Here is a 120,241-nt window from a genome sequence, read left to right as displayed (position 1 = left end):
AAACATGTTCTAAAATCATTAAAATAGTGCCATTTATTCATACAAAAGCTTCCAGGAGAATATTTTAAATTACACCTAGGATGTGTGTGTTGCAGGGTGCCTGTTTGAAGGTATACATCCTGTTCCTGTTCAGACTAAAGACCTTAAGATCCATTCATTCCACTTGAAATACTATCACTAAACATAATCTGTTCTTTCAGTGTAGTGATATCATTTCTAATTAATTGAGGAAGCATTCAAGTCAGTTAACAGCATTAAGATATTCTGCACATTCTGTTCAGTCTACATGCTGATACAGTAACACTGTTTCCATTAGTAATATAATAGAGCAAAGATGAGTGGAAGAGCTTAATTAAAATGCATTCATTTAAACATGCTAGCCAACTGTAAAATGTAATAGAATATACAAGCCAGCTAACAGACTGCTTAAAGTTCTCATGAGCTCCTAATTGCAACTAGAAAGGAAAGCTACATCATGTATCAGTCATCATGGAACAGATTACGTATTGGCATGGGTAGTTTGATCTTGACCATTATTGCTTCTTTGTTTTAATTAAGTAAAAATTCCACCCACTGTAGGGGCTATGAAGGACCTATCCTAATTTCCATATTCAGTGCTTATGGAACTTTTGCAGCTTCTGTCTGACCTTTTTCTAAAATGTGCAGCAGAAATTGTTTATAGATTACTCCGAGACCGTGTGGAGAGCAACCGATCAATTCCACACTCCTTCTGAAACATAACCCTCCATCAGATGTGGACAGCACCACAAGATATGAATGGAGTCACTTACAATTTGTTTGTCAGCCAAGACCTAGCTCCACCAAGCCATAAATATCACTGTCTGTAGTTAATATCACAGCCATTTTATTGGGTTTGCAGCTCCAGTGGCTCTGGACACTGTTTTCAAAACTAAATCAAATGGCAATGAGATCAACCTATTTGGAGAATATATGTGCTTTACAAACATAGGCGTGATAGAGGCTGTGGCCCAGACTGAGTTTAACCACCTGCATCATCTTAGGCAACTCTGATAGCTTTGAAATACTGCATTACTGCATACTGCTTAGCACAGCATTAACAATGTTCATTTTTTTAGGTTCATTAATTTACATTTCTTGAGTGCAAAACATATGATGCCATACGTTTCAGGAAAAATATATGTATAGCTCAAAGCTAAGGAGAAATGCCATTGAAGTTGGGTTAAATCTGCGCCCACTAGTCACCTGATTACAGATTCAGATTTTAAAAAGGAGGGGGAGGATAATAATACACAGAAATCACATGAAGTGCTTATTTTCTTCAGTGTACCCAGTAATAATGCATTTGATCACAAAAGAGGTTAAGCGTTTTGTTTCACATTTCATTCTGTATGGATTCAATAACATCTTTAAATCTTCAGGGGGAAAAAAATCTTGAAATGTAGAAGAAATACTCAGTTGAGATTATAATAAATAATTAGAACAGTCTTTAGAACAGGCAGACTTTATGATGGACCTTGGCCAGAACACAGTGGGTTTATGATATTTTAAGAAACAAAAGAACAAAATAATTGGTCAGAATTGTGGATGTCTGCAATACATTGGACTGGCAGTATGTTGTGATATAAAATATGATTATTAAAAACAGATTTTTCCACAATTTGTCCCCCTTTTATTCTTCGTCTCAGACACAGGGATCTTCAAGGTAAATCTGTGTTGTCTTTCAGGGAGCATATTTATAATTGGTGCAATCTCACTGTAATAATGCTAATCATAGTGACGATGGGTAATTGTTTATATTCAGGCCTACTCATGTGTCACCTGTATCACAAACCTCTCCTATTGTTGGGAGGGATGAAGAATATGGAGATCATGTGCTTCTCAGCTCAGATCACAACGTTGTACTCTATGTTGTTTGGATCCTTGCCAAACGTGAATATAAATGATCCTCTGCAGGCATGAAGAATAAGATCACACAAATGCAGTGCACCGCGGAGGAAAGGATCTGTGCGCTTTTCCCCCAGGGTCATGTGGCAGATTAAAGCGCACTGAATTCAGCTGATGTGGGAATGGGCTGCCGGCGAGCATGGGGTCTGACACGGTGGGCCGGGACCTGACAGCCATGCCCCAGGCGCCGGTGGCCCGGAGGAAACTAAGCCCCCTTTTCCAACATGTAAATCTCAGGGTAATCCGCTAAAGAGGACTGTGACAGAACAGGTCTCCGTGTGCATGCGGAGGTCTGCGCGATGGCTCAAGAGAAGGATTAATCCTATTCTCACCACTTTGATTTCTCGTTTTGGGTGCCCCGTTACCTTGGCATGGATCCCAGAGCGCCCTGACTCTCTCTCCAGGGCGTCAGAATTCAGGCAGATGCCACGTCACGGACAGCCAATCAGGGAGCTTAAAAGATTTTTTCCCACGAGCAACTGGGGCATTGTGATCGGCTTTTAATCATTCCACCTAATTGGACCTCTGTGATTTGGAGACCTCCAGCTGCATAGCACATTGCCACATAATGTTCTAAAAAAAAGTAATCCCTGTGTCAAAAAGTGTCATCAGCAAATTTTTCATCCTCATTAGACATGTAGCTAAGCCTTCATTCTACGTGAAGCATCTAAGATGTGTGGGATTTCTCCCCATGTGTGAGTAAGATGTGGAACTCAGCAAGTGCTTTAGGAAATAACAACACTGTTTATTTGTCTGTCAAAATAAAATCTACAGTCTTGTTTGATATCATAGACTGACCATAGCAGGCATTCAGCCGATGACAACTACTTCTACCCCACAAAGATGGATCACTGTAAAAATATTCCATGCTGAACAGATGTTAAAGGAACCATGACAACCAGGGACCTTATGAAAAAGCAATGCAGTAAATTTATATATGAAATATCTTTTTCATGTTTGTCTAATTGCATATATTCTAAACCAGTTTACTTCTTACAACTGTAACATGACATGATTTGAATATTTTAGTGAAATGTAGTCGGATTAGTTTTATTGAAATGATTAGAATATACAGCATGTGTACAGTAGCGCACATAAAAGTGAAAATTTCAGATATATTATTCAGTATGTTCAGTACATTTGATGAAATTCATTATATTCATGAACGTCTTATATTTTAACCCTTTGTTGAGTGAGTCACGGAGCTGTGTCCAACAGTGAATACTCTTCCAGGCTCTTTCTGCTTGTATTCACTCCTCTCTGCTACATCCACAACAGAGGAACATGTTCTGCAAGCACATACGGCCTCTTCAGAATGGGAATTTCAACATTTTGTGGTTTTGGAAAACAAAGCTGTTCCGGAGTGTGGCTACATTGTGAATGATATAAGAGATGTTTTTTTCATACATTTTATGATTGTACTGTGAGCACTTCTTTGAAATCATAACATCGGTCATTTTGGAAAAAGAGGAGACCACTGGGGGAAAAAAAAAAAAATTTAATTCGAGCTGCCGCAGAACGGTTCTTCATGATCCGTTGCTGCCGCAAGGATTGTGGTGAACTGCGCCCTCTAGAGTTTGGCGGAGGCATACCTGCCTATCATACTGAGAAGAACTTGGACTGGTTAAATTGATTGTTACTGGTTAACTTCTCAAGAGAAAGTTCACACGCTGAAGCCGAAAACAGTGAAACGGTCTCAGTATTTGTCAGGCTTTCTGTCAGTGCTTGTAAATGTGTCTCTCGATAACACTGCCCCCTCTGAGTGATTATGGCTTGATATCTTTTGAGCAGTGCTGGTTTTCTCTTCTGTAAATGGTCAGGCTGAAGTGATTTCCCTGACCCACTGTACAGCAATTCCTCCACCTTCCACATCCAAAACACCAATGCCGGTTTGATGAATCTGCCCAAGTGGGCTGATTCAGCCCTGAGATAGAAATTTAATACATTTTTATTTATTTTATTGTTCAGCAGACACATTTACCAGCCATCTTGCATAGCTCATGTTTTTTGACATGGAGTTATCACCTTGCAGGTGGACATTTACAAAAGCAGTTCAGGTTAGGTACCTTTGTCCACCTGCAAGACCAGTGACCTGCTTGGGATTCAAACCCACCTCTTTCTGGTTTATAAGTCAAGTCTCCCAGCCGCTACGTCCTGATGAACAGCATAGAGAGGGAGAATGACAAGGGACACATCTCCAACATGCCTTCATACATTTTGAGACACATTTTCATTGCATTTATTCATCAACAGAGGAAGGGGACAAGTTTCGATTCCTTTCAACTATACTGTGATACACCAGAGCCAGTACATACATTTTAGACATGCATTCATTTTGAACCATGCAGAGAATCTCGTGCATCTTCAAACAATCTGATCCAGTATATTTAACAATTTGATACAGAAATAAAAAATACAAAGATACAAAGTTGAAATTCAGGTTCGGGTTACAGTCAAAATGTTATTCAAGTTCCTTTGATTTTTCTGCTTTTTCTTCACAGCAGAACAATTCGCCTCTGCATTGCTGAAATGTTTTTTTTCTCCTTTCTGTGCCAAAACACACAGCCTCTGCCCTTATGTTTTCAATGCACAGTGTTACCATCGTCTTATTCTTCAAAACAGGCCCCACGGTAATCAATCCATTCGCTTGCAGGAAAACAAATAAATAAAACAGACTACTTAAAAATACCAAGGAATGTTTGCTGGTTATACAGAAACTGACAGTGTTTCATCCGTTTCATCTGTTCCACTGTTTCCAGCATCGTGCTACTGCCCCTTTAAGTCATTTCACAGTATGGACTCAGTCAAGCTTTCGTTTCAAGCTGTAATGTGATCACAATTGATCAGAAATTCATAGCAGGAAGGATCAGTTCAATCAATTAAAATGGTGATGACCCTGGACTTAAAACCATGATATATGCAGTGGTTCTTTCAGTTCCAGAATTCTGGTAATTTTGGAACTTCCTCTGTTCTTTATCTAAAACTGTGGCCTGGATTTAATCCCACCAAAATAGAGTTGGTCTCAAACTTTGATACTTTTAAATTGCTACTTTACTTAGTTAAGGGGACTAAATAGCTCCCCCCCATGTGTACAGTAGGACTGTGCATAGTTGAAGAAACTTTGCATCAAAAGAAAATGCTGAAATAAAGCCTTCTGACTCACTAAAATACACTACCTTTTGTCCTTATTTCTCATTTATTATGTTGTTTTTTTTGTCAATATCTCCCCAGCTCCCTAAAGCAATTCACAGTTGAAAAGAAACGCTCTCATCACCTCCTTTCAGAAAAGAACCAAACTGTCGCTTTGAACTACACTGCGGTTCACAAGGGAGACATCCCATCAATAAATCCCCCCAACCAGCCCCCCCTCCCCCCTCCCTGTCATGGAAGAATTTTTTTTATTTCAATGGCAACAAAATTAGCGCTGAAGCAATTCCCCCTCGGCCGCTGCCAGCGCATGGCATTTGGGAGCGCAGCACCGCTGTCAGGCGGCATCACGCTGTAAGGGCCGGGCCGTGGAGGGCTGCGTTCCGTGACAGCGCAATGTGTTTAACAGAGCGCAGGCTCGCCGTGTTCCTCAGCGGGCCGGGGGGAACAGGGCCTGAGGTCTCGCGTGTTTAAAGGCCCCGCTCTCGGGGGAGCTGCCATGCCTACTCTTTGAAGGAGTTCAGGTTTTTTTTTTTTTTGGGGGTCCAGCTGGAGTAAACCATTCTGAGATGTCATCAGAGTCGGTCCATAAACGCTGGGTAGCGGCCAGCGGAGGTTGATATAAAACATGGCGGCAGCGTCGTGCAGCAGGACGTGATGGATGAAGCAAAGCAGCGATAACGATACGCGGGACGTGGCGTCTGCCCCCCCCTTCAGACGGAGGGATGAATAAGATGTGATGATGAAGAAACGCAGCAGCCCGCGCTTTTGTTCTCCGCTGCCGCTCTGTGGAAGACGCCCTCGTGTGAAGCCGCGCCATCTCTGGCGCTGCTGCTCTAAAGTGATGGGAGTTGGAAGTTGGGGCGCCGTCCCAAAAAACTCTCCCCCAACATCGTGGGATGCGGCATCGTTTGCGTGTATGTGTGTGTGAGCATTGTTCGGAGCGCTGATGTTCTGATGAGGGAAGCAATTTTTGACTAGGCTCTGTTCCAGCTCCAACGGCAATAAATCAAATGTTTCTTTGTGCGTGCGCTGGTTTCATTTTATTGTTTTTTACCATCGTTGATAGTCCCGTTATAAACGGGTCAGGGCGGCCCACGTTGCCTGGTGAGCCGCGCTGGATCCCACCGGCGGAGGCGGCCCCCCGGGGGGCCTCGGGGAGGCTCGCTCCGCCAGGTGTCAGTGATCTCGCCCTGCACCTCCCAATCCCGAGCCGTTGCTCACTTTCTCATGTCCTCTGTCCTCCTCTGTGGTGTAGCTGTCCTCCTCCTCTTCTTCGTTGTCACTCCTCTCATCACCGGTCAGCTACCATCATCAGCAGGAAGCGGGAAGCAGGGACAGGAGGTGGGACAAGAAGAATGGAGTGTGAGAAAACAAGTAATCCATTATCAGCCTGATCAAGCATTCAGTTACACCAGCGGTTCTCAATCTATGGCCCAATCAGGATAGAGGGGTGTGGTCTGCCCTATTTGGCATGCTGCAGAGCACAATGAATGACTGACTGACAAAACAGGGATGGTAAGAAGAGGTGAAAATATAAAGCATTTTGTACTATTATGAGAGAAACAGCCCTGCGTGAAGCAGCAACAACAACCTTTCTCATCCCATTTCACAAAATAGGGTGGAAAGTATTTGATAGCTGGGCGGTGCGAGGTGTGGGTGGCGTGTTCTGGGCTGCACGCACGGCCTGCACTGGCAAAAGGGCTGAGGAGGAACCACTAATTTAGATGATGACTGGCTGCCGCAGGGGTGGGGACGGCCGACAATCAGGCGGATGACAAAGTAATTGGAGTCCCCGCCGCGGCGCTCTGTGCGTCTTTGTGGCCCCGCGTCATCCCCGGGCGCCCGTGACAGCGCCCTGGGATGAATGGGTTCCTTTTGAGAAGCCCACTCTTCTCGCTGTGCCCCGAGGTGAAAGGGTACCGAGCCCCTCAGTGACACGGCATTCCATCACTGACGCGCACAAAAGGCCGCATGCCTCTCCCTCTGTCGAGCAAAAAAAAAAAAACACGCTCACTGAGGGGGAAAGAGCTGAAGCCCTCGCGCTGTTCGTTCCCGGGTGGACTGCCAGATTCTCACAGCACCGCGTCTGGAATTCGAGCTCCACTGTGTGGCACCTTTGTCTACAGCGTGCATGCCTGTGCTTTAGGCTAACCGCATCGAGGGGGTGTTTATGTAAATCTTCAGCCAGGGAACAAACCTGCTTTTCCCCCGGGACGTGAACTCCGCACGCCACGCACCGAATCACAGAAAATTAGGCTCATCAGAGCAACAGCCTGTTGATGGTCTTATGGAGTGTGGCAATTGCGTCTGGCGCACTCACAATTGCATTTGTCAGGGAACAAGTACCTCGCCAGTCCCATCATAGCTAATTAGATAATGTTCTAACGGCTCATCAGTTTACATGGACCGCGGTCCGCAGCAAACAATGGAACAATGTAAACGAAGGGTGGGGGCGGCGGCGGGGGTGCGATGAGGCCCGCTGGCAGCGAACAGTGAAATCAGATCCAGGTGGGGAGGGGGGGGGGGGGGGTGCCAGTGACGAGACATCGCAGACCACGGCAGTCTGACTCGCCATTAGCCAAGAAGAGAAGCAGGACACGCTGGAGCGGTCCTCCCATCTCATACCATGACTTGTCCTTAAAAGCATCTGGCAGATGGACGAATAACAGTTACTTTTTGCTATGCTATTTAAACAGCACATCCACAAACAGCACATATGAGCGAGCGCATGCCAGCGCAGTGTACAGCACGCAATGGTACGTAAGCTCTCATAGATCTTTAAAATACCAGCCTTCACCGTGAAAACATACACTAACTGAGGGTCATACAAGAGTTAAGTGGCTGCAGTTTCCACACTTTCCACAGTGTTTTTGTTGTGCAAATAGATGCAGTCAACCATTTGTTTTATGCTGAATGATGAGCTAAAACATGATGGAGCACCACTCATACTAATAATAATTTTGTCAGCCAGAAACTACCATATTACTTCAAATAAGCTCCTCCATTGAATGAACACTGTTTGCAATAAACAACTGGCTGAGCCATGCCAAGGATTTAAACTTCACTTCTCATGTGACCTTTTTTTCAAGAGGAAAGACAGGGAAATCTCATATGTCTCTATTCTTTTGTTAATGTTTTTTATTCATTCTTGGAATTCAACTTTGTTTTTTTTTCCCTGCCAAATATATCGGGGTTACTGGAGGCAGGCAGCTGACGCACGTGCAAGTCATCTGAACTGAGAACCATTAGTACCAGCAGTGACCCTTGAAATACATGTCTGACCAGGAGACCTGCAGCCTCGCAACTGCTGAAGTCCATGTCAGAGACCTATGTAAAATATCAAGGCCACTTAAATCAGAGAACATGTCTAACAGTCCCAAATAAAAATGAAAGTTTCATAGCCTTAAATATTTGATGATTAACCTGATTTTTTTTCTGTTCCTTCAAAACTGCTCTACTTGTATTCTACAATATTATATTATTAATAAGATACACAATGTACCTTTTCAGGAAACGTGTGACTCGACATTGTTAGAGGCAAAACCCACACGCTGAATAATAATAACCTGAGAAGGAATGTGAAAAGCGAGGTATGCAGGTAAATGTTTCACTCTCCACCTTGCCTACAGGTAGGTTTTTCTTGACTGGAAGCGCATTCTAGGAAGTTGTTTGAGAGCAGTACTTATACTTACTTAAAACTAAGAGTTAAGCATTTTCTCTCCTGCTAAAGGGACAAAGAAGTAACAGAGTGACCATGTGACAATGGAGCTGCTTTTCAGGTTCCTCACCAGCCTCTCCTAAAGTATAATCCTCATTTGCATTGTAAGTGACAACACGACATGGGGAGATATTGCAAAAGAACATACCAGTGTTCACAGGGCTGTGACTACTTTGTCTCCCAGGACTTCACCATTGCATATTCTACTCTATTGTCATACCCTCCATCCCCCTGACCACCCCCATTATTATGATTAATGTTGCACAGAATACAAAGACTTATTAATACACAGAGCTGGAAAAAGCCAAAAAGGGGCAAAAAGGTTTCTTTTTTTTCTTTCTTTGCAGCCATGGACAGGTCATCTTTGCCAGCCATATCTGGACACACTCGCTTACATACAGATTTACTTACATTCCCAAAGAGGAACTTCTTCAACATGCGCAGTATGAGGTATGCCCAGAATGTGTGCAGAAGAAGAAGGACCACCAGCATTACATTGAAGAAGTAATACCCGAAGAAAGGGGGGTAGCTCAGTACTGGGTAGACCCACGTGCAGTGGATGATCCTAAAACAGCAGAGGTCCAGACAGACTGTTAGCAATGTCTCACAGCTGAACACATCTATTAGAAGATAACCCACAAACGACAATCAAGCTACAGAATACCACAAATGCATTTTTCATGTTCCTTCCAAATGTGAAGTGCCAGCCTGCAGTTGCTACCAATGTTCTACAATGTGGCTAAGATATCAGAAGCACTTTCACGTTACAATCACGGTTACATATGTTCCCATTTATAAGCATTAAGCAGTAAGCATACCTTGTATGAACCAAATGCTTGAGATAAAAACGTCACACATGCAGCTATAATGTGGGCTTCAGAGTGATTTAATGGGAAAACTATAGCAGCACTTGAAAGCACGCATTACACAGTGTTTGTAATATATAGGGTGTTTAACAGGAGTTTTGGAACAGTGAGTGCAAATCATTTTGAACCTCACATGCTTATCCTTGAAAGCCAGGCTACATTATTAATACTTGTGTAATTAAACATAAGCCCACATGCACGTGCGCGCACACACACACACACCTACACACTATGCGCACACACATATGCATATTCTGATAGAAGTCTTACCAAAAAGGGAAGATGATTAATCTAGTAATCATAAACACAACAGCAAATGCGATGAAGAGTATATTGCAGGTTTTCTCCCACTTGGCATAGTTGAATACCTTTGCAGACTGGGAGACAGGAGAGACAGAAGAAATGAAGATTGTAGCCACCATACAGAAATTTGAGATACATATATCCTGTAAACCCACACACAGACACATGAAGACACAGACACATACAGAATATTACCATGTGCGCATAATATTTGTTAATTGTGTGTTAATTGTTTTTGGGGTGTTAATTGATCTCATTTGAATTTACCTCAAGCAAAACATCCGAGGCATCGTGAACTATCATCACCAAAGTTCCAACACGAATATAATTGGCACACCATGAGAAGGACAAAAGAGTCAAGGTTGCAAAATGGTGGATAATTTGCTCTTTAAAGTCCTGGCAAGACGAAAAAATACAAAAGATGCAACACAAATCAGATGCCAAGCACTTCAAGGACCGAACTGGAGTTATTTGTGGTTATTAGTATACAATTTCAGGGACAAAGAAGTGGCATTCCATGTATTTTCAATCTCAAATGTTCCCAAGACTCTGACATGTAAAAAACAAACCAACATCAATACAAATGTCTGAAAACCTCATTACACTGTTAAGAAACCTACATGGAAAATACAGTATTTAAAATAAATATGGCCTTGTAAGAAGCATGCAAAACCTTTGATACTTTGATTTCAGTTAAAGCTTATAACTCAGAAAACAGATTTCTCATGTAAGGAATGAATAAAGGTCCAGTTGGCATATGCAGAGGAAAAACATATGATACTTGCCTTTCTTTTGATGTCAAAAGCAACACTCAGCAGCAGTGAACCATAAAAGCTCATCTCTATGACGTAATACCAATACTGGGATTCAAGCATTGACTGCAAAAAAAAATAATACCAGAAATAACAATGACCTTGTTATCATCGTAATTTGAAATGACGAATACAGAATACCATGTCCTTTGTGGATATGTGGATATGTAAACTGTCATTTTAAGGGCAGCACAGAATACATAATGATTTAGGTGTTGTTGTTGTTGTTTTTTTTTGCAATGTTTTTATTTTTTGCTGATAAAATAACACCTAATCCTACAACGGCTATGCCAATTTGGTTGACATCACAATTCTACTGATTGGGGCTTGGCACTGAATGAAGAAAACAGCAGGATTCATTCCAGAAAGTAATTCCTCTCCTTGTAAAATAATGTTGTATTTCTAAATAAGGATTGGAACACGGTTTATTTTGGAACTGAAGTGAGGATTATGGCCAGATTTATACATACGGCCGGTGTTGTAAATTTGAGTATCGCATGGAACCTTTATCAAACTTGAGTCAAGGCCATTAAAAAGGATATGTGATATATTCATAGCCATATTGGTACTAGCATTACAAGGGCCACATAAAAACAGAAATATGAACTAATATCTAGGGATCTAAAACCTTTACTGTTGGAGATCTGAGGTTTGGAAAGGAGAACAGTTCATGTTTTGTGTTCTGAGATTTGAAACTCTCTCTCATAAACAAAGATAGTTTACACACCTGTTTTGGAAAACCAGACCATACTTCTCGAGTGTCATAAAACCATGGTTTCTGGAGAACAGAGAGAACCATTTATAATCACAAACTAGGTCATTGAAATATGAAAGATGAATAAAAAAAAAGCTATTAAAGTCATAGCATTCAGTTTAGATGACATATATACATAAGCCTTATTTCGCAGGTGACATACCACCAACCCTCCTTCACCTGTGCCTGTATTGATATTCTCATAGCTCGCTACATCGGTCTGCCTCTAGGGGGCGAAACATGGAGAAGCATGATCTGCTTCAGGTTGGGGTTTCCCCCTGATTCCCATTCAATCGACCCAGATAATGCAGCCAGCTCAGGCTGTCTCTCCACCTGTCAGAGGGGGAGTGTTGTGCTTGCCCCAGCCACAGCTGTGTCAACTGCAGGCCAATTAGGGGAAATGAACAAAAAACCTTCCCTAGGCAGGACCACAGTGGTCAAGGACAGCTACTTAGTGAGCATCTTAAGAGAAGCCCCCATTGGGAAACAGGACCACTCTCCTAATGTGGAATTAGATTTGACAATGAGAGTTTCCTCTGTTGCTGTTGGGTCCCAGTGCAGAGTGGCTCTCAGAGCTCATTCAGGGAAGCTGATCCAGCAGCTCCAACAGTAGTGTAGCTGAGGACTTGCCAGTGCTTGTTGGGGTTGGGGGGGGGGGGGGGGGGGGGTATAAACTCCTCTCAAGTTCAGACCTCTCCTCTGTGGGACTCCAGTTGTGGAACATGAGACATCCTAACAGGAATCACTGAACATTTAAACAGTAAGTTGGGGCGGTGAATTTTGAGAAGTATAGACAAGAGTAAATAAGAGCTGTGTTTAAAAATTAGGACACAACGCTGGTCCTCACATGTGTTGTAGGTTTGAACTGAAATCAAACAACTTACATCAAATTCTCAAAATGTCTCTTTACTTCTTTGGCTCGACTTTGTACCGGTACACAGTATGCTCTGCATTTTGGCTGAATATCAAACTCCTAGGTGCACCTCGCCAGGTCCTCACACAAGCACTGACAGACAACGACCTCTGGACAACCCCTCAACCCTCATTACTCCCTTTCTCATAAATCAGTTGGGAGGAAGGATATAATGCTCATTTATACAGCTCTGCTGTTGTTGTATTTATGCGGATCACACACCAGTGCGACCATGTATGTTTAAAGGTGACCCAGGTTCAATTACCATTTAACTTGTTGTATCTTGCAGAATCTGGGAACTAATTTTACATTTCTTAGAATATAAAAAGTGAGAAAATACTTGAGAATGATTCACAGGAAAAGCGTTGTAACTGGACATACCAAGCACACATAAGATCAGTGGCAGAGTTGTAATTTCTTTGTATGTCCAACCAAACACTTACCCTGGGTTTAATTTTCTCAAAGAACAGCCCTTGGCAGCATGCAAGTAAAAGTGAAGGCAAAAGAGGTGAGTGACCTCTCCGACAACAACACCTTGAAGCACACTGCTCCACTGTGTCCATCTGTCTGGCCACTCTAAAAAGTCTGCAGCATTTCTGTCAGACCCCAGTCACACTGCTGGAACTCTCGGGCCAGAGACATAAATCAAAACTTAAGTCTTTAAATGCCGTCTCCTCCGGTGACACCGTAATGGCTGCGAAAGTGGGGGGCGTTATGAATACAGAAGTGGATCATTCATCACTGGCGTTTTCGCACTGTCACACTCAGGTGCTCACGACGCTGGGAGTCCAGCTGGTCAGAGATAGAGACGTGATTAATGGACGCCTGGCTCTACAGCGGGGATGGTCATCTCCCTTGCGCTGCAGGAAAACAAGCGCTTCGCCAGAGAGCGGGGAGAGAGTGTCTGGACCTGACCTCTGAGGCGAGTTTGGATGCTTAAGAGCTATCATGAGGTAAGCAGGAACAAGACACAGTGAACACCTACCAACAAGGTCCATCATTCAAAACACACAGACCGCACCCAGAAGAACCGTTTAAAGTTCATGCGGTTCATTCTGCGAAAATTAAATCCATGACATTCCAAAAAAGTTTTAGAAATGTCTCATTACTGTCAGATTTCCCTGTGGAAGTGCGCTGCGTACATCCACAGCAATGAATCTGCACAGCATTGCACAACAAGACTTCAAGGTCTTAACAGCCAAGGCATACTTACGTCATAAAGAGCAATGAGTCCTCCAATGAATGCAGAGATATAGAAGACAAACCTCCAGCTGCAGAGAAGAAAACAGAGGACCTTTCAGACTGTCTTACGTTTCTGACCTAAGCTTACAGGTGCCACGATGAATAACTGAAACAGGTAAATGGACAATTACAATTACTCCTTAAAAGAGAATCTCTGTACTGTACCTAATTAAATTCCATCTATCGGCAGTAAATCAGTGAAGATGTTATCATACCACGCCTCTCTGAATTTCCTTAGAACTCCGGGCCGTTCCTGGTTGCGTCTCCTCCGAAACCACCGCTCCACCTGCCTCCGGGTCCAGCTGCATTTCTTTGACAGGCCATCTATCTCTGACTGTGAGACAACTGTCAGGTCAGTACTGGAAGCAAAACCTGTGGTCTAGTCAATTGCAGGATCCACTAAACACACCTGCTACTGATCTGAACTCTCATTTTTACATGACCTGACATAGGTAGCACACAAAAGGGCAAATGGGGCCGTTTCATTTTTTTTCATCTAAAATATATAAATACGTAAAATATACTATTGACTTATTCTGCTGCGCATGTAGGGACTGCAATACTGCTGCACAACCAACTTACTACGAAAGACCAAAATCCAAATATCACAGATTGTTTTTTTAAATTTTCATTTTAATATTTCATTGCAGTAAACAGAGAAGGTAAATAAAACTGTAAATAGTGTGGTGTTGATTTACTGTTTGAATATTTATAAAACAGACTGTCAACAGGCGTTTCAAAGGTCGGCGGGGACATGGAGAGTCCCATAAGGATGTCAAAGAGACTCCAGCTAAGCTTCTGAGTGTTTTGAATGAAATCAGGGGTATCGGTGGTGTCTCATGGTGTTAAAATGAGAAGCCTTGATTATCCCATCAAAGGGATCCAGGGCCCATTAACGATGATATTCACAGCAGGGGGGCAAACGCAGAGACACATCTCCTTTTAACTTGTGCACTTAATGTGGAGAAGTGCTAATGGGCGGCAGGCCCGCATTACAGAGACGTGTGCCGGGATCGCGTAGCCCCCACGGCTATCGTTCTTAACCATATAGGGATTTGGAGACCGCATCATTAGCCTCCAGCACAGATTTAGCTTGGCTCAGTGGTGGACATCAATGCTCTAGCTTGGGGTGGGTTTTGTGCAGGACAGCAAAAACTACATTTCTATACACAACACTGCTGGATGACAGCAGCTTAGTAAATTTGTGGTGGTGTGGTGCATCTAGGGAAGGGGGACATACCTGTGCTGGGTTTCTGGACCGGGAGCAGAAATATTCCTCCAGCACGGGGTTGTGAGCGGCTCTCTGCTGCACCTTCTCTCGAATTCCGAAGGAGGCTGCCACAGGTGTGGCGATCAATCTGGAGGAAACAAAAGCATGAATCTGAAGCCAGGCTGCATTCCTATAAATCAGGAAAGAAATGCAATCTTCCTGTTGGAACAATAGAACTAGTTTTGTGTTGTACAAAGGAGTGATCAGTGGGTAGAGTCCAGCAGGGGAAGACTGAAATACCTTTGCTGAAAAAAAATCAGCAAGGCAACTACGCTTTAGAAGTGGGGACACGTATGCTTGGTGACTAATGATTTTTCAATTAACCCTATCTGATTGTAGTTACATGCTAGTAAAGAAAAATATCTTTGTATCAACAACTAAGTCAATGACACAGACCAGCTATTAAACATTCTGGCCTGAATTTTAACTCAGGATAAATTATTCACATAATTGTCAGTTAGCCAATATAAATAAGTTCCAATCTTACAAACAAAAAAGGAGCGATAAACTATCAAGTAATTAGATATTTGAGAGGAAATTGCTTGATATATGGCTAACATTTACGATAAAAGCATGTTTCAAAACAACACATACACAATTACCTAATAACAAGCTAATGTCATTTAAAGTGTCTATTAAGAACTCTGTGTCTTATATGCTACAGCTTACATTGAATGTTGTATTAAAATTAATACTACATAATAGCTCTGTTGTAAATTTGATGTAAATGCATGTATGTAACTTACCTTTCAAACAAGTATCTCATTATAAGAAATGCCATGGAGAGAGGAACTGTTACATATAGATCTGACACTTTGGCATAGACTCGTCCCTCCTTGTCCTCAAGGTCTGACCATGTCAGATTCACAGGCAGCCATATACGATCCCACCAAAACCACTCGCTGATTGTCTGCAACATCCTGACACTGGAGAGAAACACAGGAGAACATCATCACCACACCAGGCTTCATATATTAAAATTTACCACAGGCTTGGCATACGGCAAAGCCGTTACAGGTGTATCCCTGGGCACACATTTCGAGTCTCTTATTTCCAAAACAAATATTTGAACAACAGTTAATTAAAAAAAAAAAGTCCTCACCCCTTTCTCAAGCTTTCCCTATGCCTTTTGTCCGAATGTCACTAAAAGCAAATGGAGTTGGTGGTTTTCACCAATGAAAGCCAAGCCTGGAGCCTAGCAACAGACACTTGAATGGGAGGCTGGATAATGAACAATGTTAACTGCCTTTTTTTCCCTCAGATGAGGAGATCAGGTTGAAAATTTTCACACTCGTGGAAAAAAAGCTGCAAAGACTGGTTTATCCACAGATGTGGGCAAAACACCGTTGCTGCAACTCACAACACCACACATATGGGGACCATGCTGACCTGACCCGTATAGACTGATCCTGAGTGCGTGTTCAAACACAACAAAACTCAATCCCTCTACCTCTGGGGGAGGGGGAGGCAAGTTAATCCCTACAACATGGCAACAAACTGAGCATTCAACAAATCATTATTTTAAGAGCCAGCCACTACAAAACCTGGGCACAGATATCTCTGCTGGAGTACATTAAAAAGCCATAGGAATATATAGGGACAATTGCTACTGAGACCTTATCTGGGACTTGACCTGTATCTTTGGATGTGCCCAAACCCTGAATGTTCGGTTTCTGTGAGGAAGAGAGTAGGACATGTAGTACCTACTGTTCCAATGTATATATACATTGTATGGCGCTCCAAGTTTCAGCCCTCTGACTCAGGTCTGGAAGGAACTGAAAATGTTCAATATCAGTTCCATGACGCACACAAACAATGTGTGGCATACACTATTATTTTACATGAACCTGTATACTGTCTCATTATAAGCCTAGTTCCTTAGCCACCACAACAGACCACAATAAATGTATGGTTCAGGAGTGCACCCATCTAACAGGCAGGTACAGCAACGCATGATACCAGTTCATGCTTGAGCACATTCGGTGGGGAAGACAATGAGGAACAAGGATTCCACAACAGACACAACTTGAGAAGCGGTTGTGAAATAAACGTTATGTCATCTGTCACACAATACTCGTGTTTCTGTCAGACAAGATAATCACCGACAGTAACCAGTAACAACCTGACAAAGGTCATGGTTGTGGTATAAACGTGAGACAGTGAGTTTAATGGTTTTTGGGGAAAGCAAAAAACTTCCCTGCTTTTCTTGTATCATTTCACGCATCCTGGATATAAATCCATATAAAATCACAGTGCAGGGGAATACTCTGAGCTGTCAGGAAAAAAAACTCGAAGGGACTATTTGACACGTATTAAGATCCGTTCAACGGCTACTTTCCCAATGATGGCCACATGGAGGATGTCTTTTCTCATCAGTGCTGCCAGAGTTCTGTTCAGCGGGGAGAAAAAAAAAACTTCAGCTCAGCACATTTCCAGCTGTTACATCCTCGCCAGCAGGCTGCATCAGGACATCCAGCAGTGACAATTAAAAAATAATTTAAAAATGAAAGTCCCACAAAAGAAACCACTTACACAATCAAATCACAACAGGAGCCTTCAAAGTTCCTTTGTTATACTTCTAGTGCAGGCATGTGCAATTTGTTGGGAGTTTGGATAAATATCCCCATAAATATCTATTAAAGCTGGAAAAAATTAACCTGAGCTTCCTGGAACATCCATACTCCAGTGTAAAGAAGCCCTCCACTCCATATCAAGTCACTGCAATAAATGATCAAACACTCTGTACTGTATATTTACAGGGCTGGACCTCTTCTGGGAGTCACTCCTTTTCCTCTTAATAATTCACCTGCCCCTCCCACGCAGGCCAGCGATTTAGCTTAGTGATATATTTCTGCCACCCTTCACAAGCAATGCAAACATTCCCAGGATGTTGGAGGACTCCTCATGAAAGATCATAATCTTAAAGCTGCCTGATAGGCTTGGCTGAAGAACACAGTTGATGTTACCCTTCCACAAGACAAATAAATGACATTCTGTACTGGCAATACTGCCGCAAGGGATTTCTGAGAAGTGACACATTTGTCTGGTCTCTTGCTGAATGGTCACACAGTCTGTGCCTGAAATGTTAAGTTAAGCAATGCTAAAACTTCTAGAACTGCTAGAACACCTAAGCTCAATTAAGGTAATCAAGGCAAAAAACAAAGCTACCAAACTCTGAGAACCACCGATTTACAATTTGCATCAGTCCATTTTACAAAAGAGAGTCAGTGTTTACTTAGCAGGTATTACATAGTGTATTAGTATCCATGAGGATCTGGCCCTGAAACACAAGCATGCCTCAAAAACTTGGAAACAAAAGCAGATTGAGCACTCAGCCATTAAAGTCTGATTAGCTCTTATTTGGTTAGATTTTCATAGAACATTGGTATGGAATTTTGAAAAAAAAAAACAGATTCAGCATCTATGGCCAGAAAGTTAATTAAACTTGCATAAATAGCTGACTTGAGTAGAGTAACTATTTTAGTATTATTTTCCTAAGCAGACAATCAGCTTTGCAAATCTGAATGTAGGCCACCAAAAACAGTGAAAGTCATCTGCATCAAGAAAGGTGTTTTTCTCTAGAGAAGTATAAACAGTATGAAGCTCAGAGTGTACGCATAGCCACGTCCAAACAACAATGATTAACTCACCTTCAGTTTTCTTCTTCTTTAAAAAAAACAACACAATTTTATGATTCTACTAATAAACAAGAAAATATATTAAAGAGCATGACACTTTCTTCCCACAGAAAGCGAGTTACAGTTCTGACACTGAGGTAGGAGTGCGTTTCCTTGTCCTCTGAATGAATTCGTGACAGGCGACACCATGGGAAAGCAGGTAAGGTAGAAAGAGAGAGGCTTTTCAAACCAGTACGTGAATACTCTCATTTCTACTCAAAGGACCTCCTATCCACCAAGCACTTCCCTCCTCAAATCCCATGCCCCGGGAGACAGAAAACTGGTTTACCTGACCGCCTTCACCTGCAGGGGGGAAGAGAGGCAGAGGAATAGCTGTTCCCAGTTAGGGCCGCTGCTTAGACGAACACTGCGGAAAGCCCTGGAACAGGAGGGCACGACAGCACAACACCCACCCCGGCAGGCACCCTTTGTTTGAAATTCTTCAGGGTCACGCCCAGCTAGGTTGTAATTTACGTTTGTTTTTTTTTTTTTCTTTCCTCAAAGCCAGCCCAAGTGACGTTAGCTGGCTAACGTCACATAATGCCTCACCTGCAGAGAAACATGCCTGTGGGTGTTCACTTTGTCTGAGGTTTGCATTGTCCTCTTGACAGAGAAATGAGGTAATTATATAGGGATTCATTCAAATGGTAGTTCCTCCAACAAAATTACAAAGAGAAATAGGAGGCGCACATAGAGAGGAATATTGAGGTTAAAAGGTAGGTAAACGGCTACACCGAAAAACAAAAAAAACTAAGACAATCCACAATTTATATGCATATTCCTCATTTTATTCTTAAGAAGTGTTTAGCAAATTACTGTATCTCCATTCTTCTAAAACACAGTGACTTCAGATGTGTGTTGTCACTCTTGTATATGAGTTTACAGAGGGTGTGCTTCTGAATCAAACATGATAGAAGCTGTGATCTCAGCCTGGATAGCTTTTAAGGTCAGAGCTTACACCTCTGCTGAGGCTTGAATCAAACTGATGTGTAAGTACGCCCCCTGGACAGCAAACCAGTCAACTGCAGGCCAAACAGGATTCCAAAGCCAGTGGACTTTCAAAGACATGGGACAAAAATAAAAATGATACCATTTATTTGAACAGCTATGACGACTTCTTTTGACTTGTCACACTTAACATGTCATTAAAGCTAAAAAAAATACTTAACTGGGTAAGTTGTGATTGTCTTATTTCTGTCAAACCAACATCCAACAACCAATAACTGACTTCTTACAGCATGCACTGAAATTTATCACTGATTTTAAGCAATCCGAGACTAATAGAGAACATGTTCTATACATGTTCAATTTTTCATTAAAACACAGTACCACTCAACTCCAGTCCTGGTGGGCTGTATTCCTGAAATCTGTTCAGCTACCTTTAAATCACTGACATTCTCAGAGCTTTGGAGAGAATCTACAATGAGACAGTTATTACTGGACTCAGGTGGTAAAGTGCCTGACTTGAACAAAATCCTGCAGAAACCGTAGCCCCGCAGAGCCAGGAAGGAGCCGTCCTGATCTATGGTCAAAAACAAAAGAACAAAAAATACAATTTGATACGGCACCAGATTTTCTTACAACTGTATACACAAAACAGACATGAACTTTGTGACCTGCCCTCTCGCTCCACTCCTTGTGTCTCAGCACATGATAGAGATTAAGATCCTTTCTGTACTTTTGAAGGTAGAGCCATGCTAAGGGAACTCCACCCGCTCAGTGACACGCACACAGTCTCAGTACATTACTTCCAGACTTCTTGGAAAACCAGTGCCGACTGGAGCTTCTTCAACACTGCGATCCACATCCCGGTCTGCTCTTCGCCTCGATTTGCATCAGCAGTTTCAGGAGCGAGGCCGGCCTATAGGGAAAGAGATTCCTCTGCTGCAGCCTGGCTACAACTTTTCTCAGCTCTGTGAGACACATGACTGTTCTCGCACACACATCAGGGGGAGTCGGTTGGTGATCTTTGGCTGGCTTCACTGCATGGTCTGCTCGAGACAAAGACCGCCCTCCCGCCCGGTCAAACCCCTGCCTTTCGTTTCGTGCTCTGCTCAAAGGGCATTCTGACGCACTTTGCTCCTCAGATTCTGAATCGTCTGAGCTCCCATAATCCACCAAGCGGGGGACAGAGGATTGGGCGATCCCGCTGTCAGGGGACTGGCGGCACCGGGGACCGGTCTGATTGGCAGGGGGTTCTGATCCGGCTTTCGGAATCATCGTGGATGGATGTTCAAACACTGAGCTCCCCTTTATCGGTTCCCCTGAGTCGAATCCCTGGACATACTGACAAACACGGCAGAAGTCTTCCCAGTTTTCCCTCAGGAGCTTCAGATAACCCACAAAGTACTCAAGGAAGCAGGTCTCTGAGGAGATCAGGAAGTCTAGGAGCACGGAGTGGTCGAACACGACGCTTTGGAGCAGGAAGATGAAGTGGCAGTGAGGGTTGCAGCCAGTGCCACAAGGGTCCCATGCTGAAGCAGCATTCACTCTGCAGGCAAACACAAGCATAGGGCTCACTGAGAGCCCCTCTCCCCCAAACCCCTTAAAAGTGACCCCCAGGGGTGTTCTTTGCAAAGCAGTATCCCTTATTATTATTATATATTGCAATGCAATTAATTTGACCTTTTCTAGAAAAAGACATTAAGTATTTCAAAATAAAACCAAAGGAAAGCATACACTAAGTAAAAAGAGTATACATTAAGTAAAGAATTTTATAATGGCTCTATACATCCTATCAAACATTTTCTCTCCACATGACATTGCTTTACCACCAAATTGCCGTGTGCAACTATGACACAAAATAACACATGTGAAAAGTCATCCGCATCCCATCACCTAGGAAACTATCACACATTACTGCATTTTTTCTTTTGCTTTCAGTGCAGTGGAAATAATGCTTTGCTCGATGGACCAGATAAAAAACAATGTTCTTACCTCCTCTGATACAGGTACAACAGCATTAATGTCTTGGCTGCCTCCATCATATCATCGTCCTGCTCTCCGAACACCAGTGACACCCAGACACAAGGGTGACAGAGCCGATGGCTTTGGGTCAGATGCTGGTTCAGAAACAGCATCAGTGGCCTCAAATAGCTCTGAATGTCCAGAGTACCTAGAGACACAGAGGGAATGCAGGATCCGTAAAAAAACATACATGTGTAAGCAATTGAACCTGAAAATAAAATAGAACTTTTAATAAAACTGAATAAATGCGGGTTATGACAAAAAAGTTTTTCTCTAAGCAAACATCGCCCCCTCCTGTTAGAGAAATGCACATCAAAGCCTGCCTTGGTAATCTGGCTGTGGCACGATCCATGTTTGGAATTCACTTACAACAGAATTCTTGGTATGACTCAGCAACAACAAAAAAAAATCACAACATGTTCTCAGCAGATAAATCAATCTCATTGACGTATTACCTTTATCACCTTCCTGAGTGACATGCTGGACTTTGTATTCCAAGGACTTGAGTAAAACCAGGCTGACTGCCCTAAGCATCACAAAATCAGGTCCCTCGCGACTACCAGGACTTGCCACACAAGTACCCCCAAACAAGCTGGGCTGGGTACTGACGGAGATGCGCTGAACCCAGCCTGAGCGCGCAGACTCTAACACACTGTCCGCCAGAATCCACATGTCTGCAATCAGGTGACTGTCGCCCTGTGTTGAAGACCGCAGCTCTCCTATACACAGGTCCTCTCCAGCTTTTTGCAGCAGGGCTCTTTTCAGCAGCAACAGAACTTTCTTTTTCACAGAAAAGTGAGTAGGGGAGTCAGCTAGCTGTAGCAGCACAGACGCCTGCAGGTGCAAGAGCCTCTGACTCATGGTGCAGGTCTGTAGCGCGACCCTCGTAGCAGTGAGCATTTCAAGTAGATCAGTAAAAGTTGTCTGAACAACCTCTATATGATAAGTGTCACTTGGATATGTAGCAGTAGCAGAACCTACTCCCCTTCGTGACAGAAGTCCCGTGTACAAATCAGGCAACACGGGGTCAAATGCTACAAGCAGCTTCTCCAGCAATTCTGAAGAAAAACAGAACAGAGAGTAGAAGAGTAAAGCAATAAATCAATCACTGCTTATGGAGTGTGTACTCAGAATCATGCAGGTCCATCTATTTTGATGGGAATATACAGTATAACTGGAATACATCAATGTATTGTGATGTATACAGGTATGCATTTCATGCAAGTGTATGTGTTTGTTCTGTTTGTCAAACACTTTATGTACCTCTCTTATGGTCATATGTTCCTTTCAGCACTCCTTTCAACACAGCAGTCAGGGACCACAAACACCCATCCAGCTTGCTACAAGGGCATCCCCTCCGAAATGTGTTTAAGCACATTTGTTGCCATACACTGTTAAATGAATTCTATTCAAGGGAAAATCATATGTTAGCATATAGCATGGAGCATAGGCATTTGTTGAGACTATATAAAAATGAATGACACCATAGTGTGTATATTATGATAGTTGCAATGTTCACAGGGCTGTACATACCCATACGCAGTAATGTTGTTTTACTGCTTTTCAGTTAATAAATCAGACTTTATATACTGGATGACCACAGATCAGTCCAGGGTAAAAAAGTGAAATGAAGCTTCAAAGACAGTAGGAAATAAATAAAACATATGTACTGAGGAACAGAGAGACCGTTTTTTACAAATAGAGGATGGGATACAGTGGCACAGAGACAGAGACAAATAGTGTGACACAGGAGGTTGGCAGTGAGTACTTGTTCTTTTCCCCCAAATGTCAAGCAGTGAGTGTTGTAACTAGAGAACAGTTCATGCTGGGAGAAGCATGCTTTAAAACGAGTAGTCACAATGAGCAATGGACACATTAAGACCAAGCGGCCACAACGTACAATAATCGTAAGAGTTTGTAATCCTAGTGTTTTTTTTTTCTGCAGTACCCAAGTTTAAAGAACTATATGCGCTCTCCTATGGCTACACAATACTTACAGACTCCTGGAGCTGAAAAAGCACTATCGATGACACACACTTTGCAGCTAGGTGAGACAATATCTTGTCCTGGATGCAAAAAAGGGAAACCTATGAAAATAGAAATATATATGGATTTTTTTCATAATGGAAAGAGAACCTTATATGGCTGGCATAAAACAATGCAGTATTTGTGGAGCCACTCGTTCACAGGTGTCGTTTAAATTAAATTGAGATTGATTTCCTTATTTCATGAACTGGCAGACCACGTGTGAGCGACATTTTATATATATTCTTGCAAGGTATTTCGCTCTCTGCATCGAAGTGTCTAAATCTATCTATTCGGTGCAAGACAGTTACCATTTATTAATGAACATACAACTCACAAGTCTTTGCATGAGATCCATGTCTTCCAAAAAAATCCTCAAAACATCCTTGTAATTTAGCTTGCCATCCACTGTTCTGCCGCGAGGGGTCGGTTCGAAGCTCATTCTTTCTAGCAGACTAAGCGTAAAACACGTAATTTCCATTTGCTTTACTTCCTTCTCATGTCCGTCTATTATGATGAAGGGTGTTACCAGAGTCTGGGGATCGCAGCTTTCACCCGCGTGGCTGCTGTCTTTAGCGTTTTGGAAACCCGCAGAGTTTTCAGGCATTTGTTCACAAATAACTGAGCTAAGTATACTTGCCAATTCATGGCTTTCCAGATCCAGGGGTGTTCCACCCAGCAAATCGCTATGTACACCCTGTAGAAGCAAAAACACGCGATCCATCTGGGATTCCAGACAAATGCTCAGTGGATGGAACTGATCTTACAAGCCTTCTGTTTCGTGGTGTCCTCTCTTCATGTAGATAAAGTGGCATGGAATGGCTCTAAGTTCCCACCGGCGATCTAGTTGCTAGATCCTTATCCATCGGCACCATTAAACCAGCAGGTTTGCAAAACACTTCATCCAGCAAGAGACACAACAAAATATTTACAGCTCGTTAGCTGTCCAACAAAAGTTCAACAAAATAATAAACTTTATCGAAAGCTTTCTAGAACGCAAACAATATAGCTAAACTTTACACATTGCAACACATTAGTAATCTGAGGAGAGAGAGAACTGTATGCAGACCTGTCATTCGCATCACACAACGTGACTGATACAACCGATCTCTAAGTTTTGCCTCCTTTCTCCAAAGCATGCCTGTGAGGCTGGCTTCCTGTTTTGGTAGCGTTGCATTATGGGAATTGTAGTGTAAACAATGCCACTTCGGCACCTTCCAGGATTGTCAAAACGGAATAAATGAGCAGTGAGCACAACGTTGGGAAATTCGACAGTCTGTTGTCGGCAAGGAAGATTGTAGCCGGCACTTAATAGGCATGGAATGGCAGTAGTAAAAGGCCAAAGAGATACCAGGAAAAGCCGCAAGTGAGTTGTATTAACAGTCGCAATTCCGCCACCTAGTTTTCAGCAGGATGTAGAACTGGAGACGGTATGTCAAATTTGCTGTTTTTTGAATGCTGATTGGCCAGGATATGTGCCTTCCCAATAAACCCTCGGAATTGGGGGGTGGCTTTGTAAAGTATACATAATTGAATCCATTTTAATGCTGTTAGCTAGTTTTGATCAATATATAACGATATTATTTAATGATATTTTGTTCTACGGAAGTGATGTTTGCAAACATGGGTGCCATTGCTTTTATTTGACTGTTTGAAAACTCTGAAATGCGTTGCAGTCATTAGCTAGTTAGCTAGCTAGCTTGCTTTGGAGCAGGCTAGCTACCGTTACTGATCTGACTGAAACGACAGCTAGCTAACCATAGCTTGAATACAGCCTCTGTGGCGATTTCTTTTGTAACATTTTAAGCTGTGTTCGTTGTTGGGACATATTTTCGACTACAAGGATAATTTGGTGGAATATGTGGAGAATCTAAACAATGTGGACAGTTTAAACGGAAGTCTGTTAAGAAGTGGCACCGGGGGTACGTCCAGAAGGTAACACTCCATTGTTCTTAGTTAGCTATCGGCTAGATAGGTAGCGTTAGTAGTTAGCTGGCTAGCTTACAAGGTAGCTACATAAAAGACCCTCTCAGTCTAAACTTGGACGATTTTCTTGAGCGTGGCTGATAGCTACATTTGCACTTGCTGTTAGTTGGTTATTTGTGCAGCTGGCTCATTTTGTGTGCATTGTAGCTACCTGGAAAACTAGCCTAGCTGTCACTGCTAGCTAGCTAGTTGGTTAGCTGGGTATCGATGATATGGCAAGCTAGCAAACAGGAAAAAAATGTCAAGTGCAATGGCAATGTTTTGCAGCGGGGCATGGGTGGTTACGACCAGCAGGACAATAACACCCAAATGCTATTTTTATTGTATACTTGGTTATCTTGCTAAGTTAGCTTCTGTTTGTTAGTTTGCAAGCAAGTTCGCTAACGTTGGATTCATTTATGTAGTTATAACACACAAGATCACGAAACAAGAACAATTATGTTATTAGTACTTTGGACAACAGTGTAATACGTAGATGATCCGTTTCTTAAATGGGTACGTATATTTAAATAGTTTGCTCTGCGTTGCGGTTCTGGCGATTAAAAAAAAACAATGTGTCTGGCTCTGCAAATACCGCAAAACAATGGGCCAGACAGGTAATATTAAATTAAATTTGAGATTAAGTTCATTCAGTGGTAGCTAGCTGTTTTGCAGGTAGGGTGGAAAAGAGCATCGTAGCCTTTTGTTATTTCGGATATTCCATTGCATGCATGATTAAGTGTTAACATGTTATAATGTCTATGTTAACAACAAGGTATATGCTTGTAAATTATTTAAAGAGCACAGTATTTTCCAACAATATTGCCATTATTAATAATTATATTGTTATTTAACAAATCCACTCAAACACAAGAAAAGTGTTTGAGTGGACATAAGAAATATTTATCGTATGTCTTTGTAAGAGCCATCTATTCTGTTTGAGCTTGATATGTCCAAACAAACACTCTTCAAACAAACCTGCGTTTCTGTTTGTAAAGGTTCCTCTAGACTTCAGTTTTGCGCTTTCGTTTACCCGACAGGTGTAGCCGCATGGTGCTCTGCATGACGAATTACAGGGAGGATCACTGGCCTGCAACAGTTTCACATTCTCTATTTGTTTTACAGGTATATACATCAGTTTATGGCAGTAATGCACATATCTGCTTGGAGAACTGTTACGTGTGTGTTAACAGCCGTGGCACGTGTCAAAAATGCCGAATTAAGGTAATTATTTGGATCACTTTTGGTCACTGAATTCACTCAATTTATTTTGACATAGCGTTTTTATTCTTTAGATTAATCCATGCTAAGGGTAAATTGTTGGTAGCACAATTTTCTTAGCAATTCTTATAAAAATAAAATCTTTTTGAAGTTGTGACCTGGCAAAGATCAGCTAAAAGTGAAACTCTGACTTGTCTCTGCCATTATGTGTAGCATCTCATTTGTATCTAAATAGCTTTTGCTTCACAAAAAAGTTTCTAGAGTCCCTAACTCACATCTGAAGGTTGGCAGCCTGTGATCAGCTGACAGGTTTTATCCAACTTGAGCCCCACCCTCTGCCCTCTGGGTCAGGGAGTAGAACTGTGAATGCAGCTATTGCTAAACATACCTTGAGGGGTACTTTTTAAAATTCAACGTGACATTAATGGTTTCAGGACTATTTTAACTGTTAATTTAGAAAATAAAGGACATTCATTTCTGAAAGACGTTTCCAGACAACCCCTAGGTAAATTATCTTTTAGCAGTATCTGAGATGGACATGCTGCCAACTTCCTACACTTAGTATGAAATGATGTGCATTGAATATTTATGAGATGTTATGTTTTGACAATGTTTAGCTAATCACATGACTGCACATGCAAGCGAGCTTTTTAAATAGCCTAAATTTAATGACATCCATATCATTGGCAGGCTGCTTTTTCAGGAAAAAAATAATGTTTCATAAATGCCTGAAGATCTGGCAGACTTCAACCCAAATTGTGTTCCATTTTCATTAAAAGAGAAGGATTCAGTTCATGTGTTGTTGATTCTTTCCACCAGGTAAAAAGCATAAGGATGTCAGTTTAAGCTTTGCGTACGTTACGGCGACAGTAGCATGCTGTAATGTCTCTGTGCCTGCTCGATCACCAGCGGCAGGCTAACCTGTGGTATCGTGTGGCTGTTTGTCGATCAGAGGACAGGTCCGGGTGAATGATGTCTAACGCCATGTGACAGGATGCTGCACCATCACTGTCGAAGGAACCCTGAGCTGCAGGAGGAGCTGCAGATCCAGGCCGCCGTGGCCGCGGGGGATGTCCACACCGTGCGCAAGATGCTGGAGCGCGGCTACTCCCCCAACATCCGGGACGCCAACGGCTGGACCCTGCTGCATTTCTCTGCTGCCAGAGGGAAGGAGAGATGCGTTCGCGTCTTTCTGGAGCACGGAGGTGGGGCACGGCCTTGGGGCGGGGGAGGGGGAGAGGTAGATAAGCGACTTTGGTAATCGTCAACAGTGCTGCAATATTCCTCCCTGTGACGAATTTCACTTTGGAGGTAATTCATGCTATCCCTTCTGTTGTTGTTATAATGACCTAGCATATTAAAATGGAAGGGAATTAAAAGTCTCAGAATTGTGCTCATTTTACGGCCCTGTAGGTCTACAAATGACATGGATAAGGCTAACAGTGAGTATTGTCAGTCGGATGTACATTTAAGCTGTTGCCAAAAGATGGCAGCAGATCTCCAGTGGAGAAGGTCTCAATTGACGCACTTGTCCCATGAGTGCAAAGCTAATCAATATGATAAGAGTGTTTAACTTTGATCTGATACTGCAGTTTAAATCACATGGATGTGTAAACTCATGCTTTATCTACAATACAAATGCATACACGTCTACATAACACCTTTGGTTCCTGTACCCCTTTGGTTTAGAACCTAATTCTAGAAACCAGAGGGCGCTATGCATCAAGGCTGTTTCACCCTCAGTGCAGGTGGTCAGAGGGAGCCCATTTCATGTTTCCATTCCTAATTGGAACAAGGGCACAAGTTTGGTTTTATGAATCCAATACAAGGTGTTCACAAGTCCTTTAACATTTTCTGTTGGTAAGCATTTAACTGTGGAGGTCTATTGTGAGAAGAATTAGGGTGGTGCAGATATTTTGCATACGCGGCAGTTGTCATCAGTTCTAATTTAACTCATTTTTTGATTCACATTGCATTTCCATAATAGAAGCTAAGTACTGAAATAAGTGACAGACACTCGTGCAGAAAAGTAGCTATACTTCTTGTCATATTGATAACTGCATTAATAAATAAGGTTCAGCTTTGACAATCTATCTCCTGAACAGGTGGCCTTTCAGGTTCAAAAAGTACAGTTTTGGCTGGGAAGTTTAAAGCATGTTTCAACATTTCAAGATGTTTGCCCTCAGTTCAAATTTGTAATTTGTGTAGATGGACAACAGAGAATGGGATGAATCTTGGTTTTATTATTATTAATGTTCCTCACATTCTTCATGAGTAATATCTGGCCTCAAATAATTTGGAAGACAGATTTTACGCTTGAGAGCTTGTGGAGGAGTGTGGTAAGCTGAAGTGCTTTTGGACAGGGGAAGCGGAGTTGGGGAGTTGTATATTTGGAACATGTGAAGCTCAGTGCAGCAACTTATGAGTCAGCTCTGGAACGCTGATAAAAAACTGAGCATCATAGTACACATGGTCCTCCTTTTCACGCAAGCAGTGATTCTTGGCATTCCCATTCTTATGGAGTAAATCATCCCAAATCTTTGAGCTTAATTTAACCTGAGAATGTTTCTTTAATGACAGGTCTTTCTTTTTTTATTGCATTTTGAGCTGTAGCCTTTCATTCTCTCTCCCAAAAGACACAAAAAAGTCTAATTGCTCTGAAATGCCGAGAGGTAATTAAAATAGCTGGGTTTAACCTGTGGCCTCTGTTTCACACTCTGGCATTTGACTGATCCTAATTGTTTTAATGCATTTACCTCGTCGTCCTGATGGGTTTTGATCCTTATTGTGTTTTCCCCCCCACACACTTATCGCCTTCCCCTTTGCCCCTCACGCAGCTGACCCCACGGTGAAGGACTTAATAGGGGGCTTCACCGCCCTGCATTACGCGGCCATGCACGGCCGGGCGCGCATCGCCCGCCTCATGCTGGAGTCGGAGTACCGCGGCGACATCATCAACGCCAAGAGCAACGACGGCTGGACGCCGCTGCACGTGGCGGCGCACTACGGCAGGGACTCGTTCGTGCGGCTGCTGCTGGAGTTCAAGGCGGAGGTGGACCCGCTGAGCGACAAGGGCACCACGCCGCTGCAGCTGGCCATCATCCGCGAGCGCTCGTGCTGCGTGCGCATCCTGCTGGACCACAGCGCCAACATCGACATCCAGAACGGCTTCCTGCTGCGCTACGCCGTCATCAAGGGCAACCACGCCTACTGCCGCATGTTCCTGCAGCGGGGCGCCGACACCAACCTGGGCCGGCTGGAGGACGGGCAGACGCCGCTGCACCTGTCGGCGCTGCGGGACGACGTGCTGTGCGCGCAGATGCTCTACACGTACGGGGCGGACGCCAACACCAGGAACTACGAGGGGCAGACGCCCGTCGCCGTGTCGGTCAGCATGTCCGGGACCAGCCGGCCCTGCCTGGACTTCTTACAGGAGGTTACAAGTAGGTCTTCCTTCTCTCTGCTTAAGAAATATCTTCCTGCACAGGATATCAGTCACAGTGCTGATAGATGTGATGTGTGGGTTTGGTACACTAGAGAAGTAACAGATCTCTTCATCATGTAGGTTCACGTCCTCCTGGTAATATAGTATTCCCCCCTAAGAAGTAGTCATCCTGTAGGTATTTTGGAGGAAACCTTTTAGAATCCCAGGAAAAAAAAAATCGTTAACATTTTCTTTGAAGTGTATGATTATAAAACATTATGTAGCTTAATGAATCCATTCATAATGTTTTCATATTCACATCATAAATCATTCGCAGTGAAAGCGGTCTTTGGCGTGTCCGGCGTATTGCGATGTAATGAGCGTTAACTAATTTTGGAAGTAAAAACTAAAAAGATGGCAGTCCCCTGCAATGTGAGAATTCCACAAAGGGTGACTCACGAGGTGACACCATGAGAGGGTAAGATGAGGAGGAGGGGGATGTGACTGCAGAGAGCCGAGCCACGGCGGGCAGGTCGTGGGTACGGGATAGTAATGATCAGCAATCGCTCACACAACAATGGAAGCTGCGAGAACAGAGACCCCCATCACCTGAAGCGGTGCTGATGTAGTAAGCACAATGCCCACATTCCTCCCCTTTCACCGCGCTTTGATATCTAGATATCAAAGGCATCGCTCTTACACTGCAGTGTAAGATCAACCCTTTCAGATCCGGATTATCTGTAGGGTCGGGTTTCCTCTACGTTATTGATTACATTTATTTTTTTTTTTTAAAAAAAAGCACACACGATCCCGCCCCCCCTGTACGTTTTTAGTCGCGGGATTTGTTTTACGGAAGCCGATGGGTACACCTGCTTCCGAGGGAAGGCGCGCGGGGCGCTTTGTTTGATCGGCGGTGCCGCGCGGAAAACGGAGAAACAAATGAAGCCGTTGGAGTGACAGAAGACAGAGGCGCGCAGATGGCCGCAGCTATGCGTCTGTTGTGGTTTCTCCAGCTGGAGTCATTTGGGAAAGGAGTCTGACTCCCCCTGTTCAGCACTGGCGAGCACAAAGCCGCGCCAGGTCCCTGAAGCAGAAGTGGCTTCGCTTCCCTCCCCAACGGCTCCGGTGAGGAGGGTCTGGCTGGCCTTCACGTCTGAGATTTTTTTTTTTTTTTGGAAAGTTGTAGATTTTCATGCGCTGATATCCAGAGGCCTTGAGGGACTGGGATTCCCCTGCATGCGTTTGTCTTCCTGTAGGTTCACTTAAGGTAGCTTAACTGGAGGAAATTGGAGACTGTAAATGTAAAATCCCGACAGAATGCTAGGACACCAATTAATATGAAATAACTGTACATCCTTACCCAAGGAGACATCCTTACCCAGAAGGTCAGAACTCTCCATGTATTCTGCTTGTCTGTTGAAATCCCCATACTCAAAGGGTGACATTCAGAATAAATGCTGTTTTTCCTTTTCTTTTTAGACTGAGGATAAGTTGCATATCCCAGTTTTACTTCACAAGACACACTAGTGTGAAAGGCATGTTTATAAATAAGACTGGAATAGACCATCTGCTGTCTACTTCCTGCTGACCAGATGTGTCTAACCAAACACGTCCTCTACGTTTCATTTTCAAATCATTCTGATTTGTTTGGGGGAACATTACAGATAATCTTAAGCCCTTGCAGAGGTATAAGTTGATTGATGCCCTGGCAATAATGTGTCGTTGGAGTACCTCAAAAGTTTCTATTCTGAAGCAAAAGGTCAAGGACGAGATTTCATCCCACATTGACTGGGAGATAAGCAGGAATGACTAAACTGAGACACCCACATATGAGAAATAGTGTTGAAAATGGATGAGGCAACCAGGGACTTTGTAGGAACTCTTTCAGGTTGCAGTTCCCGTAAGTTAGTTTGTAATTTTGTGGAAAACCCGCTCAGCTAATGATATCACATCCAGGATAAACCACCCATCTTTATCAACCCTGTTCAAAATGCCACGGGCAGTATACCCAAGGGTCATGTCTTTTGAGTGATAATACTTTTCATGGTCAAAATGTAATATTCATTGTTTGTCTTTCAGGACAACCCAGGACGTTGCAGGACTTGTGCCGAATAAAAATTCGACAGTGCATAGGCCTTCAAAATCTCAAATTCCTGGAGGAACTGCCTATTGCCAAGGTCATGAAAGACTATCTAAAACACAAGTTCGACAGTGTCTGATCCTGATTCCGGTCTGAGCCTGGTCAGAAGCCACTGAGCTGCTGCTCTGATGACAGACTATGCAAATGCTGTTTTCCTTTCTATGCGAGACCTCAGAGCACAGGTATACAGTTTTTTATATATCCTTGAGAAGTCTTAGTTCATTTTTAACTCAGTTTAGCACAGGATTACTTAATTGAAATGCATTTATGCCACAGCTTCTTATGTGTCGACGTGAAAATTTGGTGAGTAACCATTACGGTGTGAGCAAAGTTACAGGGCAGTGGGGGGTGATGGATTATGAAAATAATAAATGGCCATTTGAAAAGTGACAAAATGATTTGTGAGTGTTGTTGGATGAGGTGAACTGTTGAAAACAAAGTTGTTAGTTTGGGGTCTGTCTGCAAGGTAAAGCTGTTTATGACAGATCGATCTTAAATGGAAAGAAGTCAAACAAAATGGTTCATGTGACAGTTGTTGGCTGTTGTAGTTGGCTGAAATGCTGTTCTTTCAGAGAGTAGTTAATACTCTGTATGTTTAGAAAACCTTACCTCTGGCCCTCTCAGTCCATGAAAAATTCTAGTCAGGTAGTTGCTCAGAACTTAAACTGAGGCCCAGTTTCACCCCTGAATAGAAGCTGTAGTTTAGGATTTCAACAATGTATATTAATTATCGACTTCAGATAATCAGAAATTTTCTCTGAATAAATCTGGAAGCGCCGAGTTATTATATGAAGCAGAAGAAATGTATGTCTGTGTATGCTGTCCCAGGTGCTCTTTTTCACACCGAACCTCTAAAGGCCCGGCACCTATGATGGCACGAAACGCACAGCATTTGACACGGTCACACAGGGGGACAGAGCAGCACTCACGGTGCGTCAGTCAGGCTGGCTAAAGCTTTAGCGCACTAGCATACCCCAGGGAAGCTGGAGGCACCCTTACCCTGCGATGGAAGGGCACTGTGTCAGCAGTGCAACAGAGACACAAAGCTGTAGAAATAGCAAAGCTCAGTCCCACTCGCTAACCGCACATTACAGACCAGAGTCTGGGATTTGGTATAGAACCTGTCAGGACAGTATAGCTCCTCTGAGAACCAGGCTGGTTACTTCCATGTATAGGTGGGACAGCATTTGGATTCACTTCCTGCTCGGATCACAGAAATGTATTTAAATTAATGAGGAAAACCTCAAACAAGATTTGATACTAGGTGATAATATTCTTTAATACAAATCTATGAATATGAAGGAAAAACAAGTCGTTTTTTTATTCTTATTTCAATAAAGCAACCCTTTGCTTATTGCCTTTCATTAGTTCATTTCAAAAGTGCGATGTAAGCAGTCTTAATCTTTACAAGATAATAGTTTATCTGCACAGAGCAAAAACACTAAGCTTTGGAGGTGTTGGTGTATCAGAAAATAAAACAAAGTTTTACAGAAATGTTTTGCAGTTCATTTACAGTGTATAGGAAAAATAGTAATCAAAACAAAATAAATGTAAATATTTGTGTCATATGTACAGCAGATATTTTTTTAAAGTAATTTAAAAGGTATGATATCTCGTATTATCAAAGTGTTTGGAATATGTTTAAAGGTCTTGTGCTTCGGTTTGATGTAGCTTGTGTGGTGTCTTTTCTCTATGCTGGCGTCTTTGAAGTGGCAGAAGCTGTTGCGTTATAATGGGAATCAAATGAACATTTTTATTTCAATCTTAGGGAGGCCCAAATAGGTGCAGTTGGTGTTGGATTAGCTAGATTTTCTGTTAAGGATTAATATTGTGTGCTGCATCTCAAAATGACAAGGAAATCGCATGTATGTTCAGGACAAAATTGTGTTCCATATGCACACTTCATTTAGACCAAACTGTGAATCTCAAAAAATATTTTTCCATCAAAAAACCCAGCTTATCTCAGTTTTTCTTGTTCGGGTTTTGCCCTAGACTGTTCATGTGTGTAGTCGTTTTTGCCTATCAGAAATGTTTCAAATTTAAATATTACAGCCTTGAATATTTGTGCAAAGGCCCAACTGTGAACTCTGACCTCAGTCCCCCATTGCTAATTTCTCATAGCGGCACACTCGCTTGAAAGGTCTTATTCTGTACTTTCTGCACAAAAGGCTGAAAAGTGTTTATTTTTATTATTATTAATTATAGCCTACTGGAAAATAACTGATTGTATTTGAGCTCTGTAATTTCATCAGTAAAATGACATTTTCTAAAAAAAAATTATGTGTTTACTGTAATTCATAGTACTTATTCTTAACATTTTGCCATACAGGGATTTTTTCTTGGCATAATATAGTTATCGGCCAACATCAGGTTAAATATGGTAGCTGAGTTGCGTGTTCTACTGAAGTTTCACAAGCACCACCAAACTAAACTTGGGCAAAGACCTAGCAAGGCTGTACGATGTTCTAACTGCAGTAGTTCTCATAGTTGGCACACATCTCAGGCTTCTCCACCCAGCTGCAGTTGACTTTGTCCTCAACTTTGAGTAACAAATTTGAGCAAGAGTTAAGTTTGTGATTTATTTTTTGTTACTTTTTTATTGCTATGTACCTTTTTGGTTAATGTCAGGCAACCGATGGACAAAATGAAAAAAAAACTAAGGCTTGCTTACATTTGTCACACAAAGTTAGCATGTTGGGTTTATGTTCAAAAGAGGCTTAATAGAGGAAGTCCAAATCTTAGTGCAATGTGTATTTTCTTAAAATGATTTTAGTTGAACAGTCAAATGATGAATATTGTCTAGATTTTGAATGTCTTTTAGACTTTTTTTGGCTAACAGCTACTCTTAAAATTTATAATATAATATTTAATTAAATTAGCGCTTGATGTTGGGTTGCGGCTTAATCACTACAAATACTGTTTTCCCACAAACACCAGCTGCCTTTATGATTACTGTCAGTAATTTTGGAAATGCAGACAGTTTCTCCATAACCTCTTATTGAGATGACAGACAACACTGCTTTCGGCTATTGAACAGCATTGCAGAATGTCATTACAGGTTATCATTTTGATAGAATCCGTTTCAGTTTAGTTGTGTCCCAGGGGGAGGGTTACTGTTCTGCCTTGGTAACGCTGAAATCCCAGCAACCATTGAAAATACTTCAGTTTTCCATGTCAGACATTGTTCTGTGTTGCCTATGTGTTTCGGGAGACATTTAGTGGCTGTCAAGTTTTTTAGGACATTAAAAGATTCGTGTTTCAAAACGCAACTTGATACATGGATTTTTTTTTTTGGTTTGTTTGGTCATGTTCATAAAGAGGTCACAGGTATACTAACATAGAGAGGAATCAGATATCTTGTAGTTCCAAAGTCTTCCAAACCATCAATGACAATGTTGAGCTGAAAAAAGGGGTTGGCAATATGCTGATTGGAGATTTGTAAAGTGTAAAAATGTGTGAATAAAAACCAGACATGTAATACAATGATGTTCTTGTTTTCATTCCACAGTCCCCTCTGACATATTACGACTGATTGTTGATAATCATGTTTGCAATTTCTTAAACATAATATGAGCAACGTTTGCACATGATGCTTCAGTCTTTGTAATGGATTTTTCAGGGTCTCGAACATTTCTGATGAGTACATGATTTTTTTAAATTGAAGTGTAAGATATTGTGTGACTTTTTTATTAGTATATTAGCATTATTTGTGTACCATAGAACAATTTCTGTAGAAATCTACAATAGAAAATTATTCATATTAAGTTTGAATAATACTACTGGCATACTACTTATAACTTAATACACTTAATACAGTTACTACTATGCTAAGTATAATGTAATGTATTATTTCCTATTCGTTGGGATGTATAGTCATTCTAGCAAGTGAGTGTATGTGGATTTCAGCTTTAATACGAAACATCAGAACCTTTCAGAAGGTGGAACCTGACATGCAATTGTATTCCTTTTAAAAAGCATCTTTGCTGTGTTGCTTTGACTACTCCTTATTACTGCTTCTATATCTCAAATTGAGTACTCCTCTCTTATGACATCAAAACAAATACATGTGTAATATCACTGCACCAGTTTTGACACCTGTGTGTGTGTTCAATAACCACATGACAAAAATGCAACAATTAAAGAAAGCGGTTGTTTTTTTTGTTTTCCTTTTCGTTTTTTAGATTTCCTCCATTGTTTGCATTTGAATCCTGCATCCGCTCTTCCTGCTGTTATTCCAAGATGGGGAGAGATGTCTCTGTGATAGCGATCATGGCAACAGCCTGTTTTTCATGTGCTGTGATCCCGCGGTTGACTTTGTGCCAGGTGCTTCAGTTTCAAGGTTGTCTCATGAATGAAGCGGTGAGGGAGCGGTATGACAAGAGCACTCTCTTTATTTTTGGCAATGAACGAAACGTCCCATCAAAAAAAACGCGTCGCCGTGAGATCTTAACAGCGGCATATATATTTCTAAGTAGGGACACCCACAATTACACCGCTTGGCAGTTTGTCAGCATATCTCATGAGACATGTATCCTTTACTTCACAATGGGTGTTTTTCCCCATCCTCTGCCCTGTTCACAGAAACGCCGTCCCCCAGACCCTTGAGTTTCTGCTTTCGTCTCCGCGCACGCACCTGAACATGACCAGCACTGGCCCAGGGTGACTTAATAGCGTCAGAGGAGCGTTCGTGTATTACCTTACAAAATATAAGGTGCTCCCATTGTGCGAGATCTCAGGTAACGTTACCTGATAAAACAATGGCATTTCTCTGCGGCCGCGTAGCCCGGCCAGACACATGGAACAATGCCACTGTTGTCGCTGGCTTATTTGGTTGGGGAGGAAATCATTGCCCGTTGCTAAAAATACCACTCGCGTCAGGCGCTCCCATTCAGATGCGGCGGGTCCGCCATTCATTCACCTGCAGTGGTGCGTGGGGGGGGGAGAGTGCCCCCTGAATTGGAATTGTGACAAGGCGGAACGTGAGGAAAGTGTTCCGGAAGTGGAACTATGAAAAGTGTCCCTGGCTTCTAATGCACTGAACGTGTCCATTATGACAAAGGTGGAATCAATCTGAGGGTTGCCCCGTAGCAATGAGGTTACTTCAGCCTGTTGCCGCTGGCATTGTCAAAATGCAATTTGTATTGACAGCGCGATTTTCAGGTCTGGGGCCTTCGTAATCATAATCATCACCTGTTGAATACATGGGCGATCACCATAATTTTATGGTAAATGAATGATGGGATGTCAGAATAGTATGGTCATTCCACTTGTGTTGACATGCAGTGCCATTAATATGACCCTCTGTCATCAAGCCACTATTACCCACATTTTAGTTGAGTACCATACAATAATTTGGCATTTAAATTAATAAACCAGCAGTCCTCAATTTGAAAATGGGCATTGTTGTTTTTTTTTTTTTCTTTCAATGAAACAAGCAACTCAATGTTTCAGGTCAAATTTGACAGCAGTGCTGCTACAGCCCTATGTTCTGCACACAGCCACAAACATGTTTGAAGTGGGTATTGCATTAAAAAACAAGATCCTTGGATGGCAGGAAATTAAGACACGTGTGGCTTGGAGCGAATCAGTTGGAATTTCACACTAGTTCCCATGTGACCTGTCATGAAAATAAGAAATTGCTTAATTATGTATTACATTTTTGTTTGCTAAGCAAGAGGCCCTTTTTTAGGGGAGCTCAAACATTCTGTAACCCATCCAGACAGCTGTATTTCTTGCTGGAGCCAATCCGGCAAAGACGTTTTACTGAAAGGTACAGCACAACAGTGGTACCTCCCTAGGGATTCGAACAAAACAATGCGCTGGTGTAGAAATAAGTGCTTTTGCCCTCACCTCACTTTGCTGCTCCTCCTCCTGACCAAGCTCGCTATGAGTCTAGCATCAGATCTTCTGCGTCAGACAAGCAGCATCACATCTTTAAAATCGCAACTTTTGCATCAAATAAACAACTTGCCACACGCTTGGAAAAGCTGAATTAGCTCAATCCAAGTTGGAACGCTGTTCTTCTTGCATTGGACTCCCATTTGTGTGCTTTGCCTTTTGTTTTTCAGTCGCGTAATGGGGAATTTATTTTATAGGGGTATGTTTTCATTATATTGGTTTCTTTTTTTTCATCCACAAATTTTATGCAATTACAAGCTTTTGGAGAAATACAATATGCGATTCAGAAAAGTCATCCCCACTTAAATGCTGGGAAGGACCCAAATCTCTTAAGGGGAAAAAGAAAATCCAAGCTATTTATTTTGCAAATGTTTAATGATGAAAAAACACCCTTGGTTTTCAATGTCTGGTTTGGCATAATGTGGACTTGTGGGAGCTGACTGACCTGCAGCACAGTTATTGATTCTTAACGATCAGATTGTGTGTTAGAATGGATCTGCAACTGCATAAACCACTATTTCTCTCTTGTTGTTGTTATTATTATTGTGGTTGTTGTACGTAAATCAGTCACGTTAACAGCAGAAATTGGAATGTAATATTAGAAAGTAGGTCATTAGGAATCAATTTAATGATTTTCACTAATGATAACAGCAATAACTAATTATCATTGTAATCACCATGTGCATAATATTTTACAGTTTAATTTCTCCATCACCATGGTAATCATATTTACAGATCATATTAATATGCATGGGAGGGAAAATGTAATCAGATCACAAACGGCTCTTGATTGTTTTAGTAGAATAAATGCTGCACTTAGCACAGATGTTGGTGTCTTTGTCCACCACAGAAAAGGTTTTTCCTTTTTTGGTTTCTCCCTGACAATGAAGCTGAAATGAAGACATTCTCGGCATGCAGGAGAAAGGGAGGGAGGACGGTTGGGACTGCAGCCACAAGTGTGCTCTTACCTTACTTCACTCTGTTGATGAAGTGTGGGAGTATCATTTCAAAATATGCTCACAGATGATTTCGAGCAAAATCATCGTGACACATTGTAAATGTAATCGTTTTTTTATGTCTTTGAGTTCCAAGAAACAGCAGGGGCATTCCGTGGGGCCAGATGGAATAGTTTCCCGTTCTGTCTCTCGGGGGACTCTTTCGTCAGACCTTTATCTTGTTGCTCAATTCGCAAGACGAGAGAGTGTCGTGGGACATCTTTGTGACAAACCGCTGCGCCGTGATGAGTTACAGAAGACTCCGTTATTAAAATACGTGGGCCCCCGCCATTACCCAAACTGTTTTATCAAATATTAATTTTCTGGTGAAAGCACCTTGTTTTTCTGCCAGATGTACAGAGCGCTGAGGCATAACAAAGTGAAGGGCCGACTGTGGAATTCCCTCCTGCTGGGCAACTCAAATAAAGCCCTACCACCGGCATTAGAGCAGCTTTCCGCTACTGTATATTGTATGGCATTGTGTGCCACGCTGGTGTAATGCAGACGTCTATTGGCAGGAGAGCACAGGTGCACTGTGGAAATCAGGGGGCCGAAACGCTTCTCATTAACCGGGAAGAAAGGAACGCTCGACTGGGGAAGACAGATGTGCAATTATTCCCGAGCCCAAAGTGGTAAGATGTTAACGACGTGGTAAAATGGAAAGGTCAGACACTGCCCAAAATAATTGACTATAAACAGATCAAATCAATTAAGCAAATACCAGGGTAATTTCAACAAAGGGAATACTTTTCTTTTTTTCAGGGGTGGGGGGGGGATCCTTTTCTGTTGCTGTTGTGGACCTCTCTGGATTTGTATTGCTGCTTGTTCAGAAACCATGTTCATGGGAAACACCCTTGGCTACACTGGATTATAATCATTTGTATGATCCCCAAATATTGACTGAAATTGAATGTGATCAGGATAAGAATGGATGAACAAAGATTTATTCTTTTTTGTTTATACATAAGTATCTCTGCAAGAAGATTTAAAGTGTGTTTAGTTGTATGAATACCTTTCTTTCATCCTCTTCCATGTCTTTCCCTTCCACTTAAGAACCATATGTTGTGATTTATCTGTACATATATGGGTTGTGTGTTGTGATAATGTGTGAGCGGAAGCAACTTTTGGAAAGCATCCCTGAAAGAATCTTTGTGGGGCAGGTGGATAGCACCTGATGCGGCAACAGTATATCCTGCCTGATCAGTTCGGACACTGTAAAAAAACCCATCTCTGTTAGATAATAGTGACTTTGTCCGTGCAGTCTTGCAGTGCCCAGAGAGATCAAAGGAATGCTTATTTTATGTATGCTGCCTGTCTGCCATATGCCTGACTGGTGATAAAACCGGTCCGAATGATTTCTGATATGCCACAAGAGCATAGTTTTGAGGCTTGGCTCATCATCATTCAAGTATCTTCAGCGTTTTTTTTTTTTTTTTTTTCCTTTTTTCCTTTTTTTCTTTTCACAAAGCATGTTATACATGATTTGAGCTACATTACTGTAAAAAGATTTTTTTTCTTCTTCTTTTCAAACTTAGTTGGCATGCCTTGCATTAAAGGACCAAAGGCCTATCTCTCTCTAACTTCCTGCTCCTTAAATTGTTTTCCCCCACATAACTGTGGGGAAAACAATTTAATGCTTAATGAGTTTTCTTCAATATCAAGGGAAACCTTTGTTTTCAGTGCATGCTATAGTTCTGCTTTAGTTAATTAAAAACCATTCAGTTGTACAGCATGCTTTAAGTTGTTTTGACAGCATGCCTGCTTTTTTTTGTTTATCAGAAGCAACAGATTGCTTGTGTGCATTGTTTATGTGACTCTCAAGTGATCATTTTTGTTCATTCTACAGTCTGAAACTGCAGTTAATTTCTACCACAGGAGGTGGTAGGAGTAATTTACACAAATGTGTATCCTTTTTATTAGAGGCCTGGGAAATATTGCAGGTTTATCATTACTATTAACTCTAAAATTCAAATGTAATCGAAAAAGGGAGGTAAAGATTGTATTTCAATCTGTATTTCAAGTATTTTCATATGTTAAAAATAAACTATAAAATAGAATTATAAATAACTATGCAATTACATTTTAATTCCATTTTAATTACAGTATAAAATAATAATAATATTAAAAAAAACTAAAGATAGTTTTAGGCTAATTTTTTCCTGGCGAAATAGAGTAAAAACAGAGTAAGTATTTCTTTTAAAGCAAAGTTCTTCCTTGCAGGAAGTACCAGGAGTACCGATAGCCTTTGTCAGACTGATCGGTAAGACCTTAGAGTGTCTCATCTTTTTCACGGGAAAGGGCCCGGGTGGCCTTTATCTCTGACATTTTATCAATTTATGTAGTGTGACATGTGACGGGTAAGGATGCAAGTTACTGTACTTTAATGTCTACCAGTCTCTTGCGCTTCTAAAAATCTAAAATTGTTTCTAATGCCAAATTGGACGTAAAGTCATGAAGAAAACTGTCTCTGGGTGCTTTAACCCAGTTACTCTTAGCGGTGGTTGGCACTACTGTCCTGAGTAGGACGTTAAGTACAGACGTACTTTATGTGAGAAAGTTCAACACTTGTGGTCAGTGTTTTGCACCTACAGCTACGGCTGAATTGACGGTTTGTTGCAGCGTTGAGATATTTCAGTCCAATTTTCCATTAACTGTGGCCTCCCCTGACTGAACAATTACTACCGAAATATCAGTCATTAAGTCTTAGTATTTATTGCGGGTTGCAGTGTTGTGTGGGATTCAAGGGTTTCTGTTATACTCCCCTTTCTGTTCTGCGTGCGAATACCTTTTTAAACTCAAAAAGTTACTTTTCTTTGAAACATAATAAATAGTAGTTTCAAACATTTGCTGCAGGGTACTTTGTCCATTTTTCATTTTAAAAACCCATCAGAGCAACAAAATTAAGATGTGTAAATAATAATTGGATAATGTCCTAGCAGCCACATTATCACATTTCTACTCCTTCTTCTACTTTTTCCTGAGATCAACTGCACTGCACGTTGGTGCTGTACACAAATGATAAATCATTATTGCTATAAGTTAATTTCTGCTGTATATAATGTTGAAGTCTTATCAGAATCTCATTAGAGGTGTGAGTGCGGCTACAATGAGAAAGCCGCTGACAGCATCCTGGTAGGCATGCTCTTGGATTTCCTTTCTTCCTTTTCCTGACCGAGCCATTGTGAGCGCGCAGCTGCTGCCTCAGCTGCAGGCATCCGAAAGGGGAATGCGCACACTACACCTGTAGCAGGCTGTGGTCACGGATGTTAACAGGAGATGAACGGTCTGGACAGGGTTGTTTGAACAGGGCTCTCAAGTATAAACTGAAATTCAAGTCACGCAACGTCAGGAAAAAATATTTTAGTTGAATCTTCTTTTGAAAGGGAAGGGACTCAATTAAAATGCAGATTTCTAAGGTAAATATGAAATGCATAAGTAGAAGAGTAGACAAACGCTGTTACGTTGATGGATAGATGTCTGCAAGAGAAATATATATATATTTTTTTTAAACTATTATTAATACCTCGGACATGTAACTTACCATTTAATGAATCAGCATCTCAGGTTCAAAACGGCTTCGGTAAACAGTAGCTCTATTGTGCGAGAGTTTGATCTTTTGTTGACGGCTAACTTTTTTTCTTCTTCTCTCTTCCTGGGAAGTTTCAGACCAGATCAAAGAATTTAATTTATGATGGATGATTGAGCATAGATAGGGCATCAACAGAAAAACCATGGAGAAAATGTGCTTCACCTTATGAGACAAAAACGTCACGGAACGACTACGTGTTGTTTATTCTTAATATTAGAATTAGCAGACACACTGTCAGCCTATAGCGTGCTGCAACATTCATAAAAATATTGATTCTATATTCTAATTGTATGCTAGGCAGGATGGACTTTTGCCCAGTTTTAATCTGTTAAAACTTGTCCCTCGATAAAATCAAAGCAGTTTCTACGTGGCAGCTTTAAATTCTATCTTGATGCCCAACAACCAAATCCCCTTTGTCGTTAAAGTGTATGACAATAAAGTTTTGCATAACCCTTTGTGTAATCTCTCAGGGAATTCTTGGGGACCACAGAAATAGCAATCCCCGAGAAAGCTGTTACCTTAAATTTCTGTTCTAGTGATATGTAGATGGAACATCTGCATTGGATTTGCTGAACTTGCACTTGTTGTATTGACTCATACCAAAGACTCTATTGCAATTCTATAAATAATGCAAGATAATGTCATTTCATGTTTCCAAAAAAAGATTCCACATAAAAATAGGCTTATGGACTGTGATTCAGGCTGTAGTTATTCAGAGGATCTAGCCAGCACAGGGGTGAAGAAACGTCAGGTTTCACCAAACTGTCTGCTAGAACAGTGGAAGAGACAAATGCATTTGAAAAGGTATTCATGTCTTACTTGGACTGGATATATAATTGTCATTACCACTACCACTAATAGTCATACTAATTAATTATGCATTTGACATTTGTACATAATCACATAATTCGAAAAAGAATCCATTTTCCATTGCATTATTTCACAACTATCATATCACAGCACGGAATAGAACCTGAGACATGCTGGTCACCAGCTGCAGGTTACATTTCTTGGTGTTATTGTTGTGGCACTACAGTCATTAAGAAACAAATATCAAACATACAATACATCAGCAAAGACTTTACAACAGCCTAATGCAAAGAGAACATAATTAGTACAATTTCATTTGACAGTCAAACATCCTCTGATGCAATGGGATCCACTTGTATTTTGTCTCACAAGATTGGGTTGCACAACTGTAGCAGTAGCCCATAAAAAAAACATTGAAAGAGGGAAACTTATAAAGAGATTAACTTCCATAATATTTTCCTGCAAAGTGTTTCCTGCCATGGACTATTAATAGATGGGAAAAGGTAAACATGGCAGTTGACCTTATGAAATAAATGGAATCGGCAGAACACCTCCATAACTTCAGGGCTTTATGGAGTCTACCCAAAAGTAATGGAAAACGACACAGGATATAAGACAGAAATCACATGGATATTCTGATTAAAATCAAGCCTGTAAAAAGCACCTCTTTTGTGTTTTTGAGCACTGAAACCAGTTGATCCTGTTCCTGGCACAAAACAATTGTTTTCTTGTCAGAGGAAGTAAATAGAAACAAAATATGCAAAGAGTACTGGCATATGCCTGCACTTGCCTGTGCTTCCTTTCAGCTAAAATCCATCTATTCATTCAAGGAGACGCCTGTTCTCCCATTGATGTCACTCTTATGTCTTCTTGGTTAAACGTTAGCTACAGCATGTGTCTTTCACATTTTCCAAATAGACAAAGAAAAGTCTCTCGTTTCTTTTACATCAGAGTATTTAATCTGTCTGTAATGTGATTTCCCATTGAGAAGAGAGCTGGTCCTTCTGTCGGTTAACAACCATTTCCTGGGCACCCTGTATTTCTGTTTTGACCAGCTGGCTTTGACCAACTGTTACATTTTTATTTTATTTGCATTTGGATATTTCACAGCATTTAAGAGAATCAGACAAATGGCTAGCTTTTCTTCCATGCATATAATACACACAGCAAGTAGCACATTAGCACAACTAGTAGAATAATGAAGAATAATGATAAAAAAATAATGTGAAATATACATTGCAATGACACAAAAAGCATTAAAGAACTTTTCAGACTGGAGCCCCCTCTTCAGCCTCTTTCTTTTGATATATGTGTGCACATCAGGACACACAGACAAATCAATCAAACGGTGAAATAGTTTGATCAGCGCAGATGAAAACCAATAATGACTTGTGGTTGACAGAGCCGTCGTGATAACCTGTTCCCTTGGGGTGGCAGTACAGTCCAGCTGGTGTCTGGCAGGGGGGAGCATCGAGCCAGGCCGGCCCATGGCAGGCCTGGATGTGTTTCAGCCAAAGGCCTGAGACCTCCTCCGCCAGACAGACCACACTGAGAGCAATTATCCAGGACACTCACCCATGCAGGCAAACTAGTCCTAGCCAAACAGTCAGAGAGAGCCCACATGCCTTATTATTGGCTGGGATTGGTGGTTAAGGTTTCCAGACAAAGGAAAGGATTGATTAAAACAGGCCTGGATTTGAAGGTTTAACATTTTTTGGAGGGCCTGATTAATGCCTGAGACTGGATTTAAAAAATAGCCAATGGTATTTACAGTTCCATAAGCATTTGCTGTCATCAAATGGTAACGTATCATAGCAGCAATGACATAAGGGTGCACTGAGGTGATCATGGAGCGCATGTGTGCATTTGTGGTGTAATTTTCAAAGAATTGTAAGTAGAGTGATTCATCTGGGATGGGATAATAATGGATGATATAAATGCAAAACCGCTGTTTCTCTTGTGTTTGCAGCATTTTACCTCCTGAATATTTAAACAGTGGTACAAAACAAAACCCCCATTGATTCCCAGAGACACAGCAAACGTGTATTACTTTACACAATAAATGAATATTGCTTTTGCCTTTGGGATATGAAGCCATAATTGTAGTTTTTACTTACAAGTGTAATTTGTCTGTATTTTTTTTTCTCTTTAAAACAAAACTTCATTGTGCTTTCATCTAAATTGCTGAGCTTTAGTTTTCTTATCCGTGGATCTAGACTGTGTTTTTATCTTTTTTATCTATACAGTGTGATGTTACATTTTTCACATGTACATTTTTTCAGTGGTAACACAAATTAATGTGTGATTTGAACCTACCACACAGAGTTAAGCATTGTTTCCACTACCCAGTGGTGTGCTTTGCTGTAAATGTTCATTACTAGTTATTCCTGACATAAAGCCATCATTCCCTTATGTCTGTGTATGAGCATGTCAGTGCACAGGCTATAATGTGATTCCAATATGATGATGACAAGGCTAGGTCAACACCTTAATAAGGTGCAGACAGAATTTCCAGCTCTATCTTTGGAGGCTTAAACATATATGAATATCGATACCGAATCCTGAGCAGATTTCCATATATAAAAGCAATACATTCATTATTATTTCTTTATTGTGTATAATCACAAAGAAATTGAGTATCTAGTTAAATGTACAGTTGGGGTTCATGTCTAAATCAAATGGACAAGAAGTCAAAATTCACATGAAAGGCAGCATGAAAGTAGCTATACCTACTGTGTACTTCAGATGCACAGACCATTGAAACAACTTTGGTTGTGAACTCAGTCCAGGCAATAACATCTTAACTTAATGATTTCACTAACTACTGATGTGAACAAAGGATGGAAATCCACCTGTACAGTCTGGCAGAAGAGACAGGGTAGAGTGAGATGCTAAATGGTGCAAGGTAGCTATCCCAAGTTACCTCAGTAAATATACAACTGTTTAAATGGATAGTATGTAAAAACTGTAAGCAGGGTACAAGCATCTGCTAACCAACTGTAATTTAATAACCCTCATCAACCAATCACAGACTGGCTAAGAAGATTGTAATCTTAGTATGGCATTGTTTCTCTGAGATGCCCACCCCATATCTGACGAAGCGCCTCCTCCAATTTGGATAACTTTCACAAGAGTTCTCCACATTCCATGAATGGCGGCGCTCAAAAGTTCTGGCGTGTCGATACCCATTCAAGTGATCAAAATGTCACTTCAAAAACAACAAAAACACATTTGAAGTTTGTCAATTTGAGATTCTTCACCGTACCACAGGGATTGCCACGTGCTTTTTTTGTTGTTCGTGAGATAACATTTGGCAACTGGCCTTTTTTTTTGCGGTGCTGCACTGCACCATGTGCTTGCTGACATCTCTGTTTCAATGGAGCGTTCGCATCCAAATGCTGCCCATGTGCTGGTGGCAGACTTACACGTGCCTGCAATTCAAGCATATTGTGGCATGTTTGCTTTTCTCTGGAAAGGACATGCCTGTAATCTTTTGCATATTGCTGTTATCAGACAAACACTGACTGTGTTTAAAAACAGCGGTAATACATTTCAGGAAAACTCATTTCTCTGTGGGTTTAATCTGAGAGCATAAAATTATTTGTTTCATATTTCGTTTTGTCAGTGGTTTTGGATATTGTGAATAGATGGTTGCTGTCACGCTGGTGATGATAACCTTATTCTGAGCTTTTGCTGGCCTTGCAACCACTTAAAAGATGGTATTTTCTCAAATGACATCTGTATTTAACTAATTAATTCATCAAATTAATCACAAAGAGAGTGCTCTGTAAAACTGTCAAACTATCCTTGCATAATGCCCAGAGAGTCAAACCTGACTAGCACATCAAAACCTCAAAGTCACATTTAGTGCCAAAGCTTAGTGTTGCGGTGGTAGCCTGAAAAAAGACCCAGGAAAACGACACAGGAGATAGCTTACCCTGCTGCCAGGATTTCTTGGCATGCAACAAAGCCATCAACATTGCTTATTGGAAAAGAAAAAAAAACTCAACCGCTGGTTTGGGTTTCATGAAAAAATATAAATGGGTCCCCATGTTCATTCCTCTTTGTTTTAATAACAGGGCCATCCCGTGGTGGTTATTCACCTATTCATTACGCTCAGGGAGATGATAACTTCACTAGCTTACAACCATACCCCTTGTACTGGTAATAATATAGACAATGTCGTGCATAATAAGTGCTTTGTTAAACAAAAGCCGACATTGATGTTGCCATTGAAAGCACTCAAGCTTTCCTAGTGGCCCACTAACAACCTACCAAGGCCAAAAGGGGAAATGTAAACATTGTTCAGTTATTCTATCCTCCACATTAGAGCACTGCCTTTGACAAGGATCCCTGCATCCCCTCACAATGCGGCCACATTCCACTTTCCTTCGATGGGATGCTGATACGCTCCCCCAGTGACACACAATCTTGTGGACTTGCCTTTCACCTTAACAATTGGCCACTGTGACAGCCAGGCATGCCACACCAAGCCCACCCTCTAGGCACTGCAAGGCACCAAGGAACAAAAAAAAAAATCAAAAACGTGAAACTAGTCTATTACCCTTCTCCAGCCTCCAATACTCCTCCTCTTCTGCCCACTGCTTACAAATAAAAACCTCCAGCTGAATAGGGCATTGTACCACTGAGTTTAGACCTGTGTGCCATCCTTCCCATTCTCCTTACATCAAAGGCATGTACAGCTGCGTGGTTAACCCCCCCCCCCCCCCCCAGCTAGAGACAATAAGTCTGTCCCTGCAGTTGCCTGTTGGTTTACTTTTGCTGCTTTGATGCTTGTAAGGATTACATATTAGATCCATGACTCTACATATTAACTGGCACTCATGGTTCCCGAAGGCCTGTATAATTTATAAAATTTCACAATGGATTTTGTTCCGAAGATAATCTGCGCTGTTGACTTTACTTGTGTTCACTTCCTTCGTGTTTTCAAGGGTCTGCAAGGTCCCGCGGTTCTCAAAGCCGCTTGTGAAACAGAATGAATAATTAGTCTGCGGCATTCTCGGTTTATAATGGATGCATGTTTGTTTTGGAAGTGAAAGTCAAATATTCAGTTACAAATGAAGGCAATGGAACATTTTTGAGGGGACTGCTGGGTTGTACAACCAGCTGCTGGACTCGTTTTGGACATTGTGACTGCAAAATATTTGCCGAACCGTTAAAATATGTGAAGTTTTGCAATGCGCTCTACATGATCAGTTTAATTTTTTTGCGTTGATGTGAACATGCCTTCATACATAGTGTGAGAGAATTGACCGTGGTGCATCAACCGGACAAAACTCTCCATACTTTGTCATGTAGCATGGTGTGTGGTGCTAAAATTAGACATGTAAAGCAGCCATATTGCAATATGTTGATCTCGCAGGAACATAAGCTTATCACATGGACCTTTAGGGTGCCTGTCACTCATGTTCCATTACAGTGACTAAGCGTGAAATTCCACTCTCCCCCTTTGACATTTAGCCTTGCCTCTGAAATAATTACATGAAAGGTTTACTTTTTGCATACTATACAACAGTGAGTGAAAATTTACACAAGCAATGGTATTCTTAAGTGAAAGGTTTCATTGTTTTGATGTATTTCTTCATCCACTATATAATAATGGAGACTTCTTTTAGATGAGAATAGCTACATGCATTTCTGTTTTTTCTCAATCTATGCTCCATAAAGCCTCTGACCCATATGTGCTTTGTCAACACAGCCACTCCTATTGTTTCACACTTTCATATTGAACTTTGATCCACCTGCTAAAGGCAAATAAAAACCATTGTTGAATGGTTCCCTTCAGAACAGAAGTAAGAGCATTCTGACAAAGCCACCACATGCATCGGAGCTGTGAGTCATTATTGGTGGGTGGGTCAAAGTTTTTTTTTGCTTATGTCCCTGGCTTACTTTAATTTTGAAACATCAAGATGAGACTAATTATGAACTATGTCTGCACATCTCTCGAGTGGAGTGTTTTTCATACAAATCAAGCTCCTATAAAGTCGATTTTTCAAAGTAATTTACAGACAGCCGCTAACATTGCAGCGAGATTACAGCATGTTTCCTCGAGGCAGAATTGCTTTAGAAAAACTGATTGGAAGCAAATGTGTCACCCTTGAGATTCACTGTGAAGATGATTATGAGAGGAAAAAAAACATGGAGTTTCCCTCAGTAACATCTCGCAATAACAAAAACATAATGTTTTCACAAAATACAGTAAAGGGCCGATGATATCAACACTTTGGCTGTCACAGCATATTCCAGGCCTTGCTTAATTTTAGCTGGCCTCCACTCTCACTCTAACTGCCCTAACAGAGGCAGTTAACAGAGTAACGCAGTAACAGATTTAAAGAGGATTTACCTTTTATATGTCGTACACAATGTTGTGAATTTTATGGTGAGATTTATAGATAGTGCTGTGCCAGTGATTAATGTTATCTTGCATATTTCACCTAACATAAAGACAATTTGAAAAACATGAAATCTGAATCAAACCCCTTGTGTACTTGTTATTCGCATAGATCTACCACTGACTCATAACATACAAGGAAATTATACACTGGGATCATACCATAAGTAGATAATGCCGCAGAGCAAGAGAGCTCTTTTGTGGCCTGGAAATGATATTTGGTTGAAATAATTGTTTTTGTCTGGCAAACCATAGCTAAATTAAAGACTACAGCAGTCCTGTTGTGTTTAAAGTATTTCCTGGCTTTGTGATATACTTTTATTCAGGGTGCCTTTTCTCTGCAAAACATTCTCAGTTGGGATGGATAGAGAACGTACACACCTGTTCGTTGCACTTCATTATGCTTTACGTGGCTTGCCTTGTATTAAAATACAGTTCAGTGAAACGTCCCCATACGAAAGAGCGCCGCTACTCACTTTTTACTCGTCACTCACTGTAGTGCAATTTGACAAAGCAGTCCACAGTCGAGCATTTTCACCGCATATGAAAGCCAATCTTCCCGTCAGCGAAAAAAAAAATAGTGACGACGGATTCTATATCTAAAGTTCTTTCTTTCGACAGCTTTCCTCAATAAGCTTGCAAATTGCTCTGATCTTAGCGCACAAAGCGCCCCTCTCACTCCTTTTAACGATCTAAATAAACGTCTCAATATTATCTGAATTGGTGAGAATTGCCCGGGATGAGAATCTCCTTTACAACATCAAAGGCAGGGCCTTCCCGTGCTGTCAGCCGCCGGGACGGGCACAGCCTGTCGGGGGGCCCAGATCTCGTACACAGATAAAGCGAAAGTGAACACCTCGCTTTCAATTATTACCCTCGACTTTCTGCGCTAGGATTTCGGGGAGGGGTTTCGTGCCACAGGCCTCCGTGTGCAGAACACTGTCCTGTTATTCTCGATGAAAACGAAGAATGAATATAGACAGGTACTACAAAAACAAAACAATCAAGCGTTTTTTGTTTTCATCATGAAATGCCTAATACTACTTGCAGACTTCCACTGTTTGTATTTTAAAGATGACAATGTGTGTTTTTTATATTCAAATATATATTAAATCCAATGTCTGATTATTAAATGTTACAGCTGGGTATGGATTCTAAAAATGATGACAGAGACACTGTTCACTGTTGTTTTAAAAGTTCAATAGGATGCACACGGTATATGCATATGCATTTGTACATAACTGTTCACTGATTTGCATTTAAGTAGTCTATAATAAAAAAGGCAGGTGGACATCTTAACAATGTTACCAGTAATTGTACACCACATATTTTAATCTCACAGTCATCATCCTTTCCTCTGGCGTTATTGTTTAAATCAAGGCATTAAATCTAGTAATTTCTCTGTACCTGTAGATAAATATATTGAAATTCTACACAGGGGCAGACAAATCCTGGATTCAATTAACATTTATTCTTAACTTGATTCAATATTGCAATGCACTGGCCCTTTTTTCTGCACAAAAACAATTTCTTTACATTAATGTTGGTGATTTCTGAAGTTGCTAACCTATATTTGTGAAGCAAGGCAGCATTTACATCTAATTGTGTCTTTAAGTCAATGACCAATGTGGGGGTAAATATACAAGCATTTAATTAGAGCTCTGGATAGGCAGTTCACTCCTCCTCACAGTGTTTTAAAACCTACCTGTAACTACTGATCTCAAGGATGCAGTCTCTCTGCCTGCCCTGTGTCACATGTATGGCTGCAGGTGGGTGACAGGTTATCTGAGCTCAGCACTTACCAGTGCTGGACCGCAGCTCTGGCAGATATTAGTGCTCATAATTAGTTGGTATTTTTGCTTCTGGAGACCACTGACCGAACCAAATCCCTCTGGTGCCCCCTCTACAACCACCTCTACCTCCAGAATCTTTTTGGGCGCTCTAAAACAAAGTATTGCCATCTGCCCAAGTTTTGCTGTATATTTTGCAACAAGCGAGAGGCTTCTTCATTCTCATAGGGAGCTGAAAAGAGCCTTTGTTCAAGCCTTGAACACCTGGAGGGAGTTATCTCATGCAAGCACTCTCTCTCTCTCTCTCCCGCTCTATCTTTCTCTCCTCCTCTTCTCCCTCTCTCTCTCCGCCCAGCTCTCTGCAGCTGGGCCACAGTTGGTTCACTAAATAGTTTCTGGGCCAGGCCGGAACAGTAGAAACTCTAGCGGCCTGACCAGCCATGCACATCTTACCACTGATCATATTGGCCTTGAGAGTCGGCAAATGATCACACGCTGATATCATTCTCTCGTCAAAGGCAGTCTCTTCAGACTCAGTCATCTTTTCTGTTATGGTCATTCTAAGAGTTGCAAGGTTTTATTTTTTTTTTATGAGGAAGAGGGGGACCACGCTCTGCTGGAATGACCAACCCCTGTTTAGGGAATTTTAATATAAGGGTAAAAAACTGACTTTCCGCATTAGACTGTAAGAAATGGAAAAAAATGTGATGATGAAAAATAAAATAAAATAAAATAATAACAATAATTTCTTGTTTTTGTTTTTATTTTCATAGGCCTGACTGTAGGAACAAATGATGGATGGCCCTTGAGAAAATTATTTATTACACTCATTTCAATGTAAAATTCTTTGGAATTTGTATAATTCACCTACTGTATATTTCAGATTGCAACAGTTGCACAGCTGTGAGGCTAGTCACAGAGTGAATCATCAGTACCCTACAAGAAGACATGGAGTCACATAATACGGGGGTGAAATAATATAACAGACTCATATGGGAGTGATGCTGTAGATACTAATGGTATGCTGTCCAGCTGGTAACTGATTAAACCACTGGGACTCAAATTGCACTTTGATATGGAAAAACGTTCAGTCTCGAGGGAAAAAAGCACTGCCTTTTTAGTAAGTGGATGTTCCATATTATTGGTGCATGTTACAGAATGTCATGTGAGCGCAAGGTATTAAGTACTAGATGACTATTGTGTTATCCAGTTTATTTTGCCATTGTTAGTCTGTCTGGTTAATTATCTCATAGCAGCCGACTCTTTCTTCCAACCAATGCGTTTATAGAAATCCTAATTTCTTTTCAGTTATTGAAATATCCAGCCTAAAGGAACTTCAATAAACTGCTGATGAAACATGTTCCTCTCCTATGTGCACTATAAACAGTGACACTGATTTTTTTTTATGTCATGCGCTGTATGTCACCATAAAGTTGTTACTTATCAAACTGGTGAGGGGGCTTCCTTTCATCTTGAAACTTAAGCTTCCCTCTCTGAAATATCATGCCTGAGTTCCAGAGAAGCCTTTAAAACATGATCAGCTCAGTTTTGCCAGATGACAATGAGATGCCTATTGTGAAATGTTTCACATATATTTTTTTATTTAGCAGTTATGAATTGTTCAAATATTTGACAAAGTGGTGTTAAATCACACTAGACAATAACATATTTATTTGACCATCACCATGTCATTAACTATGTGATTCCATCCAGAAAGCTCTTAGATTGGACTCTCCTATTTTGCATGTTTGAAATAAATGTAAAATATTTAATTCAATATTACATTATTTATTTAAATGTTTGCCCCATTGTATCTTTAATTTCCATATTATATGTATCCACATTGGTACATATACCATGCCAATATAAATAAAAATAATGAAAATTTAACGACACATTCTGCCTTTAAATGTCCCTCCTATTTGAAAAGTCTGAACAAATGTGACACCTTAAAAACCAAAACACAACATTAATTGTGTGCTTTACCTTTAAATGTATAATTTTTGAAAATGCACGTCAGGATTTGGTTAATTAAACAATTTATTTACATTTATAAACATTTAAAAAACACAGGTATAATGTCATATTTATCGCCAATGTTGGTTGTAATGCAGTATTTCTCTTACATAGAGGGGAAAGCATGTTTTTTATACGCATGATGGCTTATGGCCTTATGACTGGCTCTCTTTTACGAACGCATCCTAAAAATGTGAAAAAAAATTACCATAAAATGGCTGCACTTGAATGGCAACAATAATGAAAAAAAACACTATTGAGGTCTATAGTATAAAATATATTATTAAAATTTGGACCAGTTTCAATTACAATTTCGTGATAACAATGACATACACTGAATTTCAGATTAAAAGCGGAATTCCCGCTATTCCTTTTCACTATAATTCAGCAAAATTGTACTTGTCACTTGCCTACCCGTTGTCTTCACTGCTATTGTTGATGTTATAATTAGCAGGCTAATTCTTATCTTGTAGCAGGAGGAAATGAAAGACTTGACCTTCGTTAAAAGGTGTGCATCGCCAATTAACCGGTGCATCGGCCTGCGGAGGCACCTGGCGGCTCAACTTTCCCACGAATGTTGAGCCCATGTTTGATTATGCGGTCACTAGCCTATGATACGTAGTCTATGATTGATAAACATTATACAGCTGTACTTTGTTGTTGAAGTAGGCGGAATAATGGCAGTAATAATATCAACAGTAGATGTGGTGGTTGTGTTGTTTTCATCACCATTATCATTGCCATTGTCTTTATCAGTATTTGTAGGAGGACTTTTACGTATGCTGGCCATGGAGCCGCTGATTTCTTGATTTAGAGACAAGTTGGTTGGAAAAAATGCCCAATTTCCCTGTTATGCGTCAATTATTTTATCCCGTTTCAAATAAGCTAAAAAATCGTTTGGGACAAGATTGCATTCCCTACTGAGTCCATACAGCACGCCTGCATATGGAAATAGCACACTCCATGACATACACTTTTCATTTGCGTAACATCTGATAATCACTGCAGCTGACAAGAGGTCAACGTCCCAAAGACAATTTCATATTGTTTGCATAAATAATGTTCCAAGTCCTGTTGCCATTTAATTAGGATGGCCACATATCTCCTTTTAGTGTTCCGTTATTTTCATAATGCGGTCATCCAATATTTGTCTGCATTTAATTACTCCGGCACCCTTGTCCTGTCCATCTTTCCGTTCTATTTTCCCTTTCGTTTTTCCAGCCCGCACCTTTCACAGTTTCCTTTCCCTCTCCGTTCCTTCCTGTTTTTCCTCTCGCTCAATCACTCTGAGTCTCTGTCTCATTAAGAAGTGTTAGAAAGTTGCTGAAGTGAGAAATGAGAGAAATGAGCCTGCGAAAGCTCGTTGTCCTAATTAAACTTTGACAAGAAGAGTGACAAGAAGCAATGGAGAGGAAACAATGCCAACAGTGTCCGAGTGTGAGCCCAAAGCTGGGAAAGGCTTTGTCCTCCCGAACAAAAGCATTTGTTTGCATGTGTTCAACTCTATTAAACTTCATCAGACCCAGGTGCAAAAACCAACTTCGCGAAGAACATCACAATTCATCACACCTTTGCACGGCTGACGAACGGCACGCAGTCACTCCCAATCCCCCCTAAGAACCAGATCAAAGCTACTCTGATACAATGTAAATATTGAGCTGGAGAATTAATTCACACTCATTACTTCCATTGCATGACTGTAAGACACAAGCGACGTTTTGGGGGATAGGGCAATTTCTCTGCGTTTGTGCGTGTGCGCTTATAGCCATTTCGGCGATTTTATAATAAAAATAGCACTTTTTTCGAAGTGCGTCTTGCCGCAGTAACGTTTCTTACGACGTTGATCACATCAGTATTCGGTAATGCCATTCATTTGGACTGTTTACAGCTACAAATAATGAGCAATATCATTTCATCGAACCAAACCTCTATAATATAATTTTAATTGTGAAATTTTCCAGTCGAACATTCATCCTAAATTAGAGCAGTCCCTGGTCTTGAACTGTTTAGGTAACTTCTGCAAGCACAGAATCAGCTGAGTGGGTCCGTCCGCCCAGGCGTGAGAATGAGAGATTTTTGGGCATTTAGCCCAGAGCAGATGTTTAGAAAGAATCCGGTTCAAAACGAGTAGAGCAAAATATTCAAATGCGCGCACGAGGGGTGGGTGTAGTGCATTGCGCTTTGTCCCCATCTATGTAGCCTAAGCTTACATTTCAATGATGAGTGAATTTATGTTTAAAAACTTAAATCATATATTTGCATATCTATCACGTCGCATGCTCTATACGACATGGGCACGTCTGAAACAACTCTGGGTTTGATCTTGCAGCTATGATAATTTGTAACGCTTTGAGGCATTGCACCTGCAGAGAAAGTAACGCAAGGTGTATACTTTCTCATAAAAGGGTGTCTAGTAGCCACACATCTCAACGAATCCATAACCCTCTACTGTATAATTAAAGTATTTGAATGAAGTATTTAGTCCATAAACAGGGCATGCGTTTGAATGACCCATTAACGTTGCGAAGGAATTTCACTGCATTTTAGCGCTGTGAAAAAGTATGTTTGTTACATGACAAAATACGTTAATTCCTGTAACTGCTGAGACATCGGGTCGCCCACAGGATCCAAATTACCGACTGTAATATGAATGAAGAACACGGAACATTAGCACTCCATTGTATAGGGGCGGAGTTGTGCTCTTCTCGGTAGTTATTCAATAAGAGGGAGGAACTTCAAGTTCTTATAAAGGCTGTTGTATGTGTAGCGAACATCCAGACATCAGCACGCGGACCCGGTGTAACCCATAATCCTCACCTCTAGCAATCGACCTATCATGGCACAGAACGGGATTATAGAGAACGGGCAACCAGAAGGGGGGATTCCTGCTGTTCCTCAACCTTTTAAAGTTTCGGAAGTGAGATACACCAAGGTAAGACATCGCAAAAGGTATATAAATCTTGGATGCCTGCTCCATGTAAGTAAATTATCAAATGATTTATTCATTTATCTTAAAGTGATAGGTAATCACGGTCACCACGTTTCACTGCAAAACGTCTAGTGATTGAGAGGACACCTCCTATTACAAATAGCCTACCTCCTGCTATCGGACACTTTCGATTCGACAGTTAAACCAACATGCTATATTATATGTGAAAAGTTGTCAGAGGCTACAGTTTCACAGTGGAATAGCTTTGTCGAGTAGTACATTACGCTATGTTCCAAATGCATTTGGCTCGGATATCATGCATTTGCCACCTATTTAAAGTGCTCAAACCCATATGGTTTTGTTTTGTTTTTTAGGTAACGTTTTTACACGCGAAAAGATTCTTTGTATATTTTTAGAATGCATGTTTAATAATATCATACTCTTGTGGAAATACATGAGATGCAATATTTATTATTGTTTCCAGACGGCCGCTCACGTGATCACATATCACTTCAATATACAGTACAGAATGCTTTTCTGTTGTTCACTTATGTACAGTAGCTAGCACACCATGTTCTCTGCAGTTTATCAAAGGTATCAGTTTTAAACATCAGTCAGAGCAAGCGCCTTTGGCACGGAACATGTGCTCTGATTACTCAAGCCGGTGTTAAGTAATTATGTGCACGACAATTTGCCATACCAGTGTTTACGACTGTAATGCGCCGGTATTTTCCAGTGTGCACCACGTTACATTCACAGGTGGGACGCACATCAAACGTTACAAGGTTTTCTTTGTAAAGGAGCTGTTCTTTTCGACAGATATTTATCAACAACGAATGGCACACCTCTGTCAGCGGAAAGAAGTTTGCGACATACAATCCTGCAACAGGTTCAAAAATCTGCGATGTGGAGGAAGCCGATAAAGTATGTATTTGATTTTTAATAATTTAAGTGTTTTAGTATTTCATACCGTTGATATACCACAAACACGTGAAGTCAGTTCCATCTGCATTTATGTGAATTCATTCCATGTTTTTTTTTTTTTTTTTTTTTTTTAAGGATGAACCCTATGCATTTTAGTTTACGCAGGTTTAAGATCTGACCTTGCAGGCCTTTTGTTGTTAATCATAAATTCTAATATAAAGGCAAATAACATAAATAGAAGTGGTGAAAAATGTAAATACCCATTTACCCAAATAACTTATGATGTAAAAACTGACACTAAATTGACGATGTTCCTCAGAGCAAAATATTTAAATTTGTACATATTGTAGCCTATTTTTCCAAATGTATTTTTCTGAATCACACATCAGCTGTATTTGTATTTGTAGTTAAAATATTTAATGCTTCACAATTGCTATATTTTAAAAAGGCCGAATGGTATGGTAGAATGATACAATTCCATTTCCAGTTTTCATCTCATAAAATACAAATTCGAAAAAGCAATACATTTTAAGGGTATACGGTAAAACCTGATTCGCTAAAGCTTCTGTGTGTTTCCACAGGCGGACGTGGACAAGGCGGTAGAGGCCGCGAAAGCAGCCTTTCGGAGGGACTCTCCGTGGAGGAAGATGGATGTATCCAGTCGAGGGCGACTCTTGAACAAGCTTGCCGATCTGGTGGAGAGAGACTGGGCCCTGTTGGCTGTGAGTGCGCTTATTTCCTTCACGTTTCGTGTTCGTCTGTCAATCAGTCCGTCCTGCTATCACTTCTGTTTGGTTACATGTTGCTGGCAAGTGGACAAATTCTCAAGTACTTCCTTAAATAGGGTAATGCCATATTAGTTGTATTTAGGAGTACTTTTCAATGCCTTGCAAACACATTGCTGAAAGGTGATGGCTATTATAACAGTCTTCCAAGTTCAGATGACATTCTCTGTGTTCTAGGGGCAAGACTTCTTATCTTACTGTACCTTGTCAGGTTTAGCTGCAAACCTGTCCCAGTCCTGTCAGGCATGGGCTCATTAATCACTGTGAACTTATTACATTTAAAAAAAAAAAAAAAAAAAACCTACATTTATATTTTCAATAATTTAACAAAATGCTCAGCGTTTTATAAAAGTCCATTGATAAAACATATTCATATTGCAAGTGATGATAAAGCTTATGTCGAACTTTCATTTATTGTGGAAAATAAATTTGAAAGCAGCATCATCCTGCATTTTTAAAAATGTAATCTATACGGGCAACAAAAACAAAATTCCTGACATTTCATATGACATAGTGCACAGTGAAACCAATCACTGTGCCAGTTTTTTTTTTTTGCTTTAATATACATTAATGAAACCCCCTTTTGAGGTTTCTGTCTGGTTCTCTAAACCACTTTTCATTACATAATTTTGGTTAATGAAAGCAATTCTTGCTGGACAGGTACTCAAAGACCTTAATTAACAAGCCTGAAGTCATGGAAATACAATTTTAGTTTTCTGCAGAGGATTCTGTTCGAAACCCTTTAGAGTATATATACAGTATCGTAATATCAAGAATAGTATCATCAATATTTTGTTGTAACACGCTTTTTATGGAGAGCAGGTATATTGATATCTATGTTATTTTTTGGCTTATGAGAAAGCTGTCCTTTCCTTCCCCCTGCTCCACTGGTACTGTCATTTGGATTTTCAAATGATAAAAATCTGTTTGAGCTTTACTTGCAAGGAGGGTGACATCATGCAAATACCCTCGATTGTATTACTGACTTTTAGTTCCTCTGTAAGTCAGATATTATAATCTTTGTAATTAAAGTCTTGTTCAAATCAGTTTTCACTCCATTGACCTGCCAGATCATATTAGGAATCACATTTGTAAATGAAATGTAACAGATGTGAATGAAGTAATATTGTGAGATTGCATGTGACTGTTAATTGCAAACATGTCCTAGGGTACTTTGCACTGGAGTATCACTAATTACAATAACCCCTAGCTCTATTTGGGGAAATAAAAAACAGATTTGCCAATGTAAAGGTAAATGGTATCTGTCTGTATTACAGTGCTATAATGTTTTGCTTTCCATTCTCTGTTTCATACTTGTCATACTAGTCCTTTGCAACACCACTTAACAGGACTGACATGAACTCTGCAATATAGAGAGACTAATGTACATGTATTATGGCCACTGAGAAGACATGTACTCAATCACCTCAGACATGTACAAAATTGGTTTTGACAACCAGTTCTTTCAACATTGGTTTATGCATTGACTGTAGTTGCGTGTGTGTAGATGAAAGTGCAGTGCTTTAATACTTACAGAGGAGGAAAGGTGTGGCCCACCTCCATTCAGTCGAACCACAGCGCACACTGTCCTTAACTTTAAGCAGTGAATCAAAGCAACTTTCACATTTTTTCATTTATTATATAGCATTTACACAATGGACCAACTAAACGGATAATGCTGTAGAAGATGCAAAGAAAACAATTACACTTTCTCAAATTTGTTACTCAAATTTAAAGGCGAAAGCACAGTACACTCTGAAAGAAGGTGGGTGTCTTACCAGTAGAGGTCTTTCAGATAGTCCGGCCTGACAGCAAGCAACAGCAAAGCCAGAGTCATACATTTACTTGTTATGCAAGTAGTACACCACCAATGAGTTTGTATTAGTCTACCTATAAAAGCTTCTTATGTTGTTTTCCCATTGAAATATCGTAACTATGGACACTGGTAAATCCGTCTGAAATGCGACTTAGTCTTATCTTTCTGTAACGGGAGCCATCACATTTTTCTTTTGTGTACTCAGCAATTCTCATTTATTCAGCTTGAAATGTTGCGTAACCCTTGACACAAACATTCGATGCTCTCACTTGGCAGTTTGTCCCTCATTTCAGCCAGAAATCTAATGCATTACATGTTATCAAAGTATTCCTTTTTCACACACACATTGTGAGGTTGGAGGATGCTGAAATTACAGAGAAATGTGTATGAAGAGAGGGAAAAAAGCAACACTTGCCTAAATGTGCTGTTCAAACCCAAGAACTTTTTTCAAGGTGTTGTCAGTGGTGGGGTAGTTGAATCAGGCCCATTTCTGATAATGGGCTGTAAAATAAGTAGAGGCTCCTTTTCAGTGGTAGTGGCCGCCATCCCATCCGACTCCACCCTGGCCCTCATTAAGCCTCCCTGCCAGCTGTTGCTGCCATGCAGTTACATATGCCCCTGTTCTGGTTCATATCTCACTGTTGGGTTCTGTTAGTGTTGGTGGGAGGGGGGAGGGGGGAAGGGCTTCATTTATTATTATTATGATTATTATTTTCAAACTCATGAATTCCCTCAGCATATTAAATTCTTGGCATTTGCGGCGTACATAAAACGATGTTGTGTAGCAACCAACTTGAACTGGGACCACTCTGTGGAGTTTCACAAAGCGAGTGCGAGTTTGTCTGGGCCTCCCCCTCGAGGAAATACATGTGTGCTATATTTTTTGTTTTCCCTTAAGACCTCTTGACAATGATTGGGGTTTGAAAATGATTAGGATTGTTTTTTGCCTGTAAAACATTTGTCAAGGTATTTCCTCTTAAAGGCTCCCCAAAAAGCAAGGCCTTCCCTCTCCCCATTCAATCACATTATTTCACCTGTATAATCATCAGATGATTTTTATGGTCATGTTCTTTATTTCAGACTATGGAGTCGATGGACACAGGAAAGCCCTTCCTTCATTCATTCTTCATTGATCTGGATGGCAGTATCAAGACTCTGAGATACTACGCCGGCTGGGCAGACAAGATACATGGCAAGACGATGCCGGTTGGTAAGTGTGCATGTGGAGCTGGTTAACAAAAAACATGCTGGGCTTCATTTTAATCAGGAAGTATCACATTTATGACTCCACATTGGTAAATAAATCAAGCCTGCAAGCTGAAGCCTTCTCCATTAAACTGAGATGTTTTTTTCCCAAGTTGCAATGAACTTGTCTCATCACTAAACCTCAACAGATTGTTTATACATTCTATCCACTTGTTTCTTTAAAACTGAGACTCCAACCTGAGTGAGAAAGGTCAGTAAGTTAGTGATGTCTTTCTTGCCTGTGGGTGGTGGAGGAGGTAGTCCGACCACTCTAGGAGACTGAATAGACAAAACATTCCTCCCACGTTCCCCCTGATTAGATTCAAATCAAGTGTTAAAAGAGGCCGGGCTGGGATGCACAAAGGAGAAGGAAGAAGCTGTGATCATTATCGTCGAGGTGCAGCAGTCTGTGACGACACTGCTCACAAATTGGACACTCCGCACTGACAATCAGACTATCAGTTCTTAGTAAGGGATTTTCTGGTGGGTGGGGGGTGGTAGCTGGAATCTCTTCCTCAGAGTATATAAACCTATCAACGAAAAGATAAGGCCACATCCTTCTGAACCCGAGTGGGTTAGTTTTCTTAATTTTCATTTGGGTTGTCCTTCCTCTTCTATGTAAATTTAACATTTGATAGCCATTTGGGTGGGATCAAACAGAGAAATGAGGAGATAATGAGTGTCAAAGGTTACTATTGTGCGAGGGAGTCTGGCTGTCTGTAATCACTGGAGAAAAAAAGCGCATTTGGAAACATGAGAAGGTCGGTGGAAAGGCTGGACTGAGGAGATTACCAGGTGTGGTTTTGACATATCCCAGTGTGGTGCGGATGACATATGAAATCTCACACCGTGTGCAGACCCTGCTGTCACAAGCTGTGCATCTACACGTGGGGTCAGGAGGGGGCTGGCCAAGACACAGTTTGGCACAGTGCTTAGGACTACTTAAACGCACGTTTACTGACCCCACTTGAGTCTCCCTAAAGGTCAGGTGTCGTATTTCACAGTTAACAGCAAAGGTGATGTCTCTCGGGAGACCGACTGTTTATGAGTGATTACCTCACATTCACATAAAAATGTCTTGTATCCCGAGAACCTCATTTATCATGGGGTTCCACAACTGGACTGGGTGGACAGGCTGAACAACAAACTGGCCGGTGAAGATATACAAGATATACAAGGAGGGTATGAGTCATCATTGTGAGAGCATCACTCTGGATATGTTTAGTCTACTGCCTTGACCATTTCTGAAGGAGAGAATCTGCTATGCTGAATAGTCCAGATGCACTGTAGTTTGCTAGTTATGCATGTATGTATGTTATGTATTCTATTTATTTCAAGACTCTGGCATTGGTAAAATAAGGGAGCCGTGGTATGTAAAATACCAGGCAGCACGAGTTTTACCCATGACATATTAAATGATAACCCAACAAAGCTACCTTGAATCACCTCTGACTTGACACCCGATGCTATGGTATGGGAGTAATGGAGAAGGAGATTCCAGACTGCGAACAAAGGTGCGAGGCAGAGCCAAAGGTAGAGCTGAAGAGAGCTTGAATCGCAGCCCAATCTTTTCACAGCTTTTCCGTCTCCAGTTACAATACGTCTCCGCCTAAAATAGAGGCTCGTTCTGAGACCTGCGTGTCTCGAGGAGGCTCACTTCCGATTTTGATATTCCTTTGGTGTTCGTTGTTTCGGTGGCCAAAGCCAGCGCTGTACTTTGAATAGCGTACATTGGCAGATACGCAGAGGTATTAAGTTCATTTTCATATTCTTTTTTTTCAGATGAAAATTTTATGTGCTTCACCAAACATGAGCCCATTGGTGTATGTGGAGCAATCATTCCAGTAAGTACAAAGATTTCCATTGATTAGGATAATCACATTATTGCTGTTGGCAGGGTTTCATACTAATGATAACATCTACATTACCTCATAACAGAAACACACGGGAAGTGGAAGGTCAGAATTTCAATTAATCAAATAGAGGGGTTACTGTAGTGATCGCTATCATAATCCGTTGGGATGTTCACATATCACTCCGCCATGATCTTGGAAAACCTATGTTATTATATAATAGCTCACGCCGAAACACCTGTTAGTACATTTGGAACACTGGAGCATCTGTCCAATATACATAGCATCAGTGAAACCTCTAACCCTGTAAGATCATATTTCATGTTTTGTTTTAGATGTTTAACGAACGATCAAAGAGTCTCGCAGGCACGGACATAGTGTAGTTACAGAAAACCGGAGGTACCAGATAATAAGCCACGTGCGCCCGGCGCTTCACTGTCCCAAGTGTCGTTTCACGGTCCTTCCCTTCCCATAGTGACTGAGGACAGGCTTTGTGTCTTCCTTGATCGTAGCGGTTCCGCACCATTGTTCGCAGCTTTGTACGGACTGCGATGTTATCGGTAGGCGCAACGAGGCTGAAGAGCAAAGCGAGTACTTGGGGGAAATCGGGCACAGGTGTTGCCTTTCACTGACAGAGAGGAGCTACAGTGCAACAGATTCTGCGCTGTCATGAACAGACACACCCCCTTATTCGGCCAAAAAGCGTCTATGTACCTACCTAGATCACTGAAATCTCAAGTCTCCCACAAGAAAGAAAAAAAAACGCAAATATTTTTATTCTGTAAAACAAATTGATTACCGTGGTTCGTAATCAAGTTCATTAGACCTTGGAATTAGTTCAGGGTAAATCCAACCCTCTAGTACATTTCTGTACGAAAAGCTACACCGTTTCAGTTCAAAACAAAGGACTGGTCTGAGCTATTACTTTCCTGATCAAACGTGAAATAAAACACCAAACATTTACTGGAAACTTAATCTTAATCTCAACCCACCCTAGTCATACAGCCCCAAACTTAATCCTTGTAAAAGATAAGATTACGAGAATAGGACTGGAAATGGTTTTGATTGGGGATATAAATTTACAGCCAAAATTGGTCCAGCGGTGATCTAATCTTTGTTGTTTTTTTCAAATGCACCAAATAAAGCAGTGGTAGTTAAAGCGTTAGTCGAAAGATTATTGGAGGTGGGACAGTGAGCAAATCATATCGAATTACTTTCCCAATTTGAAACACCATCGTTTCACATCCACGATAATTATAATCATTCAAGCTTATCTGTGAAAATAGACATATATCTTCTTGTTTTGCTTTGGCAACTAAGGAACAAAACCATGCAGTTGTCAGACATGGGAGATTATATCATAAAGATGAAATTCATACTAAGCCATTCAGTGTAATTACTGGCGCACAGAGAGAATGACTCACCATAAAAGAAAAACAGGAAGCCATACTCCAGAGTTTGGCAAACAACATGCTTCCAAAGCTGTAATTGCAATCATTTCAGCCAAAGCATTTAAAAAGTTAACAATACTTACAAAAATAAGCATTTATTATTTGGTCACTTAACAATTCTTACCTCAAGTACCTTTTGTACTTACTTATTGTCCTGTTCAGACAACTGGCAGGATACATTATTGTGGATATATTTTGACATTAGAGCCTTAGAAGTGTATGTTCATTTCTGAGGAAAAGATCATCCTTATATTAACTTTGATTTTCTGCACCGATGTCTCTGTCATCGCTGATCCTTGTATTTTTGGTCACATTATAGTGGAACTTCCCCTTGCTGATGTTTATGTGGAAGATTGCCCCTGCCTTGTGCTGTGGCAACACTGTGGTCATCAAGCCAGCTGAGCAGACACCACTGACAGCTCTCCACATGGGGGCGCTGGTGAAGGAGGTGAGTCTACTTCCCAGAGCCTGCTAGCACTTGCCAATCTAGATGCATTTGCAGGTAGGCTTCAAAGATTTTTAGACATAAACTGCAAACATCTTGTGCAGTTAGTTGCTGCTAAAAATCACTGGCATAATACCAGGTAATGAGCTGAGAATGGAACTGTTCCAATGATTGAACTGAGAATTAGGGGGTTGCCCACTCCTGCAGCCATGTTATAGTTAACACAAAAAAAGTTCAACGACAACCTGTATGTTGGAATCACATATGTAGTATTTGTTTTTGGCTCTCTTACGGCCTATTAGCCAATTTAAATTTGGACCCCTGTATGCCTGTGGAAAACCCTGGTCTTAAGTTATTAGTCTGGTTTTCTTTTATCATTTGTAATGACTGAGTACAAACTGCTTTGTTTTAATGATTCGCATTCTTGTTTTCGTGCCACGAAGGCTGGCTTCCCCCCTGGAGTAGTGAACATCTTGCCTGGGTTTGGGCCCACGGCCGGCGCAGCCATATCCAGTCATATGGACATCGACAAGGTGGCATTCACTGGATCCACAGATGTGAGTGCTCTGCTAGTAAAAAAAGCACGCTCCTCGGAAATATGCGCGTTATTATTAAAGCAGAGCTGTGTGTGCTGAGGTCTGCGGAGGCCTGCGTTTTGGGAATGATGTTAATTGAAAGCACATACTTTCGAGTCTCGGTAGACCATGCAGATCGGGAGTGAACTCAGCCCCACAGAGCAGGAAAACACTTGATATCTAAATATTGGTGCATAATTCAACTAGTAATAAATATTAATAATGCGATTTCAAGAGGATACAGATGTGATGTAGTTCAGCGGGCCCCACCTTCACAATCAATTCCCTGTTGCTACAGATTTTTTTTCCAAAGGAGCAGAATGTATTTTTAATCAGAGGAGCGTATCATTTTATGTTTGCTTCAGATGCACTGTATGTAGCAGACGGCTTATGAGTAGCTCCTATTATACGTATTCACAGAACTAACATCGTTGAGCAAGTGACTGTTGCATTTTGTACAAACAAGTCACACTAAAAAAGTAGTAAGTTAGGCTCCTGAGTGGCTTATTCGGAAAGTTTATGTGAGTGGCATTGAGTGCAGGCTGAGTCTTACAGCCCAGGTTCAATCTCAGCCATGTCATCAAACAACAATGAGCCCACAGTGGCATTACATATTGGGTTATTCACGGTTTCCTGGAATTTCATCAGTTGATTCATGAGGCATCTGCAAATTGCTTGTATGATGCTGATGGAATAGCACCTATTCTCTGATAGGTGCCCACCTCACTGTGGTGCACTGTGGGACTTGTGGTGTGAAAAACAGATGTGACTCTGTGGAAGTGTAGCAGAGTATTGCATTGGTCTCAGTTCAGTGCTCCTGTGCAAATTCATGTATGTATGTATATATACACATGTATGTACCATACCAAAACTTATATTGAGAATATGTTTTAGAAAATATGATTTTATCTTTTTAACTATGTTTTAACATAAATGTTAATTATTGCTGTTTTGGTATATTGTAATATTTCTGATTTACATTAATATTTTTAAAATTTGCAATATATTCTTGGGCTGTACAAAATATTTCTCGATATATTACAGTATATTTCATTTAAATATGGGTAGCTATGTGGATGCAATACGCGATACTATTGGTATAGGGTAGCTAACAGGACACATCTGTGTATTCCTTGGCATTTCTCACTTGCACCTTTTTCTGCAGGTTGGGAAGTTAATCAAAGAAGCTGCTGCCAGAAGTAACCTGAAAAGGGTCACTCTGGAGCTGGGAGGGAAAAACCCCTGCATTGTCTTTGCTGATGCTGATTGTGAGTATTGTGTTTTTCCCATAACCTGCTTTCATTAATTACTGGAGCTGTTGCAAGTAATGATAAGAATTCATTGCATAAATGCAGTGACTCACATGAATTTCGAATCCCTTTGTACAGTGAGGAGTATGACTCACTTCAGCTAGGGCTGACGTGTAGCACCCATCTCGATGATTCGCCACAGAGCACAAGAGGGAGTGATTGCTTCAGCCAATTAAACTGGGAGACTTTTAGAAACTTCCTCCAGTCCTTCCTTCCTGTCCAAACTGAGATGGCATGATTGGGAATTTGGCAAGGACACCACTGAATCCCCCTCTGTTTGTAATAAGTGACATGAGTCTTTGTCGGACCAGAATTGGTCCATTTAACGCCTCAGCCAAAAGACAGTAGCTTCCACAGTACAGTATCCTCATCACTGCATTGGCAAGTTGGGTTTCTATTTGGTCCACAGAGACGATTGCCCCTTACTGCCCTACCAATGCCACTACCAATAGAAACCTGCTTTTCCCAGGTCTCTCATCCAAGTACTTCCCAGACTATCAGAACTAGCCACAGTGATTTTCTACAGTTTGACAGGTGAATGCTGAAGAAGTTGTACAGCTGCAAGTCAGGAAAGCTAACGGATTAGAAGATCCTCACCATTTCAAGTGTTTTTACAGTTTTAAGTGTTTAATGGTTTGTCTCATGGATGCATTGTGTAGCATTTTTTCACAGGTATGTATGACAGTATGTAACTGTGTCTCAGAGCCGCTGTGTGAAACAGTCTGAGGGCATAATGATTCAACAGTTTTAAGGTTTCTAGCTTAAAACTGTAACAGATTCTCCCTGGGTTGAGGTGTGTAACAGTCAGGCCACCCCCAGATGGACCTCAATTCACTCTCAGTTGTCTCCTTATATCCCGATGTCTACATAGTATTTATGACTTTTTGTGCACCCCCTTGGATTGTAACTGCACCCCTCTGTATTTTCTCCTGGTGCCGAGCCTGGTAACAGTGTGTCTTATTGTAACTGATTCTTGGGGCTGCAGGATGTGAAAGTGTGTCCCCTGGCTACAGAATGTAACAGTGCATCCCAGGGCAGTATTGTGTAACAGCGTGCGTTAAAGCTTCGGCATGTTTTTGGACTGCCATATGTCTCATTGTTACAGTCGGTGGCAGTTTCCAAGTTGCAAAGTATCCTAGTTACAGTGGGAAACAGGTAATCTTGTAGCTGAATTGTGGGTCAGAGTCAGAGTTTCAGTGTATATCTGCATTTCTCAGGCCTTCAGGGTGTAACAGAGTATCTCAGAGTAGGATGTAATAATTCTTTTACATCCTGGACTGTCTGGACTGTGTAACTGTGTAACTCTGCTATAGGGTGTCTTGGAGCTGCGGCACATGTCTGGACACTAGTGCTCAATGGTGTTTTTTTTCTCAGTTACAGTGTTTAGTAGTGTGCCTCTAGGCTGCGATGGGCTAACTGCCCTGTCCTCTCCCTATAGTGCAGCTGGCTGTGGAAGAGGTCCAGCAGGGGGCCTTCTTCAACCAGGGCCAGTGCTGCACGGCCGCCTCACGCGTCTTCGTGGAGGAGCAAGTGTACGAGGAGTTTGTGCGGCGCAGCATCGAAAACGCCAAGAAAGTGGTCGCTGGCGACCCTCTGGACCCACGGACGTCACACGGACCACAGGTTTCAACTGCTCATTCAACCGCCGGCTGCTTCTCACATTGCCCCATAAAATCGCATTCGCCCGCAATGTCGAAAACGGAAATTCTCACGCTTTTCAAAAACCAGAGCCGTTCTCATCAAAACTATGGCTGCCGCAGACAATGCCTTTTAATGGTAGTCACAGACATGTGATTAGGCAGGACCAGACAGAGGAGGCAGACAGCTGTCCAGACAGCCCACAGCTTTTGGCAGAGCTTTGACCCCACTCCTGAGCGTGTTTAACCTGCTCCAGGCCCGGGCTCTGTGTCTGAGATGATGGTTCATTTATTGAAACATTTGAAAAATGTGGCTCTGCAGTAATAGTGCAAGGCATGGGGCTGCTGACCAAAAATAACACAACACTGTACCAAGCATGAATATCTCACTCTTTGTTGAAACAGGACATTCTTCCGTCTTGTTTTAGATTCCGCTGAGATTTAAAAAATGAGTCCTCAATATTTATTCCCCGTCATGTCCCAGTTGGGGTTCATTCTTAATGGTCTGCTTGTGGTTAAGCGAGACTAAGAGAAAGTGGGCTTTATTAGCAAAGAATCTAAGCACGGCGTGTCACGTGTTTAACGGTCACACTTTAGTGGGATCAATGTAGAAGACGGCTTGGCTTCAGTCTGCCCCGAGTCAAGTAATGCTGTATTTGCCCACTGCTACAGGTTGACCAGAAGCAGTTTGACAAGATCATGGAGCTGATAGAGAGTGGGAAGTGTGAGGGTGCCAAGCTGGAGCACGGAGGCTTTGCCATCAAGGACGGGGGTCTCTACATCCAGCCCACTGTGTTCTCTGGAGTCAGAGACCACATGCGCATCGCCAAGGAGGAGGTACTGTGCACTGAGTGAAACACCATCATTTTAAGTCAAGTAAATAATCTATTGACATTTCAGTGCCTGCCATAAAATTGAAGCAAACTCCTGTGTGGAGTTCCCATCGCATAACAGCTCTGTAACGTGCACAATAGCGCCATCTGCTGGAAGTCTTGTGGAGGAAGTACGAGGAAAGAGCAACACTGAACTCAGTTAACCTTAGTTCTGTGAATGAGGTCAACGTGCCACAGAGTGTTGTCACGCTGGCTGAAGTAAAGCAGGAGAGCGCCGCGGTTTCAGGCGAGCACTGACGACAGCCCGCCTCCATCCTTTTGCAGATCTTTGGCCCGGTGCAGTGCATATTCAAGTTTAAAAGCCAGGAGGAGGTGATCAAGAGGGCGAACAGCACGGAGTACGGCCTGGCGGCGGCCGTGTTCACCCGCAGCATGGACCGTGCACTCAGCATGTCCTCCGCCCTGCAGTCTGGCACCGTCTGGTAGGTCATACGGCAACCCACCGGCAGGGGGATGGGAACGGCAACGTGGCACGCTCTGTTCCCAAGGGCTTTTATCAGCAATGACAATCTAACCTCTAAAATGCAAGTCTTATAATTCATTATGTATTATAAATATGTGTTATGTATTATAATATATGTATTATACATATTAAAATATGGATTATAGTAGTATGTTAAGTCTGTATGTGTGCAGGTAGTATTATAAACTATGACTGCCAGACACAGCCACCTTTCAGAAAAATGTGAGACCAACTAAACAATAGGCATCTCTGTAAGAAGTATCTTTCTTTTAAAGACATCAAGGTTGTTTCTATGGCAAAGTAAAACACAGGAAATGCATTAGAATGGACATTCCAAGCATTTATAAGAGCCATTGGCTTGGTGTCATCTTGTCACGTAGGTCCAACCCAAATCTTTCACTCTTTAATAACTATGAATTTTATTCAGAAATCGTATAATTTGTCTTAAAGGTGTAGAGATATCTACAGGTCACATAATAATTCCAAGGTAATATGTTGGGTGGTTTTTGAACAGCTGCCCTTTCAAGAACACGATTAAGCAGCGTGCATGTTGGTGCGTACTGTCACCACAAGATGGCGTGCAGTGAAAAAGCTGTTTCAAATTAGGTAACCCGAAAATGTGGCCGGAATAACAGTTACAGAGATGGTCCAGCGTTTTTGTTTGCGTTGCACAATGCAACTGCCTTGCCCTTTTGCACAAACAATACCATTCTCCTTTGGTCATAAAATTTTACCACCAGACACTTGACCCCTTTTGAGAGATTCTGTTCTATAATTTTCATCTGATAAGATAACCAAAAGGAAAACTAGTAAATGTTTGCGTCTAGACCTTTGCTGACAATGTATCTGAAGCACTTTCTCTGGTATGATAGCTGCATCAGGTGCTCTTGGCAGGCCTTGTGATGTCTTCTTCGTCATGAGCTGTTCTCCCCTGTCCCTCACTCTTGCCCTACAGGGTGAACTGCTACAACGCCCTTCACGCCCAGTCTCCTTTTGGGGGCTACAAGATGTCAGGAAATGGAAGAGAGCTGTAAGTGTGCTTTTCTTTAACGCGGGTTGAAAAAACCAGCAGAAATCTGCCATTCTGAATAAGTCTGTCATGTCCTTATCATCTGTATTACTCTATAAGCCAACATGCCATATATATATATGTATCTGTGGTAGCTTGCATGCATGTTAAAATAACAGTCTATAAGTACATTAGAATTACACATAGATATCTATTGCTTTTAATATTTAATGCAGACATAAGATAAGTGCAAGTGTGTATTGAATTTTTTTCCCCTTACGGTTTAAAACAAGTTGCAAGACATCATGTGTGTATGATACAATGACCTAAGCTATTGCACTGCAGTAGTCAGTGAGGTGCATGCTATTATAACGGTTGTGTCTGGGACATAATTGATGTAGTTATACACTTAAGAGATTCTAAAAGTGTTTTGGAAGTGGTTTTTGCATAATTGATTCTCAATTATCAAACTTGTCCTTTAGATGAAAATGAAAGTGTATTTGACTGAGGCTCTTTTGTCTGACTTTTGCAGTGGTGAATATGCCCTGGCAGAATATTCCGAGGTGAAATCGGTGACCATCAAACTCACAGAGAAACTCTGAATGAGGCAGAGGCACTGACTCTGATGGAGCACGCGTTGCCATGGGAACACTTGCTTGCAAATAGCTGCCCCACCAGCAACTTTCGCCTGTGAATATTCAACTTTTGGGGATTCACTCAGTGATGTGCCACATGCCCGAGAGTTCTGTCTCCAGAGTAAAGATTTTCACATCAACCTAAACTTTTCGTTTTTTCATTTATTTATATAGGCATTCTACACACAGAGCAAGTTATTATTTAATAGGAATGCTGTCATCTCTAAGGTAGAGCATCTTTCTCCTCTTTCAAAGATCAGAAAGGTACTGTATGCCACAACTCCCACAGAGGTAACATTTATCTCTAATTTCAATGTGCATCACTGTTCAGCAGTTCTTAAGGGACTCTATTCTTACATAAGAGCCTACTTTACATTGTATTGTATTTTCCTCCGTTACTTCAACTTGCTGCACTTATGGAAGAATTTTACCTTGACTCTGTCGTAAAAGGCATCATATAACCACTCATTCGGTGGACATTAGGTACTTTTAGAATCAACTTATGTTCAAGTTCAATTGGGAGATATTCTACAATGGTTATAAACCATTAGCTGTAGCAAGTGTTATTTCAAAGGTTGCTGCCGAATGTTATAATGGGTAACTGAGTGACACCTGCCTCAAACAGCGTTGAAGCCCTGGCTTCTGAGGACGACATGAAGGGCAAAGGATGCTCTGATATTTCTAAAGCTTTACATTAGCCCCACACAGAAAATGCAACAAGCTATGATATGTATTTTTGTTTAATTAAATGTGTTTTTGATTAAGTAGAGAAATTTGTCACAAAGATGTGGCATTGAAGCATTTTAACTAATATTTCCAATCTGTTTCAAAACTTTAAAATATGTAGGTTTTTAAAGTGTACTGTTCCAAGTTAATAGATTGCAATTTTATATTTTTTGTAAATCAGATACATCTCTTGTTGAATTATTTAAAGAATGTGTTTTAGATGTTTTTAAAGGGTTTTATTTGAGAATGTTTCTTTAAAGCACTACATACTGAATATTAGTTTACAAACAAAATTTCAAACCTGAAAAATGTCTCCCATATGACTGCTGATTTGTATAGCACTTGAGTAATTGCTCTTCAAATGTAACTCTTGTTAACAGCCAAATGGTCAGGTAATGTCTGATTTGCATTTGTTTCTAAAGCTAGTCTTTGACATTTTTGTATGTATATTTAAATGTAACCGCTAAATAAAAGTCTTAGAACAACATGTCATTTTCTTATTCTTTGAGTGTTTCTTAAATACTTATTTATGTGTGATGGAATGCATATGATTCGTCACCACGACACCATGGCACAACCCATGAGGAATATGTTTAATCAAATGATGTTTATTAAAATACCCTTATATAAATTATTTTTTTTTGTTATATCAATTTTGGTGTATTACTTTCACCAGTAACCTCTCCAGTTTTCAGAGGGAGATTTATAGAGGCATTGGTCAAAATGTCTTCATTGGAGATGAAAACACTTCAATTATTTTGCAAGCAATTCTAAGGCCACACACAGGCAGTGAATTTAAACTGTAAAGTGCCTCCATTTTGGCCTTTCAATCTAATGAAATATTCATCAGAGTCCAGGCAGAAAGAAATAGAATCCCATTTATTGGCACAAGATGGCATTGAAGAACTGTTAATATATAATTGTCTCTCTGCAGCCTATTTTATGTACACATGTCTCATACATGTGAATCAACAAAGCCTGCAGTACCAGTTTAGCCAGTATGATTCCTCAAAAACATAACAAACCAAAAAAATCCTGTTGTCTTGCTCTCTGCCTTTCTGAGTGCAAGACATAAATTGAACTTAGGTCACAGACATGGAAAGTCAAGAGAAGAGAGAATATGTGTAACATTTATTCAAGGTGTAGCTATTATTAAACATTGGCTATCAACCATACCCCATTATCTGTTGATCTGTAATGAGTAAAAAATCTTCACACATGGTTCACTCTATCCATGATTCTTTGCTTTGTTAACTTACAGCAGGTGAAGTATGTGTGCATTGCTAGCCAAGTAAAAAGCCCTAATATCAATATAGAGGAAAAAAAGATCTGGGGAAACATACATGGAACTCATTTTCTGTACATTAATTGGTGAATTTTTGCATGTACCTCTTTCCTTTGGTGGTCTTATAAGACATTTCTGCACCTTTGTTTTCATAACATTAAAAATTCAACACACAAGTGAGAAGGTTGTTGCTCTGGATCAAAACCACAACCACACTTTGCCTTCATTCAATTTGGCTAATGGCATTCCCTCGGCTAATACATTAACCCTTATTGCATTTACAGATCAAATTTCTTTGCAAATGGGAGACAGGATAAAGTCATTAGGTACAGTTATTGTGCATCTTTAGCTCCACAGAGTCATGCATTTTATTGTATAATCACACTTTTTAAAAATGAGACTCTTTGGCTGTAACAGCTATTGCCTGAAATGGTCTAAATTCTGCATAGAAATGAACCTGTCAGGTTCCTCAGAATTTGGTTTTGGTAATCTGTGAGAAAATTTCCTATACAGTGTAGCTGGTAAAGAACACCTGGGATACGTGGGGAAACGCAGAGGTGCTGTAACAAAGGCCCGGTTGAAAGGTTACAGATGCAAATCTGTGTTAGAAATTTTAAAATTTCTGTGAGAGTATACTAAATAATATTTCTCTGACGGAGGGATTATCACGCCTCAGTAACCTTGAAGAAAAGTGGAAAGGATGAGGTAGAGCCATGGATTAAGAGTGTAGAATTAAACACCAGGGGGATCTTTTTGGAAGCTGGCAACCAGTCATCCAGGTGAGACCTGCCAAGTGCATGATGACGTACAACGAGGCAAGGAATGCTGGCCGTCATTATTAGTTTCGCAAAGTTAATTTAGGTAAAGTAAAATTTAGATTTGGGTTCCGCTTTTTTTCCAATCTCATCAAATGATCGTTGTTAAATACCCTAAATCAGAACTTAATCTGGGTTCTTGATGACTTGCACTAATACAGCGTTTCGGTCTTTATAATGTGACATGACAAATATTATGATTCCATAAATTCAGTTTATCTAACTACCGTTAGGCCTATCGCAACGTCTCTGGATGTCCGGGTGTTAATGATGGAAAACAAAACGTTTCTGTCGTAATGCAGCCATTGACTAGGCTTCTGTAACTGCAGTGTGTTCTGTTGTGGTTTTGAGGATTGAGGAAGTAGCTCAACTCCTCGCCTCCAGTAAATGTTTCCCTCCAGCTCGACAGTCCTCCTCGACTCAAACTGGGTGGATTGTGGAATAAACGTGCCCTGTTTTTAACTATGATAGTTGGCTATGGATCTCCTGTAGTATGTTGCTAGTCACACAGTAGACTACCACAAAAGTATGAGGTAAGTCAAATTCCTTGTTGTTTTCGACTTATTGACCACCTCATGTGAAAAACGCACGAACTAGCAATCGGACTCCCCTTTCGGTTTTAGACTCGTCATTAAATCTGGTACACTCAATGCGAGTACTCAGGAACACAACTTCGTTTATGTCGGATACATGTGACTATAGGCTATTGAATGGATTATTGATCATTTCGGAATTTGTTTTGTGTGTGTAAGTGTTGTTTGCGATCAATATTTACAAGTTGTCACTTGTCAATAGTTTGAGTGGTGTTAATAGCCTACATGTTATTATGCACATGGCGTTTATTTAAGATGTCCACAGTTCCTTCCACAAGCTCCTTTCAGGTTGTTAATATACGTTTAAGTCGCTATTGTTGGTTTAGTATAAGATTAAGATTATAAATATATATTCTAATTGCATAGCATCACCACGTTGAAACAAACATGTCAGTTCTTGATTAAAATGATGACGTTGTTTCAGACAGTATGTAAAAATGTGTAATTTTGTCAATCGATTATGCTTTTGTTGAACTTCTTAGCGAAACCACCGAATGAAAGGAATGTAAACAGCAGGTAGGGTGATTGCATGCGGAGGGCTTTTGCTTCTTGGGGACGCTGCAATACTGAGTTTGAAAACAGAACGTGGCGAATTCCGACGCTTATAATAACTAGAGAGTGATATCTGTGTGATGTTCAGAAAGTTTTAAATTTGGGCCAGCTAAAAACCGCCTTTAGGTTGTTACAGTTGTACCCAATGATATTCTTGTCCAGGAAGAAGTGAGTAATGTCTGCCGGTTACTTGAATAACAGATTTGGTACAAGTGTGACTATTCACTTGGAACCACGCTGTTTACACATGGTAAAGCTTTAGCACCGCTCGCCTCAGTTGCAACTCGATATTTGAGATTAAAATCATTGTAGTGAATTGAACCTGATGACGGATACAGGATCTTACGCAGGCTAATCAGTATGGGTAACCAAAATCCACAGGCGTGTCCACATCACTCTGAAGATGACGGTAGAAGAATTAAGACTGTTAGCATGGCGCTTGCTTTTTTGGTGTAAAGCTGCATTGTGCCTCTGATCCAGATATACATGGCAATTCTCATCTTGTTTATTCATAATAATCAGTTTGTCTTCACAAATGACGTGGTTCTTTTTGTAGTTGTGGCCACTTACTTTTCACAAGTGTGGGGTCTCCTTTGTGCTATTTAGGGTCAAGCTGGCCCACAGCATTGTGCAAATCATGCAGTGGCCATCTTTACAACGGGCTGTCAAACGGTATCAGTCAGTGAAAGTCAAAGGTGATTGCTTTGTGATGATCTGATTTACTGATTACTGTTTGCCAGAGACATACTTCTCTGCATCCATTTCAGCAGCTTTTCCCTCTTCTCCCTTCCCAGGTCGCTGTGCCACCCAGCACCAATGACTGCCCTCTCAGCCTAAGACACGCTGCCTCGATTTTGTTCAGCCCACCGGGTGAAGCATGTACTGGTCGGTGGGAATCAGCGAGGTCAGCAGTGACACAGAAGCAGTCATGGAGCAACATCAAAAAGGTTAGAAATGGTTTTGCCCTGTCTGTGCAGCTCTTGTAATAATCTCTAAGCAATCTGGGACTTGCACCACATCTCGGCCATATTATGAAATTGTTGTTGTTTTTTTTTTTGGTATTGAAGTTTGCATTGAAAGATCTTTGCATTTAGTCTAAGGTAGACTTTGTACTTTGGTCCAATAAATGTCTTGCCATACTGTAACACCAGAAACAACGAGGACCAAATAAAAAAAGGAAATCCGGTTAATAAGTTGCAGTGACCAGTAGATTGGCTTTACTTTGATTTCAAATAAGGTTTCCAAAAAAGAGATCATATGTCATTAGAGCAGTGTTACAAAAGGTGAAGTTTCGACTTTAGTTTTGACTCCTTGTAACTAAAAAAGAGAATGCTATTAGTCTGAATGTCTCTAAAGCCACATATTGTATTTGATAGGAATACATCTGTGAAGATTTCCTTCAAGACAAAAGTGTGATAGATAGCATTGTTTTAAATGCTTTGGGGAGCAGTGTCATTTATGAGTATGCAGTAAGTAAAGGGTAATATTGTGAATGTTAGTGTCCCCTAAATTTTGTCTCTACATGTATAGTGGTAATTTGTGCTGGGAAAACATGTTCGTTCTGGGCAACTTTTCTTGCCTTTGGAAAATTGTTAATATTTTTATTGGTTCTGAAGGGGATAGCTATATATTATATGTATTGCCTCATTAGTAGATATTATGTTAGTTAATTGTGAGGTACCTTAGCTTATCTTTTTTCATGTGGTACGGTGGTCAGACCTGCTCACATGCATTAAGAATACACAAGTACACACACACACATACGTGCTGGTGTGCACACAGTCCAAAATCTAAGGTTGATGTCATATGAAACACCTTACATGCGGCTAAAATTGTATAGGCTTACAAAAGTTATATGTGACGTCAGTGGCGTTGTTTGGTCCAATCATTTGGGGCTATAGCCCCGAATATTTTAAGTCTAGCTCCGAATATTTTCGCCCTGAAAAAGAGGTGTTTATAGCAAAACAACAGACAGACTGTAACAGAGTGGAACTTGACTTGCAGCGTCCGAAGGTGTGATAATATTTATTTATTATAAAGGTAGATATAACCTCCCCAACCTACTGATGCCGATCTCCCTTCAAAAAAAGACAAGCCCCAGGCAAACTTGACTCAGCCCCTGATCTTTTCAATAGCGATAAACGCCCCTGTGTGACATTATAAAACACAGCTTTACTGTTACAAAAAGCAATTCACCAACAATTCAAATGTGATTTGAATTGCACTGAATGTTCAGTTACATTTAGTTTATATCATATACATAATTTAATCTGATATTACTCTTTATGTAGTATTGGTTTTTAAAATAATTTATTTTGCACTGATTGAATTATTAGGCTACAACAGTTTTCACAAATAAAACTGAAGTAAAAAAGTTAGCTAGTGAATTAGCTACCAGTTATTTTAATCACTGAACTAGCTAGCTAGCTTGCCAAAACTGCAAACAGCAAAACATCTCTCTTTGTACAGCTATGTTTAGCTAGCTACCCAACTAATACAATTTAATGTGGACACTTTGACTTGACATGTTAGTAACTATTTGACTGCTTGTACAAACCTTCATAAAACTCAATATATATATATATCAATAGCTCATATATCCTCATATATCCCCCCCCCACCCGGTCCAACAGTTGAATATGAACTAATTCTAGATTCTGTTACATGACACAGTTTAGGTACAACTTTGTTGTGAGCAATAAAAATTATGCGTAAGTTGCTTCATTGCTTCATGTAGCTTAAGGTTAAAGAATACATTTGGCACACAATAAAGCTCTATTATGACACACTTACAACATGTTTGCGAAAAGGAAAGGAAGCCATGACAGGCACCAAATGTCAAAAGTCAAAGCACGTTTTTTTTTTATTATATTTAGTCACACTACTATAATCAAACCATTGATATTCCTCCTAGTACTCCTGTCAACAATTAAAAAGACATAGTTGCAGCTTTATTGGTTCATGGCACTGTGGTTATATAGTTCATACACTTTCACCTTTCTTAAGTTAGGGTTAGGGTTTCTTAAAAGTCACGGTGCTTTTTCAAAGGGAACGATGAAACAGAGAAGTTGGCTGTCTGGCTTCACTTGTAACAGACGCTTTTTGTTCTTGACCTTCACTGGAAATTTGGGAGGGCAATTTGAGAAGCTACTGCCGTTGAGGTCATCCACACTCTCCTGACGTCTCGGCTACTTTTCCTCTCCAGTTGCCTGTTTCACATTAAATGAGACTGCCTGCGTTTGTGTTCAGTGTCTCTGCTGTCACCACAGCAGCTCTGAATCAGAATGGGGATGTTAGCGGTACAGTGGGGTTAGTGCCTTTTTAAACCTGTGGTTTTCGGATGTCACTGCAAGCCGTGATCAGAGGCGCATCTGCGCCTCTGAAAGGGTTCAGGAAGTCAAGAATTGGTGGCGGGGGGCCTTTGGGCTTAAAAATAGAAGCAAGAACCGAAACGTCAGTCTCGTGTAGTGCTGTACACTACCACAGTCACAGTTTGACTGACTGTACTATATCTGCATTGGACCCAGGTGGAATGCTCCATTTGAGAATAGCGCTGTCCTCCCTCTAATACAACTCGACTGTTCAGCTCGACTGTCATTCCGTGAGGGCATGTGAAGAATTATAAGAAATGCCCTCCGTATTTCAGATTTGCCAGCCAGCTTCATGTTTGGGTGATGATTTGATGCTGAAATTGCCAATTTGATTTGCCCAAGATTGCAAAATGAATCTGGCTGAAAAAAAATAGTGGGTGAATAACTGGGCAATTTGTATGTAGTTTTTTTTAATATTATATGAAATATTCAGTGGCGTCGTCTCCCCCAAAAAAGAGCTAAAAAAAACTCCATATATTGACAAATTACCAGCCCATAGCAAGTACAGTGTCCTGAATGCTGAGCATTATTTCAGATGCGTGAACATTTCCCACATAGGGAGAAGAGGCTGCATTAAACGGGGTGGATAGCTGAATCGTAGCCGTGCACTGCTGTATAAACGACCACGCATCTGAAAGAGTGGATGACAGTGGGGAGACAGAGGCGCACAGACACAGGTCCACAGTGCCGGCCTGTCACACTGGCAGGAGGAGTACAGCGGTGTGAGACGGCTCTGTGCTGCAGCTCCAGCCAGGGACAGAAAGGGAACACTGTACTAATCTGGTAGAATGGAGCTTAGGCCATCTGGTGCCGTACAAGTGAAATCAGCCTCTGAGGTCACCCTCCAGGCGACTGGGAGTGTCACCGCCCCTCCCGCGGTGCCTCGCTTGAGCGCTGGGAGGCTTGGGTTTCTCTCTGGTGGGCTGAGGGGCAGCCTGGCTGTCCAGATCAGAGCAGGAGAGCTCTTCTGATAAACAAAGGAGCGTCCCTCTTTCTCTCCCACTCTCTCTCCCTCCCTCTACCTCACTCTCTCTACCTCTCTCTCTCTGGCTGTCCCTCGCTCTCTCTCCCGCTCTCCCGCTCTCCCGCTCTCCCTCTCTCTCTCACTCTCTCCCTCTTTCAATCTCAGTCTCTCTCTCTCTCTCTCTCCCCCTCTCTCTCTCTCTCCCTCTCTCTCTCTCTCTCTCTCCCTCCCTCTCTCCCCCCTCACTCTCTCTCCCTCCCTCTCTCCCTCACTCTGGAATCAGAACCTTGGCTGGAGGCAGTGTCTCCTCTGGAAGATGGCGGTGAGAGCAGGATAGGGAGAGCGTGTAAATGCACGGATAATGTGGAAGCAGTAGAATGTGGGGGAAGTGGGTATCGCAGAGAGCTCTGGATGCAGAGAAGAGAGTGGGGTGCACTCACGCAGTATGACAAGGTATGTCTGCCACCCAGGTTCTGACACGATGCTGCAAGCCCTACTAGTATTCCTCTTCCTTCACAGGCTGATTTTTATGCTCGAATTTATCCACACTATTCAAAGCTACATTTGTATGGGTAGTAGTTCATTGCCATATAGTGTCATGTTAGATGGTTAGGTTTTTGTCTGTCAGGATTTCTTTTGTTTTGAAAATTTGATGTAATTAGTTTTTAATGTGTCAGAGGAACTTGTTTGTTGTGGTCTTGTTTTTGTGGCCGGTGCTCTTTGGGTACCTTCTGTAGATGCGACTGGTAGCAGAATCTGTGTTTGTGTGCTGTATTCTATACAGCAATGGTAAAAAAAAATAAAAATGTATATTTTGGTTGAATTTTTTTCCACTGATGGATTTGTTTTAATTGGTTTATTACATAATCAGTTAAACTTTTTAGTCTAGAACAATGCAACGCATTGTGGAAAGGCATGTGCTTCCAGTAAGGCCTCTACTAGCTGGTGTGTACTTTGTTATTTAAGGTATTATTATGTCTGCTACCAGTGTATTAATTATAAACTTTTGATTCTCCCACCATGGTGCAATCACTAATGGTTTGAAGCAGCATACAAGGTACAAGGTCATTTGGGGAGACTGGAAGTAAACCCAAGCTGGAATTGATATCAGGAACACGAAACACACTGCGGGATTCTGCTTAAGCTGAATATGAGTCAAGGAATTGTGTCAAATAGAGCTGTCATTTAGTGCTGATTTAATCAAATAGAGTTACTTACATGCATAATGCCAATGAAGTTTTGTTGATAAAAATTTTGAATGCGCTTCTCTCACTGTAAAGGCTCTGGTAGTTAAGCAACACTCGTCTGAGGAGTGAGACAATGGCCTCATCAGTTTGTTTGCGAGCTCTTGGAACATAGGGTACGTCAGACGTGAGTCAATAGTGTGTGGTCGTCATCTAGGCGTGCACTGTGTTTGTATGCTAAAGCCCCTACTATGAAAACTGAGATTTATATGGTGACATCAGCAGGGGGTAAGGATAGCATATCATCTAATTTCATCCCTTTGCTGCTGTGTCAAGCACACTTAACCACGTGATGGCATTTTAAAAACATGCAAAGCACCAAACCTTGAATGCAGATCTCTGTGATGGCCGTATTGGTACACCCTGATGGGGTCTCATCTATTTGTGGCCCAAGCAGTCAGACTTAACGTGTCAAACCCTGGACCACAAAATGTTCCAAATGTGAAATGTGTGACTCTGTCCTCAATCAGGGTCAATCAGGGCACTGATATTGGGCATTGAAATTAAATTATCAAAAGGCAATGACAAATTATCTCTCTGAGAACGTCTCTCTGTGCCATTAGCCAGCTCATGATTGACCGGTTTATTTCCACTTCTGTGACTTGCCTTTTTGTACTAAACAGAAAGCCCAATGTGAATGTTGAGTAGTGGTGGTGTTCTGTTGTGTGTGGAAGTGTGGATTTTCACCAGCCGCTGTAGACCAAACAGTGCTGATCTGGTAGAAATGCAGGTTGTGTACTGTAGTTCCTTAAATCGCGTTTACCGTAACTTCCTCTGCAGTCTTATTCTTAGACACCTCTGTGTGGATTAGCCAGTAGATACAGTGTCGCACCGCACAAACTGAAAATCCTTCACAATGAGCAGAACATCCAAACAACTTTGTTCGCCAATTAAACTCATAGAGTCATTTCCTCTCTTGAAACTTTGAACCACCAGTTTTCTATGGTAGTATACACTGAACAAAAAATGTAGACAATTTGGATAAGTTGAGCTAATATTTGTGTTGCTGGCTAAAATGGATGTTTTTTTCCCACTTAATTCCAATGTGCTGTTTACAGTCCTGTATTTCAAGCACCTTGAGTTCAAAAAGAATGGTCTCTAAATAATTGATCTTATTACTCTCCCATTGTACTGTTAATGCACAAAAATGACATGATAATTTAGATTGATGTCCATCCAAAGGCAGTCTGATTGTGCTTGTTGAGGAGGGAATGGAGAGAAGGCATTGTTCAGCGGCCTTATCCAAGAGTACATTTCTAAGACCTCACCCCCGTCTCTTTGACAGACAGATGGGAAAGGGGCGGAGCCTGTGGACCCTGGCTGGGCGTTTGGGTCTTTGTGGTCTCCGGTTCGTCCTTGAAGGCCTCTGCTCTGGGCTCAGCAGTGTCGGGCCTGTATCGATGCAGGCCCTCCTGGTCTAATGGTTACGGCCCCTGGGGCTTTCTCAGATAGCTCATCTGACTCAGATATTTAATTATTCATATCGGCCTTGATATTAACCCATAGAGCATGAGCAGAGAGGTGTTTTTTCCTCTCCTGCCTAAAACAGGCTTCTTTCAGAGCACATGAGATGCTTATGTTTGTAGATCATTAACTGAAGAAGACTAATGTGTATGAATATCAGGACAGAAGCAAAGGGAATGAGAAAGGTTCTGTACAGGGATGGAACTCAAAGCATTTTAGATGCAGATTTATGGTGGTGTGTGTGTGTGTGTGTGTGTGTGTGTGTGTTTGTTGGTGTATAATTTCTTCCTTGTTTTACTTAAAATGTAAAAGGGACTTTAAAACATAAAAAGCCACAATTCCTTAATATTGCTTTTATTTCTCACAGCTGTAAGCTGTATTTTTTATGCTCCAAATGTGGTTGAATTGCTGACTTGTGAAAAAGATTATCTCAAAGACAGTATGCAAGCAGTCATTTGAATCACTTCAGTTTTTAGATACCTATGTCCTTGTTAGTTGGCTGATTCAATCACCTTTGTTCACTGTTCGGTCAAATTCAATATGCGGACTGTTTGCACTAAGGTAAGTGCTTAGAAGAAAGTATACCCAGACAATGTATTTGGTTGAGCGTGTCAAGCATTCATCAATCAACAGTTCAAAGTTCAGTTACCTGGAGGTGTTTGCAACCAGACACTTGCCCTGGGCTGAAGTCTGCTGGCTTCCTCTTCTTAGAGAGTGAGAAATGAATCTCAGTTTCCTGTGGATGTGCTACCTATGCTAAATGTTAATAGAATGTTCAAGCATTTGTCAGATTTTTCAGAGAGCAGCCCTAGGTGCTCTTTTATTTCCTACATTGTTAGCATCAGCTATGGTTTATGGCTATACTGTAATTCAACTTTAATAAATGCACTTGTTTGTATGTGCGGAGATTTCCAAATGCACCTCTTTTTAAATTCCTGTCCCAGATGGTTTGGGTTGAATAGCTTTTGCCTGAGGTTCGGTTAATTATACTGCAACAAGCACTGCAACAAAGCTTATGTGCAGAGAGCTCCAGCACACTCAAGCTCCCTGAAGGAGAAACGCAGACAGAAGAGGCCAGCATGCCGGCCACCGCAGCCCAGAAGGGGAAAGTGGTCTGCAGTTCCCATTCAACCTGACTGTGCGTCTTGCACGATGAGTTAATCCACAGGGGGGGTTTGGGGCGTATGCATTCTTTATAAGCGTGACCTATTTTCGGCGCTCTCCGGAGGTTGCGGGGGCTGTTCCCCCCCCCATTCGTGGTTCGTGGCGTGGAACCGGTGTGGTGGTGCGGACGGAAGGGGCCGGCTGGGGGCTCACCTCTGCTCTCCTCTCCCCCCCTGCCCTGTTTGGTCACAGGCACCGCAGACATGGGAGGCAAGCAGTCCGTCCCAGGGAACGCTGCCTTCTGCAAGTCTCCGACCCTAGAGAACATCCAGGTGGCCTACAGGGATGGAGAGAGCGGCAAGGCCCAGGAACTGATTAAGATCTCCTGCAGCGACAGCGGCGGAGTCCGGCTGGAGAAGGTGAGTGAGCTGCTTCGATTCTCCCTCAGCAGAATCAGGGACACTGAGGGGTGGGGGCGGGGACAGAGTGTGGGGAGGAGCACAGGCTCAGTTTACATCTTAGGGCCCCATACCTTATTCCTCAGCTGGGAAAATCCCGGTAGGTAAAAGTGCTGAAAGGACTTGCTCTCCTCCTCGGCCATTGCAGAACAGCTTCGCTGTCTGCATCAGTGCGAGGACGCCAAAATTCCCGCAGCCCCTCAGAGCAGAGCCGGATCGGACATCTTAACGGGAGGAATATGTGGCGTGCGTGTTTTTGGAACTGGCTCCGCGCAACAAAATGTGATGTCAGAAGAGGAATGGCCTAGTTCTGAAATCCCAGTGGCCCCCTCTGCCATGCTGAAAGGGAAGATGAAAGCGTTGAGATGCACTGCAGCTGGTGTAAGAAAGAATGCATGAAAAACGGACACGCAGAAGGCTGTGATTGGCACTGCAGTTCAGCTGCCATGCTGAGATCTGTTTACATGCGCTGCCCAATGCACCACAGCACCACGTCCCGTTTAAACAGCACGCGGTCCTGCAAGGAAAATCAGAGTGGTACTTCTGTCGCCTTTATAATATTCAACTTACAGCTCAGGAATCAATGCGTTGGGGCACACTGGGGCAAGTGATTTCGTATTGGACACACCGCTGCTGCTCCACTCAGAGCCCATCGCAAAAGCAGCACTTGAAGCCAGCCTGCTTAAAAGCCTGCCCTGTCATTTCACTGAGGCCCTGCAGACGATTAATGTCAGCGGCACTGAGCAGACCATGTAATAAGTTGTCCTCATTATCGGCTGACTGATGACGGCAGAGAGAAATATAAGAACCTCCCTCGCAGAACAAAGAGCTCCGAGCGTGCCGTCCCGGAGACCAGTAATCAATGGAGCCTGCTGCTAACAATGTGTGTGCCATTATGGTGGTAAAATTGCTCAATCTGTTTAAGAAACGCTCATCAAAATGACAAAGTAATAAAGTTTACTGGAGGGGAATTTTGCGTTCTTCAAATCTCCGCAGCGCTGTAAGTGGCTTAAGAAGTAGGGCGAAGGGCAGCGGCAGCTGTGATTATCTTATATCGCTGCGTCAGTAAAGGCTTCATTGTAACTGCTGATAATGAGGCCAGGCATAAGGCTCTTTCTGTCAGTTGTCAGGGAGTGCCTGTCCCCAGAGGTTTGGAGGCAGCTTAACGGCTGTAGAGGTGCATGAGGAGAAACCTGCTGTACCATGCACTGTTTCCGTGTGCAGGTATTTACATTGGTGCAAGTTACACAAGCAAACTGCACTTGCTTTGTTTGTGTAACCTGTTTTTCATGAATCTAATACTGTAGCGCATGGATTACAGCATTATCTAATGGCGGTGGCTCTATTGCATGAGGAGAGTAGTTTGTCACTGAGTGGGAAGGCTGGACAAATATCCCATGAGACCTTAGAGTGGAGCACATATGTAATTCAGAGAGAAAATGACATTATACAACCCCACCGTGAAAATGAGGCGGGTGAGATGAGGAAGTAGTCCCTAGCAGTCAAAGCGTTGCCGACGCGCTCGAATACAATTGCAGTTTGTTAATGAATTCCGTTTCACACAGCCGCATTCAGTTTCAGTTGTCTTAGGAAAGCTGTTCTTGAGTGACCAGAAAGAGTAATTGTGTTGACTATCTGCTTTAAAGCTAGCGGGATGGAGAGGTACCATACCATTACAACATAAAGGGTCATGCAGAGTGAGGCTGTGAGAGCTACATGTTTGAACCAAGAAACCACGCGCTACATAATACTGCCACCTAGTGCATTTTTAGAAATTACTGCTACATGTGGTTCACAAAAACTGGTCATCACAGACAGAATGGTAGAAGTTAGTTGGTTAATGTGTGATGTACTGCACTCTGTGGTTTAACCCTGATGGTGGTGAAACGGGTGTGGATAGAGTGCAAGTGGGTGTGTGTTGGTGTGAAGGCAAATGGTTTTTTTTTTTTTTTTTTTTTTAATTTTTTTGTTTTTTTTAATTTTTTTATTTTTTTTGGCTCGCTTTCATCGGCCCCAGCGCGAGCTCTTGTGTCTGGCAGCGCAGCATGGAGACGTGGACAGCGTCCTGTACCTGGTGAGGGAGGAGCGGGTGACCGTCCCGCCCGAGCCCGGCGAGGACAACCCCGCCATCCTGGCTGCCCATTACGGCCACCCTCTGGTGGTGAAGGAGCTGCTGGACTCCATGCCAGGTGAGCGGAGGCATAAGGTGACCGTCACCGGAGCAGTGGGGGGCGATCAGGGGGGCCTTGTACCAGAGGCATACTCTCTCTCCCCCCACACAGGGCCCTGTGTCTCCAGGGATCTGCTGAACTGGATGCTGGCCACAGCCTGCCAGCGCGGCCACCTGGAGGTGGCGAAGCTGCTGGTGCAGGGGTACCAGGCGGACGCCGAGGACTGCGCCATCCGCAACGACAACTTCGCCGTCATCACCGGGCTGCCCCTGTACGCTGCAGCGCGGGCAGGTAGGGACGCCCCGGGTCCTGAGGGGGGGAGGGGGGGAGGGGTCACGGAGAGTGATCTCTGATTGGCTGCTGTCGTTTACACGATCCCTGCACAGCTGGCTGAGTCTGTTTTTGCTTGTAGAAACCCCTCAGATAACCGTACTCTCTCGTGTCTGCTGTTTGCATGTAACATCCTCCTCCCTGTCTTCACCACTCCTTTCCACACTTTGATGTTCTGATGTCTGGTCCCCATGAGACTCCAAGCTAAATATGATGTTGACTGTTCCTGTATGCAAATGATATTATGTTCTCGTCTGTGTAGGTCAGTAGTAATAAATGCAAATGTAAGGCCATTATATGGCATGTCTGCCATAGTAGGCATTAGAGTGGAAAGTGAGTGGAATGTGGAAAGTAGGGAACTGTGCTGTTTTTCCTTCGTGCTCTCTGTCTATAGTCTGTGGGTATACTTAGGGCTTAAGCCACAATAGGTTGTTTAGTATGTGCAGTCCTTTAAAGCTTAAAAATGAAAGGCATTTGATCAATTCAGCAGTGCAAAAAGGCAGAACTTTACCAACAGGATTCATGCCAAAGATTTTTTTTGCTGGTTTTTAACTGATTTGTGATTGAACCAATTCCTCTTTTGGGAAGTTACGGTAGACACAAAGAGTTGTACTTCCTGTAATGAGGGAGGGAACTGGTGGGGGGGATTTCAGAGAGCGTCAGGGTTCACAGAGGACGCTCTTGGCTCTCCCTCCCAGGGAACGAGGAGATTTCCTCCTTTCTGCTGCGGAATGGAGCCGGCTTCTCTTCATACACGCTGATGGACCACCCGGCCTTCTCCAAACAGCTGCTGCGGACGCAGTTCGTCGAGCCGAGCGACGCGGAGAACAGCGGGGAAGTGGAGGACGTGAGTACCGGCGAGTCCCCGTCGTTCCATTAGTCAGACTCTGACATCACTTCCTCGCTCCCTCCTCAAAGACCGGGCTTTCTACAGTCTCCGGTCTTTGCTGTAGTACTTTTTTTCAGGCATTTTATGATGACTGCGCTCACAAAAGCTTTCTGTAGCACTTGTGTAGCATGACCAAAGACTCTTAATATACTGTATGAGCCAGGTAGTCAGCTTGGTGCACTGCACACTGAAGATTCTGTTTCTGCCATTGTTTAAAAGCCACAAGTATTGTTATTCTTTGGCATGTTATCAACATTCTTGAAGGGAAGTGGTCTAAAACAGAACATCCATGGTCAGCATTTGAATGGAGAGAGCATCAGAACCTCCTGTTACCAGCCAAAACCTCCTGACTGAAGGAGGTTTTAGACCTAAGGACTGAAGCAGGAGAAACACAGGAGCTGAATATCTGCTAATAACAGAATATTAGTGGCACGGTTGCCTTTGATAGTCAGGAGTGCTGTTTACTCTGGGAGTCGTGCTGTAAAGAATTCTGCACAGATTCACTTACTTTAAAATCAGCTGATGGGCTGATCATATTCAGTCCCCCAGGTGATCCACTACTTATAAAGATCAGTGTGACAGCTGGAAATATGACCTCTACCATGGTGTTTATGCTGTGTTAGATTATAGAGGTACCTGGCAGATTTGTAGTGTCTGTTTTCAAGACTGGAACACAGCAGCTTGCGCTTCCCAATAAATTAAAATGACAAAATGTTTATATTTGCATATTTATTTAAGCCTGAGACCTTAGTTTCTGGATTATCAACAATGGAGTTTTTTTCACAGCAGATATGAGGAGATAGTGTATTGTCACTGCATTTTTAAAAACATACAGAAAAACGAAAATAAATCTCTTCCCATACAGGTGTCCATGTAGTTTTATCTGCGTGTGGTCGTGGCTCATGTGGTAAAGGGCCAGGCTAGCGTTGGTGCTAACACTAACACTGTCTGCGTTGGCAGGCGCTGTCTGTGTGCTGGTCCGGACTGAAGCTGCCCTGGTTGGAGTTGGACTGGTTCATCGACCTCTCGGGGCGCATCACCCGACTTGACTTGTCCTCCAACGGCTTGTCTTCCCTGCCTTCGGTGGTGCCGTGGGGCCTCATCCAGCTCCGCAGCCTGAACCTCTCCGAAAACCAGCTGAAAGAGCTGCCCGCCGCTCGCACGTCCCAGGAGATCATTTGCACCAAGTGAGTTATGCTCGCTGGTCTCATTTATACACCCTCTGCTGGACTGTACTGTTACCCCACATCTGATCCCTCAGAGACAGGGTTCAGTACCAGGAACTGGGCCACAAAACATCAGTGTTCCAGCTGTAATGAGGGGGACCTTGCATAATGCATGAATGTGTCCAGTGCTGCAGAAACTTAGCTAAAGTAGCTAAAACAAATGTGCAAGACACTCTTGACAAAGTAATGGAGTGAACATGTCCACAAAGTTATTCGTGAGCTAGGCTACTTAAAGGTTACAATGCTCCTGCTATCTGACAGGGTACAAAACTAAAGCCTTCAAAAGGACATTCAAGAAAAATAAAAGGACAATGTCTCAGGACTGGCTCGTCAGGGTAAACTCTTTGATGTAACAAGGTCTCAAGGTAGAACATGGCTGAGAAATACTGAACTGGACTGTGTTTGTGCTGCAGAGAATATAAGCAAATAAATAAATTGTGTGTGTGTGTGTGTGGAGGCAAATGATGCAATGCAGTATCTGCTTCAGTTTGTTTTGATATTTGAGCCAGTTACATGGTTCCCATGGTGATAAGACCGCTTGTGCTCTCTCTGTCCTGAAGGCTACACCATATTGACCTCTCTCAGAATGAACTGACCTGTCTTCCCTCTGGCCTGCTGCACCTGACGCGCATCCAAAAGCTCAATGCTTCCAAGAACCAGCTCACTGCACTGTTCGAAGTCCCAAATGGTACAGCGCTTTGTGACGTCTGTGTAGATCGAACAGAAGCATATCTGAGCAAACAGCTGTATATGGAGCAGAATAATAGATAGTAGTGTCATAATTTATCTTTGTATATTTAATTGATTTTTGTGCATAGTGTTCCCAAGTCCCAGTACCTACCCCTAGGTACTAACTACACTGGGTTACGAGAATAAGGCATTCCTATTTTTTCATTGCATATTTTCTAGTTATCTTTTTCTGAGTTCTTCTTGTAAGCGTGCGTTATCGTCTGCCCCTTTCAGGAACTAACTGGATCGGCCTCCGTAAGCTGCAGGAACTGGACGTGTCTGAGAACCGCCTCAGCGTCCTCCCCTCCCCTGTCCTCCACTGCTTCAAGTCCCTGGTCAGCCTGAACGTGAGCAGGAACAAGCTGACTGAGTTCCCCGACCCCTGGGCTTGCCCCCTGGTATGGTCACAAGACTGTAGGAACAGCTGCGTGTGCTTGATTGATTCATTAATATCAAATGGCAATTAATGCGCTGTACAGTCAGGCTTGCTTCCACAGTAAAGAGTTCTGAAGTTTTGGAAATAGGGGCGGGGCTTTTTATGAGGGTACTGGGATTGTGACCAGAAGGTTATATGCTTTTATCCTGGGTGAGACACGTAGCATGCTGCTTTATCTCAACAGCTTCAGGTAGTGTTCAGAGGTTATTCATTAATAATTTATATAATGTCAGCACTTTATGCCCCCTCTGTATTGGACAGTCCCGTTAAGCATGTGAGTCAGTCACTGCTGATAGTGATGTTTGTGGATGGTTTTATGACCTTTTCAGGAGCATGAATGTACCTTTTGTCTGTTTTTAAATCTGTAGAAATATTGCAGAGCTTCCTCCAATGAGATTGGAATTCTTCCAGACACCATTTCCATTTTTTGGAGGACTCAGCTGAAGGAGGTGGATTTCTCAGAGAATGCTGTGAAGGAGCTGCCCTCATATATTTTTGAGCTTGAGGTAATTATGGGCAAATTGCAAATGACATGCATTGCTGTTCCCAGTTTTTACTGAAGGAGTGATTTACAGTCAGCAGATCTGAACTTTACTTACTCTCCACAAGATGGCGCCATTACACTAGGCAACACTTTATGTTACATGCTCTTCATCTTAGATGCCTAGAGTGGAATGCATGTATTGGTGAAAGATATTATCACATTTGAGTAACATTAATTAGGGACAGCAATGGGTGATTGGTCTCAGAGAAGGGAATGTGGAATGTTTAATTTACTGGAGGAATGCACAGCATTTTGCCCCATGTTAATTTCCCAGTGTCTGGAACAATGAAAACAAGATGGTTCATTCAACGGTATGTTAAGAGTTCATCAACTCCTCTGTTGAATGGGACAAAAAAATTTTTCATGCCGAAAGATTAATTCAGTGAAAAGTGACTTTAATGAAAGAATCTGATTCTGAAGTGAAAGAATCTGACTTTGACTCTGGAAATAGACAAAATGTTGTGAATGTTTCTTTGTTGATCAGAGTGTTGCATAGATGCCACCAGCTTGTGTCCTTCAGCCTGCAGAATAGTTCCCAGCTTACAGAGACACAGTGCCCAATGCTGGTTCCTCTTGCAGGGCCTGGTTTCGCTGAAGTTGTGTGGAAACCAGCTCTCTGCTCTGCCTTCGCCCAGCAAGTGGAAATGTTCTCAGCTGAAAATGCTCGACCTCTCCAGGAATCAGCTGGGGAAGTAGGTCTAAGCTTATACATGGAGAGTGAGGCTTCATGAACCCTGCAAGGGCTGAAGCTCTTGCGTGAGTGACTCGGTCATTTGAACCACTCGAAGTGTTTTTATCTGTTGACCACAGGGTCTTGATTGGGTCATACAAGCAAATGGTTTACAGCACATTTTAGCTCTACCCTTCATTGGATTAGTGAAGTCTCACTTTCCCATTATGACAGCATAACTGTGAGCAGTCTAGATTATTGCCACTATATGAATGCCCTTACTAAACTTTACTGTTACAGTAGGTGTTGACTGTGTGAGTGAGCTCATCAGTCAGTCATGTAAAACCTCTTTGTTAGCGTCTTGCAAACAAGCCCATTCATTGTGATATAATGATGGATTTCAATTCTCAATTTTTCATTTTTTTTCCATGTAGTTTAATACAGTTGTATTTAAGAGTTATGATTAGTCTATAGGAATAAAGGGTGAATCCAACTTCTTTCAGGAATGTTGATGGCACCAAAACCAGGAAGCTGGCGTTCTTTACCACCTGGCACAGGAGAGATCCAGACCCAGGTAGACATTGGGGCGGCACTGTGTAGGGTGCTCCTGTTGTGCAAAATTAATATGTTATGCAGAAATCCAGCTGTGTATCACATATTTGTCTTTGTATATAACTACTTTATTCTTATTGATGGCATTGCTGAGAAGGAATGCAGAATTACAACAGGAAGAACATTAATGGGTAGTCAAGAGCTGTGGTACAATGATTAATAGGGAACAAACCACACATGGTGATCACATTAAAATAATGAGATACAAACAACACGACTACTGTAAGCTGATTAGTGAAGCATTTTGGCACTATGAAGACTGCTGAGGACACTGTACTCTGGTCTTCAGTCATTTCTGTACACCTCCATATGAAGCCGATGTCCTTCTCATTGTGTTTCTTTGTGTGTGACTTCCTCGTGGCAGCGTCTGCCATCGAATTCCCCATAATCCTACGAGATTGTCTGGAGGTGCTTTTCCTGAATGACAACCAGCTGGAGTCGGTGCCTCAGTCAGTGTGCAGTTTGAGGAACCTGTCTGAGCTCTACCTTTCCAAGTAAGTCCTGCTCAGCCTGGGAAGTCCCTGGGGGAGGAGCTGCTGTGGGAGATGTGGGCTTAGCCTTTCAGTTGGTGCTACAGCAGCGTGATAAACACCTTTGCTTTCTTTGAAAATGAAGGACAGCTTTTGTGAGTGGTGACACACCCCTACACAAACACCCAAATGATAGTCCATTGTACATTTGTTATTACAATGCTAGCACCTGCGGTGATATTCCAAGATGAATGCCGCTATGCGTAACACTAGCTTTGGTACGAGGCTCTTGACTGATAAGGTCCTTGTCATACCCTGCGCTAGTAATCCCGGGATCCGAGAGCTTCCGTCTGAGCTGGGACAGCTGTCTAATCTGTGGCAGCTCGACATCGAAGACCTGAACATCACCAACATCCCGCCCGAGGTCAAGAAAGAAGGTACTGCCATCATCACAAGAACACAGCCTTGCAAAGTGGCTTTTCACTTTGTGACTTTTCAGTTCAGACTTGCTTTCTAAATGAATTCCTCAGAAGTGTCTGCCATTAAATTTCAGTTTGCTTAAAATGCATGAGAGGAAAGAGCGGACATGATTGTAGGTGTTCCATTATTTATGGAAAAAGTCAGTTCACTCTGACTTCCAAAAATTAAAGTGATATTATGTTTTGCAAATGGAAAAAAGATCTGTCCCATATATCAGAAACAAGATAAGCCGACTGTGTCATGACTTTTAACCATATACAATTTCTTAACATTCTGCGCTGGAGTCTCAAAGCTGTTTAACATGCACCAAATGCAGGTGCCTGTCTTGAACTGAATTCCCCGCTCTGCTAGTGATAGTATCATACCACCGATGCCATAATTCCCCTGACTTTTGGGACTGTATAGAAATCGACATCCTTATCGCTTCCTGTTCCTGTTTTGTTGTCACAGACAAAGGCTGCACGCGCTGACATTTTTCTCCCCGGTATTGTGCAGTGACAACACAAATGTGAATGGAGGGCCAAGTAGCTGTCATTGAACATGACTGCAAAACAGGGCCCCAGAGAGTTACACTCTAAAAAGAATGGCAGACTTTGAACCAACTTGCATCACACTACCAAGGATGCCAACACCTTAGGCTTTGTTAAAACATTTCTTATGAAAAATTGTAAGTGAAAAGAGCAAAGAAAGCTAAATTAAACCCGGAAGGCAGTTAGAGACTTCCCCAATGTAGTGGTCTAGTCATGTTAAGGCAGACTTCCAAAACTGGATATGTTTCAATGCTGTAGCTCAAAGAGGGAGCTGGACCTGAGAGGCCACGACTCCACACTGCAGCTGTTTGCCTGACTCCTCCCCCTTCCCTTACTGCAGGTCCTGCAGCCGTACTGGGGTTCCTGAGGGCCCACCTGCGGAAGGCGGAGCCCTGCAAGCTGCTGAAGATGATTGTGGTGGGACCGCCCCGGCAGGGCAAGACCACCCTCTTGGAGGCCCTGCAGACGGGCAAGGCGGGGCAATTCCTCCCGGCGGAGTGCAGCATCCGGACCTCGGCCTGGACCCTGGAGCGGCCCAGCGGTGTCAAAGCTAACGTGAGGCACTCGCAGCTCGCAGCTGTAGCTAAGCCTACATAAAGTCATTCCAGAGCCTCAGATACAGACGGGCAGGGTGTTAGCTGAGATACATGTAGCCCTTGCAAGCTCTAGGCTTCCATACAGGCATAGATTCTTGCATGAGGGAACACATTCCTCATAAGAATCCAAGGCTGAAACCAGGATGTTCATGAAGGCGGGGCTCCCAGACTGTTAGCTGTTGAGGCTGAGGTTTTGGGAGGATTATAAAAATCAGACATAAATATAAAAAAAAAAACAGCACATTTACCTTATTTGGTTGCCAATGCGTTCGGCTTTACCACAAAAGGGGAGTATTAATGGCCTTTTGACAGTCAAATTCCCAGTGAGAAGTCCCAATTTCTTTTTTTTTTTTTTTTGTCTGGGACTCCAGACCTTGCTGAAGTGGTCTGATTTCATTTCCCAGCAAGGCCTGAGTCAGCTTCCTGTCCGGCTGCAGAGACAGGAGAGCGGGTGGGAGCTGTGCTCTGCTGAAGGCCCCAGGGGACGGCTTAGCCCTGCAGAGGCAGCTTAGCGGGGCCATGCTGCCCTGTGATTTATGACATTTAGGATGCTTTAATGCTGCAGTAATACAGCTTCCATTTGCATGTGATTGAAACGTCTTTGCAGTACAGCACCAAGGAACTTCAATTCAATAACATGTTGCTCAGAACATTCTGACCTCCAGAGCTGTCCACATGTGATATTATCCACATTTTTATTATTCTTCTCAACTGTGAAGCGGTTAAGTGTGTTGTTACTAAAGTTCTCCTGAGGTAGAGGGTCTGACTGTTCAAGCTGCTGGAATAACACGAGGTGGCTCTAAATAAACAGATGAATGCAGGTACCAGTTTATAATTAGCCGGTGGCAGTGCTTGAGGGACGGGGACAGTGGGGGCCTTCTCTGCGGACTGCACAGCGGTTTGTTCTTATCTCGCGTGAATAGGTGGATTCAGTGGAGTTCAATGTGTGGGACATCGGCGGGCCGGCCAGCATGTCCACAGTCAACCAGTGTTTCTTCACGGACAAGGCGGTGTATGTAGTCATATGGAACCTGGCCCTGGGAGAGGAGGCCGTGGCCAACCTGCAGTCCTGGTTATTAAACATTGAGGTAAGGGAAGGGAACCCGCTGCTTCTCTCTCTTCAGTCCTGTTTTTCTTTCTCTCTTTTTTTTTTGTAGAATTTATTAACGTTCTGCTCTTCATCATCCGTCTGCCCGCTCGCGACGTGGATTCCCGAGCGCCGGCTGCGACGCCCTCTCTCACCTCGGGGCATAGTCGCTCGTTGTGCTTTGGAGGGGGTAGACGGCCACACCCGCATGTTAAAGCACCCTTTTCTTTGTGTTTGTGCTTCCACTCAGTTTCCATAATGTGAAAAGTCACTTCACAAGTCCGTATGCAGCTCTGGAACACGGCGGCAGGTTCCACTTGTCATAATGTCTCGTTTGATTAAGCTCACCTGATGCTGATGCGTGTTGGCTTGGCGTCATAGCCATGTGAACTATACTGCTGATGTATGCAGTCGCTTATTTGATCCTGTTAGACTGCAGAGGACAACCGATCAGGAAAGCCGTCCTGTTGTTAGTAATGCATAGCAGATGCTCGTATCCAGAGCGACTTACGTAGCTTACACTTTTTACGTGTCAATTTATGCAGCTGGAAATTTGCTGAGGCGATATTGACTAAGTAGTTTTCCCAAGGGAACAACAGCAGTGGCCTACCATGGAGTGGAACAGGCAACCTTCAGGTTATGATCAGGACTCTTTATGCCTATGCCACACTGATTCCCACCAAATAGTAATAGAGTAGATTTGCTAGCAGTTCCTATGTCATGTTGATAATGGGTAACAGTAAAAAGCAGATAATTCCAGGAATCTGAGTGTGTCAGACTTGTGATCGAAGTGTCTCTGAGCTGCTGCAGTGGTCCTTATCTTTTGTTTGTTTGTTCCTTTCTGTGGGCAGGTTGCCCACTCCACAGGAAATGAGTAAGAGTGATATATTTCCCGGAGTGAGCCTCGCAGTAGAAAAAAAGAGGTTGTGTGTGTGCGTGAGCGAGTTTATCGGCTCAGCCGGGTCTCACCGCGCCCTGTGCCCCTCCAGGCCCGTGCCCCTAACTCTGCAGTGGTGGTGGTTGGCACCCACCTGGACCTCATCGACACCAAGTTCCGCACGGAGAGGATCGCCACCCTGCGCGCCTACATCCTGGCACTCTGCCGGTCCCCCTCCGGCGCCAGGGCGAGCGGATATCCCGACATCACCTGGAAGCACCTGCAGTGAGAACCCTGATCTTTTTTTCACCTTCTACAACTCACAGCTCACCTGTTTCTCCAGCAACAAGCCATGGGTGTCCCTGCTGCCTCTGCTAGTGTTAATGTTATTACAGCAATTGTAAAGCATTCAACCAACAATGCATTGAGGTGTTTATTTTAGGGTTCTATGTATGTACATTACATTCCTTTATTGACATTTAGCAGACACTCTTATCTAGAGTGTCTTGTTCAAGGGTACAACAGCAGTGCCCTAGTGGGGAATTGAACCAGCAACCTTTCGATTACGAGTCCTGTTCCTTACCACTATCCTGCCACCCTACAGTGTAGTTTTGTATTTTTCTATTAATTTATTTCATTCTTATTATAATAATGTGTGTACAGTAGTACTTAATTTACACACAATTAATGTTCTTGGGGTATTGTACCAGATCCTTTCTTTACCTTGTCTCATCTGTCCCAGTGAGGTGTCCTGTAAGACTCTAGAGGGCCTGGACGGGCTGAAGAGGCTCATCTACCAGGTGTCCTGCGCCATGAAGGACGTCTCCAGCTCCGCCAGCTGCCAGAAAATGGTGGGGAGGCTGGTAGGTGTCACCTCAGTCCACACAGCAGATAAGATGTGATACATATCCCCGATGCTTGGGTGCGTCCCTTATACCTGTGTGTATGTGCAACGCGCAGATCCCAAAAAGCTACCTGGTCCTCCAAGACGCTGTGATAGCGGAGAGACAGAGGCGTGAGGCGGCTGATGAGGTCCAGTACCTGACAGACCTCGAGCTGGACCGGGTCATCGAGAAGATCCCGGCCAGCGACATCAAAGACTACGAGGACCTGCAGACCGGTACTGTCTCAGCATGTTGGAACTCAAAACAAATGGAACCTCCCTGCCGTGTCTCAGATTAAAAAACACCAAGGGTTATTTCTGTGGGAAAATATTAACGCAGGGAAAGTTATTTGTAGCAGGGACAAAAATTCTATGTCTTCTCATCGGTCAAATACTTAGTGTGTACTAGATGCATTTATTTTCAAAGGCTGACTTTTCTAGAGAATGTAACAAATGTAGTTGTATTGTAGACAGCTAACGATTGATCATATAACAGCCTCAAGTGCCCTTAAATCCTGTGTTAAATGTTCTTGTATGCTGTATATATATTTGTTTGTATGCATACGTGCATTCACTTATTCGTTCCTCCCACTATATATTAAATGTACATATCAGTAATGTTTGCCCAGTTGACAGTGATCAGTCTCCTTGTGATTAGAAAAGACCTGAGCTTGTCTAACGGCCGTGATCGTTTCCTGCCAGCCATCAGCTTCCTGATCGAGACGGGCACCCTCCTGCACTTCCCGGACACCAGCCACGGGCTGTGCAAGCTCTACTTCCTGGATGCGGTGTGGCTGTCCGAGTGCCTGGAGCGCATCATCCACATCAAGAGCTCGCGCTCGGTGGCCCGCAACGGGGTCATCCGGGCCGAGGACCTGCGCATGCTGCTGGTGGGCACCGGCTTCACCGAGCAGACCGAGGAGCAGTACTTCCAGTTCCTGGCCAAGTTTGAGATCGCCCTCCCTGTGGCCAGTAACAGGTGAGGCTGGGACTGCCCATTCTGACCTCTGATGAGGCTTGCCTCTCACTCTGGCCTCAGTTATCTGTCTTTTTATGTGGTGTCAGAGCCTTTCAGAAGATCCAAGCTGTGCAATCATGACCATTGTCCAAAATGCACACACACTAAGAAGGAATTGCATACTGTATATACGTTACATTATTGTCATTTAGCAGATCTTATCCAGACCAATTTACACAAGATACAGTGTTTCGCATGTTGTCCATTTATACAGCTGTATATTTACTAAGGCAGTTCTGGATTAAGTATCCTTGCCCAAGGGTACAGCAGCTGTGCCCCAACAGGGAATCAAACCAGCAACCTTTTGGTTATAAGCCCTGCTCCTTACCGCTATGCTACACTGCCGCCCCAACAATATAAACTGGTCATGACATATGAAAGAGTCGAGATGATTTTGCAGTGACCTTAAAACTGCAAGGAGATATTAAGTTAAATAATTAAAAGTCAGGTAAACAATCTCTGTCTATACTGTAGTATCTAATTACTGTGAACATCTGTCAAAGGCTTATAGAACAGTAATGATTTAGACTAGAGTCCAATCAAACAGCTACATAAGATTTTGAAAAGTCATCGCAAATATGCAGTATACATAAAAAGTATTTCAATTACAATCCTAGTGTTTTGTGCTGACATCAGCCATTCTTCTAAAGTTTTGAGTAGAGTTGCATGAGAACTGTTTTATTCAACAATTTTCACGAGACTGGTAGTCGTTATTGCTTTGCCATTCTTGTTTTACTAAACCTGGATGATTTACAGTTGTAGACTGTATCAGTGTCTTGCATAACTCTTGTTCTTACAAGTCTTTTTAGCTCCACATTCCCCTAGTGTAAGCCCATATTAGATGTCAGTGTGGCAAAATATGCATCACATGCTGGTGATGCAGTTACTTTGCATACATTTTCAGTCTTGAGTGAAAGACATTTCATTTATGATGACTCTAATATGAGCTAAAACAAAATTTAAATTCTTTTCAACCATTTGAGTCTCAATTTCAGTTTGACTCTCAGAAACCTGGACCAGGCTTCACAGAGTCCTACCATGTATCCCATCCATTTACACCCACAGGGAGTCTGTTGTGGCATTGACACTTACCACTCCCCACTATTCCACCCACGTGAGACCAGAAGTCAGAGAATTATTTTAAAAGGGTCTCTTCTTTAAAAGGCAGTTTCCATTCATAGTGAGATGTACAAATCTCATCTTTTATGCAGCGTTGTAATTGCAGTAGAATATTCTTTAAATGACACTTTTCATTGCATTTGAACTTGAATATAATGCAGCTATTCAGTGGATCATTCAAAGCCTCCGTGACGGATTGCCAAACACCAGCACACCAAAATTTTCCTTGTACAGTCATTCTGACTTAAAACAAGCCTAAAACAACAGTCTGTGCACAGTGTACATAACTGTAGTATGTTCCTTAAAAGGGCTGCAGTATTAACCACAGTTTGATGGCCTAACATTTGTTGTGTTGTATTGTGATGCATACACAATATGCAAGGCTTTCACTTATATGCAGTTCATGATGTAATCTCATCTGCTTAATCCCACCTCTGTGTGTCTCCAGCTACCTGCTGCCTCATCTGCTGCCCCCTAAGCCTGCCATGGACATCTACGGCTTCCGGCAGCAGACCATGAACACCATCCAGCGGCTCTTCAAGATGAGCTTCGTCCCCGCAGGATTCTGGGAGCGTTTCATCGCCAGGATGCTGATAAGCCTGACAGAGATGGATCTCCAGGTATCACGCTGTCAGGGAAGATGAAATCGGCTCCTCCACCCCTCCCCCCCTTGCCCCCGGTGGGTTTCGGCCCTCGGGCCTCTTCTTTCAGATGCAGAAATAATGCCGATTCGGTCAGGGTTTGCTGTTCTCTCTGAATTCCAGACATTCGAGAGCAAGAAGACCCCGAGGAGCCTGAGGAACCGGAACACGGTCATTTACAGCTTTGCTGGGACCCAGCAGAGGAACCGCTGCAGCACGTTCCGAGTCCGACGCAGCCAGACCATCTACTGGAAGGAGGGGCTGCTGGTCACGTTCGATGGGGGGTTTCTGAGGTAAAACCTGGTCGCGCATTATGCTGACATGGGCTTGTGTAGTGTGTGGGTAGTGACTCAAATATTACATTACATTATTGGCATTTTGCAGATGCTCTTATCCAGAGCAACTTACATAGGTTGCATTTTTTTGACATGTTGTCCATTTATACAGCTGGATATTTACTGAGGCAGTTGTGGGTTAAGTACTTTGCCCAAGGGTACAATGGCAGAGCTCCAGCAGGGAGTTGAACCAGTAACCTTTCGGTTACAAGCCCTGCTCCTTACCACTGTGCTACACTGCCCCCAGCTTCACATATTTTCCTGTCAGGCCTCCCTTTCAGAGCGCATTGATTAAGGAATCATTTCTTGATCCTTGTGGTTGGTAAGTCAACAGATGGCCAGACAGGGACTTCCTGGTTCTCCAGGAACAGTGGTGAAAAGGAAGGAGCTCGTTATGATGTAACACATGCAAGTAATTTAATGCTGCGGACCTTCAGGTCATGCAAAAAAGGCCTTCCAAGCTCAGAGAGAGAAATTAGAGCCATGTTGCTGACTTCATTGCAGGGGCAGCATGCCAGACCACAGCACCTAATGTGGCACAGTATTGAGTGTAATTAAGCCCTTAATAGCCTGAATAAATAGAAGCCTGTTTCATCAAACAGACCATTATGTCGTTTACCAGCATATCATCATGTAGACAGAAACATCTAATGAATGAGAAAAGAACGTTTGAAGGAGACAGGCCAGGCCTGCAAAGCTGAGAAGAATTGAGCTACAGGAACTGTTGTGTGCACTCTGGCGATTCACAACCAAAATTCCAGATGATTTAATTTAATATCTGGGCAATTTGTAGAGCCGTAAGTGTCATAACAGGGGGTAATGTGTGTGAGCTCCAGCGGCCTGTGAACGGAGCGCTGCAGGGTGTGGGGGGGGGGATCACTGCCACCCTGCGACCCCCTGCACTCTCCGTCTGTGTCCCGCAGCGTGGAGTCCTCTGACCTCAACTGGAAGAAAAAGAAGAGCGGCGGCATCAAGATCGTCTGCCAGTCGGAGACGCGGGACTTCTCCGCCATGGCCTTCATCACCGATCACGTCAACTCGCTGATAGAGCAGTGGTTTCCCGGTGAGACGAGCGGCTCGTTATCCTCGCTTCTCGCTCCCGCCCCCGCCCCCGTCCCCCGTCTGCGCGGGACGCCCGATTTCCCCCTCGCTCTTGCCTCTGCTCTTGTTTAGACACATGCGAGGGAGCAAATGATCACACTCGGCGGGTTTGTTTTGCCACATGAGTCACGGCGCTGTCAGTGCGCCGGCCGCCTCCTGGGCCCGCTCCATTACGCACTCCAACAGGTGCACCCGCCCCGTGCTGGCGTTCATATGTCAGTGCCGGGGTGTGAAAGGGCCGCTAATAAGGGCTGACTCATAATGGAGTTTGTGTCAACAGAAAGCCAATGTGTTCATTAGTATAGCGTGGCTGCCATTCACTCAGATGCATTGTCACAGTGGGTGAATTAGGCAGGGGAGTGTGAAGGGCCAGGGGCTTCTGCTTCGTGGAATGAGCTGAAACTCGTAGCCTGTTGCAGCTGATTTGGCCAGTTGGCGTTCATCGGCGCTCCGAGCCCCAGATTTTCCTTGATCTGTTTGACGTCTGTTTGGTAACAGTGTGAGGATTGTATTGAGTGCGGCCCTGATGCTGTTTCTTCACAGCGCTCACGGCCAGCGAAAGTGACGGGACACTGCTGATCGAGCAGTACGCCCCGTGCCCCGACTGCGCCGCGGTGTCCGAGCAGGGTGACGCCGAGCCCCCGGCCGACGGCAGCCCCAGCGCCGTGCACTACTTCAACATGGAGGACTGCGTGATCGCCGCCGTGGAGACCGACCACGTCGTCTGCCCCAACCACCCCGAGCGGCCCGTCCCCCTGCAGGAGCTGGTGCCCGAGATCTTCATGACCGACTTCCCAGCACGGTAACCGTCAGCACTCTGCCTCTCACCCTCTCACCCTCTCACCGCCCCTGTGCTCCCGGTATGTTAGCTCCTCACCCTATCACTGGCCTTCCCACCTTCCCTACGAAATATCACTTCATATCTCTCTCTCTTTTCCTTTCACCCTTACACCAGCTTCTTAGACATTCACCCTCTCACCCCTTCCCCACTAGCCTGCCAGTGCAGTATGTCCTCATCCTACTGCCCCTCCCAGCTTGCATGCATCCCTTCATATCTCACTTTCTTACCCTTTCACCCTCACACCAGCTTTCAGGGACTGTAGCCCCTCACCCCTTCCCCACAACTTTACCAGTGCCATATGTCCTCACCTTCTCACTGGTTCACCACACGTCTCCCCTTCCTCTCCCATCCTCTCACCCTCTCACTTGGCCTCCCTGCGAGGTTACCCAGAGTTTGTAATGTTCCAGGTTCGCCGCTTTGTCTTGTGGGATTCTGGCGAAACGTCTGTGAAAATAAACTGAGCCGCTCACAGAAACACAAAGGGGCTCCGGATTAGAACGTGCGCTTCTCGCGCATATCCCTCCCATGCAATTTACGGGCCCCCTGTCCGTGAACACGTGCACACGAAGGCTGCGCTGGGCAGATTTAAGGGGGCTTTCATGGCGTGTTTTCACAGAGAGGTTAACTCTCCCCCAGCCATTCCGTCACAGACATAATTTCACCAATAACTTCTGTTATTCATTTAACCAATCAGGCCTGAGATGAATATGAAAACAATGATAAGTGATGTTCCAAAAGTACATTATCCTGATCATCTTATATGTCTTATCCTCAGATACTATGAGGAGGGGTTAAAAAATTAGAAACAAGGCCAGGATAAACATTTGTAATGCACAGATCTTGATGGCTATCTTTCTAATGTGATTCTAGAGTGAAATGCGCCCCATGTGTTTGAGCCCTCAGTATCACCCTCTGTGCTTTATCATTTTTGACAGTTACACAACTTAGACAAGATTACATTGACACACCACAGGCCTGGTTTGGTATTTACTGTGCGCGATCAACAATTGGCCTAAATGTTTACGCGATCATACAAACATTCTGTAGTTCTGACGAACAAGGGAAATCTCGGCTAAATAATTGCTTCCTGGATCATGGGTGCCACAAGTTTACATCACTAACCGCCGTCTTGAGAAAAAGAAGCGGACGGCTCTCTGGCCTTCTATACATTGTTGACACAGGCTGGGAGATTTGGTGGAGAGATTTTAATCCACTTGTTTCTTTAGATTGCATGTGAAAGCCCATTTCTCTGTAGTTTAATGCATACATCTGGGGCCCTAAAAGGAAGGAAGGTCAAAGTGTCAATGGTGAGCTTAGAACTACATAAAATGAGATTCATTGGCAGCAAACCAATTTTTCCTTTTCTTTCTATTCCTATTCTAACTCGGGCCTCACGAGCAGTTTGATTATTTTTCCTGTCCATAAGAAAGCCGGTATCAAAGAGACTCTGGCTCTGGGGAGGAAAGCGGTAAGGGATGACGATCGTGATTTTGATCACTCCGCCCGGCACGTGTGCATGTGTAGCGGTGGAGCTGAGATAGGGATGAAAGAGTGAGCTGCGTGCGGTGCGGCGTATGTTAGAACAGTGCGCTGATGGACAGGTGTGTGACCCGGCGGATGTCTGCTGTTCCAGCTTGTTCCTGGAGAACAGCCAGCTGGAGTGCGGCGAGGAAGAGCGGGACATCCTGGGCCAGGGGGGCAGTGGCACCGTCATCTACAGAGCCAAGTACCGGGGCCTCCCCGTCGCCATCAAGCGCTTCCACTTCAAGAAGTGCCGGCAGCAGTCTCTGGTCTGCAGCACAGGTAAGGGCCAGGCCCCCGTGGGGCCGTCACGGCCGGACACGCTAACCGCGGCGGACAGTCCTCACCGACACCTGGGCAGGCGGTTTGCCGGCGTGCCAGCGTGATCAGCGCGCGCTGAGATCAAAGGCTCGATGGCTCAGTCGGGCGTCCGGGAAATGAGGTGGGGGGCGAGGTGTGGGTGACTTCCTGCGGCTCCCGCCCACGGCCACATTACTTCAGGTCACCGTCACCCTGAAATGAGCCGCTTTTGGACAGCTGGGGAGCTTAAGCAGTGTTCCTGAGAGAAGATGCTGGGCTGCCTGCTGCTCCAGCCCCATTCTCTGTAATGAGCACTTTGCACAACAGGGGGTTGTGTGAGTCTCTCTCTCTCCTTCACCTCTCCGCCTATCTCTTTCTTTCTTTCTCCCTCATTCTTTTTTCTGTTTCTCTCTCTGCCTCACTCTTTTTCTCCATTACTCCTTCTGTGTCTGTCTTAATTCTTTTCCATTCCTCACTCTCGCCCTAGTCTCTCCTCTCTCCCTTCCTCCCTCTATCTCTGTCCTCTTTCTTTCTACCTATAGCTCTCTAATTCCAGCTCTAAATACCCATCTCTACCCCCCCACTGCTCTGTGTCTCTATCTCCTTCTCTTTCTATCCCTGTCTCTCTCTCACTTTCTCCCCCTCTGTCTCTTCCTGTCTGGCCTCATCACTGCTCTGCTGGTGACCTTGGCTGTGATCAGAGATATTTCACCGGGTTTATGGCACACATTACTCATCAGACAGGCTGCACTGGCTCCTAATTAGCCCAGAGTCCACCAGGTAGCGACCACTGCTCCACACCCCCCCGCCCCCCCACCCGGCCATCGCGTCAGAATGTAGACAGCCCCCCATTGCCACGCTCTGATAATGACTCCCTGGGCCGCCTCACGCTTCTCCCATCCCTTCTCTCTGACCTTGTTTTCGATCTCTCCTCCTCCGCCGTCGGGCCCCCGCCCCGCAGGTCTCTCTCCACGCCAGGCTTTCATTTCCCTACTCTCTTCCTCCCGTTCTTCCCTTGTTTATTATCTGCAGTTTGTCAATGCGAATGAATTGCAGGCATGGGCCACGTGGAAAGGGCAGCAAAAACTGCAAGCGCAGACAGAAACTTTCGGCCTGTATTTTCGCGGCGGTGCAGCGCTTGCAGAATTCGCTCCAGATAAATATGATTTCATATATTGCCCAATGTCAGATATACTCTCAGAGCGCTTCGCCGCTTTCAGCTGATCCCAGCCCGGAGATCACCTCTCTGTAGTTTGGTAAATTATGTTTCTGGAAGAACATAATAAACTCATGTCACGGCACAATATGAGGGGGGGTCTCAACGGGGATAAGGCCCGATAGAGCACAGCGTGTGTCACTGAGCTCCCATTTCATATTCAGTACCGCTTCCTGACAGATAAATATTGTATTTTCATTGTAATTCCTGCAGTCAGCAGTGTTTGCCCGCCACGCCACCACCCACAAACAACCCGCGGCCCTCGCCGACAAACATTATGCAAATTACAAAGTCCTCCCAGATCTTAAAATTCGGAGGGCCGCCTCCCAGGGTGGCACTTAAGGTATCAGTCCACAGCCGGCACGTCTGAAGCACCGTGCCCTGTGTCGGCTGTCTGGGACACCTGTCCTTTAATCAGGCACATCAATGAGAGGAAGCGGCGCGGCTCGGTTTGTACGACGGGCGCAGAAAGTGGCGCACGCCCGTGCTTTTATCTCACTTTTCCCTCCGACACCGTGCAGGAGACGCCCGCCGGGGCCTCGTCTGACCCGAGCGTGAACTCTCAAAGGCGTCTCAGCGGGGGCACATTTTTGTGTTGTTTCTGACTTTTTGGTTTGTGTTTTCTTAACGCGAAGTGGTGCGTTGAAGCAGTACAAAACCGTCCCTCCTACAGCGGAACAGGAGCAACTGTTGGGAAGATAATCTTTCAATATTAAATTTGCACGAACAGCCCCCATGTGCTCATGGATTAATATTTCATAAATATGTCGCCACCCATTTCTTGCCAGGTTTTATTTCTTGAAGCGACTGTTTGTGTGGTTCAGCTTGTGCAATCACTTGGGGTTTGACTCTAGTTATATAGTGTAACCAAATCCAGGAGGCTGCATGTAAGGGGCACTTTGATTGACCGTTAAAGCAACAGTGGGCAGACCTTACCTTGCAACCTCTGCTCTCTGACCTCAATGAAAGGGAAAAGATTTAGAGGCGGGAAGCCCCTGGACCAGCAGCAGTTCTGCCCAGGTCACATCTATAGCAGACAAACTGTAGATGCACACATGTACATCTCAGGGTGTCTCCAGAACTCTCCGCTCAGGTCAGGGCCCACAGTGACCGTGAACACGGGCCCGGCCAATCTCAAAGAGCTACTGTGTAATTATGACCATTTTTTTAAATTTGAAATTGACAAAACATAACGCACTGCGTGACGACGGCACACTGTTTTCGCGCCGCTTGACACAAACGCAGGGCCGTTTCTGAATGTTTATTGCTGCTGTGAGCGATCCCCCCCACGCAGCATCGTAGAGCGCCTCTTTACAAACACAGGTTGTTAAAGCCGCCCAAATTGTAAATTGGCCCGCGCTCGCTGGAGATTGTTTTTACTCCTCGGCTGGAGGGCGAAGTGCTTTTCCACTGCTTTAGATGGGCCTCGCAGGACTGATCGACCCAACGGTGCGCGAGTCTTTCCCTGGATTTATTGAACTCGCCATCCCCGGAGATTGCCCCAGCTGGATTTATTCTAAAGCCTGTGGCCGGGGCATGTAATTTATAAGTTAAAGGGGGGGTGGTGGGGGTTAACTGCTTTACATTCTGACGTGTAATTAGAAGGAACTGAAAATCCCGTGGTCTTTGTTTCCCCCCTGGCAGATACCATGGTGAAACACTTGCGGTCCATGGACGCGAGCCGGAACTTCTCGGAGTTCCGGCAGGAGGCCAGCATGCTGCACTCGCTGCAGCACCCCTGCATCGTCGCCCTGCTGGGCATCAGCATCCACCCGCTCTGCTTCGCCCTGCAGCTGGCCCCGCTGGGCAGCCTCAACACCGTGCTGGAGGAGCACGCCAAGGGTACGGTGCGCGTGACACACGCGCGGCCCGCCGCTGCGCACATGCACGCACACACACGCGCGTGCACGCGAGAGTTGCAATGCTGCAGGGGCCCATCCGTCAGAGAATGTGTGCATTTTATGTGTCTCTCTCTCTCACACACACACATGCACACACACTCTTAACACTCAGATCACACTGTCTCCAGCTTCCAGTCTGTGCTCTTCTCACATACCTCACAGCCCGAGAAAAGAAGGGGGAGCACAGAGAGGACACCGTTTGTGTTCCTCCCACTCCAGCACATGCACGCACACATGCATGCATGCACAGATTCTCAATAGAGAATGCATGCAGCTGTTCAAAACAAGAGATAATAAATCATGCTGCAAAAGGAGCATGGAGATATCCTTTTTTGGCCCCGCTGACTAATACTATTAGTTTCACATTTTAATATTGGGTAATATCAAAATGGGTTTTTGTCTATGCGGTGGATGCGGTCCAAAGCAGTGTTTGTAAACTGGGGCACACAGCCGCCTGTGTGCGGTTGTGCCACAGGCAGCTGTGCCAGTGCCATGGCCTCACCAGTGCCTCCCGCCCGCAGGGACTCAGTACATGCCCCTGGGCCACATGCTGACCTTCAGGGTGGCCTATCAGATCGCGGCAGGACTGGCCTATCTGCACAGGAAGAACATCATCTTCTGCGACCTCAAGTCGGACAACATCCTGGTGTGGTCGCTGGAGGTGTCCGACCCGGTCAACATCAAGCTCTCCGACTACGGCATCTCCCGGCAGTCCTTCCATGAGGGGGCGCTCGGGGTGGAGGGCACGCCGGGCTACCAGGCCCCCGAAATCAAGCCAGGCATTGTGTATGATGAGAAGGTACTCGCTACAGGGCCATCACAATGGGGTCAAATCAATATTCATGTGAAGGGTTTATGTTTGTGCAAGGAAATGCACTTGGAAAGGTTTTGTTTGTCCATGCCAGCTTTTGTAAATCAGTTATTTAACAGGGCATTGTGGTCTGTGGTACATCCAACTAAACACTTTCCTTTGGCTTCATTCTTAAACAGCAGTTGAGTTTTCACTTAGATACACATGTTGAGTAATCGTAGGGAAGCCTCTGGTCATATTTCAGATGTATTCTCTCAGGGGCCCTTTAAGGAAAGACAAAGCTAGGAGGTATTTTAATGTCTGATGCTGGTATCTGATGGACCATACTTTTACAGATGTAGTGTTCAGTGGCTGTTTTTAGCATAACCCTGTGTAACAAAGCACAGATGAGAAAGTCATGTGGAGTGTACCCAACATGTCCGTTCCACTCTTTCTTTCTCCTCATGTCTGTCTGTCTCCTTAACCTTTCTTTCCCTTCTGTCTCATTCCGTCTCTTTCTACCTCATTCCCCCTCTCCTCTCTCTCATTCCCTTTCCCTCTGTCTCTCCCCTTGCCCTTCTGCCTCCATTTCTGCCTCATCCTCTTTCTTTCTTTCTGACCCTCCTTTCTGTCTGACCCTACCTTTTTCTGTCTCGCCCTCTTCCTCTGTCTCACCCCCCCCCCCCTCTCTGCATTACCCTCCTCTCTGTCTCACCTCCCCCCCCATCTGCATTACCCTCCTCTCTCTGTCTCACCCTCCCTCTCACTCTCTCTGTTACCCTCCCTCTCTGTCTCTCTGTTACCCTCTCTCTCTCTCTGTTACCCTCCCTCTCTCTGTCTCACCGTCCCTCTCTCGCTCTCTGACCCTCCCTCTCGTTCCATCTCTCTTGTGCTGTGTTCATTATATGCATGGCCTTTTTATGTCCCGGGTTTAATAAACCCGGCTGAGGTGGAATACGAGCTGCGTGCCTCCCCGGAGAGCAGCTCGCAGTGTGTGCTTTTACAGGGGTTTAAATCTTCCTCAGCTCATTGCCTCTGTAGGGAAATGCTCAAAGACGGAGCGGAGGTCCCTTAAAGCTCTCGCGTCCCTCCCTCCCTTTCCCCTGATTAAAGAGCAGCACTGCCCTTATTGATTTCTTCTCCCTTCGGTGTTCTTCCTACACTGTGATTGTGCTTTGAACTGGGCACAGCGTGGACACCACTCCACCTTATCCATCATGGGGCGCGGAGACAGAACCCTAAACTGCAGCATGGTGTGTGAACGTTCCAGAACGTTTCTGGGCAATCCGCTCTGACTCCCCCAGCCATACACTTCCTGCATATCTCGAACACTTACCCGATGATGTAATCTAAAACAACCAAAGTGGGTAAACCCACGGCCAGGGTATTTTAAGAGTTATATTTAGAGCCGATTCTTTCTCGGAAAAAATGCAGTATATCATCCTGCTTATGCTTACCGTGATGCTGACTTCTGCTCCATTCATGGAGAGAAAATAACAGACGCTTTTGTTTGCATGCGTCCATTCATAAACGTGCCAAAGCTTTCCATGTTCGCTGTTGTAGACGTCTCGGTCTGTCCATGTGTTCCCACTGATCTGTGGCAGACGCGTGAGGTGGGACCGTAAATCAGCCCCACGGCAGCAGCCATGTGTGTGACTGCTCTGTCGAGCCGCTCTGCGACTGGACTGACCTGGCGGTCCGCCCGCCTATCCCCGCAGGTGGACATGTTCTCTTTCGGCATGGTCCTGTATGAGCTACTGTCTGGGCGCCGGCCGGTCCTTGGCCAGCACCAGCTTCAGATCGCCAAGAAACTGTCCAAGGGCATCCGGCCCGCGCTCGGCAGCCCCGAGGAGGTGCAGTTCCACTGTCTGCAGAGCCTGATGATGGAGTGCTGGGACACCAAACCGGAGAGGGTGAGGATCGCCGCCCTGCTGGCCGCCAGTCAGAACCATCTGTCACCCTGCTGCCGGGGAAGTCTGGCTCTGCTGTGTGCCCATTCACTTCAGGGCTAACGTTAGCCCTCGCTAACGTTAATGAGAGTGTTACTTTAATGTGCCACTGAGTAATCTGAAGTCAAATTTTCTTTCTACCATATGTGTAGAAATGCTACCATAATGTAATTTATTAATTCTAGTGTTGGATTAGATGTGATTATTTCCAGGGATGTATTTTTCCACATAATATATTTACAACGCTTAGTGGCATGCCAAATTTGTTCAAAAAGCTCTCTTTAAAATTCTACTGCCTCTTTTTTTCTTACAGCTGGGCTCTTACGTAATTTATAGGAATGGTGTCTGAAAGCAGAGCTCTCCCTGAAATATATAGCTGGCTTTCCTATGTCTCTGCCATGCTCTCTGACGAGATGAAAGAAAACCGTTAAAGGCGGCATCTCTTCTAGGTCAAACAGATAGAGTAGCCAGTTAGGCCGACACGGAGGGACTCGAACCCGAAGCGCTCGGCTGTTGAATGAAGCATTTGTTCATCTGCCCCCGTGGAGTGACCAATCTGTGTGTGTGTGTGTGTGTGTGTGTGTGTGTGTGTGTTCCGGAACAGCGCCCCCTGGCCATGCCGCTGTTGCGGCAGATGCAGGAGCCCAGCTTCCCCTGCTTCAAGTACCTGCTGCCCTGCGAGAGGCACAGCCAGCTCTTCCTGTCCTCCCAGCAGGGACACAGCGCCGTCTTCTGGGACGGGGACAAGGACGACAGGTGTGTGACCCCCCCCTCTCACAGCTGCGCCTCAGAGACAATCTCCCTTTTGCTGGAGCAGCGCAGTTTATGCTAATAGGTATCATGGCTGCACAGACAGGTGTTTACACTGATACAGTTTTTTTCCCTCCCCTCACTGTTAATTTACTCCCCGACTGAAATGTAAATTTGATCCAATTGTTTAAATTGTGCTCTTGCAAAGTGCCCGGGTGGGTGTGAATGCATGCATATTTTTGTGAGAGAGTGCATTGGTTTTAAATTTTATGACTGGTTTAAACTGTAATAGGGCTGATTATGCATGAATGACGGTTGAAAGAGACGGGGTATAGCTAGAGGGCATCTCCTAAGATTGCTCCCAGGTGGGATAAGTAATTACTATTTTGGTTGAGCACCACCACTGTGTACTGTAAAGCAGCCCGGCAATAATTCCGGAGCTATGAAATCAGCTTTTATCTCTGGGTACAGGTGCTGGTAATTAGACGTATTGCCTCTCCTTGAGTAATCTATCAGAAGAGCCTAGGCGCAGCTGAGAGCCAGCTGGGACTCCCCGGCCCCGAAACTGATCTGGAGAGCTGAGCCCTGTGGCGTGGATGTAATGCGAAACCTCAATATTCCACCTGGACCTTAATGTCCGCTGACCTGGTTATAATGTCATTTAAGATGGCTCGGGGACAACAGCTGGTTCTTCAGTAGGAACAAGATTGGTGCCTGTGTGTGTATGTGTGTGTGTCCTGCCAGAATTACTACTTGTGTTGCTGTGCGTCATGACTGCTGTGAGAGCAATGCAGTGATGTGTTACAGTAGCAGTACAGCCTAATGGTAAGTAAGTCTGGCACTAATTCAAGGTTGAAAGTTCAAACCCCATTTGAGATCATTATTAATGTATAACATGGTCATACCAAATAAGTGCTTCTGCTGAGCAAACAAACACCTAACACAGCTAGAAAAATGATGTGTCTGGCAGGAATTGCATTGTTGACGCGTTTTCTGGTTTATCACGCAGGAATTACACAGTGGTGAATGTAGACAAGGGTCAGGTGGAGGTGAGGAGAATGGCCTGTCCCGGAATGAGACTCACAAGTCAAATGAAGATTGAAAACACACTGTGGATCGCAACTGAGGTAGGCCTCTGGAAAAGTCCCTTCGTCAACACAAGTATGGCCTCCCAGTGTTACGAATGCTAGTTGTACAGTACTTAATGATGAATAGACAGAAATGTGAATGAGATTTCACAATGCCTCAGTGTTAAGTGTTAAGCCTGACCTCTCCTCTAAAAGCTGTTGCACAACCTGAACTTCATAGTTTTGAACACACTCATGAATGTTTCTTTGGAAATTTCTCAGGAAAGTCAGTGCCTGCTGCCCTGTGTTTGCTTACAGTGAAATAGCCAGTACATTGTGCTGTCTGACCTGTTGTTATTTTGTGAAATGGAGCAGAACTAAGTGGAACTAATTTTAGTTGTGTTGCATTGTCAGGAGCAGTACATATGTGTGTACAGCTTGAAGGACATGTGTCCGCTGAGTCAGCCCCAGAAGCAATTCTCCTGCCCGGCACTGGTCACCTGTTTGTTTCCTGTGCCGGCCAAGAAGGAGGTAAGTGCAGCATCGGCCTTTCAGCCAAACCCCAGCAGTCAGATGAATATTAGATGAATCCATGCTTATACCCTTGCTGTGTCATATTGTCTCAGTACTGCAGAGTTTGGTTGTGGGGGGGGGGGGGCATCCTTACTGGGTGGGCCTGTTACAGTATTGAATGGCTTGGTTGTACACTTGAGCACCCCTAGCTGTGATGAACACTGTGGGAAAATAGTTTTATTGTGCCAAATAGAAGAGTCGCCTTAACCACCCTCCCGTACAACTCTCCTTCCTGTGGCTCTTTGAAGTCTCCGCTGTGGCCGTTATAGATTCCAGGTGTAGGTTGCCGCCCGAGCAGGGAGGCCCAGGGCCCTGAAAGTAGCCCCCCAGTGAACGGAGTGAATGGGCTCCCTCTCAGCCCTCGGTCACACCTCCGTAAACACGCGTTTAGCGCTGGCCGGAGACTTTGAAGTCTCCTTATTTATAGTGTTTGTCTCACCTCTGGTCTGAGCCAAAGGTAGACATCAACCCCGTTTTGCAAGAGTTCAACAGAAGCAGATGTTTTGTGGCAGTCCAACAGGTTTCCTCAGAGTGCAAACATAATGTATAGGTATCATATTGATCCATGAAAAAATCATTCTAGGGTTCATTTAAATTCATTCTAGCTTGTTTAAATTCCAGCTGTGCACAAACACATTCCTTTCCAATGGCAAATAAGGTCATTGGAACTGACAGTTTGAGCTATGGAACTGTATATATAATGCAGGTGCTTTATTTTTATTTATTTTGAAATGAAATAAAAATATATGAATAAAAATGTTCCTGTGGAACGCAGTTAGCGAGCTGTGGCTGCCCTTGTCTCTGCACAGACTCTTCCGCTGGTGTTTGTGGGCATGGCGGACGGGCTGGTGGCCGTGTACAGGGTGGTCAACGACATGCCCCTGGACGGAGAGGCCTACCTGTGCTCCCACACCCTCAACAAGTCTCAGTTCCGCCTGGAGGACGACGACCCGCGGCAGAAGCCCTACCCGGTGCGGAGCATGGTGCTGGTGCGCAGCGGCTCCGAGATCTGGTACACCAACGGGCCCGGCCTCCTGGTGGTCGACTGCGACACCCTGCAGGCTGTGCGGCGCCTCGACCCCTACCTGCACCCGTCCACCGTAGTGTCCCTGGCCTCCAGCTCCAGCGGCCTGGGCGAAGAGGCTGTGTGGTGCCTGGACGACCACACCAACACCCTGCTCATGTACCACGCTGCCAGCTACCAGCTGTGCGCCTGCTACTACTGCGGGGACAGTAACCCGCTGAGGGACACGTTCACTGTCTTGAGACCAGCGGGCGTGGAGCTGCCTCCTCCCACTCCCCAGGAGCGGGACAGTCCTGTGGAGGAGCGGAGTCCCGGGGAGGTGACCATCCTGTACAGCGAGGAGTCCGGCACCCAGATCATCCACCACCAGGACTCTCTGACGGACTACTGCTCCATGTCCTCATGCTCCGCCTCTTCCGAGCAGCTGGGTCACATGGGGAGGTCCAGCTCCGGGGCCCTCAGCTCATTGGCCAGCTCGGGGAGCATGCCCTTCTCCGTGGACTGTGAAGAAGGCGACAGACCTCAGGGCGAGGCCTCCGCCAACCCCTCCCCGGCCGAGGCTGCTGAACCTGCTTCAAGGGCCCACACCCCAACACACCTGCAGGCTCTCAGCGTCCTGGCAGTCAGAGGCACCTTGTGGATCCCCAGGTAAACTCACACCATGGTTCACCCCACTTAACGGCCACACATCTTTGAAAAAATGTGAAGGACATACCTGTGTATGTGAGAGACATCCTTATGTTTTTGTGCATAGAAGTAGTGAATGGACGTGATTGTACACCATGTTTGTGTGTGGTGTGTCCTCTCCAGGCGTGGGGGTGACATGATGGTGATCGAGCTGCAGCAGCAGGCGGGGATGCTCAGGGGGCGTGTCATCGCGGTGCTGTGCCCCCCCGGGTCGCCCCAGCACGGGTGAGATGCCGGTGACAAGCACTACAGAGCCGAAATCTGCATCTGCAATCCATGGAAGCATCTGCTCTATTTATTGTTTTGAGTTAAACTTTTTAATGCAAAGCTCTTAAAACAGCTCAGGCCGGCGATTGAGTTCAAAAGGCGTTTGATTAATGGGTGGAATTCTGGGAAACCGTTCCATTAAAAGTGAGATGAATGTTTCACCGCGCAACGGTCCAGCAAATGTTGTGCATGAGTAAAGCTCAGCATGGCGGCGAGGAACGGCGTTTACCGCAGATTAATTTCCCCACGTACTCTCGGGCGCTTTTATTTTGTGGTAAACTTCTTGGACCCAGCGAAAGAAAGAGATCTTAATGTGGTGATTCAACCCCAATAAAGCTTGCAGAGGTCAGATATCATGTAGTTAATGGATTTCTCCGCTCTGTAATTATCACTTCCCACCAGCTGTTCTCCTTGAGAGGATGCTTGGTCAGGGCTCATGTTAAAGCATGGGCGTTTCACACCATCAGACCCAGGGTTCCTGTCGCGTTTAATAAATCTTCATTTCGTCAGTCTCTTGTGTCACAGCCAACACCTTTTACGGGTCATACCGTGTATCACCTTCACTAAAAGAACCACGCAGGTTAAAAGCCCGTTAGTGTTAGTTCCCTAATTATTTCCAGATGTTCCTTCTCAGCACTAATTATTGTATTAAGTGGCTCTTAGGCAATAATTATGATGTGAAAGAAGTGCGTCTAAACAAAGGGAGATTCGTTCTTCTTGCATCAGACTGTGACGTGATCTGGCAGCATCTCCCTTTGCAAAATTGCATCCGGCTCTTATTGGCCTAGCATGTGCGTCAACTACTGTTTAGCTCAGGGAAAATTCTTGGGTGTTTTCAGCTGCTTGGCCCTCTGGTACTGTAGAACGTGCGGCTTCCCTCACGCAGCAGCGAGGAAAAGGGGGTTTGTATTGTGTAAGATGATAGGAGTCAGCAGCATGCTCCTAGCACAAAGTAGTACTGACCCAATCCATCCTCGCTCTGACCCAAGAGCTCTGTGTGCTAAAGGCCATAAATTTGGTAAACAGCACGCTCTCACACTCACTTCCCAGTAGTGCCTTAATGCTTCTAGGAAGAGTTCACATGTTAATTTCTTCATTTTCTTCTAACCTAACCCTGTTTACCGCTCTGCTCAACTCTGCTTCTTTTTTCTTCTTTTTTTTCAACTTCCCAGGACACTGGTGGAAGCCGCTCTGGTCGCAAAGGACACTGTTGTGTGCGGCTTCTGCAACGAAAACATGGAGTGGTGCCTGGCTGTCTGGAGAGGCTGGGGAGCCAGAGAGTTGGAAATCTTCTACCAGTCCTACGAGGAGCTGGGACGGCTGGAGACCAGCATGCGGAAAAGAAGGTAGCTGTTGTGCAACGCAGAATCGGGGCTCTGTGAGCGTCGGGGGCTCGGGGAATATGCACTGACAGGCCACACTGTTCTGAGGAGGAGGAGGGGGTGGGCGAGCACGCTGTGACATCAGCACCACGTACGGAGAGGGGTGGGGGAGTCAGGCGGGGGAGCGACCCTGCTGGGGAATGTTTCGCTTCCCCTCATTCGAACCCGCGCTGACAGACCCCTCAATGGCATGTACCTGGTTTTGGGGATGACAGCCCCACAAGAAGGACGCCTGTTGCCGGGCATGACTCGGGGGGTCGTCGGGCCTAACAGTGGGCCAGTGTGCCCGCAGCTCCGCGGAGGAGAAGGACTGGACTTTTTTGGGGGGAGCGAGGAGGGGAGGAATGCCGAACATTGGGTAAACAGCATATCAAATTGCATGTCGATTTACTCCTCGAACCGTCTCAAAACACATGAAGGTCAAAGCACTGCTTTGAGGGCATTGGTGGTGGCGGGGTGGGTGGGGAGGGGGGAGGGGGGAGGAGGCGACAGTAGACATTTACGCGACAGCGTTAATGAAAATAACTCAGAACAAGAAACGCTTCCTCCAGGCAAATCTGCACAGATTAGCCCCGGCCAGTTTTGGGAAGAGGACTTGAGGATAGGACTCTAAGCCTCTTTCGAAAGTGCCAGAGACCAACCATCTGTTTCGAGTCCCATGCAGCTCTCCCACAGTGGAGGCCAGCGCTGGGTGAAGACACGTCTAGCTTTTTCCAAAGCCACTGTGATTCCTGAGAGCATGACATGTACTAGTAATTTATCGTGAAATGTATACAGACCCTCTGCATGTGTAAATAGAGTATCACTGTGTTGTATAAATGAAAATAAATATGTAAAACAGCTGTTGAAAGAAGACTGCTCTTTTTTTTCCAAGGCATTGCAACCGTAATCAGTATATTTGTGACTCTGGGTGCGACAGCTTTTATTTGCATTCATTCCTCCTCAGCTTTGTACTGAAATTCTAAAGTCTGTTTCTACTGTCATGGATCATGCATCTATTACAGGTACTGTGTTTTAAAGCTATCTGCCTAGCTGTTTTGTTAAATGACTGCATCATGTAGCTTCAGTGAGGACCACAGGATGCACAGCTCCAGGGGCTACCTAGGTCAGATTTAGTGAATTAGCAGTAATGGGGCCTCACAGCTGGGTTTTCCAGCCCCATGAGGTAGTGTTGGGATGTGATTATAGCCTGCCGTGACTGCGCACACCTGGGGCTCGTCCCTGCAGCGATAAGCCACCGCCACTCACACAGCCACAACAGTCCTGAGCCACACGGACGTCACAGCGGCGAGTGGGAGTCCTCCGCTGACCTCTCCCGGGTGCAGGCCCCCAAATCGAACCTGCAGCCAGGGGCTCCACGGGGCTCCACGCGGGGCCGGGCCTTTGATGAGGCATGATTGATGAAGAACGAAAGCTGATGACAAGGCACGCACCTGGTCGGAGAAATAAAGGGGGCTTTTATGGGGGCCCTGAGTAACTGCAAATTAAGGCAATTACACGGCACTGACTGAAGACCTGTAACCTTGAGGGGATAAAAGCGGGGGGGGGGGAGAAGAGCTGCGGGAACTGCCCTCTCTCTCGTCGGGCCACGGGGCGGGCGGGGATTGATCTTACAAAAACAGAATTCCAGTGAAAAGATGAAAAATGGCTGCCTCCGGATCCCTGCAATTAGGCTCTGAGTTCTGAATGTGTTTCGTCATTTCAGTCAGCACTGGAAGCTACTCTGTTCATGCATAGTGAATAACACGGCTAAACTCGACAGCATGACTGTCCAAGTAGTAAGGGACTTGGGTGGACTTCTGTTCCAAAGTGTTTGCTTATAATGAGTGTGTGACCAAAGACAACCCCCCTCCCACCCCCCCAGCTGAAATGCGTGTCCAATTTCTGTGATGATGGCATGTTATAAACAGTTTTGAGGTTCAAAGTAATGGATTTTAGGCCAGTGGTATGTCAAATGCTGGACGCCTCAAGTTACACTTACTCAGCTTAAATTTGCTCAGTTCTGGGCAGCAGATGGCTTGAAGTGTCAGCAATGACTGCTCTTTTGTAAGCGAAAAAGATTTGGCTCGCATTTAGGTAACACTGATTTGGCCAAGCACTGCTGGGGAAGTCCCACTGGATCCTTTGAGCTCGGTGATACATTGCAAAGTTACTTCCGTAGTAAACCAAACACCATTTACATGCTAAAGCTAGCTCTGAATACCCACCAAACACCATTTACACACTATAGCTGGCCCTATAAAGCTACCAAGCACCATTTACACACTACAGCTGGCCCTATAAAGCTACCAAACACCATTTACACACTACAGCTGGCCCTATAAAGCTACCAAGCACCATTTACACACTACAGCTAAACTTCTAAAGCTACCAAACACTACTTTCACTCTGCATCTAGCCCTTTAAAGCTATCAAATAGACCTTACAGACTAAAACTAGCCCTCCAGGGCCACCAGATGCCACTTACGCACTACAGTTAACCCTCCGAAGCTACCAAACACGCCTAACACACTAAGTGTGGGATTAACTCTAAGGCCTCTATTTGAAAGCTCATTCATTTATGCGCAGAATACAAATGCCAGGTCTTTGTAAATTCTGCAAATGTATTCTGGTCAGGACGTACGTACGCAGCAGCTGGCAGTTTGATTTGAGATCCACCAAATAGTCCATGCAATAAAAATATGTAGCTGTTTTAGGTACAGTTTAGCTCTCTGTCCTTATTTTGCAAATACCCGTATGCTGCTGTTAAAACAGGAGGTTTCGTGCCAGGAAAAAAAAATCGGCAGTTGGCAGAATTATTTTTAACTGTTTTATTTTTTCAAATTTTAAACTACACCTTATCTCTTGGGCAGCAAACAATGATGTGAAACCAACTGAACTTCTCTCACCTTGTTTGGCCCCCCAAGTGACACATCAGAAGGTGATTGGCTAGAATTCAAATGGCATATGAGAAAGGGCTGGAAAAGCTCATCCTCCATAGTTACCGCACTCCTCTTGAACACTGCTGCTCGGCCCTCTCAGCACTCCCACGCGGCGGTTAGGTCTCCACTGAATTCACCACCCTCTGCTGATAGAGGAGCACTGCTGGAGTTCAGCTTCTGCTGAAATCCAGCTGATGATTACCAACCAGCCATACAATTTGCACACTAGAAGCGACTCGGGTGAATCTGTTTGACACAGATGCGTGCACTGCAAGCTATTACTTATGGGCTGATGCCAGATTGTTTCTCCCCTTTGTTCAAGTCTATACTATATGGATAGCAATTATAAATGCGTGTCACAGTGTCACGGCTATCTCATAAGGCAGGCAAACGGAAGAGGGCAGTGCACTTTGGTGGATCCCCCCAGCTGTCAGTTCCTGTACATCAGTACTATGCATTCAGACGGGCTGGGGGAAACGGATATGGCTTGCTTACATTTGGCTGCACGGGGGGCACCTTGCACCACCCTGACCGCTAAAGGATAAGATGACAGGCCATTAAAATACGTCTCCCTGTAAGGAGTTAAGCGGAAAGGGGGAAGTAATCACTGCACAGAACGCCCTTGTATCCATCAGCACGTTTTCGGCATCGGGCTCTTTTTCCTCTTCTGTAATTGCGGTGCGGGCAACCGTACAGAAAACGTTACCAGTTGGCCCGCGTTGCGCTGGCCGCTTCGAGGGCCCTGGGATGGAACCGGTTTAGAGGCAGCGTGAGGGCTGGTAATAACCTCCATGTGGTTGCCAGCCTTCAGGGAGGGACTCCTGGGAGGAGGGGGAGGAGGAAGGGGGGAACCGGCCAAAGCAAAGGGAGACAGAGGAGCAGGCGTGAGGGGCTCCCGCTAGCACATGGCCCTGTCTGACGAGCCGGAGAGGGAGAGAGGGAGAACCAGCCTGCCCTGGATTGAACCTGCCGCCCACAGCACTCCAAACGCGTCCTCATGCCACTCGCCGAGGCTGACAATTACACATTACCGCATTACCCCAGCGAGAAGGAATGGGTTCGGAGGCTAATAGAGCAGTACAGTCCGTTCACAGCTGCGATAGCACGGCTATTTCCCTGCCAGGCTCTCTCTGACTGCTCTTTGTGTCACACGCCTCCTTCACACTAAAACACACAAACACACACACGTGCACACGCACACACACACATACACACACAGAAAACACTGATATTAGTGCCACGGCTGGGCCCCTGATGGTCATTCTGTGAGATTATATAGGAGGTCTGGGTCTTTTGACACCTCTGGACACAGGTCTTACAGTTATTTCTTGCATTATCAAAGTATATGGTTATCCCCCTGCTTAGATGCCCCTGAAGAACCAAGGCCTTCTTCTACATCAGGAATTCTCAGAGGCGTCTGAAACAGTGCCCCCTGCTATTTCACAGACCTGAGAATGCCCCAATGCATTAGAATGATGACATCCTGTAGTTCTCATGTGACAAGCAATGACGCATTTCACCTGATATCGCCTTGAGATCTGGTAATCACAATGCAGCCAGCAGTGTGGAGAATTTTTTCACTCTGATGGAGACGTGGGCTAGGACCATTGCCGTCTCACACATGGTCCTTTCTCTGTCAGCTCACCTTATGTGGAGAAAATGCCAGAATATTCCTCCAAGTGAAAGAGGTGCCCAAGTTTTCAGGGCAGATTGGCCTGATAACATGCTGCCACTGCCATCTCTTGAACAAATGACTGTCAAATAGTCCAATTCAGAGCATATTTGGCAAACGAGTGCAAACTCTATTTTGTGCCCAGTGTATTTTTCAGCACTTGAACTGGCACTCTTTAGCAAGAGTGTGCTTAGTGTCTAAAATAGC

At 43.6% G+C, this 120,241-nt stretch overlaps 5 protein-coding genes across 7 annotated transcripts; 3 read left to right on the top strand and 2 right to left on the bottom strand.

Annotated features, from left to right (window-relative positions):
- Positions 1 to 5,419: 5,419 nt before the first annotated feature.
- Positions 5,420 to 19,026, bottom strand: cers3a (ceramide synthase 3a). The gene is made up of 11 exons (XM_036543652.1): positions 18,921 to 19,026; positions 15,701 to 15,880; positions 14,925 to 15,042; positions 13,900 to 14,018; positions 13,656 to 13,713; positions 11,503 to 11,553; positions 10,749 to 10,841; positions 10,231 to 10,359; positions 9,931 to 10,037; positions 9,206 to 9,359; positions 5,420 to 6,378 (listed from the first exon to the last, which is right to left on the bottom strand). The coding sequence occupies exons 2-11, from the start codon at positions 15,871 to 15,873 to the stop codon at positions 6,253 to 6,255; spliced, it is 1,128 nt and encodes a 375-aa protein (XP_036399545.1). The 5' UTR covers positions 15,874 to 15,880; positions 18,921 to 19,026; the 3' UTR covers positions 5,420 to 6,252.
- A 1,393-nt stretch (positions 19,027 to 20,419) lies between these two features.
- Positions 20,420 to 22,110, bottom strand: lins1 (lines homolog 1). Its single transcript, XM_036544303.1, has 3 exons — positions 22,054 to 22,110; positions 21,569 to 21,746; positions 20,420 to 21,122 (listed from the first exon to the last, which is right to left on the bottom strand). The coding sequence occupies exons 2-3, from the start codon at positions 21,709 to 21,711 to the stop codon at positions 20,420 to 20,422; spliced, it is 846 nt and encodes a 281-aa protein (XP_036400196.1). The 5' UTR covers positions 21,712 to 21,746; positions 22,054 to 22,110.
- A 3,218-nt stretch (positions 22,111 to 25,328) lies between these two features.
- Positions 25,329 to 33,708, top strand: asb7 (ankyrin repeat and SOCS box containing 7). 2 transcript variants are annotated; one of them, XM_036543951.1, is made up of 5 exons: positions 25,329 to 25,558; positions 26,714 to 26,812; positions 27,762 to 28,014; positions 29,647 to 30,252; positions 32,313 to 33,708. In XM_036543951.1, the coding sequence occupies exons 3-5, from the start codon at positions 27,804 to 27,806 to the stop codon at positions 32,450 to 32,452; spliced, it is 957 nt and encodes a 318-aa protein (XP_036399844.1). In that variant the 5' UTR covers positions 25,329 to 25,558; positions 26,714 to 26,812; positions 27,762 to 27,803; the 3' UTR covers positions 32,453 to 33,708. The 2 variants fall into 2 exon arrangements, with proteins under 2 accessions (XP_036399844.1, XP_036399845.1); XM_036543952.1 differs by lacking the exon at positions 25,329 to 25,558 and adding an exon at positions 26,032 to 26,104.
- A 22,968-nt stretch (positions 33,709 to 56,676) lies between these two features.
- On the top strand, positions 56,677 to 72,256 carry aldh1a3 (aldehyde dehydrogenase 1 family, member A3). The gene is made up of 13 exons (XM_036543377.1): positions 56,677 to 56,815; positions 57,632 to 57,736; positions 58,318 to 58,458; positions 61,418 to 61,547; positions 63,365 to 63,426; positions 65,206 to 65,334; positions 65,775 to 65,888; positions 67,072 to 67,174; positions 68,655 to 68,839; positions 69,526 to 69,690; positions 70,011 to 70,168; positions 71,165 to 71,239; positions 71,751 to 72,256. Exons 1-13 carry the CDS (start codon positions 56,720 to 56,722, stop codon positions 71,818 to 71,820), a joined length of 1,533 nt encoding a protein of 510 aa, XP_036399270.1. The 5' UTR covers positions 56,677 to 56,719; the 3' UTR covers positions 71,821 to 72,256.
- Positions 72,257 to 75,042: 2,786 nt separating this feature from the next.
- lrrk1 (leucine-rich repeat kinase 1) lies at positions 75,043 to 115,873 on the top strand. 2 transcript variants are annotated; one of them, XM_036543710.1, is made up of 34 exons: positions 75,043 to 75,212; positions 76,619 to 76,771; positions 84,224 to 84,390; positions 86,447 to 86,618; positions 86,712 to 86,891; positions 87,629 to 87,777; positions 88,780 to 89,006; positions 89,606 to 89,733; positions 90,009 to 90,172; positions 90,579 to 90,716; positions 91,334 to 91,446; positions 91,928 to 91,998; positions 92,401 to 92,530; positions 92,831 to 92,943; positions 93,857 to 94,071; positions 95,036 to 95,200; positions 96,189 to 96,361; positions 96,819 to 96,939; positions 97,037 to 97,196; positions 97,662 to 97,938; positions 99,545 to 99,716; positions 99,861 to 100,030; positions 100,996 to 101,135; positions 101,717 to 101,975; positions 103,648 to 103,817; positions 106,696 to 106,893; positions 107,474 to 107,751; positions 109,461 to 109,655; positions 110,296 to 110,447; positions 111,451 to 111,568; positions 111,923 to 112,039; positions 112,891 to 113,753; positions 113,916 to 114,017; positions 115,232 to 115,873. In XM_036543710.1, the coding sequence occupies exons 2-34, from the start codon at positions 76,702 to 76,704 to the stop codon at positions 115,407 to 115,409; spliced, it is 6,045 nt and encodes a 2,014-aa protein (XP_036399603.1). In that variant the 5' UTR covers positions 75,043 to 75,212; positions 76,619 to 76,701; the 3' UTR covers positions 115,410 to 115,873. The 2 variants fall into 2 exon arrangements, with proteins under 2 accessions (XP_036399603.1, XP_036399604.1); XM_036543711.1 differs by lacking the exons at positions 75,043 to 75,212; positions 76,619 to 76,771 and adding an exon at positions 80,475 to 80,612.
- Positions 115,874 to 120,241: the final 4,368 nt, after the last annotated feature.

The sequence above is a fragment of the Megalops cyprinoides genome, chromosome 13 (assembly GCF_013368585.1).
Source record: "Megalops cyprinoides isolate fMegCyp1 chromosome 13, fMegCyp1.pri, whole genome shotgun sequence".
Classification (NCBI taxonomy): Eukaryota; Metazoa; Chordata; class Actinopteri; order Elopiformes; family Megalopidae; genus Megalops; species Megalops cyprinoides.
This window is presented reverse-complemented; position numbering and strand designations above follow the sequence as displayed.

What these genes read in the sequence shown, in the direction of transcription:
- cers3a (XM_036543652.1), bottom strand. Translation starts at nt 15,873, where the DNA reads ATGTTGCAGACAATCAGCGAGTGGTTTTGGTGGGATCGTATATGGCTG. An exon ending in AGGAAATTCAGAGAGGCGTG is followed by an intron (nt 13,714 to 13,899) that starts GTATGATAACAT and finishes TCTTCTCTGCAG; the next exon opens with CTGGAGGTTTGTCTTCTATA. An exon ending in GGTCTGGTTTTCCAAAACAG is followed by an intron (nt 10,842 to 11,502) that starts GTGTGTAAACTA and finishes TTTTTTTTGCAG; the next exon opens with TCAATGCTTGAATCCCAGTA.
- lins1 (XM_036544303.1), bottom strand. Translation starts at nt 21,711, where the DNA reads ATGCTGTTTCTGAACCAGCATCTGACCCAAAGCCATCGGCTCTGTCAC. An exon ending in TTGTACCTGTATCAGAGGAG is followed by an intron (nt 21,123 to 21,568) that starts GTAAGAACATTG and finishes GTTTGCCTGCAG; the next exon opens with AGTGAATGCTGCTTCAGCAT.
- asb7 (XM_036543951.1), top strand. Translation starts at nt 27,804, where the DNA reads ATGCTGCACCATCACTGTCGAAGGAACCCTGAGCTGCAGGAGGAGCTG. An exon ending in CGTCTTTCTGGAGCACGGAG is followed by an intron (nt 28,015 to 29,646) that starts GTGGGGCACGGC and finishes CCCCTCACGCAG; the next exon opens with CTGACCCCACGGTGAAGGAC. An exon ending in CTTCTTACAGGAGGTTACAA is followed by an intron (nt 30,253 to 32,312) that starts GTAGGTCTTCCT and finishes TTTGTCTTTCAG; the next exon opens with GACAACCCAGGACGTTGCAG.
- aldh1a3 (XM_036543377.1), top strand. Translation starts at nt 56,720, where the DNA reads ATGGCACAGAACGGGATTATAGAGAACGGGCAACCAGAAGGGGGGATT. An exon ending in CATTCACTGGATCCACAGAT is followed by an intron (nt 65,889 to 67,071) that starts GTGAGTGCTCTG and finishes CTTTTTCTGCAG; the next exon opens with GTTGGGAAGTTAATCAAAGA. An exon ending in TGCGCATCGCCAAGGAGGAG is followed by an intron (nt 69,691 to 70,010) that starts GTACTGTGCACT and finishes ATCCTTTTGCAG; the next exon opens with ATCTTTGGCCCGGTGCAGTG.
- lrrk1 (XM_036543710.1), top strand. Translation starts at nt 76,702, where the DNA reads ATGTACTGGTCGGTGGGAATCAGCGAGGTCAGCAGTGACACAGAAGCA. An exon ending in CCTGGTTATTAAACATTGAG is followed by an intron (nt 95,201 to 96,188) that starts GTAAGGGAAGGG and finishes GTGCCCCTCCAG; the next exon opens with GCCCGTGCCCCTAACTCTGC. An exon ending in ATGACCGACTTCCCAGCACG is followed by an intron (nt 101,976 to 103,647) that starts GTAACCGTCAGC and finishes CTGCTGTTCCAG; the next exon opens with CTTGTTCCTGGAGAACAGCC.